The sequence below is a fragment of the Nothobranchius furzeri genome, chromosome 13, assembly GCF_043380555.1.
Source record: "Nothobranchius furzeri strain GRZ-AD chromosome 13, NfurGRZ-RIMD1, whole genome shotgun sequence".
Lineage (NCBI taxonomy): Eukaryota > Metazoa > Chordata > Actinopteri > Cyprinodontiformes > Nothobranchiidae > Nothobranchius > Nothobranchius furzeri.
Window position 1 is genome coordinate 50,039,503 of NC_091753.1, and position 120,195 is coordinate 50,159,697.

A 120,195-nucleotide genomic window follows, 5' to 3' on the forward strand; every position below is an offset into this window, starting at 1 on the left:
ATCTGCATCATGGTTTTCATAATTAGATTGATCTTCCATTAGATACATTAGAGTGTATTGTTAGATTTAAAAGCCTCGTCATAAATTTCTTTTACTTGTTTACATTCTCTAAATTGCTTTCTGCTTCCAGAGCCTGCAACAATATTAAAAATCATTATTTAAGACTTCTGATATATTAACTTTGACGTTTTTTCTGTGTTTATCTTAAATTTGACTGTCCTCCTCTGCTGTTTGCTTTACTTTGGTCCAGGTGAGAACGTCCAAACGACCACGGAATTAATTTAGATTAAATGTGGAACAAAAATCCATGACAACAAGCTGTAAGCTCTCAGCGTTGGGAAAGATGCATGAGTCAGGCAGGCCAGATTGGTGGGTTCCCTTCCATTTATGACCTTCGGCAAGCATCAGGGCAGCTTGTAGTCCCCGAGATGAGAGGCGTTTCTTTCTCCTGAGGCCAAAGACGCACTGGGTTTGGAGTGAGTTGCTGCCTCCAGGTGAGAAGCCCCCTTTTAGTCTTGCTCCCAAGAAACAGCAAAAAGATTCACATGTGGATCGATGCAGTGGCAACGCGGGTGAAGAGGAAGCTGAGAAACATTAAATTCATCATTTGTGGAACTCCTCTTGTGTTTTTGTGAACTCCACGTTCTGGCTGAAAGAATCAGAATAAAATAGAGTTTTTTATTTTGCCTTTGGACATCAATCAATCAATCAATCAATCAATCAATCAATCAAATTTTATTTGTATAGCACCTTCCACTGCCTTTACAGAAGCCCAAGATGCTGAAAATGACAAAAAAACAACAAAAGAGCTAGGAGACCACAAGACAGATTCAAACTGCATAAAAGAATGACAAAAATAACAAAACAGATACGATAAAAGACTAAGGCCTAGTCCACACATAGCCGGGTTTTTTTTAAAACGAATATCCGCCCCTCCAAAAACTTGCATCCACACCACCTCGTTTAAAAAAAAATCTGTCCACACGTACCCGGATAAATACGTTGTTAAGGACATGCCAGACCTGTAGGCGGCAGTACTTCCCCCGTTCTCAAGCTCATCCTTCGTCTGTGGTCTTCCGCAAGGAGCAGTAATTCCTCTTGCAAAAACAAACAAGCAAAAAGCGCTTGGACAACTGATAAAGCGAGCGCAGCTCTGAGGGCATCCATGATGTCGGCTAGTGTAAACACAGGTCGCACACGTGATGTCAGCATTTTTTGAGCGGAAAGTGACGTTGCGGACCTTAAAACTCCGGTTTTGTCTGTCCACACGCAGACACCCAAAACAGAGAAAACGCAGATCTTCACTTTGGCCGGAGTTTTTAAAAAGATCCGTTTTCGTGTGAAAAAACTCCGTTTTCGTGTGGATGACAGGCCAAAACGTAGAAAAATATCTACGTTTTGGCAGATCCCCGGCTACATGTGGACAGGGCCTAAAACTCTAGAAATCCATGTTACATAAGAGCTAAATGATAAAAATAAGTCTTCAAACGACTCTTAAAGACCTGTAGTGATGGGGACTGTTTGACAACAAGTGGGAGCTCGTTCCATAGTGTTGGAGCTAGGACAGAAAATGTGTTGTTTTCATCTAAACTATGTCTCTTATTCTGCTAACATGACCTCACAAAAACAGCTGAAGACTGATGGATGGGCTAATAATTAGTGCAGCTGCAGCTTTTGGAGTTGCGTCAAGTAAGTTACGGATTACTTCCGGATTACGGCGGATTGGTTCGGTGTCTGCAGTGATGCGGACGCTGAGCCGATCTGTCGTGGTGAAGAGGGAGCTGAGCCAGAAAGCCAGGCTCTCGATTTACCAGTCGATCTACGTCCCAATCCTCACCTATGGTCATGAGCTTTGGGTAATGATCGAAAGAATGAGATCGCGGATACAAGCGGCCGAAATGAGTTTCCTCCGTAGGGTGGCCGGGCTCGGCCTTAGAGATAGGGTGAGAAGCTCGGACATTCGGGAGGGACTCGGAGTAGAACCGCTGCTCCTCCGGATCGAAAGGAGCCAGTTGAGGTGGTTTGGGCATCTGGTCAGGACGCCTCCTGGACGCCTCCCCGGGGAGGTGTTTCGGGCATGTCCTGCCGGCAGGAGGCCCCCGGGTCGACCCAGGACACGTTGGAGAGGTTACATCTCCAATCTGGTCCGGGAACGCCTTGGGGTCCTGCCGGATGAGCTGGTGGAGGTGGCCGGGGAGAGGACGGTCTGGAGCTCCCTAGTTGGGATGCTGCCCCCGTGACCCAGACCCGGATAAGCAGAGGAAGACAACAATGACGACGAAGTTACCAAAAAGACACGAGATTCTGACCGCTAATACATTTTAGCTTTCGTGTGTTTGACTCCTTTCACTTACTTTTCACCTCTGTCAGTGCGCCCTCTGATAGGCGCTATAAAATGCGGGTCATTTATCATCCTAGATTATTGACGAGTAGAGCTGCTACTCCTCCGGCAGGTGGGAGGTGGAATCTGCCACGCATCACCAGATGAAAGAGACCCACGTCTGATGTTAAAGGTCAGTTTACTGATATTTTTAATACATTTGCAGTGGTCCTTTTGGGGAATGAATGCCTTGTAAGGTGTTCTCTGGGAATAAAAGCATGTGCCTGTTTGAGGACGTAGATGTCAGCTGCAGGAGAAAGTGGCAGAACACAACTGAATTTGAAGTCTTATTTCCTGATATTTGGACATCTCGCCTCAAACAGCACGACTCTACCACGGACACTTTGCTTTGCAATGTTGATGTTTAATCTCTACAAATAACACAAGCCTAAAGGAGTTCTGCTGTGTGGTGTAGTTGCTAGTGCTAACTGTCATCTTCTACTAGCCAAGAGGTTATCTGCTGTTTCCCGGACACTAAACCAACAACGGCCTTCCCCGTCGCGAGTCAAGATGGGTGAGTCCGTGAATTATAAGTGACAGTAAATCTATCGTGCTTTAGAAAGCCTAGCATTCATAGCTTAATCCTTTATGGGGTGATGGTGGCACAGGAGTTAAGTGCTCGTCCCATAATCGGAAGGTTGCAGGTTCGAGCCCCGCTCAGTCTGTCGCTGTCGTTGTGTCCTTGGGCAAGACACTTAACCCACGTTGCCTGCTGGTGGTGGTCGGAGGGACCGGTGGCGCCAGTGCTCGGCTGCCTCGCCTCTGTCAGTGCGCCCCAGGGCAGCTGTGGCTACATCGTAGCTCATCCCCACCAGTGTGTGAATGTGTGTGTGAATGAGTGAATGACTGATTGTGTTATAAAGCGCCTTGGGGGGTTCCAGGACCTCTAGAAGACGCTATATCAAATACAGACCATTTTACCATTTATTTTACCAGGTAAAATCTCATTGAGATGTTTAATCACCTGGTCCAAGAAAGCAGCATAAAAAAAGTACAAAGAATATTACATAGACACAAAAATACAACAAAAACACAATATATATCACATATAATGCAGGAAAGAGGGGTAGAAGACTGTTTGTATGTCCAGCCTGCACAACAAACTCAGAGAGACTGATCATAATCAGAAATAATAAGTAAAAAATGGCTTTTATTTGGAGCTGACCTTTAACGTTTGAGAAGAAGCCCGTGGAGAAGCACACTTTTCTATAATGCAAGTGCTTGTTAAAATCAATGCCACTACCTTACCACCTATTCCACCTTCCTCAGGATCCGCTCTGATTTCCCTCTTTCCTATTCACTCTCTCTCTTTCTTAACATTTTTTCTTTTAAATCCCAGTTGCCTATTTTTGCTCTTTTTAAATATATTTTTAAACATTTTCTAAATGCTTCCTTATATTTTTACTTTTTTTTTTGTTTTTGTGAAGCGCCTCGTGATTTTTATCTTGAGCGGCGCTATAGAAATGATATTTTCTTCTTCTTCTTCCACGTTACCGCTAGCAAGCGTTCGTTCAAATGCAATGCGGCTGCGAGTCTTTAAGCCTAATTTCTCCATCAGCTCCACGAGCGAGAGGCACACACCCACTGACGGAGACGTTTTGCCTTCAGACTTCTTCGGTATCCCGTCATGTATCCGGTCCAAAAAGTGTGTTTTTATTGTGGGGTTTTAACTGTATTTAAGGGACTTTTTAACACGGACAAATTTGTCGCTCATCCTCCTCCACCTTCATGTGCTCGCCACTTCTAAGCCCACGCTTCCCGTCATTTCCGTCCACGAATAAAACACTTGCTGTGCATCTTTTCACTCCTCCAGTCACGGGGGAATAAAACGTTCATTTTAGAGTTTTTCCGCGAGGAATTCTTCAAGCTGCTCCGTGTCTGCCGCCAATTATCCTCGGCTACATTTATGTTTCTGAGGGAGCCATGGCTGCGCTGTAGACGACAGCGGCGTCCTGACCAATCACAAGCTTGCATTCTCCGTCTCGATGAACGGATGTTTATAAAAGAGAGCTCGATTCCGTCCGTCCTTGCAAGCCTGCTGGAGAGCCCTCGCAAGGACGGATAACGGGGTTGCGTGCGTCCGTCCCGACGCAGACGGAGAAGTATAAATTAGGCTTTGGTCAACGGTAGGTGTAAATCTCATTAAGACTTCAGACGTTCCATCAGCGACAAAAGCTTCAGCTCTTGTCTCTCTTTAGTTTGGTTAGCTTTGCCATGGCAACTTCCACTTTTTATAGTACTGTGCCATTTGAAACTTTTTGTTTATAGCAGATAACTCCTAAGCTAAACACTGACAGAAAACCGATGGATGGGTTACCTTCACATGTGGAGTGTTTGGGGCAGCAGTAGCTCAGGTGGTAGAGCGGGTTGCCTCATGATCGGAGGGTCATGGGCTCTACTCCAGCTCCCGCCAGGGGTATCCTGCTGTTGTGTCCTTGGGCAAGACACTTCACCCAACTTGCCTGTGTTAAGGTTGGTTTATGCTTGACGCGTCCGCGAGGTCCGCACGGCTCCGCGCGGAAAAGTTGCGTCATTTTGCGACATTTTAACAACCACGCCCCTCCACCGCGCCTCCGCACGGCCCAGAATTTCCGCAACGCGCACCTCAGAAAATTTCTAACCACGCGGACGGACGGACGCGGAAAAACATGGCGGACCGGCAAGAACTAGTATGGCAGAGGTTCGTAAATACAGACATTTGTATGATTCAGCTCTCAGAGATCACCGTGATCAACATGTTGTTAATAATTCTTGGAGAGCAATAGCTCGCACTGTCGGAAAAGATGAGAACGCTGTTAAAAATGCTGAAATGCCGTGTTGTAAACAGTAATTTCTACTTCTACTATGGTGTAGTGTTGGATGCTTGCCGTAGAGCTCCATGCTGCCCCGTTCAGTTTGGGAGAATATTGGCTCACCGCAGAGACGAGCCGCATGAACCATAAACGCTGCGAGTTGTGAAGCGCGTTCCATCCGCGAGCCGCATCACCGCGCGGAAAGTGAATGCGTCAAGCATAAACCAAGCTTTAGTCACGCCTTTAGTGGTGGTCAGAGGAGCCGACGGCGCCAAATGGCAGCCTCGCCTCTGTCAGACCTCCCCAGGGCGACTGTGGCTACAAGCAGCTTACCATCACCAGCAGTGTGTGAATGTGAGAGTGTGTGAAAGCGTCTTTGGGGGTCTTGAAAAGCGCTACATAAGTTTAATGCATTATTATTATTATTATTAAAGAGTTGCATGGCAGCACAGAAGGATGCAAAAGGTGAATTTCGCAAAATGTCTCCTTTAAAGATGTCTTCATTGATTATAGAACCACATCAATTGGAGACTGACTCAATATGGCCGCCGTTGCTAATTAGCTTCGGCCAAACCAACAAATGGCTCCAAATTTGTCAATTTTACGGGGATTAAGCTCAGATTTGGTGTGATTCTTTAACCCCTACCCCCAGGACCAACAGTTTTCTCAAGATCTCTTGATGCTGAATGACTTTGGAGATAAATCTGGCTCCATAATTTTTCTGCATATTTATTGATTTGAGATTATTTCTAACCCTTTAATTAGAACAGTTTTCTTTTCTATGCACAGCAAATGAAAAAAGAAGACACATTAGTTACCCAATTATGACCTAAACTACTGTCATCCGCCCTTTTGCTCACACACGTGTCCTGAAGGCACCCACTGTGTGCTAAATAATTACTGTAATTTGCAGCCTAATTTGCATTAAGTGTTGCTGGACGCAGTGCAACAACAAAACAAACGCATAATGTGTTGTGGAACCCTAGGAGGGATGTTGGAGGGTAACTTAAGTTTACCTCAGTTCCTCAGCACTGTAAACCTTCTCAGGGATATTCCTCTAAATATATGCAGATCATGCAACAAGTCTGGACGAACGGTGTGACGAATGTGCAAAGCATGACTCAGAATTTAAAAAGAAATAACCGAGGATAAGATTAAAGAGACACGACGAAGAAGAGCGAAAATAGCAAATGTAAATTGTGTCTTTGATCGCAAAATGTCTTCTAGAGAGCTCTAAACATCACAAACTAGGGGTGGGTGAGAGGAGTGATTTTGCTCTAAAGACTGCTGTTTCGTATTCACTCGAGTATGCTGTTTTGTACCGAGGGTGTCAGCCTGTCTGTGCCCTGCAGCCTCCAACAACACTGGTGACTTTTAATTGGTCTCTGTGTCAGAGCATCAAAATGCAAAGACTGCTTCCAGCCCTTTCATTCTCAACTGGATTGATGGAGTAAAATCTTTAAGAAGTTAAATTTTTCATGAACTCATGAGATGTAAATGAGAGAGCACTCAATGAATTAGTCATTCCAAAGATTTCTAGAAGATGCAAAGCTGCTTTCTTCTAATCGTTTGAACAAAAGAGTGATTTAAAGGTTTTCGCTGAACGCTGGAGGGTTAACTTTGAGCCTGCGTTGATTTATTTTTTTAAGATGTTCTGTTTGCGGTTGAGTCCTCACAGGTGATCAAGGGTTGTTTGTTGAAGCGGTGATTCATGACTCAGGAAATATGACAAACTTGCTCACAGGCACATCTGTGTTGCTCCAATACCTCTGAAAATAGAGGTCTCTGAGCTTAACTGGAGAGGATATCAGCTGTCAGGATTCAGAAAACGCCAGAGAGTTGACCTCTCACCCTTATAAAAGGAATGTAGCCGGTCTCGGCAAGATCACCTTGTTTGGCAGGAGGGAGGTGTGGGGGCCCAAAGGCCATGTGGGGGCCTCGACAGTTAAAACATGTCATGTAACAGACGTACCCCGGGGAATGTCTACCAGAGATTATGTAGCACGGAATTCAGGACAAGTGTTTGTTTTTCACAACAAACCTTTTGTAGAAAATTTCACGAGTCATAATCACATTTCTCTGCTGCGTTATTGACAGCAGGACTATGTAAACGGCGAGAATGCAGCGGAACAAGAAAGATGCATGATGCAATTATTGGTCAGATTGCAAACTAAAGACCAGTTTTACGTGACAAACTCTTGAGAAATTTGTCAGAAATGAAAAGGGGGCTTTAACCCTCCCACTGTCCTAATGGGTGTGACCCCCGCGAGGAAAGTTGACCATTGAGCAGGGTTGATGGTTCATCCCTTGGGTCCACGTGGCAGGGGTGAGGAGTGAGCACCACCTCACCCCTGCCACGTGGACCTCAAGGGATAAACCATCAACCCTGCTCAATGGTCAACTTTCCTCGCGGGGTCACCCATAAAGAGAGTGGGAGGGTTAAAGAACCACTTGGAATGTCTTTAAAAAGCTCCCACACCTGTTTCAAGAAGTAAAAAGTCTGAATTTTTCAATAAATCTGAAGTAAAGGACATTTTTTTAAGATCACCCCCATAGGCACATTTTTAGAACATGTAAAAACATAGATGGATAGGCACAGCTTTTTTCTCCTCTGTGATTAAAATAAATGAAACCTAAGGTATGTATAAGACTGGCCTTTTATTTGTGTGTAAAAGTGATAAATAATTACCATGATCTCACTAAACAGCCTCTGATCAGAGAACTAGGGCCTATGCCTACAGGTGCATGTTAACAATCTGAATGCAGGCATAAAACAGCTATAATCTCTAAAATGTCATATATTCAAGCAATTATTTTAACAAACCTAATAAATAACAGCAAAATTAGCACTTAGTGTATCCAGGTGGTTAATCTAACAGGTATTCCTTAATATTTTTGTTGCAATTACAAAAAAATAATATTTGCACGAAAAGAGAAATTCTGGAGACAGGATTTTTTGACAAGTAAAAAATGTGTTTTCTATACATTTCCTCTTTCCACGGGTATTTTAGCAGAATTAAGGTGGGTCTACAGTCCTTATTTCAATAAATCTGCAGTGGTCTCTAGCATAAATTATTGCCTTGTGAGTGGATCTCTGTGTGGCAAGGTGGAGAAACGAGGGCCTGGGCAGGATCCGATCCAGGATCTGATCACTATTGCAGAGATGTGATTTCTCATCTGTGTAGATTACGTAAATACATGTGAACCCACAGTTTATTTACTCCCAGCATCTTTCGTGAAGCACAGTGATTTGTTTTTCATGGATTCAATCCTAATCGGCAGTGGAGAGGGACAACTTTGTATATGATGTTGAACGGTGATATCAAACGTGATCTCCTTCTTCTTCTTTTTGGTTTATTTGTGAATGGCAGAAAAAAAACTGTGACTTTTGAAGTCTCTAGGGACTGAGTCCCTAGAAAGTCCAGCGAGGAGGACGGCGGAGAAGCCACTCTGCGGCTGAGACCTCTCCTGGTGTGGACTGATGTGCCGTTAAGAAGGCGAGTACACCGTCCCGCTGCCGTTCTGCACTGCCGATGCCTCCAGTGTGGACGAACAGCAACACAACTCTTCCGCTGTCATCGTTTGGTCTTCTTTACTGGGAGGAAAACAATGAGGATGTTTTATTTCCACAAATAACACAAGCCTGAATGTGTTCCGCCATGTTGTGGAGATGCCAATGCGAACGGTTATCTTCTACTAACCAAGTAATCCTACTACTAACTCTCCTCTCTCCTGGCAACAACAGCATTTTGCAGACTTGACTTTGAGATCCACTGGAGGTGCCAAGTTTGTAAACCTTCACACATTCCAATGCAAAAGAATGTGTGGAGTTTGTACAAAAATTGCAGAGATTGGACGTGATTTAAGAAGGCAACGATGCGTGTTACCCCCCTTTCCACCTGAGCAGTCAGCAGCAATTTACTGCAGAACCATGTCTTGCTCGCGTATGCTGGTGCTTGGCCCTTCCCACGAGACGCGAAGCAGCAGGGGAGCAACCGTTGCCGACAGAGCACGAAGTCACGCGATATTAGCAAAATCACGCGAGACTTAGTCAGTAAACACAACAAGGCCCATATATTTAAGATAGCATAACTGACAGAGGTCCATACAGAAAAGAAATCATGTTAATAATTAGTATAAACTCACCATCTTGCCCCAAAATCGCAGATACGTCACTCCATGCGTTATCCTTCTTGACGTTGTCTTTATAAAAACTGTGACTGGGATCAAACAGGATTGGGTACTTCTCCACTCCAGTAATCAACCTTTTATTGTCCATTATGGGAAAACAAAGGAGTTAGGTGATAACTTTTTTTCAAACCAACCGGAAGGCAGTACGTTTCTTTATTCTGAAAATCTCAGAAAGCTTCGCTCCATTTCCGTGTCCGATTTCCTGTCTTTTCTTCCCCAAAAATGTCGAACTTGACCTGTTTCAGAGGCGTAGCGTGTAGAAAATAGAACTGGCACGTAAAGCTTGGTTTATACTTGACGCATTCACTTTCCGCTTGGTGATGCGGCTCGCGGATGGAACTTGCTTCACAACTTGCAGCGTTTATGGTTCGTGTGGCTCGTCTCTGCGGTGAGCCAATATTCTCCCAAACTGTAGGGGGCAGCATGGAGCTCTACAGTATGCATCCAACACTACACCATAGTAGAAGTAAAAATTACTGTTGTTTACAACATGGCATTCCAGCATTTTTTAACAGCGTCCTCATCTTTTCCGACAGTGCGAGCTATTTCTCTCCAAGAATTATTAACAACATGTTGATCACGGTGATCTTTGAGAGCTGAATCATACAAATGTCTGTATTTACGAACCTCTGCCATACTAGTTCTTGCCGGTCCGCCATGTTTTTCCACGTCCGGCCGTCCACGTGGTTAGAAAATTTCCTAGGTGCGCGGTGCGGAAAGTTTGGGCCGTGTGGAGGCGCGGTGGAGGGGTGTGGTTGTTAAAATGATGCAATTTTGCCGCGTGGAGCCGTGCGAACCTCGCGGACGCGTCAAGCATAAACCAACCTTAAGCTTGGTTTATGCCTGACGCATTAACATTCCGCTTGGTGATGCGGCTCGTGGATGGAACTTGCTTCACAACTCGCAGCGTTTATGGTTCGTGTGGCTTGTCTCTGCGGTGAGCCAATATTCTCCCAAACTGAACGGGGCAGCATGGAGCTCTACGGCATGCATCCAACACTGCACCATAGTAGAAGTAAAAATTACTGTTGTTTACAACATGGTATTCCAGCATTTTTTAACAGCGTCCTCATCTTTTCCGACAGTGCGAGCTATTTCTCTCCAAGAATTATTAACAACATGTTGATCACGGTGATCTTTGAGAGCTGAATCATACAAATGTCTGTATTTACGAACCTCTGCCATACTAGTTCTTGCCGGTCCGCCATGTTTTTCCGCGTCCGACCGTCCGCGTGGTTAGAAATTTTCTTAGGTGCGCGTTGCGGAAATTTTGGGCCGTGCGGAGACGCGGTGGAGGGGCGTGGTTGTTAAAATGACGCAATTTCGCCGCGCGGACCTCGCGGACGCGTCAAGCATAAACCAACCTTTAAGGGCCGCGACATGCTGCTCCTGAGACGCGGCCGACTCGCGCTGCTGACGGCTCCAGTGGAAAAGGTTCTGTTGACCACAGCGATTCCTATCAGCAGCTATGACATGCTGCTGACGGCTCTGGTGGAAAGAAGGGGTGAGTCTTTCTGTGCTCAGGCTCTAGATGTCCAAATCTCAGGAAGCTATTTGAATACGTCGTAAATATTTTCACAAAACCACTTTAACGTGTAGCAGTTCATGCACAGGGCCCAGAACCCGCTTTATGTTTGTAAACTCCTTAAATTCATCCTGAAGCTGAGCACCAAGAAGCGTCCTCTCTCATCAGCAGATAAGTGTGAAAACACCCTGCTGGTTTCAAACTCACAGTGAAGGTCAAACGTCCATGTGAAGGAACATTAAGCGAAGCACATTTCTGAGAGCATACAGGAGGACCTTAAGGTTCACTTCACTTTGTGCCTCCAAATCCCCATGTCTGTGAATGAAAAGGACATTTTAATGCTCCTGGATTATGTTCACATGCCGCATTTATTCCAGTCAAATTAGAGCAACACGCTTTTAGAGTATAGAAGCAAAACAGCCACGGATGGCTGAAGGGTATTCAATGTATTGGATTTGGCTGGTGAAGATCAGGGAAGCATCTGCATGCCTGGAGCCAGCGATGTCCTTATAAGTCCAGGTGGAGCGTCTCAGCAGAGGACTTTTCCTGCATTTTTTGTTTTTGTGAAGCACCTCGTGATTTTTATCTTGAGAAGCGCTATAGAAATGATATTTTCTTCTTCTTCTTCTTCTTCTTCTTCATGTTTGTTCCAAAGTAGTTAATGAAATCTGAGCCACTTTCCCATGTGCACAGCAGATTTTCTGGAGAGGCTGCATTTGATGCAGGGCCATTTTGTGTTCCTTGTTCATCACTGCAGATACTCACAAATACCGCCCAGGTTCGTAAATAAGAATAAATAAAAACCGTGTCCTTGGGCACCCTTACAAGTTCCAACCACGAGGGCACATCTTCCACTGAATGTCGTCCTTTCCAAAGCGTGTCGGAAAAGATAACGGTGGGCAAAGTCTAGACCTGCTGTTCTACGGCATTCACCTGGAAATGTCTTTGGGGGTGAGGCAAAGCGTGGTGTGTGATAGAGAACAACATGGTACACCCAGGAAAATTCCCCGAGTCTCAGAGTAGATTTTGTTATCTAAGCTGGCATGTTTTTAGCACTTGTCAGAGCTTGCCAGGAGAGGCATCCACCAGATTCGGTAGACTTGTTGCTGGAGTTTGATATTGAAAAGTTTTTTTTTTCTTAGCAAGCCAAAGATTTGAAATTGGGTGCAATTTCCCTTGGTTTTCAATTTATGTTTTGACCAACTCACAAGCGTGCTGATTTAATTCTTTTACTTTTCGCTTGGACAGATGCTGAATAGATTTAAAGTGGCACCTGCATGAAGTTGGGAGGCAATTTGTCCTGTTGAACACGAGGCTTGATAACTTGAATTTTAGTCCTGTTTATGCACCGTTCTCCATCACTATACTTGATGAAATAAAGGTTAAACATTCTCCAGAGCTTGCTTGTGAAATTGGGAACACCGGGGTGATGACAGGGTTCCTCCAGTGCTCTGAGATCCTTCAGTCTGGACTTGAAAATTAGAAACCCTCACTTCATATCGTACAATGTTTTTAATTTATTTATTTTTGCTTTTTTGTTTTGCCCACTCAATATTCAATTTCTTGTTGCAAGAGATCTCATCTCAAAGAGCGGATGGCAAAATACAAACACAATTTATTGTTATTCTTGCATGAGACATAAAAGAACAAAACAGCATACATCCGGATGAGGTGCATGTTGTAAAAAAAATAGGGGATAACAGAAAATGAAAATAGCAGCATTGTAGAGTAATGCACATTTGCAGTGTTCAAATCGGTCAAAATCAGTGGAATTCCAGGCCGGGCACCGCAGTCTGATATCCTGACTGCATCAAGGTAGAGGCTATTAACAGTCTGGAGGTCTTTATCTTCAGTCAGCTGATGGATGGGAGGTGAAGAGGCTGAGTTCAGGGCGAGAGGGGTCACTCACGATGCAGTGAGCCCTGTCTTTGCATCAGTCCACACAGACCTGTCTCATGCAGACTTACCAGGCCTATAAAAGTGTGGTTAACTTGTTTAATCAATACATTTGGATTGGCCTCTAGTAGGAATTAATGCCTTTTAAGTCATTCCCAGGGAGAAATAAATGCACCGGTGCACCCTTTCCAGGAACTAGCAGTGGCTCACGTCAAAACTGAGCTTCAGGTGGCAGTTTGGGAGTTTTATTTCCTACTATTTGGACGTCTCGCCTTGGATTGGATAACTGCAACACGACTCTACCACTGACTTGCAACGTGGATGTTTTCTCTCCACAAATAACACAAGCATGGAGGAGTTCTGCTGCATGGTGAAGCTGCTGATGCTAACAGTTAACTTATAATAGTCAGGACGTTCTCTGCTGTTTCCTAGATACTAAACAACAACAGCCTTCCCTGTCGTGAGTCAAGATGGGTGAGTCCGTGAATGTCAAGTGACAGTGTGACGTAGATCCGTCAGACTTTTCTAATCCAGAGTTTCACCGTCAATTTTCAGAACTAATGCTGGAGATAGGTGTAGGAGACTATTTTCATTTTTAGCCTGCATGAAAAACTCAGAGACTGATTATGATCAGAAATAAGATTATTCCAGTGTTCCGTGTCTTTAAACCAGATGCATGACATCCACAAGGTGCAGTACGCAGCAGTTTCCACTGGCTACGAAATGTCCCAGAAGTTTACACTTCAAGTCCCATTTTCTACATGCCACACTATCACAACACGTCACACTCAACAGTTCCGACTGGGCCAGACAGGAAGTCGGGAAAGATACGAAAGCAGTGTAAAACATCTGGAAACTTTCAAAATAAAAGTCACAATCATATTTCCAGTTGCATAAATATTACAAAAGTACGTCATTACCTGTGAAACCTTCGTAGCCGAGGTAAACAGAACGTGAAATAAATCACAGGCCTTTTGAAATACATGCTACTGTTTATCTCCTTATTTGTTATAATGTAAACAGTCCAGAATCGCACGTGAGCCTGAAACTCTCCGCAGCTTGGAGCGCTTTCACTGCTGTTTGATGGCTGAAATGCTTCCGGTGGGAAGGGAGCTCCCAGATAAAATGTGTGTGCTACGTTACGCGTCGCTTATACATCCAGTGGAAAGCTGGGGTTAACCACCGTCTGCAGCGTGTTTTTTTATTTTGCATGCCTATAGAAGGATTTAACAATATGCATGATGACTTCTTGCAAGCTGAGGTGTTTTCTGAGGTATTTAATCCAGGTCCACAGCTATAACTTTGTATTTGTAGATGAGATGAATAAATTATGAATAGTCCTGTTTTTAAAATATGAAAATCTTTCTTAAAGCTTGTGTGTTGGGGCTGTGTTGTGTTGGTAAAGCTTGTTGGGGAATAGAACCATCGCAAGGATATTTAAATAAAAATCAAAGAAGCAATAATGTCTAACACTTCACACTTAATTTAGCTTTTTTTTATCGGTAAATTGTCAAATAGCTGCAATTCTTATATTCTAGTAAATATAACAAATTGGAAATTACAGAGAACAGAGGCACATGCACACACAGGTGTTTCCAGGCACGCCGTCAAGCCATTGTAGTGTTCAGGTATTAGTCAGGATTAATGATTTGTTGTCCTCATCCTTGCAGTTGCCAAGGCTGCCTGAAGATGAATAAAAAGTGATTTATTTCTGCAGGAAACGGACAACAGGACACACAAAGATTTAAAGAGGCTGTCTAATTAGTGGTAGAGATGGGCCGGGCGATTCCTCTCATTATCAGTCCGTACAGACACTCGAAACGAGAAAACAGGGTTGACAAGGTTGAGTAATTTCATTACCCCTGTATCTCCTCCGTGCACCGCAACAGAGCGCAGTAGGAGGGCCGATTCCTCACAGGAGCAGGAAGTGAAGCAATTCGATAGGTTTGACAGAAGGAAGACACTGATGTATCAGTAATATTGGCCATTTGGTGAAACCTATTCCCTTTGCTGCTGTCAGTTTCCTAAACTGGGGATTTTATAGTTTTCTTAATAAGATTTGGTTTCTTTTTATCATTTGTTAGACAGTAATTCCAGTCTGAAGTGACCTGTTGCTGTAATTAGCAGAGCCCCTGTTGGAAATCGTGTTAAAACATGAGTAGATGATGCAATTTGTATGTAAAAGGCTGTTTGGCAAAAAAAAAAAAACTTGCATATTTTCTAACTTAAAAAGCAACAACTAAATTCCTGGTTTTGAATTTTTTTCCTACTAATTTGTGAAAATAAGGATTATGATATGATGCAAATTAATAAAAATCTAAAATGAATACTACAAATTATGAGGTTGTATTTGTTTTTTGGTAATATTGTTTAACTTTGGAGTCCAACATTAAATTATTTCAAAATTCTCTTAATTTAGGAGTTTTTTTTTCTTTAATTTGAGTTCAGTGCCTGGTTAAATAAAGACAGGAGGACTAAAATAGGCTGTAGCAAGTGGTTGACCGGCCAGTTAAAGGCCTAAATAGGGTGATTATTTTGTTCAATGGTGCAGAGCTAAAAGAAAATCTTTGCCACTTGTACGGTAAATATTATCTACCCTCTGTGGATTTATGGTTTGTGGAGTATTTATGTCCTCCTTGTTGTTACTCTGCTGTCTTACTTTATTTGTAGAATGAAAAACAAATCCCATCTGCTGGTGATGACAACAGACTCCACATAAATTTAGTTTTGAAAGAATTTATCGTCTCTTGAATTTTTTCTTGGTTCTACGGTTTGTGTAAAACCCCTAACAGGTACATTATTCACTCATAAACACACCTGGTTTTAATTGGTGTGTAATTAACAGTACAAATAAAGATGTCAACCATTCATCAGGTGTGTCGGAAGCAGAGAAACGTCTAATACATGCAGTATAGGCTCACTGGCTGATTTCAGCAGACATTTTGGCTCACAAGAGTAAAGAAAGCAGAGGCCTTTTAACAACGGCCACGTTCTATTTAGAGGAATTTCTGCTTGTTAGCAGCTGTAGACAACAACTGGCTGTAGGAATGGAATCCAGCCCTCGTTAATACACCTGTGCAACATACCTATAACAGCCCTCCTACACCAAAACTTGACACAACTCATTTAGAACATGTCAGGAGAAGTGCCTCAAGGGACTGAGTTGGGAAACACTGATTTACAACATCCCTAAATTTTAATTCACAATAGAATTCTGGATGATAGATCTGTTGGATTTTCACCCGGACACCATAAAATGTCCCTGGAGGTTGTTTTGCAAGACATATTTTATCTCCTGCTGCTCAAAGGTGGAAAGATGAGCGATAATGTCTTTGCCTAAGCCTGTTTCTCTGCTAGCAAAATGTCATGAAGCAATGAAAAGATTTTAATGAAAATCTCAGTTTTCGTGTGTGTCTGCTTATGATTATTGTTTGAAGTTAACTCAATAAAAGATGGACACCAAACCTTAAAAAAATACAAATAGCCTTAGCTCATTGACTTTAACAGGTCTTGAGATAAATGAAAGAGCAGGAGGGCAGGAGCACTCGAGTGAGAAAAATGTATGTTTTAGGTGCGAGTAAAATCAACTAACGTTTCAACACCGTGTGTCTTTGTCAGAGAACTCTTTCATTCGTTTTGTGGACTAGCTGTGGCGCACCACCTTGTGAGCAGATGATGCACAGAAAGCTCTACTTTATAGATCTTGAAACAAAGTTTGGTGTGATCTTAGCCGAATGATCACAAAACAAGAAATTAAATGTTAAACTTACTTAACTAAGTTATGTCAATTGGTTCCCCTCATAGTTACTTGAATGTAAGGAGTAAAATACATCGTTACACGTTGTTATGTTAAAAGTAAATTTATATTACTGTTCAAATTTAAGCAACTTGATACAACTTGGTTAACTAAATTCAATGTTTCAATTTGTAGAGTGCATATATTCTTAAAGTGACACAAAGCAGTTTTTTCACAATTTAAAGGTGCATTAAGTAGAAATGAAGTAGGCTAAAAATTACTTCCTGTGGTAATATTTGGTTACTGCAACCACTTTAAACAACTCTGGAGCTTTTGCCGGCTGACGTCATATTACAGTATTAGCTCGCAGGAGACATGGCAACCCCACACGCACTGATGGTAAACAGTAGTTAAGCCCCTCCTTCCTTTGTTTTGAAAGGAGAAAAACTGACAATCCCTGCAACCAGCTGGATATGAAATAACCTTCCTTCCAAAATGACTGAAATATTAGACTCTTACAGGATTTTCTCACTGTAAATTTTTCACTATATTCTTACATAATGCACCTTTAAAGTAGATATTTTTTTCTAACTTTAATCTGGAGCTTTAACATTGATCTCAATGATTGTTGAGTTGGAAAATTGACCAGTTTTATATTTGACACCACTCTGCAGCCCCTTACCGACCAAAAACTACATTGTTTTGTGGAGCAGTCAGGTGTCCTATGGGGTGCTCTTTATCTGCTTTATGGCTGTTAGCTGTAATGCTAGCGGTTAACATTTTCAGTTTGCCGATTGTCAATAAAATGTACAAAAAGATAAAAATAAGAAGTTTGCTTTTTTGTTGGCATCTTGACAAAGCCTGGAAGTAAAAGAAAGCGAGTAATTTCTTTAGAGGCGATGCAAAGAGCTAACACCAGAGTGAAAACTGGCATGGCGTATACTAGTTTGAGGGAGCTAAAGGAGGCCACGTCTGATGGTGACCTGGCTTTGTTGCTACTGGACTTGTAAGTAATAGTTTTTGTCCAACAGAGTGAATCTTTTAAATTCATGGTTTATTTTAGTAGTTGGCTCATGCTAGTGTTAGCTCATTGACAACGCTAGCTGCAGTAGGTTGCTGCAGGGTTGTGTATGGCCGTTGTAATTCCACTTTCAACCAGTAGGGCAGAGGACCAGGAAACTGTTTAGTGTAACTTTAAAGAGCAAGTCACCCCCTACCAGATTCTTACTCAACTCCCACTTCCTGTTTGAAAAATGCAAAAATGCTGTTGCCTAGCAGACCGAGATGGCGGAGCCACTAACAAATACAGACACACACAGGCTCATAACGACATTGTGACATCAAATGGGACCAGCTAATGGTCTAGGGTACCTCTTAGCCAATAGGGATGGCAGATTTAAATTCAAAAGCAGTGCAGAGTTTTTACCTGACAACAGCACAGCACTGACAGTTTCAGGCAGAAAATTTAAATTTTAACTAAAGTGCACTAAAGTGCTAAACTATTGACTACATGTGTCTGCAGCACGATTAGACACACATTTATATAGTTTATCAGAAGAAACAAGTTTATTTGGGGGTGACTTGCTCTTTAAAATATTGGCACCAACAACTGGAGTGAACTCTGGCATTTGCTAAAATATGTCATAAACTAAAACATGAATTATGCAAATCTACACTTTTCCAAGCCCACAAGATTCAAAGTCAACCTTAGCAAACCCAAAAATAGCCGTTACTCTGTCAACTTTACAGATGTTGAGATAAGAAGCGGCAGTAGCTGAAGATCATTCACCACACATAGCATTAACCAGTTGCTCAAGAATTTGCCATATTGCATGAGACAGCACACATCATCACTTTCCTTAAATTTGACCAAAGCAGCCATAATTCTAATAATTTCTCAGCATCAGGCGGTCTCAGTTTAAAACTCTGGCATGAAAGGCAGCAGGCTGCTGATGTGAGTAGCTTCAAGGAACGCTGGGTTTTTAATTTTTTATATTTTACAGCCGTAGTTGATGACACAACTTTTCTAATAATGTTACAACTATGTCTTAATGAGACCAAAATACCGGCCTGTTTCTACAGCCTACAGGCTGTGAAATTATTTTGAACAATTTAGTTGTTTAATGCTATTTGTTGTGATTGTTGCAAGTTTATAAAGACCCTCGTTAAATCTAGATTTTAGTTAAAGAGCAAGTCACCCCCAAATAAACTTCTTTTTGCTGATAACCTAAATAAACGAGTGTCTAATCGTGCTGCAGACACGTGTCGTCAATAATTTGGCACTTCAGTGCATCTTAGTTAAAATTTAAATATTCTGCCTAAAACTGGCAGTGTTGCGCTGTCGTCAGGGAAAAACTCTGCACTGTATTTGAATTTAAATCTGCCACTGCTATTGGCTAAGAGGTATGCTATGATGTAAACTGGTACATTATGATGTCACAATGCTGTCGTGAGCCTGAGTGTGTGTGTGTTTGTTAGCGGCTCCGCCCTCTCGGTCTGCCAGGCAACAGCATGTGTTGCATTTTTCAAACATGAAGTGGGAGTGGAGTTAGACTCTGGTAGGGGGTGACTTGCTCTTTAAGGAATGAGGAAAAACCTAGCGTGGTAAGATCATTTAAAAGGCCATCGTTTGTTTACTAAACATACTTAACATTCAGGAAAACTGTGGAAGAGGTAAAGCTTACGTGGAGGGAAAATATGGAGGTCAGGGCGTCCAGCTCATGGCTGATATGACTGTCCAACACTGTTTATGAGTACAATTCATCATTCTTGATAGTGCTGACACCAGCCTGTCTGTTTAAAAATAAAATGACTATTTTTGTCACATTCTCGGTGCACTCATCATTAAGGCTCTGTCAGTGTTTGGAACACTTTCTTAAGAAGCACCTGCCTGAAACACATTTTTGGGGGTTTCCTAGATTTGTTCTTGTTTTCTTCTTGGGAGAGAGAGAGAGACGGGTTCACAACATCCACCATACTGACAAATGACAAAAGATAATGCAAATGAATGGTAATGAATAAAATTTAAAAAACACCATGCAATGGAAATCTACAGGTTTGTCTTTCATTAGCATCGTGTAAGTCGCTGCTGCCCTCAAACCCTAAACATACATGGTTATAAAGTCTGTTATCAGCCCGATCATTCTGTTGTTTTCTGTAGCACCTCTATTACTCTTATTACCAGGGAATTACACTGTGATGTCTCAACTGCAAGATCCTAAGTGGGGATTTATTGCATTTTGTGACTCACAGCAGTGGTGCCACTATGGGATTCAAGGGCGACTTAATTCTGACTCCATTGTTTATTCGTCTCACATCAGCAGATTATTCTAATTCCCAACATTTTAGTATTTTTCACAAAGTCTTCATATAATCCCCAACACTTTCTGGAGGTGCCCCCATCCCCACCCCCCACCCGATGCACTGCAATATCGCTGTAAGAAAATTTTTTCACACCAAATGGTTCCATCCATCTTTCAAACAGTTCACAGAACAATAAACTCGCCAAAAAACAAGGTAAAAAAACATCAAATCACTGGAGAAGCAGGGAAAATGTGAACTTCTTGCTTCAGGTGAAGAAAATGAAAAAAAAAAATCCCAAATACCTGATTCAGCTTTAGCCTACTCGTCCATTCTGATTTAGAAATCAACACGTTAGACGTTAGCCTACTAGAACGCCGAAATTGGCAGTTTCTAGAAACCGTCATTTGAAAGAATATGATGCAAATGTACTGCATCATTGACAAACTCAAAGGCAGCATGTTGCATACTGTGATGGATTACTTGTCTGGAGCAAGTTTCAAATCTCTTCAAGCTCATTTTCATCGCGCACCGAAATAAACGGAAAATAATGGCTGCCTAGACGAAGGGAAATCAATCCACAATCTGGTGGTTTGCTCTGGAGAATAGCCAGCGATGCAAAGTGTGCCTGATTTGTAGCTAATGGGTTGGAGGATGCAGAACTACCATTATGAGTCTCCCTTAAAACATAGATATAAGCAGAGGGAAATTATTGTACACGAGGAGCATTAGCGCTGATGTAAAATATTTTGCGACTTGCATGCTTGGAGGCGTGGCATGTTCAAAGGAGGCGTAGGCAGCCCATCGACTATTTGGAGCAGCCCGGTCCTGCTAGGAGCAGCTAATCTTGTTTTACTCTGGAAATGCATTTTGCTTGTGCCTAATTGCAGCAGCAGGCAGCCTCTGAACGAATCAGCATACACATTTGGCTAATTGTAATAGCTGATTTGACCCTGCATGAATGTTGAGGTTAATCTCAGCAAATTACTGCCTAACACAAGAAGTTAAAAAGATTTTGTATCTACAGAAATAAAAGCACTGAAACTAATGAGATTAGGGTTTAGATTTAACAGCTGCAATAGGAAGCACAAAAGGTGGTGCAGAGCGTCTGATGGACAGCTCCAAATATTATCCTTCACGGCGAGGACTTAAAATAGAAGTCTTTTTTTAGGATTTGTGTGTGTGTGTGTGTGTTTTTAAAGCGACTGACATTTGCATGGTTGACTCAGGCGCTGCAGAAACTTTCTCTGCAGTGCGTGATAAGCCGCACCTTCTGATTCAACCTGACAGCAGCCCGACAAGCTAATAATGGTCCGCGGAGACACTTACAGCTCTTTAAATGTTTTTCAGTTCAGAAATATGAAGCCTGTTTCTAAAGAAAACCAGTTTAAACATGTTTGTTTAGATTTAAAGCCGCACTATGTGGTGCTTGAATGTTAGAGTAAGAACAAAATACTTCTGTGTGACTAGTGAAAAATTCTTGCTAAAATGTAATGTGTTTGGGCTTTTCCCCTTGGCTTATCTGTGCTTCCTTATCATCTAACCGGTGATGAAAACAGGTTATGGTTTTGGTTTTCAGGCCAACTGTTGTCGTGGTTCCAGCACAGCAGCGCCTCGAGACACTGTGGACCAACAACACCATAAATTCATGTACCGGTACATACCTTCAATTTTATTAGATGCTGAACATTATTTTCAAACTTCTGTGGTTTTTCTACCTCAATCGATGCAAAAGGAAACAGATTCCAGTGTGAATTTGTCTCACAAAAAATATATTTTTATTTAAATACCTTATGACATTTCCAGTGCAAAGCAGAAGAGGGTTGCTTGTTCTTTATTTAAAGATGTAGCTAAAATGCTGCCGACACTAGCCACAGGTGTACGGGTATTTTGAGTTGGATGCTGAAGGTTTTTTAGATGTTATGTAATGAAAAGCCCCAAAGAGAACTTTCCTCTCTAAGAAGAACATTTGATAGAAGTTGTTGTGCTCTTCGTGTCAGTGAAACCAAAAATCATCTCTAAAGATCAACGAGTATCTTAGACAAATGCAGCAGCTTGTGCAAAGTCATTTGCATCACCCAAAGTAAAGGGTTTGAGCAGCTCTGACATGAAAACGTTAACATTTTTACCTGGTAAATGTTGTTTGAGGACCATTTCACCAACTGCCTTGAAGCAATAGTTAAGTGGTTATGTTAAAGGTATGGAACACTCGTTTAATCAATACATTTGCAGTGGTTTCAAGTAGAAATGAATGCCTTTTAAGTCATACTCGAGGGACAAAAAAGCCCTGGTGCATCATTCAGGAACTAGAAATGAGCCAGATCAAAGTGGATCTTATTTTCTTGATATTTGGACATCTCACCTCTAACTGGCTAACAGCAGCACAACTCTACCACTGAGGCCTAGTCCACACGTAGCCGTTTTTTTTAACGAATATCCGCCCCTCCAAAAACTTGCATCCACACCACCTTGTTTTAAAAAAAACTCTGTCCACACGTACCCAGATAAATACGTTGTTAAGGACATGCCAGACCTGTAGGCGGCAGTACTTCCCCCGTTCTTAACCTCGTCCTTCGTCTGTGGTCTTCCGCAAGGAGCAGTAATTCCGCTTGCAAAAACAAACAAGCAAAAAGCGCTTGGACAATTGATAAAGCGAGCGCAGCTCTGAGGGCATCCATGCTGTCGGCTAGTGTAAACACAGGTCGCACACGTGATGTCAGCATTTTTTTGTTGCGAAAAGTGACGTTGCGGACCTTAAAACTCCAGTTTTGTCCGTCCACACGCAGACACCCAAAACGGAGAAAACGCAGATCTTCACTTTGGCCGGAGTTTTTAAAAAGATCTGTTTTCGTGTGAAAAAACTCCGTTTTCGTGTGGATGACAGGCCAAAACGTAGAAAAATATCTACGTTTTGGCAGATCCCCGGCTACGTGTGGACAGGGCCTGAATCTGTTTGCACTGCAACATTGATGTTTTATCTCCTCAAATAACGCAAGCCTAAAGGAGTACTGCAGCGTATTGGAGATGCTAATGCTAACGGTTAGCATCTACTAGCCGGGACATTATCTGCTGTTTCCTGGAGGTTAAAACAACAGCAGCCTTCTCCTTTGTGAATCAAGATGGGTGAGTCCATGAATGTTGAAGAGCAAGTAACACCTAAATTAACTTTTTCTTGCTGATGACCTGAAAAGATGAGTGTCCAGTTGTGAAGATGTGTAATCATTAGTGTGGCAGTTTAGTGTAACTAATTTCAGCTAAAAACTGTAATTATAGCTTCATTTTCAGGTTAAAAACTCTGCTCCACGTTTATTTAGAATCAGCCACAGCTGATGGCTGAGCTGAATACGTGACGTAGTCAGCAAATTACGTGGCTGCACTGCACTGGTCTCCAACCGAGGCAGCCGCACCTCCACCTGGCTCAACCACTCACCTGCTGATATGACACGGTGGCAGTGTGAGCCACTCGCCTCCTTGAAAAAACGCCATCCTCCCCTTTTTATCCAATGATCATGGTTAACAGGAAATCCTCCAGAATGCTGCAGAATCTGTGTCTGCTCTTCTCCTGAGCCGTAAGTCTACGGTGAGTGTGTGCATGCATGCACGTGCGAATGTGCACGCGCTCGTTAACGACTCGTTTTTCAACTGAGAAACGCAGACAGCGCATGCGGGGGGGGGGGGGGGGGGGGCCTTCTGTCACTGCCTGAGTGCCGCTCTCTCAACCTGCCAGGCGACGCCTCTTTCAGAAGCGTTTTTCTATCTGGAAATGTGGATGAAATATGTCTCCACCGATGCACTGACTCCCAATTCAAGTGACAGTGTGACGTAGATCTGTCAAGCTTTTCAAATCCTAGTTTCCCCATCTATTTTCTATCAGAAGCTATTGCAGGAGATAGGCATAGGAGACTATTTTCATGTTCAGCCTGCATGAAAAACTCAGAGTGACTGATTATATACATATAATAAGAAATAATAAAAATAATTTTTTTCAATGGTCCGTGTTTTTAAGCTGTTGAGCTCTTTGATTGACATCCATGCAGATCATGTCACTATGTCACACCCTGTCTTGTCTCCCCATTCTGTTCAGTCATGTGCCTCTGTTAATTGCTCCCACCTGCCTCTCGTTTTTCCAATCACCCAAGCTCTCAGCCCTCATGTATTTAAACCCCTTCAGTCCTGTGTCTCTTGTTGGTTCATTGTTTCAGTAGTCCAGCGTGTTGTTATTATTAAAACCTTTTGTAAACCCTTCCTGCCTGCCTTTGCACCCGCATATGGATCCTCACCTCTGGATTCACTCACCAGCACGCCTGTGACACACTACATGATACAATTGTACCCCATAGGCCTCAATACCTAATAAATAGTTCCTTGTCGCTATGGCAACTTGTCCACTACCCCAGTGGCTATTAAAATGACTCTATAATTTAAAACCACATTTACTTTGTTGTTAAATAAATGCAGGTTGAGGTATCTAACGTGGCCCAGTAGAAAGTCTGTGCTGTATCCAACCTGATGTCCTATAAATTAGTAATGTTGCAATGGAGAAGTATTTTTTTCTGAGAAAAGCTGGTATAACAGGTCATAAGCTTAGACACACCAACTTCAATTTGGTTAGGGTTAGGGTTACACCTATCAACTGCAATAGCTTCTGATAGAAAATAGACGGTGAAACAAAAGCAGCGTTTGTAGATTCCTTTGAGCAAGCATTTATGTGGCGAGAAGTTTTAAGAATATTAAATTTTCATAAAGATGGCTGCCTTTGTGTTTATGCAGAAATTATATAGTTCCATACCAGCAGTAATGAATGCAGCTTAGTGGTCTGAGCTAATCTCGATTTCTCTAAAATGGAGTTGCTGAAATGCCTATCTATGTCTGTGTGGCATAAATTTAATTAATCATCTGCACTGGGAGTAGGGAACAGCTGTGCACACACCTGGATCTGTCTTTTACTCAGAGAAAACACACCTGACCAAGCAGTCTGTGCAATAAATGACACAGATGTTGGATGTCGGGTCTTTTTGTTCATCTCTGGCTGTAATTATCAGTATTTTAGGACCTGGTAAGCACCAGATAATCATTTCTTGCTTTTTTTTTTTAAACCTCAGAACTGAACAAAAATTGTGTAATTAGTTTCCACCATGGCTGTCCATCTGCATTCTTGTAAAACCCTCTATTAAAAGTGATTATGCATCATTGTTGAATGTGACTGAAAATATATTTTTAAAATGCACAGTTAAACTCTAATTAGACCATGTCAATACATGATGAATCTGTTCAGTTTTAGGAGCAATTTTTAAAATGTGACTTTAGTCGATGACATTAAACTCCAACACTTGGTTTAGAGGAAGAACTTTGACTATTTCAGATTTAAAAAATGAATTCATAGTTTAAACAGTCTCTCGCTAAAAATCTACCTTGATGGTGCAAATGCAACTTTATTTAAAAGAGCACCTAATCAGCAGATGTTTATTTAACATGAAAGTTTAATTTAAAACAGCTTGGTAAATTAACTGTAATTACATTAAAAAGACTCGTCAACAGATTGAAAAGGATTTCTGCTTAGCACCATCCATGTCTGTGAAAATCAAGGTCTGCTGCCATCTGCATTACTTTAGATCAAGTCATTTAGTGCCAGTCGGCCTCGATAATAAGAACTCTAAAAAAAACTACAAAAATTGCATTTATTGCACAAATGCTGTTTGAATGCTGGATAGCTGAAACTTTAAGCTGAAGCTGCTGGACAGCTGAACTGAAGCTGAAATTAAGCAAAACTGTCAAAATGAGCTGAATGTCTTGAAAGATGTAGAAGCAAAAATCACCAACAAGCAAATAAAGCACAAAAAGTGAGTGAAGAATAGAGAAAAATAATGCTAAATAGCACAAAAAAACTTAAATCTGTGAACTTTGTATAAAAATCTGGACAGCTTAAATGTCTAAACACCTGTTATTTCAGTTTGCCAAATTTAACAGTTTAATCTTTACATTTAGCTGAACTGTGAAATTAGCATTTTATGCTAAATTTGGTAACTGATTGCTGAAGTTGTTGAATAGCTGAAGTAAGCTGAGATTAAGCGACACTGTCAAAATGAGCTGAATATCTTGAAAGATGTAGAAACAAAAAGCACCAACAAGCAAATAAAGCACAAAAAGTAAGTGAAGAATCAAGAAAGCTAATCCTAAATAGCAGAAAATTCAAATCTGTGAACACTGTTTAAAAATTTGGACAGCTAAAATGTCTAAACACCTGTTATTTCAGTAGGACATTAGTTTAACAGTTTAATTGTTACATTTAGCTGAACTGTGAAATTTTCATCATATGCTGAATTCAGAAATTAATTGCTGAAGCTGAAACTAAGCAATGTTTTGAAAGATTTAGAAGCATAAAGCACCAAAATGTAAATAAAGCACAAAAAGTGAAGAATGGAAAAAACAATCCTAAACAGCAGAAAACTGAAATCTGAACATTATTTAAAAATCTGGACAGCAAAAATGTCTAAACACTTGTTGTTTGAGTAGGACTAGTTTAACAGTTTAATTTTTATATTAAGTTGAACTGTGAAATGAGTAGCATAAGCCAAATTCAGAAACGGATTGCTGAAGCTGCTGAATAGCTGAAGTGAAGCTGAAACTAAGCTAAACTGTCAAAATGAGCTGAATGTATTTAAAGATTTAGAAGCAAAAATCACCAACAAGTATAATAAAGCTCAGAATATAGGTGAAGAATGGATAAAAAATGCTAAACAGCAGAAAACTTTAATCTTTGAACATTTATTAAAAACTCGAAATTTGAAATGTTAAGCAGCTGGCATTTTAATGAGAATAGTTTAATGGGTACATTTTTACAATTGGCTGAACTGTGAATTTAGAAATATTTGCTGATATCTGAAACTGATATATTAACATATGTTCAGATTTGATATGGGATGGATGAAAGGTTGGATGAATGAAATAACGGATGGATGTTAGATGGTTTATTGGATGGATGGATGGATGGATGGATGGAGGATGGATGGATGGATGGATGGATTCCTTAGGCCTAGCCGATCGATTTGATTTCTCACATGTGTGGGTGTGTATTTCCATTTAGCCAGAAGATGATTGACCTCTCTCAACCAATCAGGGGGCTGGGTGGGAGTGGGGCACTTTCCCACCTTCTGACGGTCAATCAAATTGAACTTGTTTCTAGTTTTAAGTACAGATAGTTCAAAAAGATCAAAAACAGGAGTCTGTTATTGGCTCAATATTCAGCTTTTTAATATTCATTCCTATGAGACTTGGTTAAAGTGATATGTAGTTCCTTGTGTTGCCATGGTAACAGATAACGCATTTAAAATTGAATACAAGATTCCTGAGACCAAACTGGTCGATTTGATGTGTCATATGTGTGGGTGCTGGATCCTGATTGGACAGAAAATGGTTGAACACTCTGAACCAATCAGAGAGCAGCACTGTTTTCCCGCCTTTTCCCATGGTTGTTGGAGGCCTGCAGCTGTACTCCTGTTAATTAGCCTGGCAAGCCAGACTAATGGGCCATTCCCATCTGCACCGGGTCGGCCCAGGCCGGGTAGCCCCAGTCGGCCCCAGCCTGGCCCGGTTGATTCCACACATCCTTGCTTAGGTATGCAAGGAATGCAGTCAGAGACACTTTCAGCTTCTGGGTAATCAGCATGATAATGAATGATAATGAATTGAGCAAGCCTTAAGCCCATGTGGGCTGATTCTACCCACCAATCAGAGGCTTGCTCTAATGGAAGGTGTGAATTTGCTGTCAGCAGTGGGTGTGTTGGCCCTGGTCGGCCTGAAGCAGACCCCCTCGAGAAGAGGGCTGAGAATGAGCCTTGGTTGGCCCGGGAAAATTCCAGGCCACCCAGATATGTAAACAACCTACGCTGCCCGGGCCGACCCGGTACAGGTGGGAATGGGGCTTAAATAAATGTATTATTTAGTCTGGCCATGCTCCATTGATGGCTCTCGGTTGTGGGGCGGGTTCTACAGTTGTCTTTCAAATGATCTCCGCATTCCACTGGACAATGAATGTGACATACTCTTGTTTCACTCTGTTGCATCATCCCACCCACCAGGCATATAGAGTGCCCTGATTGGCCCACAAAGCGGATAAAGCTCTGTGATTTGTTCACTAAGCAGATAGAGCACTATGATTGGCCCACTATTATGGACCAATCACAGCTCTTTGTGCGTTTGAAACCCCTCTAGAGAACTGTGATTGGCTAGCCAGAGTCCTGGTAGGAGCTGCTGAGGTTCCAATGGAGCAAGCCTAGACCATTTTTTGCAAAGCAAGAATTTGGTCTAGTTCACTAGGCTACCTGTTAATGAGAGAAGCCTTTAAATATGTCCTTCAGAAGTGAAATTGGACCTGTCAAACTTCTCATCACCATTCGAAAAGTACTGCACCGAATTGAAAAATTAAAAAAGCGTGAGCAGCAGAAGGCTTTGTTGGTCAACTGTATGCCTACTATAAATTGTCTAGAAGCTATGACGAGAAACTTTTAGCTGTCTGAAGCCGATCAGAGGAGAACATTTCTGAGGGAAAATCTGGGTCTCTCCTCTTTCTGAGGCTTGTAGCGAAAGAACGGTAACACTCACAGATAAAATGAAACCCATTCTGAAAAGCTGACAGAAATTCCTACTTTTTGAGTTATAATTTGCTTTGGTAGTCCAAACGGTCTGGGGGTAGTAAAGAGTTGTTCACAGAAGATGTGAAGTTCAAAAGTTAGAGTGCGGAGAGACATTTTTTTTATTTGAATTTTCTCAATCAAATGAACCGTACGACCACAATGTTTGGAGTACAGTCATGAATTATAGCTCAAAACGAAGGTATATTTGTTAGCTGTAAGCCATCGTGTGTCTCATTTCAATCTGACCTACGGTTCTCTCGGGACAAAACCAGAAATGGAGCAAGGGAGGGTCACTGCTCCTACCTTTCCCCATTATAACTTTTGTGAATTTTTCTGAAAATTTCAAGTCGTACCTCAACTTCTACCTGTGATTTTAGAAAAACCGTAAACGATATCAAAAAGCCTCTTTAATATGTTAAACAGGAAAGTGTTGTGAGTTTGTTCAACTTTGAATGAAGTGTCTGAGATAAAAGGAACCCAATAGAGTTTTAGGTCAAAAAGTGATAGGAATTTGCTGAAAATTGACCAATCCCATTCATTTCAATGGGAAAATTTTCGCAGAAAAAGCTAAATAACTCGAAAAATTTTAAAGATATCAATGCCAAAAGTAGTACCCGGAAAGAGCTTAACGAGCTGAACGTTTTGATATAAAATAATTGAAATAGCTCAAAATTTGAAGGAGAAGAAGAGGTTCAAAAAGTGTACGGAAGCAGAAGAAGAAGAAGAAGAAGAATTCACACTTGTCTCAAAAGAGTGAGTTTGGGCTGAATGGAGCAGCTAACTAATCTCCATATGAAACAGACACAACAAAGGGGAAAATTAACAGGAAAAAGTGATTGTGCAGAACCAAGTGTGGAGAAAGCAAGTAAAGGCAGCAGAGCAAGGACATGTCAGCTGTAATGATGAACTCTGCTGTTAACGTCCCACGACTTCACACTTGGAGGCTGTTTTTACCCAAAAGAAACAATAAGTGACTTATTTTCATTTGGATTTGCTAAAAAGCATCCAGCTGCGGACTTTAATTGAATTCAATCAAAAATCTGTTTCTGGGAAGTTAATCGTTGTGGGATTTCTGTCATTATGATCATTTTATTAAATAAAAATGAAATAATTTGCATGTTCTGTTTAGAGAATTAGCAAAACAGCACAATGTTGCACAAATAGCATCATAATAAACTGATTTGTCCCTGTAAAACCATTTTTACTCAAGAGAAAAGTGAAAAAAAAAAGAAATGCAAATGATTGATGGAAGCAGATCCTGTCAATAAATGTTGACATTTAGAAACCAGGTGACTTTGAAGTCTTATTTGGATGTTTGTTGCAAGTCTTTGTCCAAAAGCCCCTCTATAACAGGTTGCTGTTAAATTTAAGAGCTCCTGCTGTAGAATCAACATTTATTGGACAGTCTTACTCATGTTGTAGAAAAACAGGATGTCATCATCTGTTCTTAGACGAGAAGCCAAATTTATTCTTTTTGTAATGACAATGGTTCCCAAATATTTTGGCTTCGTGCAACACCAACTATTGCCAACTGAAATCCAAAATCAGGGTTGATTAGCCAGTTGAACCAGAACAGAATGACCACATGACATTTTTATCAGTTGTAAGAATTATGACATAAAATGTAGATATCCTAATAGTTGGGATCTAGTGTGCATCACCTGGACAGGTAACCAGTCCATCACATGGAGGCAGACAACCATTCACACACCTAGGGCTAGTGAAGATGCACCATTTAACCTTACATGCATGTGTTTTGGTGAGTGGGAGGAATGCAAACTCCATGCAAAATACTCCAAATCTGTGTTTCAAACCTACCTGATGCAAGGTAGCAATGCTAGTAGCTGCATCGCAATGCAACTACAGCAAAGAAAGTATTAAAACTATGCCTGAAGAGCAGGTTCACTGAGAAACCATAGTTTAATTGTTATCTTAGAAACTGATCAGCCGCTCGTTTTTCTGCACCTAAACATGAAAACTGTCTTCTACCCCTATCTCCTGCATTAGCTTCTGATAGAAAATAAACGTAAAAACACTCGGTTCAGAAAAGCCTGACAGATCTACGTCACGCTGTCGCTTAACATTCATGGACTCACCCATCTTGACTCGTGAAGGGTGAAGGCTGTTATTGGTTCGGCATCCAGGAAACATCAGACAATGTCTCATCTGGCAGAAACTTAATGTTAGCATTAGCAAGGCCACCACATGGCAGAACTCCTTCAGGCTTGTGTTATTTGTGGAGATAAAACACTAATCTTTCAGAGCAAATGGAGCCAGTGGCAGAGTTGTGTTGCTGTTATCTAAAAAGAGATGTCCAATTATCAGGAAATAAGACTAAATCCTGCTGTGTTCTATCACTTTCTCCTCCAGCTGACTTCCTCCTCAAACAGGCGCACCGGAGCTTTTGTTCCCCAGAGAACAACTTACAAGGCATTCATTCCCACTAAGGACCACTCCAAATGTATTAAACTATGATTAAAGTTGACCTTTTAACCATTACACGATGGCTGCGGTCAGCAGTTTGGTTCTGACCAACCCCTCATTTGTGACTAAATAATGACGAAAACTTTTAGACAAAATTTACACTTTGTAAAAATTCAGCACTTGACCTGGCCGTTTGTAAGATGTCATACACACCAGTTTTCTGTGATTCCAAATTAAAATGTGTACATTTTCCTCACAATCCCAGGTCCCCAATTTGTTATCAACAGTGGTGGCCGAGTGAGATTCCGGCTTTAGTGTGAATCCCTTGTGATCCTTCCCCCCTCTCTACTTAACCCTACTTTTTGCATGTTCAAAGGATTTAGTGGTATAATTATCTTTTCAGGGGTCGGGCTACCTGGCACTTCCAAAGGAGCTCACTTCAAATGCAGGATTACGGCCTTTGGTGAAAGAATTTCCCTTATTAAAAGTATTTCAGTGTCACAACAATTAATGCATTGTCTTGTTTGAACAAGGTAATTGTTACTTTTACTTAACAAAAACGTGTCTGTTTAAAAAAATCAGGTGTTCCATTTTGTAGAAGAGTGAGTCGATTTATACCCGTCACAACTTCAGCACCAAAATGCGTCCACGGACATTTTTAACATCGGTCGAAGTACGCTGTAATTTAGTAGCTTCAAGGGACAGGTCGAGCAGGTGTGTGATGTAAAAAGCGGTGTTCAGCGACAAGAAGCGTAATTTTTTACGGTTCTCTGTAGGAGACCACAAACTGACCAGATTTACAGTGTTGTTCTGATAGCACAACCAACCATTTGATCAGGAAGTTGATAGTTTTTCTCAAAACTAAAAAGGATTATTTATGCTTCTGACGCTCTGACGAAGACTGAAGCCTTCAGTCGAAACTGTCAGCAGGTATGAAAAAACATATTTTGAACCACGATGTTTAAAGAACTGAAGGAATATTGGTAACTTCTGGCATCAGAAAGACTAACCTTGCGCCCATAAAATACCAAACTCTGGCCCCTTGATGGTCCACAAACTGAGGGTTTTATTTCATTGCTTCTCTCTATAATTTATTTCCAGTTTGGTTCCATGCGGATTGCTTCAGACACTTCCTTTCTGCTCTGTAACTACCTCAGCTGACAAGTGAAAAGGGCACCAAATGCAACTATAGCCCGAACTCTTCAACAACTAATATCATGTTCAAGACTTTGTCGTTATTAAAATCTATGAAGGCTTTTCTTTATTTTAATTCCTGCACAGTCTGTTTTAGTAAGGGCTAAAAGGTTTGTTGTGTAGGAAAAGGCTGAAAATGCAGATAAATGAACGGTTTTTCCAGATTTTCGGGAATTCAGTGTCATCTAAGTCCCATCAAAGCAGAAGAAATGTTTTGTTTTTTTCATAAGAAGCCAAGTATGCAGGGTCAGATTTGAGATAGGCAGTGAATTTGTTGTCACGGCCTCAGGCTGGTTTCAGAGCAGTTTGAATTCTTTCAAACCAGCCTAGAAAAAGACAAAAGGGGACGCCGTGCCCTGCTCTGCAGCCGGTCCTGCGCCACCCGGCTCTGCCCCTCTGCAGCTAAAGTTACATTGTCATGGACACGGCATGAGGCGAAGGCAGAAACTGAGCCGATTGTTATGGTAACATCCGTTTGTTTGGAGATGTGATGTACATGTGGGTGCGGCTAATTGAGCTGTGTTCTTGTAGGTCACCGCCGGAGCGGATAAGCTCTGCAGCCCTGCAGGGTGTTGAGGAGATGAAGTCAGCCTGACTAAACAGACTGCTGCTCCTGTTCCTGAGCAGTAATAGACCTTCAGGGCTTCACATTCCTAAGTCAGACGGCTTTACTCATCCCTCCTCTGCAGGTCAGACGACTGTGTCTAAACACTTTTAGTCCGACCTGTGTGCTGGACTGTTGAGGGCAGGGATAGATCCAGACAATGACCACCATCATGGCAGCAGAGTGAGGCGACACCTGCAAGGTGCCTCTGTCAAGCCCAGTAAACAAGGCAGGAAGTCAGGGAGAACATTTTATGAGACAATGCAGAGGAGAAATTTGTAAACGTTTGTCAGACTTGACTTTTCAAAGATCAACATGGTGCTTTTCTGTCTGCAAAAATGAGACAAAAATTTCAGTTTTGTATCTGAAGATGCTTCACCTCCAGCTGCTTTGCCTCAGAGAAATCGAACCAGCAATCAGGAAAGCATGAGGGAAAAATCTACCAGCGTGACAGTCAACACATTATACGTACATGTAGCTGAGCAGATGATTGCCAGTTAAGGACAAAAACAGTAAGGTGTAAAGCTATTTTTGCCACTGAGGAAATAAAAACAATCAATTAATTTAATCAAATGAATGCTGGAGTATTATTAGTGCACGCTGTGAGTGGTTGTCAGCGTTTGAGTTCTGAACAAGGAGTTTGAGCAGTGGTGCATTCGGAGATCCGACTCCCCCGCAGAATAAGAAACAAGTCCTGTTTTCTATTTCAGACAACAAACCACAACTCTGATGCTTTCTGAGCTACAGATGTGTCATTCCTTTTTCTGCACACTAGCTTCAGCCAGGATAAATAAATGTAGATTTGAATATTTGCTCATGTTCATTTTATATTAAGTAAAATAACCTAAATCCCAAAGATAAGTCCATATCAGTGGAGGCCAAATGCAAGCAAAAATGAAGTGTTTTACTAATCTGGAGCAACATCTATCCTTTTATTGTGAATTTGTATTAAAACTATTCAAAAATGTTCATCAAGGTTGAAAAATCAAAACAACAACTCTTCATATTCACAGGTAATTAGTTCCTTCAGGCAATGGAATATTTCATGCATAATTCCTTCATATCCGCATTAACAGCTTCATAAGTCTGTATGTTTATGTTTATGTTTATGTATTTAGCAGACGCTTTTGTCCAAAGCGACGTACAAGTGATAATCGGCATGTTGCCCTTGAGGCTAACAACAACAACAATTACAACAACAACTTGTCATCAATCAGGGAACAAGGAGTGGACAGTAGAGAGGGGGACGGGTGCAGGGAGGGTGCTAGTTCAGAAGATGCTCTCTGAAGAGCAGGGTCTTCAGGAGTTTCTTGAAAATTGAAATGGAAGCCGCTGTTCTGGTAGGGCTTGGAAGGTCATTCCACATTTGTGGAACGATGCATGAGAAGAGTCTGGATTGTCCTAAGCTTGTTGTAGGCACTGCTAGCACTTTATATTTGATAGTATTTGTCATGTGTCACGTCTGCGTCTTCCCTCATGTGTCTCCTCATGTTCTCCATCCTCTAGGTTCCCATTTTGGGTCTCATAAGCGCCCTCATGTGTCCTTTGTCTGCGTCTCATTTATGTGTCTTCTCTTGTTGCTCCAGCCTTTTTGTCCCCAGCTCCCTCCTGGTTTTCTTCATGTCTCTTAGTCTCCCCACCCCAGTTTATATTGGTCTTTTATTACAATGTGTGTGTGTGTGTGTGTGTGTGTGTGTGTGTGTGTGTGTGCGTGTGTGCGTGTGTGTGTGTGTGTGCGTGCGTGCGTGCGTGCGTGTGTGTGTGTGTGAGTCCTTCCCCAGTCAGGTCTGGTGTCCTTCTTTGCTCCTCCTCTAATTATTGGTTTCACCTGTGCCAGTTCCCCACACACCTGCTCCTCGTCTCCTATCACTCCAGTCCCAGTGTATATAAGCCCTGTCTTGTCTCAGTGTCTTATCGGTCCATTGTTGTTGTCAGCGTGGCTTTTGGTGCTCTGTGTGAGCTTTGTGTCTTGTTGCCAGTTTGTGCTCTAAGTGAGCTTTTGATCTCCTGATTCAGGATTTTTGGCTCCCTGCTTTTGGATTTATTTTTGTTCATCCTTCAAAATAAAGGATTTTCCTTTATGTTTATGTTTATGTATTTAGCAGACGCTTTTGTCCAAAGCGACTTACAAGTGATAATCGGCATTTTGCCCTTGAGGCTAACAACAATAGTAACAACAACAAATTGACATCAGTCATGGAGAGGAGGGAACAAGGAGTGGACAGTAGAGAGGGGGGATGGGTGCAGACAAGGTGCTAGTTAAGAAGATGCTCTCTGGAGAGCAGGGTCTTCAGGAGTTTCTTGAAAATAGAAAAGGAAGCCGCAGTTCTGGTAGTGTTAGGAAGGTCATTCCACATTTGTGGAACGATGCATGAGAAAAGTCTGGATTGTCCTGAGCGTGGTGTAGGCACTGCTAGCCGACAATCCTGTGATGACCGGAGCGGCCGGGCCGAGACGTAAGCCTTTGCAAGAGGATTCAGGTAGATGGGAGCCGTACCGTCTCGGACTTTGTATGCTAGTGTTAGCAATTTGAATTTGATGCGTGCTGCTAGCGGTAGCCAGTGGAGCTCAATGAACAGAGGGGTGACGTGTGCTCTTTTAGGCTGATTGAAGACCAGACGCGCCGCTGCGTTCTGGACCATTTGAAGAGGTTTCACAGTACAGCCTGGAAGACCAGTTAGAAGGGCATTGCAGTAGTCGAGGCGGGAGATGACAGTAGATTGCACCAGGAGCTGGGTGGCATGTTGTGTTAGGTATGGTCTGATCTTACGTATGTTGTACAGCGCAAAGCGGCATGAACGGGCAACAGAGGCAACATGATCTTTAAAGGCCAGGTGTTCATCAATCACAACACCCAGATTTCGAACTGCCTTTGAAGGAGCCAGAGATAGGAAGTCATTCTGGATTGAGATATTGTGCTGAATGGATGGTTTTGCTGGGATGACAAGCAGTTCAGTTTTAGAGAGGTTGAGTTGGAGATGGTGGGATTTCATCCATTTTGAGATGTCAGAGAGACAGTTTGATATTCGTGCTGAGATAGTGTGGTCGTCCGGTGGAAATGACAGATAGAGCTGGGTGTCGTCTGCATAGCAGTGGTAGGAGAAGCCATGTGATCGAATGATCTCACCCAGTGAGGTGGTGTATATGGCAAAGAGAAGAGGTCCTAGTACAGAGCCCTGGGGGACTCCTGTGGCAAGGTGGTGCACGGTAGAGGACTGTCCAAGCCAAGATACGCTGAATGATCGTCCTGTGAGGTAAGATTCAAACCAGGCGTGTGCTTTCTCTGTGATGCCCATGGTAGAGAGTGCTGACAAAAGGAAGCCATGGTTGACAGTGTCAAATGCAGCCGATAAGTCGAGCAGGATAAGTGCTGAGGATTTGCCAGTCGCTCTAGCTTCTTTTAAGGATTCAGTCACTGCTAACAGAGCAGTTTCAGTGGAGTGGCCCTTTTTGAACCCAGATTGGTAAGGGTCAAGCAGACAGTTTTGTGAGAGGTATTCTGTTATCTGCTTGAAAGCCACCCTTTCAATGATTTTGGACAGAAAAGGGAGGAGAGAGATAGGTCGGTAGTTCTCCACATGATTTGGAGGAAGAGATGGTTCTTTTTAGCAGCGGTTTAACCTGAGCATGCTTGAGAGAGGTGGGAAATGTACCGGATGTCAGTGATGCATTGATCACATGTGTGACTGCTGCGGCTACTGTGGGAGCAATAGCTTGGAGCAGCTTAGTTGGAATGGGGTCAAGTGGGCATGTGGTAGGGCGGCTGCACGTGAGAAGCTTGGACACACAGTTCTCAGTGACAGGGGAAAAAGAGGAAAATGAAGCAGTAGGGCTTGGGATGGTTGGGCTTGAAGGAGATTGTGGTAGTGAATGTTCAGGAGTGGCCAGTTGAGAAAACTGTTTTCTTATCGCTGCCACTTTGTCAGTGAAGAATGAGGCAAAGGTGTCAGCTGATAGATTGTTGGTAGGAGGTGGAGAAGGAGGGTTGAGCAGAGTTTTGAATGTTGAAAATAGTTTCTGAGAGTCAGTAGAGCTGAGAATTTTGTCAGTGTAGAAAGCTTTCTTTGCATCAGTGATGCTGGCAGAGAATGAGGACAGTAATTCCTGAAATTTCAATAGATCACCAGGATCTCTTGTTTTGCGCCATTTCCGTTCCGCAGCTCTAAGATTGGTGCGTAGAGCCCGGAGGGTATCATTTAGCCAAGGGTGCGACTGAGAGGCTCTAGCAGGTCTAGTGGCTAAAGGACACAAGTTATTAAGACAAGAGCCGAGTGTGGAGCAGAGTGGCTCAGTGGCTTCATTCACTTCATAAGCAGAGAATGTGCTGGGAGATGGAAGAGTGGCGGCAACAAGAGAGGAGAAGTAGTTGGGTGCCAGATTGCGGAGGTTGCGGCGGAATGAGATCATTGGGGAGGAAGCAGTGGACCTCCCTTGTAGAGTCGTGCTGAAATGGATGAAGTAATGATCCGAAAGATGCAGCGGTGTGACAGAGATTGTGTCTATGGCACAGTTTCTGGAGAAAATGAGGTCAAGTGCTTTTCCAGCTTTGTGAGGTGGAGGGCTTTGTACTAGTTTTAAATCAAATGATGACATTAGTGACAGGAAGCCTGATGAGCTGGGATTGTCCAGGTGAATATTCATGTCTCCAAGGACCATTGTGGGACAGTCGTGCTCAGGAATGGAGGAGAGCAGGGTGTCGAGTTCATCAAGAAATTCTCTGAGTTGACCTGGTTGACGATATATGACAACTAAAAAGATTTTTTTCGGTACAGTCACCTGGATGGCATGGTATTCAAAGGAGCTGTACTTAGCGATTGGTAGCAACTGACTATATATCCATTTATTGGAAATTAACATGCCCGTTCCACCACCTCGGCCAGATGCACGAGAAGTGTGGGTGAAAGTGTGGTTAACTGACAGAGCAGATGGGGTAGCATTGTCACATGGTTTGATCCAGGTCTCAGTGAGAGCCAGTGCATCGAGTGACAGGTGGTTAGCATATGCAGTAACGAAGTCAGCTTTGTTTACAGCTGATTGGCAGTTCCACAGTCCCATGGACAGGTGGGTGTCTTCAGGGGGAGCTGGTTTTAGCGAGCGGAGGTTTTTAAGGTTGCGAAAGTGGTTTGCTGTGTGTGACCTTCCTCTGATGTTAGTGATCACGAGTATAGGACAATGGCACATTTTGCTAGGTGTTGATGGAGCAGCGTCTGGGTTGAGTTTGTTTGCTCTGAGTACCTGCTCTGTGGACACGCACAGGTAGACACGTATGTCTTTACCCCGGAGTGTCTTCACACCGGAGGGGCTGAGACACAAGGGCTGACGCTTCAGTTATGCCACCAAACTTATGCTGTGCTACTAATTGGAAACAGGTGTTCATGCAGCAGCTGATTGCAATGGTTGAGACCTAGATCACCTGATGAGCGCTTTCAGGGAGGACAAAAACAGCTCGTTTACAGCCTCTGATTGCACTTATTGTTTTCAACTGGCCCAAACCGGAGCTACTAGACAACAGGATAACCCACAGATGAGTTTCACTTCTCTTTTCCCAATGGAAGATAGTGCAAAGCAAAAGTTTAAGAAGACAAAAACAGGCACTAACAGACACTCAAGGCCCTTCGGTGCAGATTCAAGTCTCCTGCCTCGTGTCATCCTGGGGCATCTGCATTTTGGGTCCTAATCTTCTCCTACTCATCCCGTGACAGTATTTGTGGGTCAGAAATGAATCCTGCAACTCATTTTTGTGGGTTGAAAGGCAACAAAAAGACTTGTGTTGGTTTATTCTCACCAGAAATCTAGAAAGCAGCAAGCAGTCTACCAGGAAACTCAGCTCCAGTAAACCCACTGTTTACTCTCACCCCCTGAAAAAACAGGGCATGCTGCAGCATTTATCAGCCAAGGCTGCATCTGCACAAACTGCTTCGTTTCAGATTTAAAAATATATATATTTTTATCCAGATGAATCTTCAGAGGCGGATTTAGAAACGTCCTGGTGTCAGAAAATGCATATTTCATGATCAGTACTGCCCACTCCAGGTACTGTTAGTCCATACTGGAAGGACAAATACTGCAGACAATAAACCATCACCAAAGTAGCCTTAGTAACAGGAGACTCCAGGAAGGGAAACATCACAGGTCCAAACATATTTATGTGTTTTGGGGAAAAAATCATGGATGTCTCTAGTGTCTGAGTTGCATATTTAGAAATAATCTACTTATTTTAGTTAGGTTGTCCAAGGTGCCCGCGGGCCGGTTGTGGCCTTCTGGGTGATTTTGTAAGACCCACGGCATGACTGTAATGCGGGGGGAAAACCCTATCTTCGGCTGTTATCCAGAGCTGTAGCTCTGCGGTTTAATCTAACAAAATAAAACCCAGGGATTTAGATCCTACTACACATTTTTGTGCATGATCAAAAAAATAAACATCTCAAAGCTGTGTGTTGAGCACAAAGTTTCCAGATCTGTATGAAATTGCTAATGAGCTGTGAAGGAAGAGAGTCCTCAGAACCGGCTGATCGAGGGACAAACTTTTATACATTTACCTGAAGAGCTCAGGCAACTCAACACGAATGACTTTAAAGGCCTCCTGCTCCAATTACAGAACACATTTTGTGTAATTACATAAAACTAAACAAATTTAATGTGGTTACAGAGGCATAAAAGTCATTAGATGGCTATAACTTATTTGTGTCTGGACATGTGGGCTTGTTACTTTAATTTTTTGTTCTGTCATGAAACTTTGGCAGCCATGATGTGGTTGTCGAACTCTCTTCATGGCTGTTAACCATTGCCTTCAGCGTATTTCATTAGCTAACTTGTAAAATTATATGATACTGTCTTTCCTTAATCTATTAGTTCAGCCTTAGCTGCACATAGACATGAAAATGCAGACGCCCTATTGGGCGCTGGAGAGCGTAACAGCGCCTCCGCCATATTGGAAGGTCTCCTCACATTCCAAAGCCAATGCAGAGTGAGCAACTACGCCCATTTTTGATTAGCCTACGGTTGTGACAAGCGACGTACAAATAAAAACAGGTCACGTGGCATTACTGTTGACTTTTCTAGCCTACCTGATGAGATTTTACATTTCAGTTTATTTTGCTTATAATTTAGTTAGCATGCCATGTGTCTGATTTTGTGAAAAAACTTGGTAAAATACATTTTTAACTCATTCGCTGCCAGCCGTTTCCTGATCGGTAAAGCCCTTTGCTGCCAGTGCTTCTCACCGTTTTTCCTGTTTTTTTTAAGAGTCACAGAACGTTGCGCGCTAGGATGATGTCGACGCCAAAACAACCAAAACAAAGAGGAGACTCACCTCTTACATCAGGGAGGATCGGCGCGTTTCGAGCTTTATCCATTCTTACATAATCTGTTGTTGAATTGTGATCGGCAGAAGCTTTTCTGGTTCGCACCTCTTTTTTTACAGCAGCGGCCCAAAACGATCTCCTAACACATGGATTTTCTCCTTCCTGATCACATGACGTGTGACGTAAGCGGATGAAGATCGGCTTTAGAGCTCAGATGTTTGTTTGCAGGGGCTCTTTCCGATGCCCACACAGTAAAAAAAATGCAAATAATGACTTTAGTCATCATTGGCAGTGAATGAGTTAAGCATCTTCCTCAGTAGAAATAAATGCATCTAAGATGGCGGCCGGCCGCTACGGCAGCACCAGTCCACGGGGATTCTGTGTATACGTGTCTATGGTGCTGCATATGTTAACCATGCTGATAGGTTTTATTTCACTGCTTTTTCACTCAATTTATTGACAACTGACAGATGGGGGCGTGGTCTTGGGCGCATGACATCACTTGTCAAGGGGTCAACAGAGCCTCAGGAAAATCCAACCAATCTACACACAGCTCATTTAACATTCATGTCCTGGCTGAGTGGGCGGGGCAAACCACTCTTTTCAGTGTAGGACTTTAATCTGGTCATTTCTGGCCCTTTATCAGAGCTCCTGGGTCATTGTGAGCCTGAGCACATTTTCATATGAGCCTGAGCACATTTTCATATCCTATAGAGAGATAATTTCCATTCGTAAAAAAAGATAATAATAAGTTGTTCTAGGACATCTTTAATCTGCAAATTTCTAAAAGATATCCACAAGCAAAATTCAATGTACATCATTTTTACTAAGAAACCCAATACAGACCTGAAAAATTGCTTTAAAAAGAAAAGATGGCAAACATTTGTTCACAGAACTTCTAAAATCCTTTATTTCAAAGCTTTACACATTCAACTCTCAGTTCTTGAATCATTCTTAAATTAAATGTAAATGAGTTTCCGAGATCGAGAAAGAGAACTGAGAGAATCTCACATCATGATTTTGCTTTAACATCAGTAAGAATATCCAGCCTCCTTGGGCGCGCGGTGACACGGCTAAACCTCTCTTGTTTCTGGCTCAGACGCATCCGTGGGGAATTGTGATGTTAAACGCTTTTGGTGTCTGAAACTCCTTGCTGCTTCCCAAATGCTAGACCTTAAGTGGAAACTATTCGTCACGATCAGATCGGCAGTCAGACATGATCAAGTGCTTCTCAGCATTTTTTTTCCCGCCATCCTTTCATCCTGTAGCTCATTCTTGTGTTTTTGTGTGAAGTTTTTACCAGGAGGGCTTGTTGAAGCTGTCAAAGGCGTTATGAGTGAAATCATAAATGTAGTTTGCTGCGACAGCAATCAAGTTATAAATGAGTTTCCACACAGTTGAACAAAAACCTTCTTTAAAGTCTCTAAAGTTTCCAAACACATTGTGAGACAGTGAAAAACGAGTAGGATTATATTGATGTATGTAAAGCTCCAAAGCAGAATCTACAGGCCTCAGCGGCGAAAAGCAGCACTCCTTCTTCCTCGCTGTAAATGTGTCTGAGATTCCTCCATATTTCATTACCTTGTCTTCTGCTTGATGCCCTTTTCACTCAAACTTATCAGGAGATTGTATCCTTTTTTTTTTTTTTTTTTTGCTTTTGGGCTGGTGTCTACTCTGAATGTCAACCTGTTTGCACAACTCCATTGAAGGAATATAAAAGGAAAAGGGAGGGAATTCAGCGAGTGATAGAGCACGGACATCCATCCCAACAGCTCTGGGAAACTTCCTGATGAGTTTTTAAAACCACCGCAGCCGAGCCACCGTGACATGACTTATCTTTTGTTTGAGAGTTAATTTCATGGAACATTTGAGAGTTGCACGTCATTATGAGAGCAAGTGGCTGGAGACGAATTCCCCAAAATATTCTGCTGCCACATTAAAAACGGGACAATGGGTAATTCTGTTTGTGTCCGCGGTTGTTGTTCAAAGTGCTGGCCTGCAGCAGACGGCTTTTAAAGACAACACATTTGCATTGTTCTGGTAGGAATGAATGCCTTGCAAGTCGTACTCTGGGGAAATAAACCAGCAACACCTGTATCAACACGGAGGAGTCAGCTGGAGGGGAAAAAAGCTTCCGACGGCAAGTTTTGGGGTCTTATTTCTTGCTATTCGGACATCTCATCTCTGATTGGATAACAGCAACGCAACTCTACCACTGACTCCATTTGCTTTGCAACGCTGATGTTTTATCTCCACAAATATCCCAAGCCTAAAGGAGTTCTGTGTGGTGGAGTTGCTAATGCTAACAGTTAGCATCTACTAGCCAACATGTTCTCTGCTGTTTCCTGGACTCTAAACTAACAACAGCCTTCCCCGTCGCGAGTCACGATGGGTGAGTCCATGAATCTTAAAGCGGTACTTTGTAACTTTTTCATGTTTTTAAATTGGTTTCTTGAGCCTGTATGTGCTAAAATGACCCTTTATGGATTAATGAGATGTCACTCAGACCCCCACTGCCCTCTGTGGCCAGAGTACAGCATTTGCAACTTCATAGTGTCGTTCCAGTCTGTTGGACTTACGTACCTGGTGCCGCAGTCTGCTTCCAGCATGTTTCTTGCACGTTTTAGATCATGAACACAGCTGATTTGTTTAATTTAGTGATGAACCACTCCTGCAGACACCAATGAAGGCCGAGAAGACATTCCAGCTGTTACATTAAGGACTAACGCACAGTGTTGGGAGTAACGCTGTTTAAGTATAACGGCGTTTCTAACGGCGTTCTTTTATAGGTAACGGAATAATCTAATTAATTACTTTTTCCGCCGTTGCAACGGCGTTACCGTTACTGGGGACGGAAGGTTGTGCGTTACTATGTGCTTGTCGAACGTTGAGCAGCAGTGTGAGGCTTTCCGACCGCCACACTTCAGCTGCAGCCAGGGAGAGAGAGGTGTCGGTAACGCATTTACAAACATGATGATGATTGGCCGGGTGGGCGGAGACCCTCACGGTCTCTGTCGCTGCCTGCTGTAGTGTAGACACAGCAAGTGATGGCAATAACGCCGTTTAAAATAACCACGTTAATAAAAAACATTTCTTTCAGTAACGAGCAAACTGATTAATTACCTTCTTCTTTTAACAAAACGGTCGTTTCTGTTACTAATAAGGAAATGCGTGCGTTAAGCAGCGTGGTGTGTTGAAGCTGTCAACAGCTGATCAGGAGCTAAAGAGGTAGATGTTTTCATCCAAGAGCATCACGGCCCGTGAAGAACGAGGAAGACGTGATGAATAGTCTACGGCTGCAGACCCGCAGATTCGCTGCTGCAGGTGGGAATCTGCAGCAGCGAATCTGCGGGTGTGCAGCCGTGCCCTTCTTAGCGTGACAGCGGGACGTCCCGAAGGTCCGCTCACCTGTTCACCGCTCAGACGTCCTGATCTTCTACCTTCCTAGATCATCCAGCTGTAACCTGTTTCTGATCATGTCTTTAGTCCCGCTGCAACACTGATGCATCAGTCTCAGGCGTCATGGAGCTCAGGTGTTATCAGAACTACCTGTGTGTGTTTACCACCCAGCTGCAGCTCTTCTGTGGTTGGGTCTGACCCACGTTAGTAAATGTAAGTCCTCCATCAGATTTGTGCCTCTTCTAGTGTCATTTTAAAGGATATTTATTTATTTATTTATTTATTTATTTATTTATTTATTTATTTATTTATTCATTTATTTAACCGTTACTAGATTACCAGCAACAGAAATGCTGCTAAAAACACACAATTATGTGAAGCTGGAAAAATTAGAATACTGTGCAAAATTACATTTATTTCTGTAATTTAACTAGACCGAGATACCATTTAAAGGCTCGGGAACCTTTACAGGTGTTTCTATTTGCAATTTTAAATGTTAGCTGATTGTGGTCTTGTTAAATATCACACAGTGACCTTTTAATAGTCTAGATTAGTGTAATGTTCCTGTTAGTAGTTCCTCCTGTTAAGTGCTTATTTATTTAAATTATTCAGGTTAATAAAAAACATTTGGACATACATTTTATTATGTTCCAGTCAATAGTCATTTATATTTCACTATTGTAGTAATTCTTGCATTCTTTAATGAAAAAAGTAACTAAGTAGTTATTTTTGTTGGTAATTAGTTACTTTTATGATCTTGTAACTCAGTTAGTAACTGAGTTACTTTTTTGACAAAGTAATCAGTAACTATAACTAATTACTTTTTTAAAGTAACGTTCCCAACACTGCTAACGCAAAGCGAGGCAAAAAGTTTTGCTTTCGGTTCTAATAAACGGACACTAGGGGGTGCTAAAAAGGCAAGCCTAAACTGCCTTGTCTCTCTTTAAGTGACAGTGTGACGTAGATCTGTCAGGCTCTCCTAATCCTGGAGTTTCACCGTCTATTTTCTATCAGAAGCTATTGCAGGCGATAGGTGTAGGAGACTATTTTCATGTTAAGTCTGCATGAAAAACCCAGAGTGACTGAGTTTTTAAAGTCAGAAAGTGTTCCACACATTCAAAGAGCGGCTGCTTCTACCAGCAGCAAGCCGCCCCATTAAACAGCAGACCAACAAATAGTTTCAGGCTCAGGTGAGAAATAAACAAAACAGACAGCCGACAGATGTTGTGTAAGAGCCGTTTGCATTCTTCATAAATAATTTCACTGCCTTTCATGTTGCCGGTGAATTACGTTTCTGCCAGGTAATTTGGGGAAACAGAGACAACCAGCAGGCAGGAGTGCCAGACTGGGTCAGATATATCATCCACCAACAGCTGCATCTGCTGCAGGATGCAGGCAGGAACCTGTAATACATCCCAGGACTATTATTTCCCTTCCTCTCTCAGTGATTCTCCCTCACCTCCACCATCAGCTCCCTGCGTTTTCACTTGATTCATTGTTCTTAGCTAAAGTTTTCTTTAACTTGACTCAACAGATTTGTCAGTGTTTATATTTTTCCCCTCGCTTTTTAAGCTGCTTTTAATTGTAAGAGTAAAGCACGGAGAAATTCTGTGTAATTTCCTTTTAGGAGCAGGATTATAAGATCATTAACTACAGACGTGTACAACAGCAGAATCCCACAAATTGCATTCGGTGCCCTGCAGAATTCACACCTCTGCTAACACGTGTTAAAACTGCATTTGTTTCTCTGAAAAATCTTGCAGAAAATGGTGTTCATTTACCCCCTCTTCCTCCTAAAGCCCAATTCCTTCACCAGGAATGTTCCAGGTGAATTTGTGCTGACTTGTACGACAGATCCTCAACGAAGGATTAATCCTGTAAGTATAGGATAAAAACTTCACACGCGATGATGAGATTATCATCAATAAAGTTATATGTTCAACACAAGGTGTGACTGAGTGATCCGAGAAATGTCCGCAGCATTTATGGGAAAATATTTTTTTTACTCCTTCAGGGACCAAAATCACATACTTTCTTTTTTCCTCTCATAAATGATAAATGATAAATGACCCGCACTTGTATAGCGCCTCTCAGAGTAAGGACTCCAAAGCACTTTACACTAAAGTGTATCATTCATCCATTCACACGCACATTTACACACTGATGGTGATGAGCCACAATGTAGCCACAGCTGCCCTGGGGCGCACTGACAGAGGCGAGGCTGCCGAGCACAAGCACTTCCGGTCCCTCCGACCACCACCAGCAGGCAAGGTGGGTTAAGTGTCTTGCCCAAGGACACAACAGCAGAATTCTCTGTCTGGAGCCAGGATCGAACCTGCAACCTTCTGATTGCTGGACAACCTGCTCAACCTGTTGAGCTACTGCTGCCCATAAAGCTACAATTATGAGTTTAACTGTAATGTGTTTCAGTTTTCCTCTATTAAACTTCCAAGTATAATTAATCATTATGTTAGAAACGTGGTGGAACGGTAGTACTGATTACTGAAGCTGCTCAATGTTCTGCCTGAGGAAAGGAGGGTGGATGGTATCTCATGTGCTGGATGGTTGTTGCTTTAAACACATATGGCATCCAAACATATTTTAATCCACATTTCAGTGATTTTGGACACTTGTCATAGATGAGGCCATAAATGATGGATAAGTAGTATACAATGCTGTCACAGTGCTCCTGAAGTAAGCGACGTGTTTCATTTGGATTGGAGGTGAGTCTCTGTCTCAAGTGGACATGTAAGGCACTCATTAACTTGCGTTTTTTATGCACAAATACATTTGCTGTGGTCTCTCGTAGAAATGAATTCCTTGTGAGTCCTTCTCTGTGGAAAAAAGCTCTGAAGCTCCTGTTTCAGAAAGTAGAAGTTAGCCAGAGGAGAGGGAGCAGACAACGGCAGGATTTGGTGTCTTCATTTTTATTCTTGTTGTTCAGACTTCTCACTTCTGATTTGTTGACGGCAACGCAACTCTTCCACTGCCTCCCTTCACTCTGGTAATGTTTTGTCTCTAAAATGACGCACGCCTGAAACCAGGATGGACTGGGACAATAATTCAGCCTGGAATGCCTCCACCAGTCCCGCCGGTTGGAGTTTCAGTCTACGAGTGGGAGGATGAGGGGTGACGACGGCTGGAGCACACCCAGCCCTGGAGCAGTCAATCGTAAAATGTCCGAGGAAGGTCCCACCTTTCTCGTCTCTGCTTGGCTAGAAGGACTCTCCTACGATTGGCTATTTCATTTAGCAGCAAACCGTGTTCTGTTGCTAAGCACAGACTGTCCTGCCACCAATAGATCAGTCTTTTTGGGGAGTTTTGTAAAGAAAATGTGCACTTAGCGCTATAATAACCATTCTGTCCTGTTTTGCAAAATACTTTTTTTCTGTTTCTTTAATTTTTTTTTAAAAAACCTGATGAACGTCAAATTTGTACTTATAATTTGTCTTGTTACATTTGTTGGATTTACTTTCTATCTGTTGGGTCTCCAGCACTGAGGTAAAAGCAGAGTACATAGGATTAACATATGTGTGCCTTGCCTGGGTATAATATAATAAAACCGCCCTATTTTTACCCAGCTGTGTGCAGCAGGTCTGTTTCTCTTCTAGAATAATGAAAAGATCTAAAAGTACTAAGATAGATCCCCGTTGCATATAGTTATAAGATAGCCCCAATAATTAATAGCCAACGGATATAAAGTCAGTCCAACAGTGTGATAAATGCATCAAGATTTATTATAGGTTCACATCTGACGTTTTTCAGGTTCTTCTATGAAAGAAACTGAAACTGGTTTGTTGCAAAACAGGACTAAATGGTAATTATAGCGCTAAGTCCACATTTTCTTCTGAAAACTCCTCAAGATCTGGCTGCAGACGTTAAAACCCTGCAGCGAGGGAACACAGTTTGCTGCCAAATGAAATAGCCAATCGTGGGAGAGCCCTTCTAGCCTGGACATCCTATGCTTCCAAATGACGCACCCCAGAGGACACCGGCCATTTCTGAGATCCTCCAGAACTCGCAGATGGTCAGTCCACCCTTGGAAGGAGTTCCGCCATGTTGTGGAGTTGCTAATGCTAACGGTTAGCTTCTACTAGCCAAGTCGTGCTCCGCTCTTTCCTGGACATTAAATCAGCAACAACCTGCCCTGGTTGCTAGCCAAGAAGGGTGACTCCAGAGGCCCCCTCCTGGGAATCGACCTTTGACAGGTATGAAGGCATCTCAACAGTGCTGAAGGGAAATTAGAGATGCTATTTATGATTTTCCATCACCAATTAAACAAGTGACAGCAGCAGTGGCATTTTTTTCCACACATTCACTGACGCTGCTCGTGATGTGTGTGACTTTATCCCTGTTTTTCGCGTGGAGGCCCATAAAATTCCAGTTTACCATAATGCTGCCTGCAAACACACAAAGAGACAAACATACGGGACTGTTCACCTGAATTTGCATCTCACCTCAGTGTTTCGGCATCTTTCATCTTAAGCCCCGCAGCTTTACTGTTCTGGTTCACTGTCGCTGATCTCATTAGCATCGTCTGTGACAGCAGGCAGCGTGATGTACAGCATTTAGCAGCTGGGGTGTCAGACCTTTTCCCAGAGGAGCTGCCGGAGACCCAAACAAAGCCAAAATAAGTGTAAGTATTCGACTTCAATTTGTCGAGTGGACACATACAACCCATGGGAAGTGCTGCATAAGTGCTGCATGTTGTAGTATGTTATAATTGTTTGTTGCACTGATTTTGCCCCCTGGGTTTTGACACCTTTGATACTAATTTGTTTTGGATTGAGTGCTTGAAGGTTGTCATCATTAGTTTTTACTGTTCAAAAACAAGTTTCTATTGATCTTTTTTAATATAACGGAATCAACGAAGGCGTGAGGAGCTCAAACGAAGAGATCCGCGCCCCCTTTTCTTCATGTAAATGTGGGGATTAGTTGGGGGGGGGGGGGGGGGGGGGACTATACAGAGAACAATAAAATCAATAAGACACAGACTTCTCTCAGAAAGAGAGGTAACTCTGCAATGACTACGAGCTGCTCACACACTCAATCAGATTAACTAATGAAGCAATTATTGATCCGGAGTGGGGATGCTGGCCAGCGCAGGAAGAGCCATTAAGTGGATCTTCCCCGCCGTCGCTCACACAGAAAATGTCAGGGTCACTGTGTTTTGCTTCTTGCCACGGTTTACAAAAAGCCCAGTCCGTAGGAGACTAATCACCCGCTTGCCTCCCACGAGTGGCTCTGAAGAGGCCAACGCCTCCATGGGATGTAGGCGAAATTTAACTGTCAAAAAGCTTGGAGAGGAGCCGGATTCTCTGCAGCTTCAATGGAGAAAATGAAGGAATGCAAAAGAAAAGGGGATGACTACTAGGACTACAAATGAGAAGCATCCTGTTGGGCGTGTAATCCAAACTGCACCAGCAGGTCCTGTTCACTTTAGTCACACCAACAAAGTAATTATTTTTTTTAACCTTTGGTAATTAGTGTGGATCTATAACGTCAGCCAGAGGAGGAAGAAGGGAAAGGATTTTCTGTCTGCAGCCTCCCCTGAATGTCAGAAATGTGTACTTTCCTCAGCCGAGTCCTCAGCAACACACGGTTGTTTGTTTCGGTGCTCATAGCAGGAGCGGTGCCACGAGATGTCTCACAAAATGTCAAAATAGGAGCACGCGTTCTTTCATCAAACAAAAGACAGCAAGAGCTGGTACAGTTTCTCCACTGTGACATGCAATGTTGTAATTCATTATTCCGTGTGTAATCTCCCTCCAGAGTCATGGGGACTGACTGAAAACGCACTCCAGTGAATACAAAATCAACCCAAACTTCAGCTGCGCTCATTCAACAGAGAATAGGAAAAGAAAGAAAAGCGTAACGTGAAGTTGGAGCTCTGACTCATCGCTGCTCGTTCGTCTTTTCAACATTTAGACCTTGAGCGGCCTCACCTGAAATCCCAATTATGACAGAGATGTTATTGTTTGGTAATTGAACACAACGCTGCAGTCACTCTCATTTACCCATGCATACACACACACACACACACACACACACACACACACACACACACACACACACACAGAAAAAGCAAATAGTTCTTTTTGTCTCCTCTCTTCGCACTGAGGCAGGAAAAATATTGCTTTGTGGTTAACTTCTAATCAAATTGCATTAGGCTTTCACAGCCTGTGCCTTCACTCCATTTGCACAAACCATCACAGAGCTTACATGAATTTCACACCCGGGGTGAGGAATACTCCTCCGCCCAAACAGATCTCTCCTCCAGCCCGACACAGACTCCAGCAAACACACACACACGTGTACATTTTGTGATCAGACAAGCCCGGTCACGCAGCTACAGCATAGCAGAGGATCGCGTTATTTGCAGTAAGTTTGGTTTTAATGACATTTTACGTGCTCTGATGGTTTTTTTTTTCACCAACTCCTGAAATGGACTAGGAAACTGTCGCCAGCTTTAGAGTGTTTCATGTCTGCAAGAGCAGCGGCAAACAGTCACACAAGAAGCCGAGGAAGAAAAATCCAGCATGCATGTTCAGAGAAATGAAAGAAAATATTAAATCTCGTTACGACGTTACTGTTATGCATCCTGCTCTTGAATGCACGGTGAAATAATTGAAAAATAAGGAGATAATGTGAGCAAGGAATTCAATAATTAATCACAGCTACATTATTTATGTGGACATTTCTACTTGATTCTAATTAACCGTCCTGCACGGGCTGCTTTACCAGCGGCCTTCTGTTCGCTGCCTGTGGGGCACGGAGCAGGGCGATGCACTAACAGCCTCCAAGATGGGGGTTGATTGAAAAATAGGTCTCAGCGTGAGAGCGTGTTCATGCATCTGGAAGAGTCGGTGAGAGTTTGGAAACACAAATTTAGCATCTGATTTACATAAACGTGGACTCTGAGCAAATTTGACGTGTTTCATTACTGATTTTATACGAGTGAGTCAGCTGCTAACACTAAATGTTTAAAAGGATAGTTTGACTTGAGTAAATGTAGAGTAACAGTCTTACCTGTAGTGGATAGCTCCCTTTTGGAGAAATTATGTTTACATCCCACACGACTGATGAGCTAACCACCAGCTTGGTGGACAGTTCCAGCTCCAACGACTGCTTAAATCTTCAGTGACAGTTACTTTATAAACCTTTACATCCCCGTTGCTTTAGCATTACACAGTCATGTCAGCAGTGGTTTTATGAAATTTGGCTCAACATTTTACTCTTATGGGCTCGACACACGGGAGGCGACAAACGACTGAGATCAGCGAAATTTGTCGCTGTCGCTTTTATTACCTGACACACGGGAGGCGATCCGCGGCAGCGGCCAGCGGCAAAGCCGTCTACGCGTTCTGTTCCATGGCGAAATTGAAACTTCCGTTGTTTTGCTTGGCTGTGTCAGGTTGGAGGGATTTAAGGTTATTTAAGTGGTTCAGAGTTAATAAAGTGGTAGATATGATGTTTCACAAGGTGCTGCTAGAGTTATGTGAAATCTTACTTCTGATTTTACTATAAAACATAATAATAATCAACTTCTCCTTCATGTTTGCTCGGAGGTATACGGAGCGTCCTGTCCGCTCATTGGTCAGTGAATGAAACCTCCGTTGATTGGTCCTCGTCCGAGCAACAGCGATGAAAAGTTGAAAATGTTTCAATTTTCTGGGATCGCGTCGCTGGGTCGCCTGTGCACGACACGTGCACGAGCGCAAAATTTCACACGCACGTTTTTCACGTTTCGCTTAGTAGGAGGGAGACCCGCGATTATCGCTTTTCGCGCATGTCTCATTGAAAATAAATGGAGGAGAGGCGATGTCGCCTCCCGTCTGTCGAGCCCATTAGATGCACCAGAAATGCTTCGTTTTGCAGCTGCTAGGAATTTTTCCATATGCCAAAAAAAAAAAGATTTACTACAAATGACTGTGTATTGTAAAACTGGTGAAAAACACAGTTTTTTTAATGCACTCAGTCATTCTGAGTTTCACATGCAGGCTGAACAGTCGTTTTCGACACTGCAAAAACTGATTTCTATTAAAGCCAAAAAAAGCCTAGTTTTTAGACATTTTATCTTATTTTTATGCTAAGAGGAAAACAATTGTTCTATAGAAAAAAAAACACTACTAAAATAATGTAAATATGCTTAAATATGATCCAGATTTTCTTGATTTGAGTTTAAAAAACTCTGCCATTGCGGTAAGCAAAAGTTGCAAAAGATGGCGCAGCCTGGGAGTAAAAGTTTGGGACTAATGAGGAGCTAAAGGAAGCTACAAAAATCACAGACTGATGGTGACCTGGCTTTGTTGCTTTTGGACTTGCAGGTAAAACTAATTGTATTTATCCAACAGTGTGAATCTTTTTACTTTGCAGTTTATTTTAGTATTATTTGCTTCATGTTAGTGTTAGCTCATTGTTAGCGCCCGCTACAGCAAGCTGCAACAAGGTTGTAATTCCACTTTCAACCAGTAGGGGGGAGGAGCAAGAAACTGTCTAGTGTTACTTTAAAACAACGCATCTTCAAAATCGACTGGTACTTGCAAACATGATTTTATTAACCCTTGTACCCCATCAGCTTTATATTACATGTTTACTTGGTCAGAAATGGATCCCTGGATGTTCCAGAAGTGCTGCATTTTGCTGCTGCCAGTGATATTTTCGCTGATAAGATTTCATAAAATTCCACATAAATGACAGTGTACCGTCCAAACCATGGCCCAATAAAGTTTTATGAAATTACGTTGCATGAGACACATACTTTAAGACGGAAGCAATACGCATGGTTTCAGCTGCATTCTGACTAGCTATTAGCATATCAGTCCTTTTGAATGTAAACTTTTTTCTCTGAACAAATGCTATTTGGGGACAAGAAATTTGTTGCAACTTCCACACAGAAACTTCAAAATGGCAGAAAACATCCCTTTAAAAATAATGTTTCATCAGTTGTCAGAAAACAATCTTGTTTTGTCTCAATTTTAATTCACTGCTGCAGATTTGTCACTTCTGTTTGACTTTTTTTGTAGAATGAATTTGAAATCCTTAAAAGTTCTGCAAAATGGCAAAAAAAAAAGGCAAGAACTATTACTTGTACTTACATCAGGTTTTTTTTTATTTGAAACATGTGACAAAAGAAATCTACCGTTACCTTAATAATAGTAATCAGTCGTGGGTATAAAAATCACTAAATGCTGAAATATTTGACTGGTTTTCTTCTTCGAGAAGGAGAGCTTTAGGATTTCGTGTGGTGCTGAAATGCGGAGATGTCACCTTGCCATTTTTCTTCTTTCGTGAACAGGTGGGGTAATCAGTCAGGAGATTGTCAGATAGGTGGAGAACATCTTGCTGCCATTAAATAACAGTTTGGTGCCTTTAAATGTAGCTGAGAGGTCTTATGGAAGTTTCTTTGGAGTTGTGTGTGTGTGTGTGTGTGTGTGTGTGTGTGTGTGTGTGTGTGTGTGTGTGTGTGTGTGTGTGTGTACTTGTCTTTATATGTTTAAGTGGACAAGTTTTAACTTTAATATGTTGTGTGTGGGCATTTCCACATTGTGGGGTCATTTTGCTGGTCCACACAACATGGAGCACCCTAAAACTTGGTTTGGTGTGAATTAACTTTTAGTTTAGGTTAGGTTCAGTAGATATAACTCAATGAATTCCCCCTGAGTCAGTCCAATGACCGAAACAGTTTGATTAGGGAATCACTGGCAGTGCACGAGCCGCCGCATGTCACTCAGAAGCCCCCTTCCATTGTTAGTTTTTCCAGATTGAGAGAGAGAGAGAGAGCGAGAGAGAGAGCGAGAGAGAGCGAGAGAGAGAGAGAGAGAGAGAGAGAGAGAGAGAGAGCGAGAGAGAGAGAGAGAGAGAGAGAGAGAGAGAGAGAGAGAGAGAGAGAGAGAGAGAGAGAGAGAGAGCGAGAGAGAGAGAGAGAGAGAGAGAGAGAGAGAGAGAGAGAGAGAGCAAAAGAGTACAGAGACCAGGTAGCAGAAGTGGCAACGTGTTTAATCGAGGTCACCAAAAATATTTAAATACAAGTGTGTGTGTGTGTGTGTGTGTGTGTGTGTGTGTGTGTGTGTGTGTGTGTGTGTGTGTGTGTGTGTGTGTGTGTGTGTGTGTGTGTGTGTGTGTGTGTGTGTGTGTGTGTGTGTGTGTGTGTGTGTGTGTGTGTGTGTGAGGGTCTTTTAAAGAAAGGGGGTGCACTAGGAAAAGGGAGAGGAGGAGGAGGCTTGGATGTGGGGGCGGGGCTGTACTCGGTCTCCCTCGCTCTCGCGCTCGACTGCGCGCGCCCCCCTCCGCAAATTACCTGTTCCAACAGAGCCGAAGTGAGCCCGAGCACATGCCACGTTGGGAGAGCAGCCAAGCCTGAACCGAGCTTCTGTTGAACACGTAGAGGAGGACACCTTGATTTATTCCACCTGCCTTTTTCAAAAACAAACACCAAAACAACCTCTCAAGTGGGTTTTGAGAAAGCTGTGAAGCAAACCGCGCTGACTGAGGATCTGAGAGTCGAGAGGATGCACTTGTTGTCCGCCCTCCTCGCCGCTTCCCTCCTCTGCAAAGGTAAGCACAATTTATTTCTCTCTTTTTCCCCAAAAAAATGACATAAAATCAACCGGAAGTGTAAAACACACGACTTCAGCACCCAAGGTGCTCTTAAAACTCCCAAAATCTGATTATCCTAACTGTCCGATTCTACTCATAAATTAGCGCAATCTTAAAAAAATCGTAGTCCTCAAATCTGCCCTGCATGCATTTGAGTTAAACTTCCACCTTTTATATGAACTCCTACTGTTATAAACGAGTAATTAAAACTACATTTATAAATAAAACTTGTATGAAAGTGACTTTTCCTGCGCGTGGAGTGATTGTGAGTCCATTGTGCCACGGTGTGGTGGTCATCATTCAGGCATCACATGTGCTCCTGCCATGATGTCATAACCATGAGTCATTTTTCTTCACGTTTTCTGTCCTTGTTAACAAGCAGGGTGTTGAGCAGAGGGATGATGCTGCTTTCCTGTATGATTTATGATAATTACTGTGTGTGAGGGAAGCATTCCTCACTGGCTCTGTCTGGTAATTACACATAGGTGGTAATGGATTGCACAACTGTGTGCCCAAATATCAGGAATCTTCTGGGGTTTCGGCTGCATGCAACTTGCAACATCAGTATTTTTATTCTAATGAGTTTCTGTAAGACAAGGAGATTGAAACCTGGACAAAGGGTGTGTGTGTGTGTGTGTTTTGCACATGTTTTGCATTTGTGGGGATGAGGTCAGGCTCTTTGTAGATTTCCATACTCTGTCTCTCTGTCTCCTGCGTCGGGTCAACAGGTAGCAGCCTCCACATGTGTCCACATAACTCATCCAGGCTGTAAGCAGACCCATAAGCTGGGAGTGCTTCCTGGGATAAGGAAGCTGATCCCACTGTGCTCCCCTTCACCTCGTCACACAGCAGCGGTGCCTGTTGTTGGGAATTAACACCGTGCAGCACCTCACAGTCAAGCTCAGGTGGTTTGATTTGGGAGGAAATCCCCTTAAAGGTGTTTTTTTTAACCCACTGCAGCAGTGATGAGAGGATCAGTGGTGAACGAAACGTGTGTTCGCTTGTGGAATAAAGGTGAACTCCTGATGGAGTCTGTCTGAGGGAGATTGTTTTCAAGTTTTGGGATCGTAAAAAATGACGGATTGTGTTTGTTCTTTTTATTTTTTAAGATGATCAAACCTGCAATCATGCTCACTTCTGCAGGAAATACTTTTTTTTTTTTGGTCATCCCACTGACGCTGACCCACCCCATCACCCCCTCCCTGAACAGACAGACAGCGCTCGCTGTCACAGCTGGTCTTACTTGTCGGGCAAGTGGGGCTCTCCTTTTTGCTAATGGACTAATCTCTTTGAGGTGGGGGTTGGACTGTGTGTGGGGGGAGGTCACTTAATTTCACCTGAGAGTGATTCACTCTTTCATCTCTAACTAGGTTATGCTGGGACTTGTCTTGTGGATGCTGTGATGTTGATTCTCAGGATAAGAGGAAAGAATGGCTTTAATTGCATGTTTGGGTTATGCCTATCTCTCTCCATGCGTGTGTGTGTGTGTGTGCACTTTTTTGCACTACTATCCATTTGTGCACTTGTGCACATCCCTTCTGGTTTGAAAACCGCTTGTTTTCTTCTACTTTTGCTCCTTTGAAAGGAGATTTCTTTTGTGACTCGTGAGTATTATGCACCTTCATGCAAAATTCAGAGGCAGCCATGAAAAAGAAGTGTGGCAACTCAACCAAATCATGACTTTGAATGGAAGCCCGGCATCTCTACTTCATTTAAAAACAATTTTTTTTTCAGCCCTTCAGACTCTTCAGATGTGTCGATTGCTTCTGTAAATGGGAAAACGTGGACTGCTTGACAGAAGTGTGAATTACAGACTGAAATCGCAAAATTTCTGCTAAATTTAAGAGAATAAATGAGCTGCAATTCTTGTGTAATCTGACAAAGGGAACAGCTTTCCTATTAATCCACTGCTTCTCTTGCTTGTTATAATAGGAATACTTAAAAGGCTCCCAAATGTGATATCTGTACAAGTTATTATCCTGCTGGATGCTTAACCCAAATTTGGCTCCTAATGTCTCTCAAAAGGCTCTAAAGGGCTCTTGGTCCTTTGTGTGGAGCGAGAAAGTGAAGTGGAGCCTTTTCTACTTTCACACAGTTAGTGCATTTGTGTTTAGGATTAAAAAAAAGAAGTGAGAGAGACGCTATTACTCTCCACAGAAGCACAAGAGCTAGTGAGATATAAGAAGGAGACAGATGTTCGCTGCAGAGAATGAGGTGTGTGTTTGTGCTTATTTGTGTGCACCTTGTGCTTCACTGGCCTTGATCGGAATAAGAAATGAGCTGAAGGCAGAGGTGCTGCTGGTGGAGAGGAGAGGGGGAGGCTTCCTTTTCAAAATCTGCGGCCTGTTCAGGCAGGAGAGGTCGTACTGTAAATTAAAGCAGCATTTGGGCGGGGGCCCCGTTGTCAATTCCCATCAGGAGGTCTGGGATTCCTACCATCGCCCCTGGCAGCGGCACTTTACAACCAGGACGCGGGTTTGAACCACCATCAGGGGCCGTTTTGGTTTTGAAGTCGGAAGAAGGGTGTAAAACTGAAAATAGCTTCTGATGAAACAAAGATGTGGATGTTGCACGAGCCTTGATGGAGCGGGTTTGTCTGCACGTCTTTAACTTGGGAAGCTCGCGCTAGAGCAAATCGTGCACCTGCTCTACTTCTCTGAAAGAAAGAAGCTTCGGAGACCACGGTTTCTAAAAGAAAAATCAGGCTGGTGCATCATCTCGTCCCTGGAGAGTTGATGCTTAAAACATGTGCATCCCCACCATATGGCACGCTGGCTGCTGTCTGCTGGTTTATACTGCACATGTCCAACTCTAGGTACATCCAAACTGTAGTTCAACTCAGCTTGGACAGATTTGATGTCCTTTTGGTCCCCCCTCCCTTACATTACGAGTGCACTCATGCTTGTATTGCCCCCCCCCATCCTCACCCCCTAAAGCAGGACACCGAACAGGTGGAGGGGTGTTGGCTTTTTGGGGCTGTGAAGATATGGGGGAGGGTTTGTGATTCATTGTTTGTGTGTGCAGTTGTTGGGTGAACAGCTTGTTCCCATCACTCATGTTGAGCTAAAAAACTTTACTCACTCATTGCTCACTAGAAGTATATTTTTAGACTCCTTTCTTCCGTGTCGCCTTTGGATTAGATTAGCAGGATGCTGGTGAGGAAATATGAGCCCGCCGCACCAACATGCTGGGTTCCTACATGTCACGAGAGCAATCCCCCCTCCCCCCGCCGGAGGAGCATCTTCACCATCAGAAAATGAAGTGTTATGGGTGGCAAAAGTAATCACTCTGAGGCGATGACTCAGTGAGGAAGAGGGTCTTTTGTTCGCCCGTGACAGTTTTACACACAGGATTATCAGTAAAACTGCAGCAAGTGAATCTTAATTACACTTTGGTGATTGGCTCGACCCACTTTCAGAGGCACAGTCTGAAAGATATGTTTTTAATTTTTAACAATCTCAGCTGAAACTGCCTAGTCAGCCTCCCGTTTCTTGATCAGGTGGAGAAAGATGATTAGAATTTGGCACACCATTGACTTTTTCTGTGCATTTCTATAGTGTCCCATCATTAAATCCTATAACATCTCAGTTTTATCTCCACAATTTCCCGACTTTCCAGCAGGTTCGCTGCCCTGCCTTGCAAAAATAATGGTTCATTTGTTATCCAAGGGGAGGGACCAGGAGATCTATTGTCTACACTTTAAAGAAAGACTTAACAACAGGAGAGAGATGGCTGTGCTCTGCAGTTGTGTTCCTTCTTCTCCATGCAGGAACACTCCCATTGAAATGCATGAAGCTGCTCTTGGTTTAGGTTAAAGACAAATGGCGTTGTGGAATTGGGCAGCCCTTGTTTCACGGACAAAAAAGTGAGGTTGCTTCTGTCTTTTGTCATTGACGTATCTCCCAGCTTTCACTGGATTCCTGTGGACTCCCGCCGACTGTATTGTGAAGCTGGCTCTTTTTAAACAAATGGGTGTATGATAGTGACTTTCTGCTCCCGCACCGCTCTTTGTCATTAATATGGAACAGCACACACCCCTCCGAGAGGGAATGGAGTCGCTGCTGCCGGTCCCGGCACTTCACATGTGCAACCTGGAGGAGGAGGGGGAGGAGGGAGGGGAAGCTCTCCTCCATATGAAAAGCCTGCTGCCACACCCATCTGCAACAGGGGCTGCATCTTTGTTCAGATTCTCCATTAGAGTCATTGCTGTGTTTTAATGAATCCAGTGAGTGGTCTCCATTAACTGTGATGATAATGATTGTGAGAATAAGCAAGAAATCCCACAAATGGCTACATGTAGATAAGTGGGAGGCCACAGGATGGGTGCTAATGCCACTTTTGTTTTATTAATTATGCTTAATGGAGTTGTTTCTCCTAATTTTTAAATTGGATAAAGACAAGTATCGCTACTGACAGCCGAGCGTACAACCCCATGGGAGTACCAGCAGCACCCCCCTCCATTGGCCCACAAAAAGGGGGTCAGTGGTGAAACCCTGATTTTTATTCCTGTACTCTCATTAAGTCATAGTTTCTGCATATTTATGCGAGTTTCCTGGAAAGGCAGGAGGTTCATATTGAATCAAACCTTTGCTGCCTTTGACTGTGTGTGAGGTTAAAGAGACTCGAGCAAGTTGATACAGCTTTTGTGCAGAAGGTGAAACATTCATTCCATGCCTTGGGGCGACTAATAAAATGACAGAGTTTTGTCTTCCATGCTTATGTCTGAATGAAGCTCTTTTGCTAAACTGAGTAGTCGGTCTGTTCATCCCGACGCTGCCGAAGTCAGTTTTTTGATTCATGAAACATCGCGCTACTTCCATCCCGTCCCACCCCCGGGACTCAACAGAACGGTTTTGTGTCCGTATTTGACCCCTGTATTCACATTCTTGCCATTTTAAAAGCTGGCTCTTTGTGCGGGGCTGATGTCCACCATCCTCTCTCTTTACAGACTGCAGAAGCAGTCTGCAGCGCCTGGAGCTATCCCTTGAATACGCTGCAATGGTTGAACTTGTTGTAGACAGTTCTTATTCAGGCAGAGCTCTCTTTCACGGGGAATTGCAGAGGGTATCTCTGTTTGGAATTAAAAGCCTGTTATTCTGGTGGTGTCTAAGTAACAAACTCAACCAAGGATGAAATGGTTAGCCATCTCTCTGGGTCAATCAATACGCGTCTGACCTCATGAACCTCTTAAAGCTGTCTAAAATGTGCATTTGGAATAAGAAAATGTGGCAGGAGCTCTCTTTAAATTTCACATCCAGGTATGTAGTTACAGATGTTTCTTTAATGGTATTAAAACTTGTTTTTTGGAAAGAAATTAGTAGATATAAAGTAGTACTCATAAAACTTTGAGCAACTAAAGAATTAGAGTTGGACAGTATTTGTTAGCATACTAAAGTATTCAAAAACAACATTGGTGTAGCTTAAATTAGTTGAAATAGTTGTTATGCTTGTGCTTTAAGAGTGTAAACTCTTCTGCTGCCTTGTTGTATAACAGCGTATAACAGTGACACCTGCTTTTAGCAGGGGAGCTAGGTTAAAATCGTGCTTTTCACCAATATTACTAGACATGATAATTTATTTGCCGTGTTTCCAATGAGGGAAACAGTAATGTGAAACAACAACGCTCAGCTGTTTATGTCTAGTGCATGTCCCAAGCAGTGAAGTTTTTCTGTCCCCCAATCACTGGACTACGTTGTGTAACGCCAATCGCTCTGCCCTAACAATACCATTCCATTGTCCTATGGGCCTGAATAGTGCTAGCCTGGCAAGCCATCCTGTGTATGTGAATATGTAGTCTGACCACAACCTCGGGATGCACGTTTTCCAAAATGTCTTCTACCGGCCAGTGATGCCTCTTAATGGCTAATATCCGGTTCACCGGAACCCCCCCCCCCCCCCCCCCCAACAAACACAAACATTAGCCCCCGCTCTTTAAATAATAACGCTCTTTCCATCTACTCTCTTTAATATAATTCGAGAGGGTGCTCGCTGCAGAACTACAAAGGTGGAGCTGCACCATAAGGTGGAGCTGCACCAGAGTCAGCCCCGCCCATTCACGCAAACTCAGCCTAGCCCACTGACTTCCGTTTTTGTTTTTCAACCTTATCGCAAACTAACCTGACTCTCATGAATTACGGCTGTTACTAGTTTACAGTCGTTAATGCTATGTTCTATGCTCCAATTAAACAAGATAAATATAACTTGCTACATGACAAAGTCTGAATATATCCCGAAATGAAAAGGTTTCTTTTAGCGAATATCTGCCCACAGCCGCTCCAACAAAACTCCTGTACAACAACATTTGACATTATTATGTGAGTTCTGGTAGTCCAGTGGCAAGATTGTTTGACTTAAGTTTTGCTTTCCCCTCAGCTGATGCTGGTTCGGTTCTCGGTGGGGTCGGCAACAATCTATTTTGCCAGCTGAAACATTTAATTTGTTCATATTTTAGTTGTAATGTTCATTTTCAGCAAACTATTTATGTCTCTACAAGTTCTTTGAATTTGGTCGTTCCTAAACAGCATTTTAGTTGAAACTCTGCTCACAAATGGACTCACACTGGCTAAATAAACGAATGAATAAATAAAAAAACACATTAGTCATTATATGTTAAACGGCATACCAATAAATTGTTGTAAACATAGTACTGGCAAGTGTAGCTAGAAATGAGGAAAAGGGGTTATAGAATATTTCCACTACTGGGAGGCGAACCTGCGCAAAACTGCATGTCAACCTGACACCATAACCACTACACCACCACATCTTATAATACTTGTGTGGCGTTGCATGTTATTGTGCCATCCAGTGTGTCTTTGTAGACGGGATGTATGATTTTTCTGGCGGTGTCTCAGTAGAAGTCATTTCAGAAATAATTTGTCAGAAAATTCACAGAATATCCAGATTTGAGAACCAAGACCAGACCCGCTTCGGGGGAGGAGACCAAATTGAAGCTGAGATGGGAAGAAACTGCATGAATGAGGCCAAAATTGGCTTTGGCGTGTTTCGTATGAGGAAATGACAATATAACATGATTAAAAGTTCCAAAAGTTAGATTTTTAATTATATGGAACCTTTACAAAAACTGTTCAATTCACTTCTCAACTCCGTCCCCAATCCTGCATTTTTTAGCTATAACACCCTCTTTGGTTCCAGAATGCTATAAAGTCTGACAACTGGAAGGAATTGGACTGACTCTGATAGAATGGGCGGGGCTGATTCTGGAATGGGTGGGGCTGACTCTGGTGCAGCTCCACCTTCTGGTGCAGCTCCGCCTTTGTGGTTCTGCAGCGAGCACCACTTGTATAATTCTGATGCCCAGATGAAGTCCACACTCATTACATTTATGAAGAAAGAGTAAAGAAAGAGTGGGGAGGACAGCTGAAATGTCCGTCAGACTCAGAACTTGTGCAGCGGACCGTCTGGCATCATATACACAGCGCTGCTTGCGGTTGCGTGCTTATAAACGTATTCTGGAGGCCACAAAATAAAGAAAAACAACTGTTTTCTTACATTGAACCAAATAATTTCACTGACATTTCTTTATTTTACAAGACAAATTATGAGTCAGACACAAGGAGCATCAAGGCACATTGACCTTTTGCTGTCTCGGTTCACTTTACGTTCTGCCAGGCTCAGCGCTTGGATGTGAGGCTTATTGTGTTCCAAGAATGAAATGACTAAAGGTTGGTTTATGCTTGACGCATCTGCGAGGTCCGCACGGCTCCGCGCAGCGAAATTGCGTCATTTTAACAACCACGCCCCTCCACCGCGCCTCCGCACGGCTCAAAATTTCCGCAATGCGCACCTAGGAAAATTTCTAACCACGCGGACGGTTGGACGTGGAAAAACATGGTGGACCGGAAAGAACTAGTATGGCAGAGGTTCGTAAATACAGACATTTGTATGATTCAGCTCTCAGAGATCACCGTGAGCAACATGTTGTTAATAATTCTTGGAGAGAAATAGCTCGCGCTGTCGGAAAAGACGAGGACGCTGTTAAAAAACCCTGGAATGCCATGTTGTAAACAACAGTAATTTCTACTTCTACTATGATGTAGTGTTGGATGCATGCTGTAGAGCTCCATGCTGCCCCGTTCAGTTTGGGAGAATATTGGCTCACCGCAGAGACAAGCCGCATGAACCATAAACGCTGCAAGTTGTGAAGCGCGTTCCATCCGCGAGCCGCATCACCAAGCGGAAAGTGAATGCGTCGAGCATAAACCAAGCTTAAGAGTAAACTGCCCCAACGCTGGCTCTTTGCTAGCCGCTTCGTGTTTGAGCGCATTTGTTTGGTCATGTGACGAGCTCATTTCATCTTCTGCGGTCGCCCAGTAAACACATTAAATAGCAGCACTCTTGCGCCCTCTGGTGGCATGAAATATATTGCACCCAGGGCAGCAGAAGGACTTGAAGCAGTTAACCAGGCAAAACTATTTCACCCGGTTACAGCATTCACGGCAATTAAACGGGTAACCACGCACATCCCTACCACAACCAATAAAGTTTGGTCGTGGGGCGAAATCTACAGTTGTCTTTCAAACCGTCTCCACATGCTACTGGACAACGAACAACGTGACGCTCACCGCTACAGGTGTCAGTCAGTGGGGCAGTCCGCCATACGCTGTCAAAGAAGATGCAAATCCTTTTTACTAATCAGCACAAACGTGAAAAATCACTCTGTTTGCTTGTGCAAATACCTGTCCGTTTCGTCTTTAATCTAAAAACGTAAAGTGAAAACTATATTACAAGTGTGCTGAGATGCACACAGGTATAAGACAATGCTCCAACTATTTCTAGGCACATGCTAATGCTGTTTATTATGGTATACTTTAAGGAAGGCTTAACAGTATTAAAAGTGGATTCTGCCCAACCCTATAGCCTCCAGTGGAGGAAATCTTCTTTAACTTTAAGGCGCATGTTGAAAGACGAGATTTATCAAAGGGTTAGTTGTTCACCAAAGACAACTCAGCAATTAAAACCAAATGAATCACACAATCGAAACGGTAACATTTGCAATATTTACCAAAAAATAGTCAACAAAAGAAGGTAATTTACTTGGAGGCGCTAAAATATTTAGATAGCAGGTTGAAACACCCCGGTTACATAAATCATAAACCTCTTCTTCGTTTCATTTTGAAAGCAAAACCCTTCTTTGCATTCCAGTCCCTGAACAGTTGAGACTTACTCTCTGGCTTCGGGGCATGTCCTTCTTAATGAGAAAGTGCTAAAGAAGAAAAAAGCAGCATGATTTAGTGTGAGGAAACGTAATCCTCACAACGGTGACTCAAAAGTTACCCGTCAGTAGCAGCGGCAGCTCTGTTTTCCCCCATTCAGCTCCAGTTTTTAGTCAAAGAAATCAAGTGGTGGCTCTTTTATGGTAATTACCTCACAAGCGATGCTTTGGCTGATGCTTGAGTTGTGGATGTTTCCTGATAAAACCCTTATGTTGCTGTTAAAGCACCCAGCAGCTCTGCTGCCAGCCCTTAGCAAGGAGGTGAAGAGATGCTTGTCTTGGAATTAGTTGCAGGACCTAATTTTTTTAATGGGGCAGATTAAGAGGTCAGTAGCTTTACGTGTATCTGAGGAGAATTTCTAAACATTGCACCCCACTGGTTCCAGTTTAAATCCAGATTTTAATACAGATCTGGATGACATTATTTAACAACAAACACAAAAGGCTTGAAAAGGTCTATAATAAAGAATATTATAACATGTTTAAGGGTCTACAACACATTGTGCATGTTCATTTTTACCCCTCTACAAGTAAGTTTGGATATGCTTTGTAGTTTGCATCAAAGAGAGTCATTCTTGGCAAAATAGGTGAGTTTTCTTACTCTCTGGATTACCTGCCTTGTTTAGCCAAGCTTGTCGGCGCACGCTCATAAAAACAAGACCACATTTCAGCCACGTTTTTTTACAACCACATTTGCTCGGGCTATATTATTTTCTGGTGGTTTTCAAATAAATGGATGACTTTGTTGCAACTCTGCTCAGGGCAGCGCATTATTTTTATTTTTTTTACATACCACGCTTGAGTGACTCGGTCTGTTATTGAAATGTTTTGTTGTAAATGCATTTTCATATCTCAGGCCATTACATCTGCTGGTATGCATGTTCATTATTTTAGCAGCAATTCTAAACACTGACACTTTGTAAGGGTTTATGTTTAATGCACTGTTTTTGTTTGCTTCTGTTTCTTTTTTTTATGGTTTTGCTTTTAACAGTCAGTGTTTCTGAGCTGTAAACAAACCAGCTTTTGGCCACACTTTTAAATATTAGATAATTTGATCATAATAGTATAAAGCAAGAGGAATTTCCATTGCATTTTTGCAATTTGTTGGATGTTTTCCTGTATGAAGTTTGAACAGTTTACTGACATAAACAAAACTAAATAAAACTCAGACAAGGTTTTGCAGGAAAGTTGAAGGAAGTTTATTTAATTAAATGGCAAAAATAATGTCTTCATTTAAATAAGATGTTTTACAACTGGTTCAAAATGTCTTAAATACAACAAATTATCATCTTTTAACAATCTGTAATTTACGTCCGTGGAATTATAGTGTAGTGTGCGTCTAATAATACTTCCCTTCTAGTGTTTATAACCTCATTAAAGCAGTAAACTTATCTGCACAGAGAAATGCCTAAAATGCCAAGTTTACCATAAACATGCAAGCATTTACCTCTAGAAGGTTGCTAAAATAAAAAACATATTTGATAAATTCAGCACGGCTAAAATTGGGCATGTGTGAGAGGAATAAAATGGCTATAACTAAATGTTAGTAAGAAACAAATCACCCAGCCAAATTTGTGGTCGGAACATAGAGGAGTGAACCTCCCCTGCTCTGGGAGGGAGATCTGCTGAGTGGGCCGCCTGCGAGAGGTTTGGGACCACGGTAAATGGCCTGTATTTCAATAGCGCCTTCTAGAGTTCTGCAAACCCCCAAGGTGCTTTACAACACAAACTGTCATGTTGTGGGGCAAGAGTCTAACCCAGGACATTCAGAGTCAGAGTCGGGTTGTTTGAAAAAAAAAAATATTTATTGACAAAACAATGAACTAAGAGCGCACTGGAAAACCAGCGGGTGCAGAAACGGGAAGCAGCGTGGCTTAGAGAGACGAGACGTGTGTGGGAGGGGTGAGCCGGGGTAAGTCCAGGGGATGAATGTAGAGCGGTTGAGGTGAATGGTGAAATTGGATTTGGACCGGGGTGGTTCTGGAGAGGGAGCGAGAGGTGGAGGAGATCGGGTTGGCACTTGGAGGAGGGTGAACCAGGAGACGAACCAGAGAATAATCCAAAACGGCGTCAGGAAAAATCCTGATGGTAATTCAGACCTGAGGTGAGTAAATCAATAAAAAGTATCAATCCAAGTCACGAGAGAAAAACACACTAGAGAAACTAGAGCTAGAGATAAGCGAGGGCTATAAACTACCAGTCAGTGGCAATCATCCGGCGTCGAGTCATGTCCACCTTCCTCCTTATAAACCGGCCCGCTGATCAGCTGATTAGAAACAGCTGTTGCTCCCTCTCCTGAAACCAAGCACTCAGAGATCGTGAGAAGAGTACTCACCCCGGCTCATGACACTGTCATTCAGTCATGCACAAACACAGGACCACAGAGGGGGACAGAGGTGTTTCCAAATTTTTACCTATCCATTGAAAGTTACAGACCGCAAGTCTGTGATTGGTCAGGGCGCCGCTTTCTAAATTTGTCTATAACACCGCCATCCGCCTCACAAAAAAAAGTACAATCTAGCGGCAAACATGGAGCAGATGGAAGAACGTCTCATGAAAAAAGTCTGACGATATTAAAGTTTATTCACCGGTGACTGATGGAGTTCAAAGAAAAAGAAAAAATGTTTTATTCGTGGACGGAAATGACAGGAAACGTGGGTTTAAAGGTGGCAAATGCATGAAGAGGTGGAGGAGATTGATGGACAAATGTGTCATTGTGCCTCTGAAATGCATAAAAACAAAAATAAACAAACGATCATGGACTGGAGGCGTGATTGCTATGGTGGAAGGATACCCTCGGAAAAGCAGTACGCCCTCTGTTGTCCTGGCAGGGAATTGCTTTGCAACACTCCCAAGTAGAGGCCGACCGATATGTTTTTTTTTAAGACCGATGCCGATACCGATTTTTAAAGAATTTTGTTGCCGATGGCCGATATCTAAAGCCGATTATTAAGGCCCATATATATAAATTTTTTTGCAGCACATTGATTGTGAAAGACAACTGAACATTCACTGTGTGCAATATAAATTAAATAAGTCAATACATCTCCTAAAATTTATTGAACTTCAAATATAAACAAACTCAAAACATAAAAAAATAGTGTTTGGGACCTTTCTTCAGTCTAGTAGTGGCGGCAGTGGGCCACACAGGTGCCCAGGGTTTCCCCCAGCACTTTATAAGCCTGGCGGCTCGCCAGGCTTTGCTTGGCCATCCGCCAGGCTAAGTGTCATGCCCCCCTCCCCGACCCTACTGTGTCCGCTGACACAAACGGCGCAACGCAACTAAAGGCTTCCATCAGCTGATACTGGTGAGAAACAGCAGCGGAGCACGCAACACCCCCCCCCCCCCCACCCCCCACCCCCCCCCCCCCACACACACACACACACCCCCGACAGCCGAATCCGCCAGGCTTAACTCATTTTCTGGGGGGAAATCCTGGGCGCCTGATTTATTTATTTTTCTTATCGGCTTTTGAAATTACTTTTGACCGATGGTCAATATAGACAAAATTTAATATACTGGCCGGCCTCCACTCCCAAAGCAAAGGAGAAGCCTGAAGGGAAAATGTCTCAATCAGTGCTAGTGTACGACTCTGCACTCCAGCTTAAGTTAGGATAAGGCAAGTTAAGTGTCTTGTGCAAGGATACAACAACTGCAAAAGACTGAGCGGGACTTGAACTTGCTGGTTGTTAGGCGGGAACTTAAATTGCCACCATTGCCCAGTGATTCCAGAATGGTATGTACTTAGACGTTGCCAGAAAAAGTCACAAGAATTTTCGTTTGTTGCATGTTTTCTTTTTGAAAATTGTTCTGAACTTAAGGCAAATATAGCAAAACAGTCTCCAAGTTGGAAAAATTGTGATTACAGCACCCCCGGTGCAGAAACCAGGTATTACAGCAAACATATTTTTGCTCTGATGCGCTAAAATGAAACAGATTGGCTATTTTTTATCTAAAATACATATAATTCTTAACTATGTGGTAGCATTCAAACTGACCTCTTGATTTTATTCATTTAATGGTTACCATTCAGTTATTTTTCTCATATCAAACTGGTTCTAAATGCCAACAAAACAAAGAGTTAGCTGTTTTTATTAAAAAAAAAAAAAAAACGGGCCTCCTGTAAAATTCACACGAGGCACCCATATCGAGTTAGCGGGTTCTCCGAAATACCTTGACATTTTAAATGACGAAAATCTTTATTTTTTAATCCAGTATAGATTTTTCTTTTAACTCATTCACTGCCAATGATGACTAAAGTCGTCATTTGCATTTTTTTTTACTGTTTGGGCATCGGAGCGAGCCCTCGCGCTGAGAGAACAAACATCTGCTCTGAAGCCAATCTTCATCTGCATACGTCACACGTCACATGATCAGGAAGCAGAACATCCATGTGTTAGGAGATCGTTTTGGGCCGTTCCTGTAAAAAAAAGTGAGGCGCAAACCGGAAAAGCGTCTGTCGATCACAATTCGACAACGGATTATGAAAGAACAGATAACGCTGGAAACACGTGTATTCCTCCTGATGTAACAGGTGAGTCTCCACTTTGTTTTGGTTGCTTTGGCGTCCACATCATCCTAGCGCGCAACATTCTGTGACTCTTAAAAAACAGTAAAAATGGTGAGAAACACTGGCAACGAAGGCCTTTAGCGATCAGGAAACGGCTGGCAGTGAATGAGTTAAATAGAAAGTGAAAGAGAATATCTGGTGTTCTTCTGGAATGAATCATGTGTTTTTGATTTAATGCCAGGAAACAGCTTGTTGCTGTGAGCTTTTTACCTCTTATTGATTAAGGCGACATTGATTACATAAATGGCTCTGTTAGGGCTCTACAGATGCTAGATGCTGTTTATCACACAGAACCAAGGCTGCAAACCCGTTACTCACTTCCTGGTCAAACATGCATCAAAAATGCAAATAAAGACTAATAACTTTTATCTGTGAATGCTTTTATATTCCTACATGACACACAAATAGAAAAGCAGCGATTAACATTAACATTTCCTCAATCAACGACAATCATCTAAAGTAGACAATAATAATAAAAAAATAAAACCTTTCTACAAGATAAAACTTAATAAAACATATCAGGTTTTATGTAAAATATTGTTGTTGACCTAACTGCTAATTTGTCCCGTGTTTGCTTCTCCTTGTTTTTGTTGTCTTTTTTTTGCTGTGAACAGAAATGTGAAGATAATTTATCAATTTTGAATAATTTCTTATATTTCAGACATCTTTAAAGAGCAAAATCCCATCTACTTGAGTCAGATTAGTTGTAGAAATATTTATTAATTATAAACACTGCTTTCTTTGCTGCCGTTTGCTAAGATATTTTAGGCCAAAACAAGACAAGAAAAGACCTTCATTGCAGCCAAAGGGTAAATATTTGATGCCTAAACTTAAAAGTTTGTATTTGGTGTTCCTTATAGTTACTGAATATTTATTTTCTGTTGCAATTAACAGGCTTTTCTGGACTTTCAAATCGCCTTTCTTTTATCTGATCCTGCTCTTTTCTTCACAGGATTTTCTGAACAGCGCTTGCTCGAAGGGAAAAACATTCCCTGAATGCTCGAGCACTTCCAGCCTCATTTCAGACGTCTTTCTGTGGTCGATGAGGTGTTTGCTCCTTATTGGCGAGTTTCTTTACTGAAGTGGGATGTTTCACTGCTGCCAGTGCATCTCAGTAGCAGACAGACCTGCAGGGCTTTTTTCTCTCGGCTTGAACAAAACACGAAGCAGAAAGGGAGTGGTGAAAAAGTCCAACAACAGGGTTGATGGGTAAACGCACTTATCTTGATATATAGCGTCTCCTCATGTCATGATGGAAAACAGAGATCTAATAGCCGCAGCTAATGAAATCATGAAAGGTTGTGTGCACCCAGAATGACTGTGACACAAGCTGAATTACATAAACTGGGAGTGGTTATCTGGTTTTACTGAAACAAAAGGAAGGCACCAAGTAAATGGTGCGGCTGCCGTGGCAGCGTTGTCTGGTATTATTTATTTTTTAAAAATAGGGAAAACTTTTTCAGTAACCTTTTCTTGACAAAAGACAAACTGACTTTTGGATTTTAGAGGAAAAAACACAATTAAATACAACAGTTCATGTTGCAGAATAAAAGAATGATCCAGCTTGACACCAGCAGAGTTCACTCGAATAAAACTTCCAGCCAGTTTGTGTTAGCAGCCATCCCACCATGTAAATCTGGGAATCCCATAGTCGGAGGAAGTCTTGCTGGTTTAACAGTGCATGTTAATCTCCAGCAATCCATCAAAGCAGATGTTGCTCCGTGGGTATTAAATGTGAAACCACACAGATTTTGATGTGCAAGCAGGTACGTAATCCTTTGTGTGTATTATCTGCATTCCACGTATTCCTCCTGCCATTCTCTGCTCCGTTTAAGCAGAACAGGCTTTAGGACGCCCTCCCCAATGGTAAAAATTTTTGAAATCGTGTCATAATACCAGCCGGGCTTATTGGGATGAGAAGCGTTGCCTGCTGTGTTTCACAGCGAAGGGCTAGAAGGTCGGCTCTTTCATTATGTGTGTGCACCAACATACACCTGACTTTTAGCCCAACTAATATGAGAGCATAAGCCTTGAATCTGCAATTGCACTAGGTGAAAGCGACATGAATCGTCTGCAGAACAAATTAGAATATTTACCTGTTGGCGTTTTCTGTTTAGATGTTATTGAGGCACGCGTGAAAGAAATTCACGTCTTTTCAGGTGGGATTCTGGGAAAAAGTTGTGAACATTTAATATTTGATGTAGATAGCTCTTTGAATTAGCTCAGTGTGGGGAAACAGTTATGAGTAGTCTGGCAAGCCAGACTAAATAAATATATTATTTAGTCTGGCAACGCTCCGTTGACGGCTCGTGGTCGTGGGGCGGGGTCTACCGATTTCTTTCAAACGATCTCTGCATGCTACTGAACAATGAACAACGTGACATACTCAGTGCAACGGATGTCGGTAAACGAGGCGGCCCGCTTTTGAAGAAGGCAAAAATAAATCTTTTTTTCTGTCTGCACCTGATTCTTATAAAGCTCACATCCAAATAGTCCAAAATTCATGTAAAAGCCGTTTCAAATGAGCTGTCGCCTTCTTGTTTCACAATGTTGCATCATCTCGCCCACCAGATGAATGGAGGGCCCTGATTAGTCCACAAAGCAGATAGACCAATCACAGCGCTCTATAGGATTGAAACCCCTATAGAGAGCTGTGATTGGCCAGCCAGAATGCGGCTTGGGGCTGCAGAGGTTCCAGTGGAGCGTTCCTAGACCAGACTTTGCAAAGCAAGATTTTGGTCTAGTTCACTAGGCTAAGTTATGAGTAGATTGACAACAAATAGTCTAAGAAGGGCCAAAGACAAAAACAAATGTCATCTAAAAATCTTATGCTGGTTTATGCAAACACTATTTTACGAATTGTTAAAATGATTGTCAGTTTCACATGAATTTATTATTGTGCTTACATTTCTACGTAAATAACCCCAAAATGAGTTTAAAGTCTTAATGAATACTGTTTGACTGAACAACTGTATGTCATGTTCTGTGGTAAATGTTTAACCCAGGACATGCAGAATCAATACACGGAAGCAGGATGTAAAAATAATAAAGATTTATCAGGTAACGAGAACACAAGGTGCAACTGGAAATCCAGCGAATGAGTAAAACGGGAGCAGCGTCTGAGGGGAGAGGAGCAGACGTGAGTCCTTGATAATGCAATATGGTAGAGGATGCGCTTGGTAGGAGGATTTACAGGCGAAGCGTAGTGTAGTATGTCCGAGGAGGTGTGAGCTGGGAGAGCGAGTATCCAGGGATGAAGCAGAGCGAAGGGGTTTCCAACCGGAGGAGAGGAGAGAGAGCAGGTTGTGCCAAGAGCAATTCGAGCCGTTGGGAGGACGGGAACCGAGAGGGAAGTCCAGAAACTGTATGGTCAGGCAGTTGTATATCCAAAAAAACACAACGAGTATGCGGGGTATGGAATGGGATGACTGAGCCTAAAGCATGAGACAAACAGGAATAAAGTCAGAGCAAAAAGGTCGTTGCAAAAACACGTTTTCAAAGTCAAGGTTTCTAAGTCTAAGTATCACTGTGGCTGGGACTCTACCAGTAAGGCGTAATCATCCGGCAGCTAGCAGTGTCCTCCGTCCTCCTTAAGAATGCAGCCCGCTGATCAGCTGATGGATTACAGCTGCTGCTCTCTCTCCTGAAATCAGAGAAGTTCAACAAACAGGTGATGTCATGGTGTGTGGAGAGTGCTCACCTCCCAGCTCACAACACTGTAACATTTTTGTTACAGTGTTTGTTTTGTTCTGAATTTGTTCAAAGAACTTTTTTAATCAAATAAGGTATAATATTTACCTTTTAACGGTAGCACAGGGGTTAAGTGCTCGCCCCATAGTCAGAAGGTTGCAGGTTCGAGCCCCGCTCAGTCTGTCACTGTCATGTCCTTGGGCAAGACACTTATCCCACCTTGCCTGCTGGTGGTGGTCGGAGGGACCGGTGGAGCCTGTGTACGGCAGACTCGACTCCTGTCAGTGTGCTCCAGGGCAGCTGTGGCTACATTGTAGCTCATCTCCACCAGTGAGGAATGTGTGTGTGAATGGGTGAATGACTGATTGTGCCGTAAAGCACCTTGAGGGGTTCCAGAACTCTAGAAGGCACTATAGCAAATACAGGCCATGTTTCAACAAATGAGCGCTCACAGATCTGAACCTCTTGCACCAGTAGCACTAAAGCCAGCAGCCAATGCAAATAACCATGCAGATCTATGTCAATACTGTGTACTGTGACTGCGGTGCACTGTACATTTTCTTTAACTTTTTTTAAAATTATTGAGGCTGAAGTTGATTGGAAATGACAGAAATCTTCTTTTTTCTTGGCGCTGAACTCGCCATTAGCTCGTCAGTCTGGTCAGAGCTAATCTGTAGTAAGCTAAGGCCTTTCCCAAAGCTGTCTACAGCTGCTAAGATCATAAATGATCCTTATATTTTAACAGAAACAAGTTTCTAAATATCCTAACTATCTTAAAGTCAGACACTAATATAAACTCAGCCCAAATTCCCATAAATGAGCCGCAGTGAAAATAGGAAACCTCTGTCCGTGCAACGTCTGATGAAGCACTTAAGGGACGATAATTGAATATGTTCTTGTTTGCCCATTTTGGAAAGTAAAAGGTCGTGACCTAATTGATTCCCCATTTCTTTTAGCCAGGATCAATTTACACTCAACAGGGTTGTGCTGTAACAGCGGGCCTGATTGGTGTCCTCAGGCACTACCTGACAGCGTGATATGCTCGTACTGATAGAATAATAGTAAACACAACTGCTCCCTCAGGACCAATGGACTACAAAGGTTCAAAGGATGGTCTGCTGAGGGAGCTATGGGGGCAGGGACTGACTGGGTGGGGCTGAGGCAGCGTTCGTGGTGCAGCCAGACAGACTGACTGGTGCTCCAACAAAAGCTTGTGGTATTTGTGTAAACATCGAAGCTGTAGCTCCCAGCTGTGCTAATATCTCCAAATAATAGAAACGATCAAAAAGAAAATCGATGAATTCATTTGGAGTGGTTGGCTTTGAGTTTGTTGACTCATTTTTCTTTATCAGTGAGGAGATGATGAGAGCAGCAGCACATGATCTCAATCTGACCACCGCTTCGAAGCTCCAGAACATATAAACAAGCAAAGCATTAACCACTCAGGAAGGAAGTCTAAAATTATATCTTTAATAAGCAAATCTGACTGAAAACAGGTCATTTTTCTTATATCCTAAACCGCCATGTTTTAGCAGACTTTGTTGTAAAATGAATTTAAAATTATAACAATTATTCCTAATCTCCCAAATCTGACTGAATTGTACAAACAAATTTTAAAATTTAAATAAATAAGGTCATATAAACGCAAATTAATTCTTGCCGCTCTACTTTTATTCACTTATGATTACTATTTTTAGCTTTTACATCAATTGTCGTGAAAAAATTAGGGATGCACCAAAAGGAAAATTATTGGCTAAAACCGAAAATAAGGAAACCAAGGCAGAAAACCGAAACACCGAAACAAATTATGTCAATAATTATATCCATAACATTAGGACTGTAAAGTTAACCCTTTAGGCGCCAAAGTTGCAATATGAGCCACAGCTGCAAATATAATCCCTCATAAATTTATTACTTTACACCAGAAGATAGTGGAGATGTATAACTTCAATATGAACAATAGAGTGTGTGTGCTTCATGACAGTAAACATGCTTCACACACATGATCCAAAGCTTGTTTCAGCGTGTTCAGGACATGGTGGGTGTAGAAAGGATGGTAAAAACACCACTGATAGTGACAGAGGTAGCGGTAATGTAAATGAAAGATAACACCAGGCAGTCACTGTAGATGTGAAACCGGAAGTAAAAAGTGTGTCCCATAATTGATATGAATATTCCAGCGTTTGTAATGAAAGAGCATTACTAAAAGGGGAAAGTTTTAGTTTTGAAATCAGTGCGAATGTACCATTTTTATAAATCAAAGAACAAGTTGTCACATGAGGGATGGAACAAAAACTGGGTTCAACGGGGTTCACCTGACGGCCCGTTTCAGCTGTGTTGTTTCTGTGGATTTGGCGTTTCTGCCGAAAACCGAAAATGCACTTTTGGGTCATTTTCGGCCAAACATTTCAGTGGCCGAATTTTCTGTGCATCTCTAGAAAATATCCCAATAGGAATTATGTTTGAATCTTATCTGGCTTCTGCAGACTCTCCCAAGACCTCCAGCTTGGTGTTTTGTGGCCCAAAGTGGGCCTCTATGGGTCAGGGTTGCATTTTTTTATAACAACGTGTTCAACGATTTTTTGTTTTCCCTCACACAAGATAAACCCAAAAAACAAAATACCTGAACAAACTTAAACCTCAGGTGCTATAAAAAGTATTATTCTTGACATTCTTGCTCAATAAAACACAAACAGCGACTCATTTGTCAAAGTTTTAACTGTTTGTTCTCAGTTAATTTACAAATCAATGAATCGACTAACTGTTCCAGGGCAAGCCTGCCTGTTTTTCCGCCTCGTGCTGCAAGACCCTCAGGCTATTAATAAACCTGATTATAAATTATGTTCAGTCTATAATCTGGAGAGTAGATACTTAATCTTGAAGTCATTCCCGCTGTAGTTGGCTCGGTTGCTTCAGGCGAGCTCAGCTGGCAGGTTTATGGTCTCTGCAAAAAACCCCCAAATATCTGCCGTCTGATGTGATACCTCATGAAGAAACCTGGTGAAACGACGAGCACTTTGATGTCAAGAAGGTTGTTTTGAATGTGTCAGGAATATTTTAAAGCCTCCTGTTAACTCGTCCGGCTAGACCCGGGTGAAAAAGGGAAACCTTTTAAGAACCCTGGGATTCATCTGATTTATGGATATCGGTTCACATTCGCGGCTATATCCATCAGCGTAATGTATGATCACTCTGCTGGCTTCAGCTGCAGTGTCGCAAAATTTAATGATCTACTCCCAACATTTATTTTTTCAGACTGTAAACATTTATTTTATCGTCAGTGTGGCTACACTTTTAAGCACTAATTAGGGTAATTCTTCCCTGTGATAGCTGCAGGAAACGGTTCTGTAATTTTAATCACGTTGGCTTAAAAAATTGTATTTTTTCCAAACAACAAGTTCTGCCCTCTGAGAAACTGCAAACACTTATCAGAGTGTCATCTCCAATGCAAAAGAAGCAGCAGGGGACCATGCGGTCCACGTGATCAGATACCTGTTATCAAAGCTCTGCTGCCAACCTCAGATCAGCTGAAGGGCCTTGTTGAACATGAATCAGAGCTGCGGATTTTCAGGAGATGTGATGTCTCTCATTTTCTCTTCTATCTTAAACCCAAAGGGGGACTGTATGGTTTCATTGGCCCTCTGACCAAAGTTTAAACACTTTGAAATGGTTCAACAACGCAAGATGAACCAACTCAAACTGCAATCCTCAACGTTCAGAAGCATCGTCGCAGAATGCCGATGCAGGCGCCATCACCAGGCACAGGCTGGCAGAACTGATTCAATAAAGGCGTGTAGGATCCACTTTATTTAGGTTAGGTTAGCATAAAAAGGTGTTATCATGTTTAAATTGCTCTAATTATGAAGGAATTACATGAATTGAGATTCAATAGATTTGGGTCGCGCCATTCTCCAGGAAGCCTGACGCTCGGAGTCAGCGCACGAGAAAAATTAAAACGGTGAATTTTCTATGGGGAGATTAATGCAGGAAATTTGAATTTTGTAATTGGAGGTCACATTTGTTTGAGATTTCTACAATAAAGATTTTAAAAGCTAAATTCGAATTTATTATGTGTGTAACAAATATATGTATATATATATATATATATATATATATATATATATATATATATATATATATATATATATATATATATATATATAAATAATTACTCTCACCTGTAGACAGCTGCCTGAAAACCTCAGCTGAGATAAATAGTTTGCATCATTCAGAAATGGTAAGGTAGTGGTTAGTGAGATCCTGATTTTCTAAATAATTCCAAATTTCCTCAACAGGGGCGGACATTAACTTCAAAACCAACCGGCCAGCCGGGCCGGTAACTCTGAATATTTACCGGCCCTGCCAAGAATCTACCGGCCCCGCTGGTCAGCTGCCAAAACGAGTCAAAATAACAACTGAACCGTTTTAAATGTAATAAACCTTCATTTTGTACACATTCACAAACATAATTACGTATTCAAGTTTGAATTTGTTTGTTCCGTCAACAAAACACGATTTTGTCATCACATACTTCCGGCATACAACGCAGTACATCACCAACTCCGCTTTGCTGTACTCGAGCCATCGGCTGTGTTCGAGATCAGCCAGTTCTGCGCAGATTAGACCAGCGGTGATCGGCGAGCAGTGCATGCCGGTTAGATTTGTGTCCGACTTGACGCCGACTTGCTCTGACGTCATGCATACGTAGGCAACGATAAACTCGTGAGATCAAGGCGGCCGCAGATTTTAGAGCAAGGCGCTGCAGTTGCTCTCCCTCGGCTGCAAAACCTAAAAGATGACGGGAAACGCCTGGCTCTCACCTGATCTAAGATCTGATTGGTTCATATTTTGATCCGAACATCCGGTGGTAGAACATGAAATGTTAGTTGTTCACATGTATTCTGTAAATCATGTTATGTTGATGATGACAACTATATAGGCCATAAGGAGAAATGTGTTTTGTTTTCTATTGTCACGTTTCCTATGAGCACACTGAAGCTACAGCTGCTAACCTTTACTTATTATTACAGTCATGTTTTCATATACAATATATGATATCCAGAAGCACGTGAGGATGTGTTTCAGCTGCTAACAGGCACCAGAATTACAATTGAAAATTGAACAAGTGTAAACGTCACCCCTGAGCTACACATGCAGGAAAATCCAAGAGATTCAACTGGCAGAAACAACTGGTTCACACCACAGTCTCTCTCTCTCTCTCTCTCTCTCTCTCTCACTCACTCACTCACTCACTCACTCACTCACTCACTCACTCACTCACTCACTCACACACACACACACACACACACACACACGTAGAGGAAAAGAGCCGAGGAAATGGAGGACAAGTAGTTAAAAGAAAAACTACAGCTGAGCCGAGGCGCGCCTCGAATGGGGCGCGTCTGATCTGAACTGAGGAGCGGCGAGCAGCGGCCGGACTTCGTGAGCGATTCGCTTCGGGCGCTTCCGCGGCCGGTGTGTCCCCGGCGAAACGCCGGCTTTCAGCCACTCCCCCCGCTGCTTCCGTCTTCTCTCGCCTGTTTTCCAGGCAATGCGCTGCTCAACTCGAACACGGCCATTCTCTGCGTCTCCCGTCTTCTTTAAACCGCCAAGAACCATTCCACCTACGCACACGCTTCTCTGCTTCATACCGTTTCAAACTGTCTCGCTTCTCCTCACCAGTTTTAAAGTGTTTTGCCGGAGATTTCATCAAGAAATCCCATCCCTGTGGTGGCGCGATCTTCTAGCTTGTGTGTTTCTAGCATGGTTCCACTTCGTCTTTAATAGTGAACTTATAGTTCACGTGACTATAACTAGAATGTGCAGTACGTGCACGAATCGTACAAGTGCAGTACATTACGTGGCTAGAGGCGCGCAGGTTCACGCGCACGAAACGAAAACGGCGGCTTCCTACAGGGCGGGGCCATGATGTAGGTGAAAGCCGGTGTGTAAATGACAAATAAGGCTTGGGCGCCACCCGGGCGGTAAGTCGTCAAGTATTTACCGCCCGACGAGAAAATTTAGCGCCATTGGCGCTCGGGCGCTTTAAAGGTCCACCCCTGCTCAGTGTCTTAGTGTAACTTTCACCGGCAGCAAATCAAGTCTGGGTTAGGGTTAGAAATTTCTTTGGCATCTTAGCAGCAGTCTGTTGTTGGTGGGTCCATTTGGACAAGCTATTTTTCTAAGTGAACCGTTGATGTAATTAAATTTGACAGCAGTTTATTCAAATCCTACTTGATAAACTCTTACTTCGTCCTCAAGTTTATGTTACAGGATTTTTTTTGCGGAGAGAATTTCTCGACCCCGTGGACACACCTTAGTGCACCAAAATCCTGGTATTTTCTTGCAACTTCTGTCCACAGTAGCCTTGGTAGCAAAGTGGGAGGGGTGGGGCTGCGCATTTTCCATCCTTACCTGAGAGGAACCATAAGCCTGACAAGAGTAAAAACTTGGAAGATCCATTAGCCACCATCTTCTGTCCTGCTCGTTTATAGCTCAGACACTTAGGTAAGCTAATGCACGCCCTACCGGAAACAAAAACACGAAGCTTCTCTAAAACCTTTGCCGCTGACATGCATTAGGAAGGGTTAATGGATAAATAGGAAGTGGTGGGGCAGTGCCTTGTTAATGGCCTAGCGTTGCCCTTAATGGGAGTTGCTGCAGGATGTTGCATGTCAGGACAGCAGCAAGATCTCCTTTGATCGGCCCCAAGTCTGCCCACAGGCATCTTCTCCCCCCACCGAGGGGTCCTGTAGCGTTCGCCCCTCAAATACATAATTCACAACATAATGGACTTGATTTCAGAGTGCACTTACCACCCGATCACTCCAGCCAGCTGTGATCTTAAGAGCGGTCCCCGCGCCCGCGAACAGCTCATCTGCTGATGCAATTTATGACATTTTTTAAAAAGGTTTTTTACGGACGCGTGTGTGGTCGAGTGTGCAGATGAGAACATTTGAAAGACTAACGATCATACAACAAGATCAATTTCTAGGAAACCTTATGGCAAGCCATTTAGAGGGATAATCGCCTATCTTCTAATGCACTTTTATCTTTCTGATCACGCTCTCCAGGGGGACAAATTTAGAAAAGTGACTGATAGTGCCGCTCGTATGAACCGCGTGTCAGCATGTAGACACTTTGTCACAGACACTTGCTTGTTTTCTTTCTATATACAATTAAAAAGTCTCCATATTTGGGGCGTCTTTGTACCAATTTTACTCAAATCCTAAGAAAAATGTATTTTTTGGGTCTAGTATTGTTCTTTTTTAGATTGTAGCTAAACAATTAGAACCAAATCAAGGCCCATTTGTCTGCTTTGATTGTGCTGACTGAATCCATAGAGAAAGACAGTCATTTAAAATATCTCCAACATGACTCATTAAAATACTTGACAGCAGTTCTCCATTAAATCTTTAATATTAAACTCTAATCAAAGAAAGAAATGCGTGCAGCTCTTTGAATCGTTTTCTTTTCTTTTAGTGTTTGCTATGAATCCTTGTAGGGCTGCTCAATTAATCGAATTTTAATCACGATTACGATCTGAGTTTTGAACGATTATAAAAAACAAAACAAGCCGATTATTTGCTCCTCCCGCTTGCGCTGCCCTGAGTAGCAAATGAAGCGCTCCTCCCACAGTGTTGCCAACTTAGCGACTTTGACGCTATTTCTAACAGCTTCTCAGACCCCCTTCTTGACTTTTTAACTTAAAAGTACCTAGCGAACACCTCAGAAACATCTCTGGTAACCCTTAGCTACTTTCTGGATAACTGTCGTCGACATTTCCTGCAGGTTAGCTAAACACTCCGCCTGCGCTCCGGACCATTCTTCAGGACATTAGGAAAGGGAATGATGTAGTGATGTGTCAGTCGCTACAGAAACGGCTCTCGGAGCCGGCTTCCTGTTGGATTAACCAGAGTGAGTGACACACACACCGCACCTGCGGACTCCTGAGCCACTAAAAACAGCTAAATGTGCGCGTGCGGCGCGCTAAACACACGTGCAGCTTGCTCCTGATTGCTGTGAGACCAGGTTGGGGGGTGGGGGGTGCAGCTGTGTTCGGGACAATTATTGCATTAACTGATGGACTTGGAAATCAATAGTTTATAAATAAGGTAGAAATAAGTTCCTCACGCTGATAAATAATAACTAATCTCTGAGGACACGGTGCTAGTGCACTCTCCTACAGCACCTTGACACGACTAAATAAATGTTATGCAACATTTTATGAACATCAATTTATTTGCATGTATTTGTTATAAATGCCACTGTATACTTCTTGCTGTCAGTATTTGCAAGATATTGGTATTTGGGTCTGCACTGGTTAGACTTAAATGATATAACCCAAGGTCATAGCCCTTGGGTCATAAACTATGAGCTATAAGTATATTGGTCTTTTTATACTGGGAATCAGGAGTTCTTTTAGTGATCATCTTCTTTGTTATTTATTTTTGTCCTGATTGTGCCCTGAGCAGTTTTATGACAGAATAAAAACAAATAAAATCAACATAAATTGAAAAATCGTCCTAAATAATCGTGATCTCAATTTCAGTCACAAAAATCGTGATTATTATTTTTGCCATAATCGAGCAGCCCTAAATCCTTGTTATGTCTGCTTCACAGACGGAGTTTAATGCTCTCATTTATGCAGTTACAGTCGGATTTATGACTGAGGTGTGAGATTTCACTGCTGGAAATTGATGGCAAAAGGTTTTAGACATCCACCTGTCGGTTTGAGGTACATGTTGTTTTTCTCATTACTTTAGATAATGGGTTGAGCACATGTTGGAACTATTTACCGCAGTATCATCTGATGGAGAAATGTCACCTTATGAAACAACCTGTGTGTTTCGATCCCTGAGCACCATGCACTTTGTTGATTACCCAAAGCAGGTGTTACGGAGTGAAAATGATCCTGCAGATTTCAGCAGAGTCACATTAAATCTGGCGTTTCCCAGGCGCAGAGCGGGACTCACGTCCTCCTCTGGGCTCTTTTGTCTCCGCTCAGAGCTCACGCTGTTGTTCTCTCCACCTACACAGATAACCCGCAGCAGGTGCAAAGTGTTTCCACCTGTTCTCGAGAGATCCTCAATGGGTATTCTGGGAAATGTAGGAAATCAAAGAAGCAGAAACAAACAATGCCGGAATATGAGTCAGGTTGAGCTGAATGTGTCTTCTCACACCTTTAATTAACTTAAGGAGGGACAGAGAAAAGATTAAAGTTGGATGAACAACTTTAAAACTCTTGTCATGTTTTGATTTAAACGCTTTGGAAACACGAGACATACATCCCCACTTTGACTCAGTAAGAAAAAAAATGAAGCTTTTAAACAATCAGAGCTGATTTGACTCATGTCTTAATGTCAAACCTCAGGCCATAACAAGAACTTGATTTGTAAAATGGTAGATTTATCTGTAACAACATGATGTTTCTTTAGGGAGAGAGCCAGTAATTACACAAGTAGCCTAAATGCCTGAAAACAAAATAAATCTCCTTTTCTGAGCACCCCCTCCTCTTTCTTTGTTCCCCTCTCTCAATCCTCAATGAGAAGGAAAAGCAGCAACCTGATCTCTCTGCAGCAGGTCTGCACAGGTTTCAGGCCCTCCGTAGAACAAATTTGAAACCAGAGACCATAGAGGCAGCATTTTCAGTCACAAGGCAACAATGGGAACTCGACAGGTGAGACTGCAGGCAGTGCATTAGCCCCGTTCCCGCCCGCTGTGGTCCGTAGGTGTCTGTTGGCCACACATGATGCTGCTAATGAACATTATTCTATTTGCTCAAGGGGGAGAGACACAGATCTGTGTTTCTCTCTTAGAAAAAAAAATATATTTCCCAGTTGGAGATGCTTTTTATATCTGTTGAAAAATATGTCTAAAATTGTTTTTTTCATTGCTTTGGAAGTGTAAAGAAGCTCTGAGAGCTCTGATGAGGATAGTTACTCTGTGTGCTTTTGCATTCATGCATCTTATAAACCCACTTGCATGCACATTAGATTTGGACAATGTTCCTGAAATATATTCAGAATCTTCATGAATTTTATGATTGGGTGATATGTTTGCCAAGCATGAGTGTTTTTGTTGTTTTTGGTCTCAAAATGTGTCCTTGCTGCTGAGGTGAGGAGGGGATCCATTAAGCTTAATAGACTCTGACTAATAACTCTCTGTGTTGCGCGCTTTACATAATTCACCATTTTCTGTCCATCCTCTATTTTACAAGAACATAGAATCAATCTTTCAGCCCAGGAGACAAACCGTGCACGTCAAGGAGACGAGGAAAAACACAAGGACCTTTTACTTATTTCTGTCTGTCTAAACAATGAAGCCCTTTCTTTACCAAAAACTAAGTTGAAGAGCTGAAGCAGTTGGTTGATTTGCTAATTGGCAGATCGATTGAAGAAAAATGTGTTGCTTTTATGACCAACAAATAACAATTCTAGCTGTCTTCAAAAGATAAAGTTCTAAAATTTTGGACATCTTTGGTTTTGTGCTGTTGGTTAGAAAAAGAATGGAGGACAGTTTCAAGTTAAAAGCTGCATTAAAGATTAAATTACCATGTTGAATACTCAAGTTTAGTCATTAACCCCTGCATTTTTCAGACCAGATAAAAAACAATGATCAAGGTACTATTCACATAAAAATGCACAATTTGCATTACTAAGAACTTACATTTTGCATAAAAGCTATTGGCCACACCTGTGCATACTTACTAAAAACTAAATAGGACAAATAAGTTCATTTACCAGACTTAAACGGGCCAAAAACAGTGTCTGCCAGTATCTAAAATGTCTCGAAACATTCCCAAAGGTTAACTCATTCCTCGCATGATCCGTTGGGGTCTTCGTTGGAACTTTGAACACATGTTTGCACAACATGTCTCCTCCTAAAGTAGCCTGAGTAATTGCTGGCGTTCGATAAGCTTCCTAATTGAGGCTCTATGAGTCTGAAAATGTGATAAACACAAAAAAGCCATTAGGAGTGGTTGGTGACCAAATTCAGATTAAGATGAACACTTTGTTATTAAATTACAGACAGAAAAGCGGCATGATTGTTTGCATTTGTTTGAAAGGGCATTATATACCCAATGTCCATCCATCCATTTTCATCCGCTGATCCGGGGTCAGGTCGCGGGTTCAGCAGCCTAAGCAGGTGAGCCCAGACTTCCCTCTCCCCAGCCACTTGGGCCAGAATCTCCAGGGGGATCACAAGGCGTTCCCTGGCCATCCGAGAAACTTAGTCCCTTCGACGTGTCCTGAGTTTTCCTTTATGTCTCCTCCCAGTTGGAAGTTCTTGAAAAACCTCACCAGGGAGGCATCCTGACCAGATTCCCGAGCCACCTCAACTGGCTCCTTTCAATGTGGAGGAGCAGCGGATCTACCCCGAGCCCCTCCTGGGTGACTGAGCTTTGCTTCCTATCTCCAACGGAGAATCCAGACACCCTGTGGAGAAACTCTTCTCAGCCACTTGTATCTACAAACTCATTCTTTCGGTTACTACCCAAAGCTCGTGACCACAGACGAGCGTTAGAACATAAATCAAGAGCTTCGCCTTCTGGCTCTTCACCACGACAGACTGGTAGAGCGCCCGCATCACTGCAGACGCCACACCGATCCGCCAATTGCTCTCCAGATGCATCTTTCCCTCACTTGTGAACAAGACCCGAGATCTTGTGGCCTACATACATAAAACCCACAACCTATTGATAAAAAATAAAATGCATCTTGTGTAAAAATGACCCCTTCTGCTTTATACTTTTTTTTCATAAATATCAAATTAGTTCAGGTCAAGGTTTCTTGTTCCTTGTATTTGTCCTCCATGTTTGCCATCTTGTCCTGTTTTAATAGCAGATTAAAAAATGGATGGTTTCATTTATTGCTGCTGTGTTCAGTAAAAAACTGAACTGATGTGGTTTAAAAGCGTATTTTTCCTGACTTGCTCTAACTGTAAGTGAAATTTTATAAAACTAAGGATTTCCTTTAAAGTGATATTATGTGTAAAGTCGCCCACAGAAGCTGTGGTGTTAAATAAAACTCAAAATAAATTATTCTTCTGCTCTTGAGTCTAATTTTATATTTAATTGTAGTTTCGTTGCACGGCCTTGCATCTATGCAATGTTATAATAGAAAAATTTGCATTTCTCGCAGAAATGCTGTTTGAATGCTGGATAGCTGAAACTGTAAGCTGAAGCTGCTGAACAGCTGAATTGAAGCTGAAACTAAGCAAAACTGTCAAAATGAGCTGAAGTTATTGAAAGGTGTAGAAGCAAACATCACCAACAACCAAGTAAATCACAAAAGTAAGTGAATAATAGAGAAAAATAATCCTAAACAGCAGAAAACTGAAATCTGTGAACATTGTATCAAAATCTGGACAGCTAAAATGTCTAAACACCTGTTATTTCAGTAGGACTAGTTTAACAGTTTAATATTTACATTTAGCTGAACTGTAAAATTAGCAGCATATGCTAAATTTGGAAACTGATTGCTGAAGCTGCTGAATAGCTGAAGTGAAGCTGAAACTAAGCTAAACTGTCAAAATGAGCTGAATGTATTTAAAGATTTAGAAGCAAAAATCACCAACAAGTGTAATAAAGCTCAGAATATGGGTGAAGAATGGACAAAAAATGCTAAACAGCAGAAAAATTTAATCTTTGAACATTGATTAAAAACTCGAAATTTGAAATGTTAAACAGCTAGCATTTGAATGAGAATAGTTTAATGGGTACATTTTTACAATTGGGTTAACTGTGAATTTAGAAACATTTGCTGATATCTGAAACTGATATATTAAAATATGTTCAGACTTAGTATGGAATTGATGAATGGTTGGATGAATGAAATGATAAATGGACTGTTGGTTGGTTGGATGGCTGGATGGATGGATGGATGGATGGATGGGTTGATTGATTGATTGATTGATTGATTGATTGATTGATTGAATGATTGATTGATATGTGGAGGGATGGATTCCTTAGGCCAAGCCGATTGATTTGATGTCTCACATGTGGGTGTGTAAATCCATTTAACCAGAAGATGATCGACCTCTCTCAACCAATCAGGGAGCTGGGAGGGAGCGGGGCACTTTTCCACCTTCTGACGGCCAGTCAAATTGAACTTGTTTCAAGTTTTAACTACAGATAGTTTAAAAAGATGAAAAACATGAATCTGTTATTGGCTCAATATTCAGCTTTTTATATTCATTCCTATGAGACTTGGTTAAAGTGATTTGTAGTTCCTTGTGTTGTCTTGGTAACAGATGACAGAAGTCTGCTTTAATAAAGCAATGTACAATGTCACATGACTCTTTTAAACTTTGAATAACATTTCCATATTAAAGTATGTTGATACAGTTGTGTCTAAAATGTTTTTAAATGTTGTTGCTAAGCACGTTGCCAAGGTAATGCAGAACACAATATCAAGTTAATACAAGACTCCTGGGAGCAAGCAGGTTGAACTGATGTATCATATGTGTGGGTGCACATTTCCTTTTAGGCAGAAGACGATTGAAAACTCTCAGCCAATGAGAGAGAGAGCAGCGAAGGAGGAGGGGACGGTTCCTGCCTTCTGTCTAGTGTTAAAATGTCAGCTATGTTGCTAGTTTTAAGTGTATAGAGCTCAGAAAGATAAGAAACAGCAATATAGGCTCAATATTAGGCTTTTCATATTCATTTCAGTGAGACTTGTTTGGGGATATCCTTATGCACTTGTGTTACCAATGTAACAGATAACACATTTAAAATTGAATACAAGATTCCTGAGACCAAGCTGCTCGTTTTGTTGTATCATATGTGTGGGTGCTTGATACTGCTTGGACAGAAAATGGTTGAACACTCTCAACCAATCAGAGAGCAGCACTGTTTTCCCACCTTTTCCCTGCCTGTTGGAGGCCTGCAGCTGTACTCCTGTTCAGTGTTGCCAACTCAGCGACTTTGTCGCTGTTCCTAACAACTTTTTGACCCCCCCTCAACGACTTTTTTTCCAAAAAGCACCTAGCGACAAACCTAGCGACATTTCTCAGGACCCGTTGCTACTTTTTGTAGAACTTTCTTGTAGATATTTCCCACAGATTAGCAACAAAAACCATTTGCACTCTGAACCGTTCTTCCGGGAGTAAGGACAGAGAACTATAATCTGCACATGTGCACGAGAACTGACAATCATAAACCGTTTTCGGCCGGGCTGATTCGCCGAAGACAAATGTACAGTTGCAGAGCTGGAGACCACCGATTTACGTCTGCTGCTGCAGGCTCACGCTTCTACTAGAGACGGCACAGGCGTCAACCTGCGATCTCTGGTTCTGCAGCCGTCAGACACTTTGCCTTTTCCTGCATTTGGCAAATAAAGTCAACGGGAGTTTCAACTACCGTCCCGTTTACACACACAGCTCTGTGGCTCATCTGAATTTCCTTCAGTGACACAGAGATGGTTATACCATGAGACACCCGCTCCCTTTTGCTCGGTGCGCCGTTATTATCACGATGGAGAGAATACACAACAGAGAAGTTGAGAAACTATGATGTGTAAAAAAACTGCTTTTTAGGAAAATGTCCGTGAGAATGAGGAGAGCAGGAGGTCTGAGTTATATTCTACAACAGAACTGTTTGGATCACCACACCATATCTGTCTTAATGTCACTTTATTGTTACTTTTGGAATTTATTGTACATATCAAAGCAATTTGTTCCATTTTAATCATACTAATTAATAACTTTAACACAAAGTTTTTTTTACGCCCTTTTAGTCCCATATATATATATATATATATATATCTTTTAGATGCGATGGGGAAAATTAACGGCAATGTGGCGTGATGAGATCATCTATATGTAAATTAGCACATGACGCCGTCTGGCGACATCTAGCGACTTTTGGGGGGGACTTCAGCTACTTTCAGTCAAAAACAGTTGGCAACACTGCTCCTGTTAATGAGAGAAGCCTTTAAATATGTCCTTCAGAAGTGAAATTGGACCTGTCAAACTTCTCATCACCATTCAAAAAGTACTGCACTGATTTGAAAAATTCAAAAAGCGTGGGTGGCAGAAGGCTTTCGTGGTCATGTGTGTGGAGTCTTGTGTGCTTACCACAAATGTTCTAGAAGATATGAGGAGAACATTTCAGCTGTCTGTCAGACACAGGTGCCTTTTTTTAAAGGGGTTTAAATGGAGGAAAGCCTCCTTCTGGGGCTTGTAGCACAGAAATTTAATACCAACAGCAAAACTGAAGACAGCACTTTGAAGCTGACCAAAGAACCTACTAAATTTGAGAAAATCATTAGTGTACTATAAAAGGTGTGATCGGTGGAAATTTTTGTTTCAAGATGTCATAAATCATGCATTTAACAGGGCTCAGCTGCTCAGAAGTCATTTCAGACCTCTAAAACGTCTCATCGCCATTCAAAAACTGCTGCACCTATTGGAGAAATTCAAAATGCTTGAGCGGCAGAAGGCTTTGATGGTCATCTGTGTGAATTTTTATGTGCCTACCATGAATTGTCTAGAAGCTATGACGAGAACATTGTAGCTGTCTGAAGCCGATCGGAGGAGAAAATCTCTGTTCCTTTAACATGGGTTTCAATGAGACAGAATCAGGGTCTTTCCTCCTTCTGAGGCTTGTAGAGAAAGAAAAGTAACACTTAAGGACAAAATAAAACCCATTCTGAAAAGCTGACAAAAATTCTTACTTTTTGAGATATAATTTGTTTCCGTACTCTAAACGGTCTGGGTGTTGGAAAGAGTTGTTTCCAGAAACTGTGAAGGTCAAAAGTTAGTGTGGAATTTTCAGTTTAGAGTGGTGGAAAGCATTTTTTTTTTATTTAAATATTCTCAAAGAAATGAACCGTACGACCACAATATTTGGAGTACATTCATGAATTATAGCTCAAAACAAAGGTATATTTGTAAGCTGTAAGCCAGCGTGCGTCTCATTTCAATGAGACCTATGGTTCCCTCGGGACAATGCCAGAAATGGACCAAGGGAGGGTCACCGCTCCTATCTTTCCCCATTATAATTTTTGTGATTTTTTCTGAAAATGTCAAGCCGTGATTTTAGAAAAACTAATAGGTATCAAAAAGATTTTTTAACCAATAATAGCTGAAAGTCTTGTGAGTTTGTTGAAACTTGAATGAAGTCTCTACGTTAAAGTTAAACTATAAGAGTAAGAGTTCAAAAAAGTGATAGGATTTAGCTGAAAATGGAGCAATCCTATTCATTTCGATGGGACCAAAATTCGCAGAAAAAGCTGAATATCTCAAAAAGTATAAACGATTTTAGTACCAAAAGTCATTGCCGGCATAAGCTGAACGAGCTGAACGTTTTGACACCAAAATTGTGTAACTAGTTGAAGAGTTGTGGAAGTAGTTAAATGCCAAAAATGTACAGAAGCAGAATAATAAACTATAATAAAGAGAAACAGGATCACTATAGTTTGAATGCTCATTCAAACAATTAATGTCAGTCAGTATCACACACTCTTTTCTGGCATAAAACTAATAAATGTGTTAGACTTCAGAGGATGTTTCTTATGGAAGTTATAGATAAGAATCCATAGGGAGTGGATCACTTATCAAAAAAACAAGAACAGAGCCAGAAAGGCCCAGTTTAGCTGAGCTGTAGAAAACAACAGAGCCTCTGGGAAACTTTGTGAGAAAAGGAAAGCTTTGTCTCATTTTCCTGCCCATGGATTGACCTTCTTTATTCAAACTGAAGGTCAGGGAGTTACAGAGTCACATCTGTAGTGGCTGGAAGCAGATGGTCTGTTACAAATCAGGGGGAGCTGTTGTAAATATGATGCTCAGTTTTAATAATGTGGCTTTTGTAAACCCTGAAGTGCAACAATAATGTCAAACCTGTTGCTTATATTTTCGAAACAGACATTATTCATAAAGAGTATTTTAAAAATATAAATGACAAATAAAGACAAAAGTCCACTTATTACTTGCTGTCTGCTCTTGACATAACAGTCAATGGAGTTTTGATCGGATCACGTTGCTTTCAGAAATAGTTAAAATGCTTTTTACCATCAAATTTTCTTTAAGTCAAAGAATTTTTCAATAAAATGAACTTAATCACTAAAAAAGAAAATGGCATCCCTGAATAGCTATTACATCCATTATTTCTGAGACATACTCAAAACAATTAACATCATTCTGTTGGTTTAGCTGTTGTAACACTGATATTTTCATTTTAATTTTCATGCACAAATATAAATTATGAGAGAAAACACAAACAGTAAAAGTACAAAGTGTTCTCCGCGTTGTTTAATGCTTTGAGAAGTCTGCTTGGACCAAGTCAGGCTGCAGGTTAGCTAGTTAATTATCCAGGTTATCTGTCTCAATAGTGAGTTTGCAGACGCCCTTTATTTCACTGGCACAAACGATAACTCTTAACAGCATCTCTTAATTTCCCTCTGGGATTAATAAAGTATCTTTGAATTTGAATTGAATTTGAATCTAGCAAGAGAAAAGTACCGTAGAAAGAAATAATGATGCTCCCTAACCCTTTAGTGGCCAAATCTCCAAACATCCGATTTTATTTTTTAGTAGCTGTTTTTCAGTGTTTTAGTCACCATAATTTGCTTGAACTGGGAATTTAAGGGTTCCCTTGACTCAGGGATAAATGTTCACCAATATTTGCCATCTTATTACATAATCAGCCATTGTTAATTCATTTGTGTACCCAATTATTGAGCAGGGACGCTAAAAGGATGCAGCTGCTACTGCCAACCAAGCTCGGTCACTTTGTTCGGAGAATCTCTTACTACTCTCGATTCCAAGGTCATGCCTGAAGACGAGGGGCGATAGGGCTTTCGCCATAGTTGGCCCAAAGCTCTGGAACCAGCTTCCACTTAGCATAAGAGCCTCTTCCTCTGTGGAGGTTTTTAAAACTAGGCTGAAAACCCATTTGTATGATTTGGCTTTTAATTTTTAGCTAATTGCATTTTTATACAATAATTTTATTGTAATTTTTGTGTTTTAGTCCTGTCTTATTTGACTCCTATGTTCTATGTTTTTATTGCTGTGAAGTGCTTTGATGACGTGTATTGTGTCTGTAAAGCGCTGTACAAATAATGTGAGTTGAGTTGAGCCAACCCAACAGTGCATCTTTGTTTATATTTAAGTGAATGAACTCTTCTTACTGCCATTAAAAATATGTTTTTGAGGTCCATTTATCTAGAACAGGGGTATTCAATTTGGTATCCAGCATGTTTTAGTTTCAACACACTTGATTTCAATCAGCAGGTAATCAAAAGGCTTCTGCAGAGCCTGATGAGCTGCTGCAGAGGTGATTCAACCACTGAATCAAGTGTGCTGGAGCTGAGAAACCACTAAAATGTGCTGGATACTGGCCCTCCAGGCCTGGAATTGAACCCCTGACCCAGAGTCGCATAGCTGGCAACTGTTAAAAGTGGTTATTGGGGTAGAGGTGGGGATACACCCTGGACAGGCCACCAATATATCACAGGGTTATATAAAGACACACAACTATTCACACTGCCACCTTAGGTCAATTTAGTCATCGGTTTGCCTAACATGCATGTTTTAGGAATATGGGAGAAAGCTGGAGAAAACCCGTGAAAGACTGAGGATAAACGTGCTCAAAGGTGCTGGCTGGAAATCAAACTCCACAGAAGGTGCCCAGATTTCTAAAGGTTGACGCACCAATATTTATCGACCTTAAGTGAGAAAGTACGATAAAAAATGTAATGGTTTTTAAATGGCGACATTTGAGATTTAGGGTATACCTCGAAATCTGAAACTGACCCGTGCTTAATCTGCATGAAGAATCCGATCCAACACAGTTGTTAAAACCACTCCAGCATGGATCACAGCAGTGTGCTAGCTGACTCGCAGACCTTGATCTGCTGCCAGCAAGGCTGCAAAGTTTGCTGCCTACCCTTAAAAGTTGTACATGCGTCCTCATTACGTTTAAAACCACTCGGCTGTAAACACTGATTCTTTTTCCTTTTTTGCCTGCTGGTTCTTGACAGACAAAAAAAAAATACAAGCTGATGGCTTTAGTTTTATGCTGTAAAGACAGTGACAGACAATTACATCGGGAAAGAAAGAGCAAAATTACAGAGTACACAGTGCTGATGCTTGGATTGGTGCATCCGCGGTCGGCCTTCTACAGAGAAAGAAGCCATGTGAGAGGGATGTTGCACAAGCCACGCTGTCAGTTATCCATCAGTGACATGATTACACCTTTTCCCTCAAGAGAGAGACAGATATAGTGAGAAGGTCGTGTATTTTTTTTAATGTCTCTCTCTTCAGGTAGCTGGTGTGGAATACATCCGGAGCTGATACCAAAGCAGAACTACAATACAGTCATGTGCCTGTCATAGTCTGCAACGTATGAGCTGCCGGTGTGTGTGCAGAGTTAGAGTTGTGAAAGCAGCCGTCTGTGCAGCTCAGATGGTGTCAGATAGATCCAAGGATGCTTTGGGGATTCTGCTTAGACTCCTCAGCTCTCCAAAACCCTTTGTTGCCTTCACGTGTGACGACAAGTATATTAGGCAGCGAGCACTTAGGAGATTGAGTGTATTACATCGCTGATCCCTCTCATTTGGGGTTCTTGATGCGGCTAATCAAAATTCAGCACTTGTTGAATTATTAAAGAAAATACAAGGACGAAAAGCAGAATGTCATGGAAGGTTAGGCTTTCTTTGATTTCTTTCTCCTTAGGCAAGTTGAGTTCACTACAAGAATCTGGCCTTTCTTCAAGTATTATTGATCTAGCCGGAGTGGTTCTGTTTGACCCTCAATGCCGGACTGCCTCTGAAGCAAGGCTATTTGCCATCAAGTCTTTGTGGACGCGCGCCATGGGATCTCCATTCACAGCACAATCCTCATTTTCAGCACTTATTAGTTTGGGCCTTGGCTTTCTTTAGGATGTTTTAGCTGAAAGGCACGTTCACACTCAGACACACACAAACGAGAGGTAGGTGTAAGGTAGCAAAACAGGGTTATAGAGGCTATTGCTGGGAAGAAGCAGATTTCCCTGGTGAGCTGCTATCTGAGCTGTTGTCACCCGTCTCTTCTCTTGGATAGAGGCACCTTAATCAGGAACATGAAAGTATTTCCTGTGGATCTGCTTTCTGTCTCTGTCAGTCATTTGTCTACTGCTTGATTTGCCTTTAGCTAGAGCACTTCCAATTTTATTTTTGTATGAAAGCTCTTCTTTCATACATAAAGAAGAAAAAAACGAGATGCAAGTTATTTTTTACTCGTAAGTCTTAAGTGCCCGTCTGTGATTCGTAAAAACACAGGTGTAGTGAACTGAATTCTTTTGTCCTGAAAAACAGCTGGATTCTCGAGAGATTTTGTAGAGCGGTCTGGAGAAAATCCATCTGCAGAGCTCTGAGCTTTGTGGCTGGAGGCTGTAAAAGTTGACCAGTTAGAATCTGTTATGGCAGATGCTTCTAGCAGAAGTGGAGAATAAATCCAAACCGAACCAAACAAAAAGAAGAAAAGAATAATTTATCCCAATGTAACCAACAGCCTTCAATCCATTAATCTGATTGGGTGATGATAACTTGCGTTTTTCCCCATGATTTATTGCAAAGCTTTGCAATATTCAAGTTTACCTCTAAAAAGTGTGTCTCTCTTTTATCTAATGATACAGCATACACTAGTTTTCCAAGCAGGATCCAACAGCTCTACTTGAAGTGAATTACAAAACATCTTCATTTATTTCTATTGTTGAAATATTAGGATCCAGGCTGTTGTCTCTATTAGGGATTACCAATCGAAGGGGACCACCATGACATATGGGGTCCCCCAAGGCTCAATTCTAGGACCACTACTCTTTAATCACCATATGCTCCCCCAGGGTCAGGTCAGACTTAGTAACAACATAGCCTATCATAGCTATGCTGATGACACCCAAATATATCTAGCCCTATCAACTAGTGACTAACAGCCATTGGACTCACTCTGTCAGTGCCTAGAGCAAGTTAACAACTGAATGCAGTCAAACTTCCTTCAACTAAACAAAGACAAGACTGAAGTTATTGTCTTTGGCAACAAGAAGGACAGAATGGATGTTATTGCTCAGCCAGACTCCAGGGGAGTAAAGACAAAAACCCAGATTAGAAATCTTGGTGTTATTATTGACTCTGACCTGAGCTTCTCTGGACATATTAAGGCTATAACTTAATCAGTGTTTTATCACCTTCATCAGATATAAAGAGTCAGGTCTCATGTCCAGACCAGACTTAGAGAAAGTTATTCATGCTTTTATTTCTTGCCGGCTGGATTATTGCAATGGTCTCCTAATTGGTCTTCCCAAAAAAGCTGTGAAGCAACTGCAGCTTGTTCAGAATGCCACTGCTAGAGTCTTAACATGAACTAAGAGAATGGAGCACATCACTCCTGTTCTTAGATCCCTACACTGGTTACCAGTAAACTACAGAATAGATTTCAAAGTATTTCTACTAGTTTATAGATCACTCAATGGCATGGGGCCAAAATACATGTCCAATCTAATTCTTGTGTACACACCCAATAGGGCTCTGAGATCCCTTGGAAACAATCAGCTGGTAGAACCTCAGGTCAGAATCAAACACGGTGAAGATGCTTTTAGTTACAATGCAGCTCACACATGGAATAAGCTTCCCCGTGACCTCAGATCTGCCCCAACCCAAGTGTTGTTTAAAACAAAACTAAAAACCCTAATGTACTCATCAGCCTTTAAATGAATAGTTTCTTGTGTTGCGTCGTCTCCACTGTAATCTGCGCTGTACCTTTGTCTTTTCCTTTAGCTCTAAACTATAATTCTATCTGTGTATTTCAATTTGTGTTTTTATGTGTTTTCGTATCATGTCCTGATAACTATAATCCACAAGGAATGGCCTTGCCTTGCCTTTAAAAGGGGTTTCACATCTGGTACTGCTTGGCCCGGCCCACATTACCATACCATACCATACCATACCATACCATCAGGGTCCGAAATTAACACTCGCCAAATGCGAGTAAATTGCTCCATTTGGCGAGTAAATTTTTGAGCTCTACCTGCCACCTGGCGAGTAAATGTTTGCACCAAATTAGTTATGATTATCAGTCATCTTCCACGGATTTCTGATACTCCTCCCGCCTGCATGCAACTTACACAAACGTACGCGAAACGTGAATGCCGCATCCAACGTCATTTCCACCTATCCCATTCAATCAGTTTATCAAGTTAGCCGTTAGCTTCGTGTTAAAACTAGCGGTGAAATGTGGTGGTTTTTAACTGGAGTCAGCCAGCCTTTCAAAAGAAAACTCGTCGAACTGGAAGAAAAACCACCAGGACCAGTGGCAACCAGAAGATTTTGTGAAAAGTGGCTAACTGGAGACGGCGGAGTCGTGAGACAGGCTACATTATGATGGCCACGTAGCAATGCTGCCTTTCACAGACAACTGGCCCTCGGCATTCTTCAAATATCCAAAAAATGCCCATACTTCCGACTTTGTCTTCTTTGAGGGATAATAAATGTCCCGAGTGCTGCCGTCTCCTCCTGCCGTTATTTCAGCTTTAGCTTAAAGAAAGTTTTGGTCGTAAACAATAAAGTGTGCATGTGCCGCCGGCAACTTCCAGCAGATGATACGGTGGCTGGTATGGGTCACCGCGCCTACACCGCAGCCACGGTAATCCACCGAGATAATATATATATATATATATTTTTTTTTTTTAAACAAGACTGTTATTATTTATTGTCAACTTTTTTACCGGGGTTTACTGCTACACCGGTTACCGTGACAACCCTAGCCCTGACACACTTTCAGATATTCTCATGGTGCAGCTGTGTTCTCCAGAGATCAAGGACTATGACCCAAATGAGGCTGTGATGCTTTGGCACAAAGACGGTGTCAGAAGCAGGAGGCCAGACTTCATGGACAGAGAAAACAAGGAGTCTGACTAGATTTCAATGAAAGAGTTCATAAAAACATCTCTAAAAATAAATAAATAAATAGTAAAAATGACAAAGAGTTGTTTTCCTTATTAATTGATGTTTTAATTATTTTGTCACTGTTTGGAATCAACATAATATAGAATTACATGCTTTAGGTAGATCTAAATCATTTAGAATTTTGGCCGGTAAAAAATATGTTTGGCCGGTAGATTTTCATCATCTACCGGCCAACTTGGCCGGTGAGTAAAAAAATTTAATTTCGGACCCTGCATACCATACTATACCGTACCATAGTTTATTTATATAGCACATTTAAAACACAGCATGAGAGCTGCCCAAAGTGCTGCACAGGCTAAACTAAAACACAACCAATCTAAGATTGCATATATTGTTTTCATGCCTAGGTGGCCTGGTACTTTTTTATCTACTAGCGGGTGGTTTTTTTTTTTTTTTTTTTTTTTTTTTTTTTTTTTTTTTTGTGGTCCTTATTCTCTGGTGGTCCGCTCAGGGCTGGGCCAACACGCCCACTGTGACTGATTGACCGGCTCAAATACACGCCTACTGTTAGGGGGAGCCTCCGATTGGCAGATAGACTCAACTAGTGTGGGCCTACAGCATGTGCAATTCATTATCATTCGTTATCGCCTGTGACTGAAGCTGCGGCAGCTCTCTGAAATTTACAAATGAATTAATCAGAGATTTCAGGAGAAAGAGTTTTCAGGTAATTGTGGTTCTTCTAAGAACTGCAAATCTGCCCCAGCTTGTACAACAGTAATTGTGTCATCTCTACAAATCACTATTTTCCACTTAACATACTGTGGAAAAGTATATGACTATACATCAGCTCTATAAGATCTAGATGATCCAACAGAAATCACCCCGAAAAAAAGGAAAAATTTCCATTCACAATTACATGGAGGGGGCAGAGCCTAAAACATGTTCTGCAACCAGCCACAAGGGGGCTTCTGCATTAAATTCCTTTATCAAATAGTACACGCATGGTGTGAAATACATACAGGGTATAGCCTGTAGTTACTAATAATATTTTTTAATCTACAGATTCAGACAACAACATTATAAACCTAAACTCAACATGTGTTAAACTCCCAGCACATCCCATTATGCCCTCATCATATAGATAGCTATTAGAGCTGATTTTTAATTTTGCTATACATTGTGTGAACGTGCATGCAAACATTTGTCATGGTGAAATCCCCGTTCACCTGCGTGCGTTGTGAGGGATTACCTTATCTCACGAAGCAGCAGGAGCTTCGCTGTCTGTAAGTCAACGTGTGTGATTAGTTCTCATTCTGTAATAGTGTAATCTTCAGAGATAATGCCTTTTCCTTAATGTGCACTCTTTTAAAGTTCTCTGAGACGCTGTTCGCTTTATTTGAATATAAAAAAAATCAATTTAAATTTTAAATGCAAGGAGTATATTATGCAGAACAAATGATAACCTTTTCCATCACTGTCATGCTTGTAGTGTAGCCCGAAACTTTTTGCTGTTTTATATTCGGTCTAGCAGAATTTCCTTCTACTTCGTGCACAGACTTAATCTTTGCTAAGTCCTGACTAATATTCAAGGTATTTTATTTTATTTTTTTTACCCTGACCATTACATTTTCCATGCACCAACGCATGCACATGTAGCACATAATCACGACGCTGACAGATTATTTTTGGCACCCTAAATACCTCCAAAAATGAAATGTACCAGGATGTCATCAAAGTTGACACATATGCAAAACACGTCCCCGTGTCTTGCAAAGAGAGCTCATTAACAGCCCCCTCTGTATGTATTCACAATGTCTCCATTAGCCTTTTTTCCCCATCTCGGTGCGGGCAATCATTTCTGCTTGGATCAGAAACCTGCACGTTTCATTAGATTTCCATCAGAGAGACAAAATAGCAGAGGGTGGGATTGCTCCATCAGCATGCTGCGTTCAAACCGGCCGTGTTTCAGGCGCATCACACCCAAATTTAGACAGAGAGAACATGCAGCTGCATCACAGCTGATTCCATAAAACTTCAACCAACTCTACAGTTAATCAAGTTTTCGTTAATAACTATGAGATTTATCAGCGCTTGCCTCGACTTTTACAACACGCTCACATCTTTTTACTTTACTGAATTAGAGGAAGAGATTCCTGGCGTCACGGATAATGAGGAGAATCAGTGCAGGGAAATCTTGTAGTCTTGTTGACAAGCGGTGGAGCTTATCTGTGTTTGCTGAAGTAAAAAAGCCCTGTAAAACTGTCAGCCAGCTGAAATGTGGTGATGTTTTGTTTTGTCCCATGCTGTCACCAGTAAATGTCGCCAAGTCTCATTGGAATGCAGCGGCTGCATCTATGTGGGTGAAGTCCTGCGGTAGTCGCATGTGCTTCTCACGGTTTTATTGGGTGGGTTACTCCGCTTTGATGCTCACATGAGTTGTTCCTGCTCGGTGGACACGGCTGTCAGTGCTGATTACAGTCACCGCCACAGATTTATTCCACCTCACGCCAATGCTAACCCCCTTGTTCTTTTATGTGCCTATACGGTTACCTCACGTTTTAGGTGCACAAAACTCTGCTCAGTTTAAACCAACAAAAATTTTGACTTTTTTATTACTTTAGTCTTTAAAATATGGTTTAAGATGAAATTAATTAATTAATTAATCCAAAAAAGTGCACAAAAGTACTTTAAATGCCATTAAATGGACATTGTGACCTTTTTAATGTGTTTATATTAATTGCTTATTGATTGTAGATCCTTGAACAGCCATTGTTCAGAGAAATCGAGTTTAAACCGTGCACAACAGCCAAGACCGAAGTAAAATGTGGTTCATGTTGTATGTGTTTTATGAACCTTCATATAACTAATAAAAATCTAGAGCAATCACGGGGAAAAAATTAAGATCAAAGTCGTAAAACACAGAACAATCTTAAATGTTGTAATTTGTAAAGAAAAAGATGTTAAAATGCCTCAGAGGCCAAAAATGTGAAGAAATGTGATCTCCAGTAGAGGTAAAGGCCATTCGTGTCTCTAGTCTGTAAAGTTTTACGGAACCTTTAACTGTAAAAATGGAGACTGTTTTAAATAACTCTATAAAATCACACATGGTTTCATACATTCAGTCACTTTGTGATCAGGTGCAAAATAAACTTTCAGTTAATGTTTATTTCAAAACATAAGGTGATGTTTGTCAACTAAAACAGTATTTCCAAACCGAATAACATGTCAGATGGAAGCAAAAGTGAGTTTTAGATCATAACAAGATGTAAAAACTGTTGAAGAAGCAGCCTCTGGACTGGACTGGATGCAATCACAGCTTGGGGCTTTTGTGATTTGAACGAGCGTACCTCGTTTATCAGAGAGCTTCAGAGTTCTCCTAACTACGGTGGCAGAGTTATCAATCTTGTCATGTCATCTAAGTCACTGCAAGCAAAGTGAATGCATTTCCCATATGTCTAACTAGTCTTTAAAGAGAAACATGTGGCCACAGGGCAGTGGCGCCATAGCAGTCGCAGAAAAGGCAGAAACGGCTTCAAAAAGCCAGTTTAAAATAAATTTGCTTGCTTTTTTCCTCGTCCTTCTTCACGTTTGACAGCTCGTAATGATGACAGACAAGTGAGTTTAATAATAGCAGAGTTACTTACTTGAGGCAGTCTGCTTGGCTGAGTTAGATCTTTAGCTAAGAAACACATCACAACAACTTCATGATGTTGTTTAATGCTCTGATTTGTTTCTGACACTTGAGAACTTTGGCTGTAACAAGTCTGAGAGTCGAATGCAAGCTGTCGTGTGTTTCTGCAGCCGCCACATCAGCCTAACATCACATTTAATTGTGTAAACCGTCCCTCAGGGTCCCATTTGTTACTCCGTCCTAATGTGGACAATAGTAGCCACGGGGAAAGTATTTACTTTCATTCAAATGAGGATCACGCACGCAGAACGTGAATTCACTCCAAACTCTGCAGCTCGCTGGCGAGTAGCGAGTAAAAGGCCATTGCAGAACTTTTCGACTGTGTAGCAGTGTTTTGTTTTCCGTGTGAACAGAATAATCTTTATCTAATTCCTGCAAACACACACGCATGCCTCGTCACAGACTCAGCAGATAGGGGAACGGCTGGCCACTGCTTAATTCTCCCGCACCCAACTTGTGGTGAGCTGCTTTAGCTGTCAGATGTATGCTCGCACACGCCCACTCGCGCATTTACCTAAGCCTGAACTCAGAGAGGTCTAAAATGTAAATCGGAATGCCAGGAAAGTGAGCAACACCTCATTTTCAGGCGGGACGTGGCAGCCTCCTCTTCCCTGCAGCCCTCTGGCTCCAACTCCTCATCGCAGCCTGTTGAGACAGTTCTCCTGGCACCCTCCTCTCATCCCTCACTCACACACTTTATATTCATGGGAATTTTTTTTTTCTTTTTGGAATAGAAATCAGTCTGAAAGAGAAACTGTAAAAATTATCTGAATGCGAAACAAAAGGAGATTGAAATTTCGAAGAAAGGAAGGTAAATAAAGCATTTTTAGTCCAAGGATAAGACATGTCCTGTAAGACTGACTCCAAATTATTTCCATATCCTCTCAGTACCATCTTTTTTGTATTAAAGAGCTGAAACCAAGGAGAATGCATGTTCAGGAAAGAAATCAGAGCTGCATAGATAATGTCTTCCTCAACACATTCCAACAGGAAATGCAAATTATGTGCTCCAGGTTTCTGAGTCCAGGTAATTTGTACAAATAATATTATCCATATTCCTAATTTTGCACCACTGAAAACGTCAAAATACACCAGAAACAGCACCATCAGTCTTCTATAGGGCTTCACTTCAGCATAAATAGCAGGTATGTCCAAAATATAATTTGGGAGAGAAGAGATTGACTTTTGTTAGATTCATACATTATTTACTTTATTTTAACTGCATGGTAAATTACACCATAAAAACTGTAGCACTCAGACGTTAAAAGCTGTGATTATTTGCTCTGACTTGCAAATGACAGATCTCAGAAAGTAGGATTAACCTGCACATGTTAATACTAATGAGTAGAGAAAAACAACAGGTTTTTCCATTGTTAAGGAAGGCTTCTCACACACCTCTGATGTATTTAAAACACCTTTATACAACCCAAGAAAATAAAGTCCATAGGATGAGGGTGAAACTTAGAACTCACCAGTCCGCTACATTACAGCTAATGCTAACATCTTCTCCGGCTCTGGAGTTTTTCGCAATCTTATTAATAGCTTGTTCTATACTTCCTGTTGTTGTTAACAGAACTGATAAAACATGAGGCTATTTGGTTTAGTACTGTCTTGACATAACTTGTTTACAAATCCTTCACAATCATTTTTGGCCCTAAAGCATCCAGGTAGAGTATCAAGAGTAGTACCTTCACCACAAACCAGCCATATAATGCCCTATACATATGGACAGCTCTCTGGTGGAGGCGCCAATTTTATTTTTTACTATCGTTATATTAGTAATTAATTACAAAAGAAGATCAAACAGTAGGGATGTGTATTGGTGAAATTGTGGCAATACAATATGTATCACGATACAAGGGAAACGATATAATGTGCATATTGCGATACATTCAGTCAGACGTTAGCGATATTTTTAGACTGAATTTATTGTAGGAAAATTCAATAAACTGTACAAACTGATACTTAACATGTTTAACATGAGGTATCTGAACCATAACAGAGGGATTTACATTTCAGTGCTGGAATCAAAACCCATTGCACACTGCTGCCATCTAGTGGTCGGCGTTTGAATTGCACCAAAAAAAAGAACATACACAAATGTTTGCATGTAAATTCTTCCAAAAATTTGATACACAGCTTTTGAATGTTGATATAATATCACAGGAAAAAATATTACGCTTTATTGCCATATCGATATTTTCTATGCACAGCTTTTGAATATCGATATAATATTGCTGGAAAAAATATCACAATATATTGTCATATCGATATTTTCTTACATCCTTATCAAACAGATTATTATATATATTTCATAATAATTATCATTTCAAATTTCATCTTTAAAAGGTTAACTTCCTTTATACTGCTTCGTGTTTGGTGCTTAATTCAAAAGTTGTTAATTTATTTGCAGAATAGGCAACTGCTTAGGGTGTTTGTTGGCATTAATTTGGCAACACGATATATATATATATATATATATATATATATATATATATATATATATATATATATATGTATACTTATATCTATATCACAACACAGGGGAGACAATACAACATATCGTGATACTAAAAGCCAGACGCAATTTGCAAGACTGAATTTAATTGGGGAAAATCAGGCCAGGCGGTTCCAAGACAAATTCGGAGTTATCACAGGATCTTGTTTTTCCCTCAGAATGAAGGTGGTAAAAGCTACTGCCACCTAGTGGCCAGAGTTTTAATTGCACCACACAACTTCTGTGCAAGCCGCAGTTTGGCCATAACGAACACCATGTTCGAACATAAGGATGCCCATCGGTACACTTGGTACCAGGGCAGCCTAGGTCGCAGGTCGATGATAGACTTTGTAGTCATATCATCTGACCTGCGGCCGTATGTTTTGCACACCAGAGTGAAGAGAGGAGCGGAACTGTCAACTGATCACCCCCTGGTGGTGAGTTGGATCAGAAGGCAGGGGAAGATGCCGCGTAGACCTGGCAGACCCAAATGCATAGTGAGGGTCTGCTGGGAACGCCTGGCAGAAGAACCTGTTAAGACGGTCTTCAACTCCCACCTCCGGCAGAGCTTTGACCGCGTCCCGAGAGCAGTGGGGGACATTGGCTCCGAGTGGGCCTTGTTCCATTCTGCGATTGTTGAGGCGGCTGTTGCTAGCTGTGGTCTTAAGGTGGCCAGTGCCAGTCGTGGTGGCAACCCCCGTACCCGCTGGTGGACACCAGAGGTTCGGGAAGCCGTCAGGCTGAAGAAGGAGGCCTACAGGGCATGGCTGGTCTGTGGGTCTCCTGAGGCAGCAGACAGGTGCCGGATAGTCAAGCGGGGTGCAGCAGTGGCAGTTGCCGAGGCAAAATCTCGGGCGTGGGAGGAGTTTGGTGAGGCCATGGAGAAAGACTGTCGATTGGCTCCAAAGAGGTTCTGGCAAACTGTCCGGCGCCTCAGGAGACGAAGGCAGCAACTCGCTCACACCGTTTACAGTGGGGATGGGGAGCTGCTGATGTCAACTGAGGCTATAGTGGGACGGTGGAAGGAATACTTTGAGGAGCTCCTCAATCCCACCTATGCGCATTCCGAGGAGGAACCAGAGCCGGGAGACCTGGGGATGGACTGTCCAATCTCGGGGACAGAAGTTGCTGAGGTAGCCAAACAACTACACAGCGGTGGAGCCCCGGGGGCGGATGAGATTCATTCTGGGTATCTCAAGATTATGGATGTTGTAGGGCTGTCATGGTTGATACGTCTCTGCAACATTGCGTGGTCATCGGGGGCAGTTCCTGTGGAGTGGCAGACCGGGGTGGTGGTCCCCATCTATAAGAAGGGTGACCTGAGGGTGTGTTCCAACTATAGGGGGATCACACTCCTCAGCCTCCCTGGAAAGGTCTACTCCAAGGTACTGGAGAGGAGGGTCCAATCGATAGTTGAATCTCAGATTGAGGAGGAGCAATGTGGTTTTCGTCCTGGCCGTGGAACTGTGGACCAGCTCTATACCCTTGCAAGGGTGATGAAGGGGGCATGGGAGTTTGCCCAACCAATCCACATGTGTTTTGTGGATTTGGAGAAGGCTTATGACCGTGTCCCCAGGGGCACCCTGTGGGCGACGCTCCAGGAGTATGGGGTGGGTGGCTTTCTGTTAAGGGCCATTCAGTCCCTTTACCAGAGGAGCGTGAGTTTGGTCCGCATAGCCGGTAGTAAGTCGGACCTGTTCCCGGTGAGGGTTGGACTCCGCCAGGGCTGCCCTTTGTCATCGGTTCTGTTCATTACCTTTATGGACAGAATTTCTAAGTGCAGCCTTGGTGTGGAGTGTGTCGAGTTTGGTGGCAGGAGAATCTCGTCTCTGCTTTTTGCAGATGATGTGACCTCCTAGCTTCGACGACGACGACACACAAAAGAAAATACAGTAAAATTTTAGATGTAAATCCTTAATAAAAAATCAATACACTGCTTTTAAAAATCGTGGTTGTCGTCGTCTTCCTCCGCTTATCCGGGTCCGGGTCGCGGGGGCAGCATCCCAACTAGGGAGCTCCAGACCGTCCTCTCCCCGGCCACCTCCACCAACTCCTCCGGCAGGACCCCAAGATGTTCCCAGACCAAATTGGAGATGTAACCTCTCCAACGTGTCCAGCTTTTAAAAATCAATTCAATAATATAACAACTCAAGATATCGAAATGTTTCAGTATCAATCTTTTCTTACATTCCTACAATTGCACAACTTGAGTCTAGGGCTGCAACAAACGATTATTTGGATAATCGATTAATCGGATGGGGTCTCGACACGATTAATCGATTAATCGGATTACATAGGGACATTTTTAAAAACTGCTAGGGAAACGTTATTTTTCTCCTTCCTTCACTTTATTAAACACAACATTATTAGAAAACAGTTCAATAGCAGAAAAACAACATGCCATCACCTAAATTGTCTTATAAGGTGTATAGACAGAGACCCTAAGCTACACCTATCTGTGACCTAAAATGCTTGGTCCAAGTTAAACAGCTTAAAGAGCAAGTCAACCCCTACCAGAGTCTAACTCCACTCCTGCTTTATGTTTGAAAAATGCAACACATGCTGTTGCCTGGCAGACCGAGAGGGCGGAGCCGCTAACAAATACACACACACTCAGGCTCACGACAGCATTGTGACATCATAATGTACCAGTTTACATCATATCATACTTCTTAGCCAATAGCGGTGGCAGATTTAAATTCAAATACAGTGCAGAGTTTTTACCTGACAACGGCACAACACTGCCAGTTTTAGGCAGAATATTTAAATTTGAACTAAGATGCACTGAAGTGCCAAATTATTGACGACACGTGTCTGCAGCACGATTAGACACTCGTTTATTTAGTTTATCAGCAAAAAAAAGTTTATTTGGGGGTGACTTGCTCTTTAAGGGCAATTCTCATCTGTTTTGTTTGATCTCATCCGTAGACATTTATTATAACTGGGGATGTCAAACAACTAATTTTTAAATGTAATTAAACATAGGCTGTGAATTAATTAAAATTAATCACTACCGTATTTCCAAAAATGACTGAAAAATACCAACTAAAACAAAAGTAAATGAATTGAATGCCACCCTCCTTGTGATGATGCCCTGGGCAACTGCCATAAAGTCACATCAAGAAATCCTGCTGATCATTCCAATGATCCCAAATAGACTCACATTAGGCCACATGAAAGCAACTGAACCCAAAAATATATTAACCAGTATATAACTGCACTCTCACACAACACGCCTGCAGCAACAGTTAGGACTCCTCCCTCCCTTTTAAAAGCATTTTCGCTTCTGAGGACATTGTGGTTGTAAAGCCACATGTTAGTAGTCTGGCCCCGGTGTGATCAACCAGTTTCTGCGGGAATGTGACGGCGGAACCGGTTCGCAGCGGCGCGAGTCCCCCCCCCAACCGCCTATCTAATAGCGTCGCGCTTACAATTTTATGGACTTTTTTATACGAGCTTAGGGCATGTCTAGCCTGTGTAATAATCCGGGGCTTGGGTGAATCACTTTTGAAAAGTTTTTAACTTACCCGGACACAGAGCTCTCTCCCTCCTCGCTGATGATTCTGACATGCTTGCGTTTAAGACGCTGCATCATCACCGTAGTATCCCCGCGCCATGCTGTCTGACCTACAAACGTTGAATGTCTTCGCCTGATTTAACTGAAAATGCTCGCAAACTTTAGAAGTTTTTACTTTTTTGGAGTCCCGCTGCTTCTGCCATGTTCCTCTTACAAACACCTGCCGGCTCTCCACCGGTCTGCGCGCAACGGCGGGCGGGAGGGGAGGGGGCTTTTGGAAGAGTTGCGCAACACAACGAATCGATGACGCAATTCGTTGCCAACGCTTTTAGTAATCGATTTTCATCGAATTTATCGATTCGTTGTTGCAGCCCTACTTGAGTCTTCATATTTTCCTTTCTATACTGCTGACGTTTGTTCTGTATGGGTTGGTTTCCTTCTGACCTCTCCTCCTCTGCTGACTTTCTCATCTAATGTTTCTCATCAAGTTTATTGATCTTGATGACGTTTGCATCTCTGCCTCCTTACCTTTCATATATGCTTGGCTTCTTGCCTTTTTTTACTCATACAGAATAACAGGACCTCTCTGTCTTGCATCAGAAATCTTGACTCTTAAAAAACACAAGACCAACATCTTTATCCTAACAAGGGGGAAAATATATGGAGAAAAGATAACCCATAATAACAGATTTCATCCTCCTGCCAGAGATTGTTTACGTTGCAGCATGATTATTATTTTTCCTAACAGAAAAACACGTTGATGTTTTTTCTCTCTTTTTCCACAGTTGCAGGTCTTGACAGAGTTACCGGCCTGTATGGACAAACGCTGGAGATTCCCTGCAATAATGGAGCCGTTAAAACGGAAGACATCCTGTTAGTTAAATGGAAATATGTAAGTCACAGTGGAGGTCAATGAATTCACAATGGTGGCATCAATCTGACAGCCATTCGACATGTCTGAACCACGCCTAGTCTGAGTGCATGTGTAGCGTGCATTAGAGCCTAAGACTCTGTGCTTTTATAGGAATTAGAGGCCAAACGTGACAGATAAGTGACCCATCCGCTCTGCTTTTCTCTCCAGGACAAAGGGCAGGGCCAGTCTGGAGACCTGATGGTTCTCAACAAAGGCCATGATGCAGTCGTCTCTTCTACAGATGACTACAAGAATCGAATTAGCATGGCTAAAAACTTCAGCCTGCTGCTTTCAGGAGCCAAACTGAGCGACCAGAAAACATTCACCTGCATGGTGGCTGTCTCAGACATCACTGAATACCCTGTAGCCGTGGTCATCCACAGTGAGTGTTCTGCATTAGAAAGAAAGAGGTGTCTCTGAGCTAGTGCTAAAAGAGCTGAGGAGATTAGGTCTGCTGCAGGAGTTTATTAGAGATTATGTGTTTGTATGTGCAGAATGAGATGTTAAAAAAGAAAACAAAGCCTATTTCTCACCACTCAAAATGAAGCTAGGGAATAAAATGGTTTTTTTTCCTCATATAAAACATTTATGTAAGGAACATTTTAGAATGAAGAATTTACAGGCAGATTTATTATTAAAGTATATTAATTCATTTATTAATGAATCGCCTTCTACCCCAATTTTCTGCATCAGTCCCCAAAAGAAGAAAGACAGGGAAACACTCAGATAGAAAAGTCCGTCAGTCCTACCTCACATTGTAAATTAGAATTTATGGACTCCTCCATCTTGGCTCACAACTGCAGCAGGCTGTTTAGCACCCAGGAGAGAGCAGAGCGTGTCTCGGCAAGTAGAAGCTAATCGTTAGCATTGGCAGCTCCACAACATGGAAGCTCTCCTTCCTCTGAATGTTTTAGTCAAAGCAGCAATGAATTTAAATATCTTTCAAATAACTATTTGGTTTTTTGTTTGAAAGTTGTTAATAAAGGTTTGAGAAAAAAGTATCACAGCGACCAGCGTCCAGGCATGCGTTGCGATCGATTACGCAATGCTCCGTGTCTCAATTCGGCAATTATTTGCACACTTGTTTACCACGCACTCAAAGTCTTACAGCACACTTTCTCCAAGTGCACTTCGCTGAAGACCGCAGGGCACAATGCGAGTAGAAGGGATAGGGCCATAGTCATTGTTTAACATCTATCCTTCCCTCCATACTTCCTGGTTCCAGAACCAATCATTTTTGAGCCTGTGGTCTTGCCCCAGCAAATTCTGCTGTGCCGGCATTTGTAATTTGACACCAGTTGGCAAAAAAGCAGCAGTGTTGTGGCCAGAAAAGTTAGCCAGTAAAAGGAGCAACCCAGAATGTATTTCTTGTAACCCTAAGAAGCCATGGCATCCTTTTGTTTGACTCTAATATTGGGTAAAGAAGGCTAGAGGCTAACATTGAGCTAACAATGCTAACGGTGAATTAGAACAGAAAGTCGGCTCTAAAAATATCTCAAGCTACTTTTTACATTTATCACTTCAATATAGTGAAACATATTTATCTATTCATCTAGTTAATCTCTATGACTCGTCTTGAATATTCTGGCGGTGAGCCGTAGTTGGCAACAGCCATGATGGAACAGGAGTGCGGGGAGTGGCTGAGAGCAGACTCTTGTTTTTATACATAGGTCGCAGTACCCACATTTGACCACATGATGTCATTCTTACTTCATGCACCTTTTAGCTAAAGTTAAACAGTTATAGTTTTAATGGTGACTTTCTGAGAGTCTCAAATAAAACCCACCCAGCAGTTCTTGCTTAGGTCTGATCTGAAGTTATCTGGTCTAACGGGTCACAAATATGCTTTTCGAGGGTAAACGTCCTGGACGACATGTTTCAAAGAGCATTCATGCAGGACAGAGTAGTTGTATTTGTTGTGGATTTGGAGCTTCGCATGCTTCGCTTTGCACAAAAAAAAAAATCTTTAACACTACAGTGAAGCAGAAAACTGGAAAGGCATAAAATGGTCTCCTGGAGGTGCTACCGTGACTGACAGGAGCATCCGCCTTGCCTTCATGAACACCCTTTTCATTAATGCATTTTTTATATTTTGCAGAGTCGCCTGCAGGCGTGGGGATATCTGACATAGCAGAAGCGCTGGAGATTGGCAAACTAAAGAAGGTGGAGTTTTTTTTTTATTATTTTATAATAAATACTGCTTATACATACATTATTTTAAGCAGGAACTCGCAGAGGGAAATCCCCGACTTGTGCTAAGGTTTCCTGAGACCTATAACGGAGACCATGAATGTTACTACAGTAATGAGTTCTTTGAAGTGATTCTCATAAATTAGTAAAGAGCAGAGAACCCCAGCACAGCAATTAGAATACTCAGAGGATTGGACGGGATTTAGAAATGCTTCAGGCATTTCATGGTCTGCTGCGTGGAAAACTCTTTGCTTCCCAAATGCTGTGGAGGCCGTTAAAAAAATCACATTTGCTTGCATGTTTGGTCATTTAACGTGATTAATGTAAGGTAGGTTTTTTTAGTGGAGTTTTATGCCTATATTTCTCAGGTTAGTTTATTCATTTTTCCTTCCACAGCTGGGAGACTGTGTTGCACGAGATGCTAATCCAGCTGCTAACATCACATGGTTGAGGAACAATGAACCTCTGGCTGATGGGAAAGGTGTGCATTCTTCCCCTACATCATATTCGTGAAGGACAGCGGACTTTGATTTTTAGAAACATTTCACACATCTTAGCAACAGCAGGTGTGAAGAAGTATCTCTGCAGCTGTCAGAGTTAAGCTCAGTGCAGTGTTTTGTGTCCAGGGATTTCCATCAAAAGCTCTGTGTTGGTGGACCCCGATACTGGCCTGTCCACCACGGTGTCCACGCTGGAGTATTCTGCACTAAAGTCTGACGCGGGCGCTCAGTTCACCTGCAGCACTCAGCATCCTCTGGGCGAAAAGCTTGTGTCTTCTCCTGTCAATTTCACCATCACCTGTAAGTCACCAAATTCACTTTGTGGTACTGTTGGATGAAATGGAGCGCATGTTGTGACGCTGCATCTCAGAATCATAAAGTACAAATATTAGTCAACACACACAGAGGATAGAAGACTCAGAAAGCCTCTTCAGTCCGTTATAATTAAAGATAGACAATTTAATGAAAGAAAATGTTAGAATTTGATAAAGATTAGGATCCGGGTTTGCAGCAACACTTTAACAGAGCTGCACAGCAGTTGGAGCCCTTTTTGCAAACATATCAGTTGTTTTCTCGCTGAATCAACTAAAAGAAGCAACAACAGAAGGCTTGCTCAGACTTGAAAACATCAAACCGTTCAACATCTGCTACATTTTTACACATTTTAAAGTCAAAACAGAGCTTTGGTGATGCAGCAAAGTAGATTTGTCACCTTCTTTTTTGTCCCATTACAGTAACGTAGTGCCTCGGTAATGCGGTTCGGGTGTGGGGGTGCTACAAAAGGTTGAGCTGTTTATTTTTCTCACCTTTCTCTCTTGATTTTCTGCCAACTTTAGCGTTAAATTTTGTGGCAGACAGGAAGTGTTTCATGGTGTCTGAAGGAAGAGCGTGCTGTTTTAAAGTCTCGTCTTTGTTTAAAATAGAAACAGGCACCAACAGCCACACAAGTCCCAGTTCTGGGGACTCAGCGGTGGTAACTAGCCGCTGTGGAGCTACTCGCCCTCCAGGGCAGTCTGACTCACCAGATGTCGACTGCTGCTACGAGCTTCCGGGATCTGGTAGCCTCCCACGGACTGTAATGTTTACCATTTCCTAAATCTTCTTTCACTTACTGGAAACAAGGACCTCAGCATGGCAGCTTGCCCGCTGCACATGTTGAGTTTATGTTGGATCAGGTCACCCTTTGGTAAAATATATCAGAATATATCATTTTATTCTGGTTTCTGTAGGTTAAAAACATATTTTGGTCAGTCTTGTTTTTATTGTAAAAGTAATACATTATTTTTAGCTTGACCCAGAACCTGAACAACCTCTGTTCTGGGAAATAGAGTTTATAATTTATTACTGAAGTGCTAATGGCTAGGGCGCAGCAAAAACCAAGATGCTTATCAGTCCTCGTCCTTCGTTTTCTCTTCCTCCTCCAATTATGCACCAGAAACTCTGTGGTGCAGCTTTTCAAAATAAGAGCATTGAAAGATGCCATTAACAGTTTATTATGACTTTTGGTTCCTTTACCAGATTATTTTTTAGTTATTCTTGAAAACTCTTGACTTTTTATTGCAGAAGTTTTCTTTTTTAATTTTTAGGAAATAGCAGGAAATACATTTCATAATAATTTTGTTTGGTTTTGAAGGACGTAAAGTCTGTGTTTAAAACCTGTTTTAGACACATTTAATCTGTTCACAGAGCCATCTACAGAGGATTAGATACTGATAATAATAATAATCATTATTATTATCAGGTAAATCCAAAATATTTTAAATGGTTGAGAAATTAAAATATTTATGAATACAAAAAGATAGTTTTCACATTTTCTTACTTTGCCCTTTATTACAGTGGTAAAAAAAAAGTACAATAATAATTGTATTAGTTATTTTAACTTTTACTATTTAAGAATTTCCAAGTAATCAAAAATCCCTTCATTTGCACACAAACCAGTGGAGAGAACGTCCAGATGTTTACTGGCTGCACCACAGGCCCAGAAAATTGGGCGTTCCTTCTGACAGGCACGGCTATAAGATTACAGCTGATGGACTTTTGGGCTGATGCTGAGCTGTTTCAGCATCACATCACATCATAGCTGACCCATGAGAAGAATAACGCAAACACTCTGCAACTGTTCCCAGGAGAGGCGTTTGATTGTTTATTTTTCCCTGTTTTTATCTTTTACTCAAACTCTCTTGGTTCCAGCCAAAAAAACAACATTGATGACACGTTTTATGGTGTGAATTAAAAACAGTGGGTCTAAAAATTGAAGTGGCCCTGCTCGGTTGGGGGTGAAGTTTCCTGAAAGAAGTTATTTTGCCTCAGAGCAGAAACACGGAGCATTGAATGGACTGATTGCTCGAGTGCCTCCGATCGTGACAGTAATTCAGCCTCCTCCTCGGCTGAGTCTAAAGTTTGGTCAGAACCTGTAGAGGACAAAGTTTGAGCTCTTTGAGATGGGAGACGACTCACACACACCTCCTCTCTGACTTTCCACCCTCTGTTTTTCCTGCACAGACTCCACAGAGCACATCACACTTAGGGTCAGCCCTGAGAGTCCTGCAGAAGGAGACAACGTGACTCTGACTTGTGAGGCAGACGGAAACCCAGCTCCCACCAGCTTCAACTTTTACATCAAGGTAAACACAAGAAATGCTCTTTAAACACTCAGAAAAACCAACTTTGTCTTTAATGACTGCTCGTCTTTGGCAGGGAGAAGTGGTGAAAGCGGAAAATGCAAACAAACACACCCTCACCCACGTCTCACGTAACACCACTGGTCTCTACAAATGCTCACTAATTGATAACCCCTTAATGGAATCATCCAGGAACATCACCGTCAACTGTAAGGATTCCCAAAAATGATTTCTTTTTTAACAAATGACTGCAGTTTAACCTCACACCTTCAGTATATTCAGCATAATTTCCCAGAATGCCTGCAGACCTATTTAGCACAATGAGAGAGCGAGAAGTGTCAGTTAGACGGGAGGAATTCCTAATATCTCTCTCTGCCAGACTTTCCTCTGATTTGTGGGGAAAAGTGTTGTGTGTCAGCCTCTCTCCTCCTAATAAGCTGTGTCTGCAGGGCTGTGAGCCAAGTGCAAAGTTGTGTGGTTAACAACAGAAATGTTTCAACCCCCGTCAAACCCCCCAGCCCTGAAACACCCTTTCAGCATCCTCTCCTCTTCTTAGACCTAGACATCAATTTAAGCCCATCTGGGAAGATCGTCAAGCACGCTGGCAAGGCCTTGAATATAACTCTTCAGATTGATTCTTCAGAGAAACCAGCGGTCTCCTGGACAAAGGTAAAAGCAATCTTCCACAGAGCACGGCTCGAATCAATGGAGAAATGTTTCCGCTTGTTGTTATAAATGCTTACATTCTTTTTATTTGACGCAGGAAGGCGTTAAACTGCACAAAGAGCCCAAGTTTGCTAATCTGACGTACTCTGACTCTGGTGTTTATGAGTGTGAGGTGACGCTGAAGACCCTCAGGCGGAAAGCATCTTTTCACCTGGTTGTCCAAGGTGAGGGGTCTAAAGGAGACGTCTTGTTGCTCGGAGTTGAATGAGACGATTTATACTTCTCTCATGTGTTAATAGCAAATACAACGCTCTGGGCAGAAGCTAGTTTGCTCTACTTAAGACTTGAGATGGCACAAAAAAAGACTTCAAAAGAATTTTAAAGCTCACAAATTAAATGAGTTGTGTATTTGTAAAAAAAAAAAAAAAAGCTTGTAGTTTTTACAGGAAAATCCGAATAAAGTCAACAGCTTGTTTTGAGTCTTATCATCGGAACAGATGAGCTGATAAACTCATCAACCATCAAGGTTTTTGGTCCAGATTATACAAACAACAGAAATGAAAGGGGAAGTGTCTCTTCTACCATCTAAGAGCTTGGAAGCGAATGTTCCTGCTCTTTGTAGCATGTTTCTCTGTAAAACTCAACCAGACCAGCCTCTGCTTGGAGAGTTGAGCTAACAGCTAGTCTGAGCTCGAGTGCATTGCTGCCGTCTTAACCCTCTCAGGCTCAAAATAAGTTTTGATAAAAGGACGAACAACTAAGTCCTTCAGGGGTACTTCTGAGTCAAAAAAATGCTCATGACATATGTATGTGGAGTAACCAGGTAGGTAGGTTTTAACATTGCAAATCTGCAACGCCTGCCTCCAGAGGGTAAAACAGCTCCAGTTCCAGAGTCATGCTATTGTTGTTTTATAAACGTTTACGTTGTTACAACTTTGAATTGCATGATTATTTGTGAAGTTTTTTTTTTTATCCCTGCTCGACCTGAGCCGTAGACGCAGTACAAGGGCTGCATTTGACTACTGAAGCTGTTTACTTTTGTAAATAACCAGAGAATTGCATGTAAATAATTGTCCAGTGGGTCTTATTTACACCAAAAGCAGTAAAGGGGGTCAGTTTTGCCAGTTTGGTTGAACTTTGACCTACATGTGTTCACTCACACAGCAACTATACTGGTCCCTGAGTGGAAAATTGGGTAGAAAATCCTTAAAAGTACTTGAATTATAATTTATTTTAACTGCTTGAAAGTAGAACTGGCTAAAGTACCATAACTTTGTGGGATAAGGAAGGGAAAGCCACATTCTCAACTCAGACTAGCCGTTAGCTCATCAGTCCTGTAGATTGTAATCTATTTTTCCAAGCAGATGCTGTTCACAAAGCTTTCTAAAAAGGGTTAGATAGTAATTATTCATCATTTTTAAACAGAAACACTTCAGAATGCCGAGTTTTCAGTCATTATTTCTACGAGCGTGAATGAAATTCGACTGTGACGAATCACTTTCTGAGTGTGCCGTGTCTGAATGGTTGCGTGCTGTTTCAGGTGCTCCGGTTATCAAATACCTGAAGAAGATGGACGCAAAAGGCCAGCAGATAGTCTTAATTTGTGAAGCTGAAGGTTCCCCGAAGCCAGTTGTTTCCTGGAGCATCAATGGCACCGTGGTATGCACACACACACCTTTATCAGGGTTGCACCAAATTCACTCCTGCATCATTACTGCAATGTCCCGAGGGTCAGATCCATCAGTCTACAGAAGTGCACATATATTTATTCATAATGCTAAAGATTTGTGTGTGTGTGTGTGTGTGTGTGTGTGTGTGTGTGTGTGTGTGTGTGTGTGCGCGCGCGTGCGTGCTTCCCTCTTTGCCTAAAAGTGATTCACATTTTGACCAACTTTAATTCACATTGAAAGGAAGTATAACTTTAATTTTAGTAAAGCTTGGTTCATGCTTGACGCATTCAATTTCCGCTTGGTGATGCGGCTCGCGGATGGAACACGCTTCACAACTCGCAGCGTTTATGGTTCGTGCGGCTCGTCTCTGCGGTGAGCCAATATTCTCCCAAACTGTAGGGGGCAGCATGGAGCTCTAAGGCATGCATCCATCACTACACCATAATAGAAGTAGAAATTACTGTTTACAACATGACATTTCAGCATTTTTAACAGCGTTCTCGTCTTTTCCGACAGTGCGAGCTATTTCTCTCCAAGAATTATTTACAACATGTTGATCACGGTGATCTCTGAGAGCTGAATCATACAAATGTCTGTATTTACGAACCTCTGCCATACTAGTTCTTGCCGGTCCGCCATGTTTTTCCGCGTCCGTCCGTCCGTCCGCGTGGTTAGAAATTTTCCGAGGTGCGCGTTGCGGAAATTCTAGGCCGTGCGGAGGCGCGGTGGAGGGGCGTGGTTGTTAAAATGACGCAAAATTACGCAACTTTTCCGCGCGGAGCCGCCCGGACCTCGCGGACGCATCAAGCATAAACCAACCTTAATCCTTCTTTGGTGCTTGTCCACCTTTTTAAAGGATGAAACTCAATCAGACCGATATCCTGCAGGCTTCACAGGATTCTGTAACACACGCCATTGTTTGGCTCTCTAAACAGATAGTCGCCATTTGCAAAATCCAGTCTGATGTGGCGCTAAATGGGAAATGTCAGTGGCAGCAGAAGGCTTATTTTGCTCGAGCGCTTGATGTGCAACGCCAAAGCACAGTTTGAAGTTACAGTCCAACGACGTGACTGATTGCACCTGTGATTACTGTGTGACAGCAGGTGGGACTTAGTGCCACAGGAAGCCGAGCAGCTGTTTGCGACAACAGAGCGACGGGTTCATCATCCTTTTAGGCAAGTTATTGTTGCTTTAATGCTCCAAACGTTCACGCATTCGGCGTGGAAGACGTGCGTAATCAGGTGATGATGATTAGCATCTTTCGTTGAGTTGCTCCATCTATCATTAACATATATTTAACATGAATAACATACATTTGCTACTGATCAAGATGGAACATTGAAAATGTACAATTTTATAAGCCTCAGATGTTTTGAGACACATGGTTGAGACTCTTATTATGAAGGATTAAAAAGAGGTTTTAAGAGTTGTGGTGTGGGCGCTGCTGAGGAAGTAGCCAACTGGAAGCTCTCCAGATCAATAACATTTCTCATTGTTTATAAGGCGTGCTTCCATTGTCGGAACGTCAGGGTCAATTCTGGGAGGTTGAGCTTGACCGGGTGATATGGTGGCCCCCCTCAGCTGTGGTGTCTCCATGCAAATTCAGCCATTTCAGGACTTTACACAGACGTCAGCATATCGCGACTGCTTCGGCAGTGAGGGATGTCTCTGATCAGTGCCAAAAAGCATCCACTGTAACATTAATGACATTAAAAGGGTATCTGCAAAAAGTCTTGAATTTGATGAAAGGAAAATTAAGACCCCTAAAAGTCTTTAAAAAGTCTTAAATCGATTTAGTGAAGTCTTAAATTTGGTTCGTGTTGACGTGATTTTAAAATACGTTCGTCTCATACTTGCAAACTTGATGCTTTTCAGCAAAAATTGACGTTTATGAAACCAAATTTGTTCACGTGAATCAAAGAGTTTTTGTTTTAGGGAAGGTGAGTCTTTGGTCTACTTGTTGGATGTGGATGAATTTATAGGCAGTAAAGCTGGATTTGTTGTGAAATCATTTCCTGTCCATCCTCTTTGCTGTCAGAATAAAATTAATTTTCCCTTTTTTATTCAAAACAATAACAGAACTGTCATTTGCTTACATTTCTGGCTAGGTTACAAAACAAAAACACTGGATCTCATTTTCCATTATTATGTGCATCTTGTTTTTAGTCACGTTTTTTTAAATGAATGAAAGAAAGCCCCAACCTCCACCCTCATCACCTTGAGTTAAAAAAGGAAAAAAAATCCTTTTAGTCTTTTTCTTCCCCTTTTCCTGTTAAACTCTCATTACTTCGGTTGGTGAATCAATACTGGTTGTCATGGTGATTCATTCTGACAGTGGTCTCATGGTCCTGAGGTCAGAAGGCAACAGGTTTGTCTCAGTGGCATCTTCTGACCACTGCTTCAGTGGTAAACACCTCCCGGTAAGCACACAGAGCTAAATAAAGACCAGTAACTGCATTGTTAGTGAACTAGTGGCTACTCCATGCTGTATTTGAGCTGCTCTAGTATTGTTTTACTGCCTTTTGTGCACTGCAGAGTGAATAAACCCTGGAAGACTCAGTATGTTGTCTCCACGAGTTGAAACACGTCTGAGCGCATCTGATCCAAACATTTCTAGGCGGGTTATTCTCAGTGCTTCAAAAGAGAAAAAGGAAATATATATATATATTCCTTTTAAACCTTATTTTCCCTTAGGCCTACAGTTGGTGTTTCTGCAGCAGATTTCTATAAACACATTTTTTGTTTTCCTCTCCTTTGTTCCTGCGGTCCACCTGCGTTCCCGCTGACGGGAGAGCGGTGTGAATTCCATGTGAACCTCCGGCTGTGAGCGGGAATCTTTTCAGTCTCTTCCCACAACAACAATCATCCCCATCCTGAAGCTGTGTGCAGTCGTTTACCACGTGCCGTCACTTACGGGACGCATTATTTCCATTAAAGTTGACGCATCTTTTAGAATAAAACGATAATAATAAAGTCGGAGCTCGTTGGGAGATTCAGCAGAACTCCTTTTTTTGTTTGTTGAGGATTTGGGGGAAACGGGGTGTTGGTGGTTTGTCTTTGTGTCTGGGGTTTTTCTCAAGAGACCTACAAGTCTACATCCCTCAGGCGTGGAACGGCTGAATCCCTGATTTGTCCAACATCACCCCCCAGTGGCTTCCTGTCTAAATTCCTCCTCTCTCCCTCCTTTTTGTATGTTTTATTTTTTTTTTTATCAGCTGAACGAGACTTCCCACCCCAATGGCAAGATCACACACAAGATCACGGTCACGCCCTCTGCGGACATGACCGTCACCTGTACGGTGTCCAACGAGTTCGGCATGATGACCCAAGATTTAAACGTGTCTTCTGGTAAGTCACATCCCCTACCCCTCATCCTCCAGCCTTCCTGTAGGAATCTGTCTCTCTCTAAATGTTTTATTCACTAACTGTCTGTCTGCATGAGGATCTAACACTTTTTTTTAATCAAACAAAACATTTTTCCACTTGGGGACTTAATTTTAACCCAGATTTGAATGTTTACTCTTTGCAGCTCATAAATGTAAGTTACATGTGGTCAAACACGAGTAGAAGTGCTGATATTTCTGTATATCTCTGTTGGTTTTACGTCCGGATCAGGTCACACTCTGAACTCTTACCATGCGTGTCAAAACTGACCTGATGCATGAACGTTATGCACTAATTCAGCATCAGTGTGCAGCGTTGATATCACCCTGTGGTTCCTTTTGTCATTCATTAATTTTTCATTCATTCCTGGTTGGGACAGCGTGTTCACGGCTCTTTTCCACCTCACTCGGATCAGTGTGTGTGTGTGTGTGTGTGTGTTGGGATGCTGGATTTAATCTATTCCCAATTTGCATGTCAGACTAGACTAGAAGTAGAGTAGTAAACTTTCTGTCCAACAAACTTTTTTTTTCTCCTCCCCGCTCCATTTTGGTTGGACGTTAATTTGGTTCTATATCTGATTTCAGTATTTGAGGAGGTGAAAATGGATAAACAAGGTAAGTCGTAGCAGTGTTACTTTTTTACTTTTGAACCTGTGGGAAGGGGGGTGAGTGAGGTCTCTGAAACAGAAATCGGTGGGTGTGTTAAGATGGTGGGAAGCGACCAGCATCCTGGCGAGATGTCAACACTGTTCTTCCTCCCGTTGACTGATGAAAGGAAATTCAGTAGCTGTCATAAACAGACCAATCAATAATTCATAATCATTGCTCAGTGCAGATGTGTCCATTCATCATGGCGTTACTGTTTTGATTCTCTGCCTGCTTCTAGGGTTTAGAGATGTGCATCAGCTCTGTGATGTCTGTTTTGTCTTTTGTCCGACAGACCCGTCAGGAAAAAATGACAAAACCCAGATGGTAGTTGGAGTTGTGGTCGGCCTCCTCATCGCGACGCTGGTTATAGGCCTGGCCTATTGGCTTTATGTGAAGAAATCCAAGTAAGAATAATACTTTTACCTCTTTTTCTGTGTTGTTATTGTATTGCTAAAGTGATCCTTTAGATTTTTCTAAGTAATCAACAGCTTTAGGTGGCTTTTTGAATGGCTTTAGCCTGGAGAAACAGACCAGTTTTGTCAACGTAAACGAACTACTTCCTGGTTACAGTAGGAGCTGGTTCCTAAGTGGATTATGGACCTTTTTAAACTCTAATTCAGTTTTCCTGGACTTCTAGGACCACCTTTATTCATAAATGTACAACAATTAGCTAAAATGTCTCAGATCTTCCCCACAACTGTGTTTTTCACTACAATAGTTTTTTGTTTTGTGAAGAACTGATATTCAGTCTTTGTCTTGTTTGTACATATGCAGTTTATTCTGTTTTTGCTACTTAAAGAGTAGGAATAAAAACAGTCACATTAGAACAGAAAATCTTCATTCAAAGGGTCGTGTTGATTTTGTGCCTCTATAGATACTCTTTCTGTCAGAATAGTTGCAAAGCGTTGGAAAATTAGTGGTACATCTGTAACATTCCTTGTTAGAATTTTATTTCTGCTAAAAATATTAACAAAAAAGGTCAAAAGGGAGCTTTAGAGTAAACTATTAGAATATGTTTCAGGTTTAAAGGGGCATTATGGAAGTTTGACAGCCAAAACATGTATAGAAATAATAAATTTCTTCTTCATACATTCTTCTGCAATGCCCTGGTCCTGTAGAATGAGCCCTGGCATTTTTACCGTGATTGCCAGTTTTTCTGTAAAATCACAGAAAAAGAGAGCTGCTCGGGTCGAGCAGGCTGCTTCATGCGCGTTCACGCTCAGGCATAGCCCGTAGCATTTGCTATCAGTAGCTTCAGCAGCAGAGAGAGAGGTAGTGCCAACTCAGCGACTTTGTTGCTGTAACTAATGCCTAGTGATGACCCTAGCTACATTTCTGAGGACCCTTAGCTACTTTCTTCTAGATATTTCCTGCAAATTAGCAACAAAATAGCCATTGAACGTTGTTTCAGCTGTCATCAAGCATGGCTGCATGGTGGCGCAGTGGTTAGCACTGTTGCCTCGCAGCACGAAAGTCGCAGGTTCAAAACTCGCCTTTCTGCGTGGAGTTGCGTGTTCTCCCCATGCATGCGTGGGTTTTCTCCGGGTACTCCGGTTTCCCCCACAGATCACAACATGCCCTATAGGTTAAAAAATAATTGTTGTAAGTCGCTTTGGGTAAAAGCGTCTGCTAAGCACATAAACATAAACAGAACTAAATTATTTAATTAATTAGCTGCACGCTCTCCTGTCCTCTGGGCCACACACACACACACACAGGACTGTCTCAGCTGTTATTTTCGTTGAGTGTGCACGTACAGCATGCGCGCCTCGTGCACGAGCCTACTATTTAAGCTGCCGTTACGCTTTTGGCCTGAGGGGGCAATCGCGAGCATAAAAATTCTAAACTCCGTAAAGTCCCTTTAAAGTACTTCAGAATTACACAAATTCAATTTTAACTGTTCCCACTGCAATTAGCATATCCACCTGCTCAGAAGTAATCTTTGTTTCTCCAAACTGAGGTCATTTAGCAGGTAAATGTTTTATTGTTAATAATGTTTCCACTAAAATCCAAATAAAGAGTCAAATTATTTCTTTAACTTCCAGTCCAAAATCTTCTGTCTTATTGGTTCAGAAACATTTAGTTTAGAAACAAACTTGATAAAGAAAAACTTGAAAATGTTGATAAAAGCAGTTAAAAATATAATTCAAACTTAATACATAACACATACAAATTAATTTAATAATTTCTTAAACGCTCAATTAAATTTGATATAAATCCTTTATATTATTTTTATGTTGTTTTTTTTCCGGTAGGATTATGAAAGAGTTGATTCAACTCAATCATTTAACTAAAACCTCCTTTTCAAACAAGGCTAGTTAGCTAGCATCTTATGCAGCCAAAAACGTGCTTGTGATCCAGATTTATGGATTATTTTTTATTTTGTGGAACACGTTACTTTCTTAATCTCTGAAAATCAGGAAGAAAGATGGTGCGCTTAGCTTAGCACACAACCCTGACCCAACACAAATAGAAGATGCGTTATTCCTTTTTTTCCTTCAGACGAATCAGCTCAACAAACAAATCCACCAAATATCATTCTTTAATTATCTCTTTTCATCTTCCTTTGATTGTTATTTTATTTCGGGTTTTCTCATTTTTGACCCCTGCCGAATTGGTTTTAGCTGTGAAGTTTTACTCCTTACAGGCAAGGAAGCTGGAAGACCGGTGAGAAGGAGAATGGGAATTCTGAGGAGGAGAAGAAATTAGAGGAAAAGGGGGAGGAGAACAGCCAGAAGGCGGAGGTGTAAAAGAAACCTGTTTGTGAAATGGTGAAGTGAAAGGTCGGGACTGAAACATCTCCATCTTCTGCTGATAATCCGTAAGATGTTCTTGATTGTTTTGTTTTTTCATTTCAGTGGGAACACAGAACTTTTGCACATTTCTCTTCACCTCCGTCTGGGAGAAAACACTGAGTGTACATTGGGATGAAGACAGCTTGAATTTGGTTTCAGGGAGACTTTTTCAAAACGCATATCCAGACACATCGACCACTGACTCCTCCATTTATCAAATGAAATAAAAAACCAGAAGAGAATGGAAACTATGTAATTTAAGTTGTCTGCACTACTGATACACGTGTAAATTTGTTCACTATTAGAATTCATGTTTGTTAGAATGTGAGTAAAGCGAGGAAATGCAGATCTCTTTTTGTTTGTTTTGTGGGGGGTTCCATAGGTGATGAAAGTGAAGTTCCTTCTAGACTGGTTGCCTTGGCCGTGAGGATGTAGATCTGCTGTAGAACTGTGCTTGACTCTTTGGCTCTTGAGAAGGAACCAAGGGACATCAATGCCATTTTTTTTTTATTTTAGGATTCATGCCATCTCAGGCCAACCACCTCTGCCTTCGACATCAGTATCTAGTCGTAGTAAATCTTTTTGTGTGTGCATTTTTTCACAGTTTGTTGGGTTATAAGAAAAAAACTGAGATAAAATTCCTGGAAGGGCTAAGGGTTGATTATAGTCGGCATTAGTTAACGATGGCATTATGATTTTCACGTCATGGAGAGAAGCGTTAGTTGTGTGTGAAACCAGGATTTATTTGTGT

At 41.9% G+C, this 120,195-nt stretch overlaps 1 protein-coding gene across 3 annotated transcripts; it reads left to right on the plus strand.

Annotated features, from left to right (window-relative positions):
* Positions 1 to 53,724: 53,724 nt before the first annotated feature.
* Positions 53,725 to 119,698, plus strand: alcamb (activated leukocyte cell adhesion molecule b). Of its 3 annotated transcripts, none has more exons than XM_015951121.3 (16): positions 53,725 to 53,935; positions 104,844 to 104,950; positions 105,140 to 105,353; positions 107,070 to 107,134; positions 107,558 to 107,642; positions 107,788 to 107,961; positions 110,164 to 110,285; positions 110,359 to 110,491; positions 110,839 to 110,951; positions 111,046 to 111,172; positions 112,489 to 112,607; positions 115,834 to 115,966; positions 116,587 to 116,616; positions 116,942 to 117,053; positions 119,297 to 119,432; positions 119,508 to 119,698. In XM_015951121.3, the coding sequence occupies exons 1-15, from the start codon at positions 53,890 to 53,892 to the stop codon at positions 119,397 to 119,399; spliced, it is 1,683 nt and encodes a 560-aa protein (XP_015806607.1). In that variant the 5' UTR covers positions 53,725 to 53,889; the 3' UTR covers positions 119,400 to 119,432; positions 119,508 to 119,698. The 3 variants fall into 3 exon arrangements, with proteins under 3 accessions (XP_015806607.1, XP_054598501.1, XP_015806608.1); XM_054742526.2 differs by having other exon boundaries at positions 119,297 to 119,420; positions 119,508 to 119,645; XM_015951122.3 differs by lacking the exon at positions 116,587 to 116,616.
* Positions 119,699 to 120,195: the final 497 nt, after the last annotated feature.

Coding starts and splice junctions, on each gene's coding strand:
- alcamb (XM_015951121.3), top strand. CDS start 53,890: ATGCACTTGTTGTCCGCCCTCCTCGCCGCTTCCCTCCTCTGCAAAG. Junction 107,643..107,787: donor ACCTCTGGCTGATGGGAAAG/GTGTGCATTCTT, acceptor TTTTGTGTCCAG/GGATTTCCATCAAAAGCTCT. Junction 115,967..116,586: donor AGATTTAAACGTGTCTTCTG/GTAAGTCACATC, acceptor ATCTGATTTCAG/TATTTGAGGAGGTGAAAATG.